The sequence below is a fragment of the Glycine soja genome, chromosome 16 (assembly GCF_004193775.1).
Source record: "Glycine soja cultivar W05 chromosome 16, ASM419377v2, whole genome shotgun sequence".
Lineage (NCBI taxonomy): Eukaryota > Viridiplantae > Streptophyta > Magnoliopsida > Fabales > Fabaceae > Glycine > Glycine soja.
This window is the reverse complement of record NC_041017.1, coordinates 3,157,478-3,287,009: the sequence shown is the minus strand read 5'-3', so window position 1 is coordinate 3,287,009 and position 129,532 is coordinate 3,157,478. Positions and strand designations below refer to the sequence as shown.

Genomic DNA, 129,532 nt, shown 5'->3' with positions numbered 1-129,532 from the left:
ATATGTGGCTATAATGTTATATATATAACTTTTGAGTAACATCACCAGACAATTAATTTGAACAAGCAAACAGAAATATATAAATAAATAAAGGAAAGCAAACCGTATCTTTGATTATACAAGAGAAGACCTAAACATATAAAAATAGATACATATAGATCCTCTATTACATTTTCGGGTGCAACTAAGGTAAAGCACTTTGTCGTTTTTGGGATTAAGGTTAATTAATTAATTAAGGTCCTCCGGGGGATTTTGGATCATGATCTTTATTTGCTCCAGTCCCTTCATAGTCTTGGGTTTCCAAATCAACCCTCCTCTCTATGAATCCTTCATTCATGTCTATGAGCACCACCTCACCATTTCCAAGTGCATGATCCACCTACAAAACATATTATAAACAAGAACAAATTAATAAATAAGAGAAATTACATTTTTTTTTTGTTTACATTAATCGCACTGATGTTATGTTGGAAATTAAGAAACTGTATTGATCAAACACACAAAAATGTCTTTCTTAATTTTCTGCTGATAGTTTTCTAAATCCTTTTAATTAATTGGCTTATAAATAATGATGGAAATATTCTTACTTGGTGTATGCATTTTACAATTTTTTTTAGCTAAGTATGTAAGTACGTCATTACAACTAGGTCGACACGTGAGGAATTAACCATCACTGGTTTTATCCTTTTAACTTAAACTATTTTCAAATTCCCTAATCAAGTTAGCCACATCCATTAAACTCACCTAATAATAATAATAATAATAACGGGATAGATGTAACTCCATAACAGTAATTAAAGGATTGGTATGAAAGGAACATATTTTTAACTCTTGCAGTCATGAGAGAGATTATTAGGTTGGAGCACTGACCCTAGTTAAAGAAGGCAGGGCTGAAAAATCTTCTTCTTCTTCACCTTTCAAATTTTGGGTTCCTATGACAGGAAAATCAATCCAATCCATCATTTTATATTAAAATTTACATAGAAACCAAAAGAAAGAAAGAAAAAAAACTGAACAATCAGTTAAATATCCCATGAAAGGCTTACTTGTTGCAGGAATAGCAGAGACAGAGAGAACATATGAGAAACACAGAAAGAACATCAGCAGCCTCATGAAATTTCTCTGCATCTTAGATGATGATGATGATGAATAGCATACACCACACCAAGTTGGATGACAAGGAAGAGCACTAGAAGCAGGGATATAGAGATAGGCAATGACAAGCACAAACATTTTGTGCTTTAAATAGGTGGCACAATAAAGAGACTTCAATAGACTAATTTAATTAATGTACCGTATAAAGCCAAAAAAGTCAACTTGTTCATTTTAGTATTTTTTTTTTCTATTCATTCTATGCCCACTGACCTAACTTAATTTATTCACGGTTCACAATCCACACATGTACTTCGGTAAAGATATTCCTAAAGGTGCTACCTGTATTTCTTTCTAAGTATTTTTTAGCACAATGCAATGTCGACAATGTTTTAAGATTTATTCTATTAGAGTATAATATTATCGTACTATTGTGATAACTATTATCAGCTTGTGACACAATTAAAAACGTCTAATTCTAATTTAACTTGCCTTTAAATAACTATACTTTTTCAAACAATAAATAACTATACATTTAATAGAGTGTTGTTGTGGGTTGGGCTTAATCCAATCTTGGGGTTGCTACTGGTCCCAATCCCATTTGCTAATGGCCCCCCTAAAATCTGAGAAAATACCTCTTACCCCTTAGCTCAAATCATGCCCCTCCCTGTTCCCCTTCACCTTCTCCACGTCCCCAAACAACTCCACTGATGTCCATTGAGCTCACCGCCAAGAGACCTGAATCACCCCACAGATCGCATCGGTTAAAATCTGTATCGAGCCAGTCAAGATCGACGTTGTGTTGGCCACCCCCATTGCAATCTGTGTCAAACCCCTCCCCTTCCCCTCTCTTCCATTCTTGTTCTTTTTTTATTATTATTATTATTATTAACCGTTGGAATGGTGTCACACACGATGATGTTGTTGTTGTTGGTATGGTTCGGTATGATGATGTGGTGGTGATGGCGGTGTGTGGTGCAGTGGTGGCTTGGGTGATTAGAAGAAGAAAACAATTAGAAAAGAGGAAGAGAAGTAGAGGGAGTGTAAAAAAAAAGTAATTGAAGGAAGTGTAGTTTCGTTTTACTAAGTTTGGGCAAAAAAAAAAAAAAAAAGCAACAGAAACACAATTTCGTTGTAAAATTACTGAACAACAAAATCGTATTTCCATAAAAAAAAGGATAATTTTGAAATTATGTAAAGAAAACACCCAAGTGGTGGGGCAAATAGCAATGGAATTGGGGGGCCAGTAGCAACACCCTCTGAATAACGACACCACTATGCCAACACACTAGGCTAACCCAAAATTATAAGTGTTGACAGAGTATAATACTAGTAATAGGAAATTAATCTACACCCATGAACTGTATAAAAAATAAAAATAAAAAGCCTACACTCATGAACCGCAACGAGTTAAGGAGATGAAGCGACAGAATAGAGAAGGAGATCTGGGGTTTGGGGTGTGATGAAAAAAGAAGAGAGAAGAGGTGGTGGGGGTGCCGTGAGAGAAGATTGTGAGGGAAGAACTGAGAGTGTTGGGGATGTGGGAAAGGAAGGAAGGGTAGGTATGTAATTTTCTAAATGCTGGGATGAGAGTAGCAATTTTGGAGGTGAGAGTAGCTTCCCCCAACTAATTATACTAGAGTCACTTGGGTCCAATTCTGGCTTTTAACTAAGCTCATTAATTAGTTTAATAAAAATAGTTAAACAATTATTTTCAACATCTAATCCCTTAAAACTTTATGCATCTCGCTAGAAGCTATGTAGCCTTTGCGTGTTTTACTGTGAAAATGTCTAAAAAATGTGAGTAACTTGAAAAGGTGTATCCAAACATACTAAGCCAAACGTGATTTTTAACTTGTGATTTAGCACTACGGTAAATAATTTATACACAATGTAAAAGATGTTACATATTTATTTTTACATCATATAGAAATGGAATACTAACAATAAGTGATGCAATACAAATAAATAAATAATCCTCGTACATGCGATTTTTTTTATAGAAAAATATATTTTAAAGAATTAATATTATCTTATTTTAAAATAAATTTTATCAACATATTTTGGCTCCACTATCAAGTAATCCTAAATATATGACTGGTATATGTATCATGCCAAATTTGATCATGCCCAAGTCTAGGTATCCTTCAAGTTCAATCAGTGGCACGTGCAGATTAAATCAACACATCCCTATATAAGGGCATATGACACTGCTGCATGCTGATGCTGAATATCATCACTGTACCCATTTTTAATTATTTTGTTGTTGTCAAAACCAACTTCACTCTTCCACCGAGAAATTCAAAGTATACTGATCACTCTTGTGTGTCAAAGTTGAGCTTAATTACTTCATGAATATGTTGGGATAAAGACGTATGCCTAAGATTTAATTTATTATGTTGTTAATTGTAATAAAGAATTATTTATTATTTTATTAAATTATTAATTTAGTAAATCTTTAATTAAAATTAAAAATTTATTATCATAATAAAAATTATGATAACCAGAAACAAGTCCCTTATGTGCAGATAGAAATAGGCATAGAAATGAGTGCCTTATTCCCTCCATTCCCAACTTCCATTTGCAACATTTTTTTCAGTCCTACTTTTGTTGTTTTAGGATCTTAGCTGGAACAGCTCTTTTCTAGAGAACTGAGTCGTCTTTGCTACAAATCCATTATGGAAATGGATTATCTGCCTTCATAAATTTCAACCTTTAAATGAATATTGATATTTTAAATTAGATTTATCGAGATAAATTATAAGTAGTCATATTTATACTTAACGTGATCAGCCGAATGCATCTGACTACAGGGAATCTGAATCCCAAAATTATAACTATGCACTAAAATATTGGAAACTTTTGATGTTCTACAAAATTTTATGTTCAGATAGAAAGTTTCATCTACACTAACACTTTTTTAATCATGTTATTAAATACAAAATATCTAATAATTTTGTTCATAATTAATCTTTATTAAAATTTTGTGGATCATATTTAACATAGTCACTCTTTTTTATCATGTTTTATTTCATCAGAAAACTTCAAATAGTTTCTCTGTTTAAAGAATTTTGAAGTGAGTCCCACTTAGACCTAATGTTAGTCTAATTTAGTAGTTGTTGCCAAATATAAATAATCAAGTCAAAGTAAATAAACTTGAGAAAAAATAAATGATAAGAAACTATATTTAAAAATTTATTTTCATCTTTCGGTTTAAAAAATTATATACTCATCTTCTCTTTCTATTTCCCCTTTTTAAAAAGCTATCTTACGTCTAGTAGCCTAGCCTATAGAGCAGGACAATGATTTGTTTAGAATTAAAAGTCAAAACATCACTATTCAATCTATTTTTTTTTTTTAAGAAAATCTACTTTAATTTTATGGAAATGACGACTAGCTTGTCTGATCGGAAGTGTCAACAAAATAATAATAAGGATAAAATCTATATATCGATTGGTTTAATTAGTTCATATATTTTTAAAATAGAGGTTTAGATTTATATTTCTGAAATATGATGAATTTAATCTCTAATTAAACCAAAGTGAGATATAAGATCAAGAACTAAATCCATCAAATTTCATCAATTTTAACCAAATTTTGAGAATGTTAAAACACATGGTACCCAAAAATAACAAAGAAAACATGGCACAACAAAATTGAAACTGAAATGGATTAATGGACAAGCGGAATTGCGGAAAAGAATACTGTATTCCTTCCCCCTTTTTTTTTTTCCTTTTTCCCACTACAGATCCAAACTATTAATTGACCCATCATTTGTGTAAATTTACAAATATACCAGCAAATGGGGTTTCTTAACACAAGTAGGGGTCTCGTATTTTCAAGTTTCAACACGGTGTCTTCTTTAAGTCCTACAAGAAATTGTAAGTATTGCATGCATAACTCTATGATATTTTATTTATTTTTTAGTTTTATATACAAGTATTATTTATTGAAGATTATGTTTGGATAAAAATGTTGAACTCTATTAGAATGAGTCAAATGAGTTTATATATTACTTTTTTTAAGTTACTTTCTATTAGACGTGGAGGGTTAAAACTATTAGAACTAAAATACTTTCTTATTCTGGTTCAAACCTCACAAAAGTTGTCACAAAATAAATTAAAAATACTAAAATTATCATGGGTAAAAAAATAATTAAAAGAGACAATCTTCACAAAATATATTATTGGAAAGTAGAGGTGAGTTTTAATTTTGATTAAACTCATAACTAATGATTAATTTTATACTCGGTTCAAAAAGATCGAAACTTGAAAATATATTTTGAGATCTCATTAGAAAATCAAATATCCTAATTATAATAGTTATTAAGGGTTTAATTTTTTTTCTTAAAAAAATAAAAATCATTACGTGGGTGAAACTCATAAGTAAAAAATCATAACTTTTATTTATGTAATAAATAAGTGTCTTTTTAGTTAATAACTTGTAGCTATTCGGTAATTTTTTATTTTTTAATTAATTTTTTAGTTTTCAACTAACTTTTTAAGTTGTTTTTATCTAATATAACATTAACAGTGATATTTTAAAAAATATATATATATTTACAGATTTTACCTATGTTTGAAACTACAAATTACTAGTTTGGTTTAAAAATTCATTCAACCTAACTCCAGTGTTAATTTTTCCAAACATAAACTCCTTTTAAAAATACATAAAATAGAGAGAAAGAAAGAATGAAAAAACAGTTAATATTAGCCATGACAATTAAATCTAAATCTACGCATATATATTAAACTTGACTTAATTTTAACTAGAAAAAACTGCTTAGATAGGAGTCAGTGTCGAGTTTTCCATGACTTGAAAAAATGAAGTTCGGGATAGATGTCAAAATGCATTCAACCTAAACAAGTGAACTTATTTTACGCCAAAACATGTTGAGTTATACAATTCAACCTTTTAACTTGCATAATTCAACCTATATAACTTGCTAGCCTAATAGGTAAGGGATTATGATCAGGAAATTACACATATATCATGTTTAATTAATTGAACTAAACCTCTTAAATGTTAATAATTTTTTAAAATTTTATTTTTTAAAAGGATATTAATAACTTTCTTAATTATCACAAAATTAATTAATTTTGTTGATATTTAAGTTCATCTACAATATAATATTTGTGAATTGTTATAAATTTCTGTAATATCATTTTGTAATATACTTATTTAACTCGTGATGACAACTTAAGTAAATCATTTGAATGAAGCCAGTAAGATACTATCGTGATTGTGATATTATGTTTTATATTTATGTATTTATTTATTTGGTAAGTCAACTTATAAGTAATTTATTTTCTATATTAATATTTTTTAATAATTGTTTAATTTTGGTCAATCCAACTCAATTGTCAACCCAATCTCAAAATAGGTTTAATCCAACCTTAATTTTTGATAGGTTAAGTGCAGATTGAATTAGGCTATCCCATTTGACACTTCTAGAGTTATGGTCGGGTATGCAACTCCTTCTCTTTAAATAAAAAACTCACCCTGCTGTATATTATGTATTATATACATATAATTAAGATTTTTTTTATACTTTTATTTTTTATAATGATTAAGATATGAAATAATTGTTTTAATGGTTAAATAATTTAAATAATAAAGTTAAAATTATATATATATATATATATATATATATATATATATTAAGAGCACTTTTATTTATTAATTTGTATATTAATTGAATTTAAACATAAATAATAACTTCATGTATTATTTATTAAAAATACACAAATAAATTAAATTCAGAAAAATAATGCATGTTTTCTTCTAATTTTTCGAAACCAAACAAAACCTAATATGAATGAAGTTAGATTTAAAATTTTAAGCCCGCCTTTCCTAAACCTATTCCCAAATCCAAAGTCAAATTGGCCTGCACATTGCAGTCTGGTTGGTAATTTGTATGTCTACTTTACTTAGATATGTTTGGATTAAAGTTTAGAAAAGTCTAAAAGTAACTTAAGTATAAAAATAATAATAATTTTTCCTTTTTCATTAAGTGAATTGAAATTCGCAAAAGTACTTCCAAACTTTAATCCAAACACAATCATAATTTATGGTTGGATACCATTTTGTATTCTTCTTAAAAAAATCACAAGTATATTTGTCCCCTTTAACTAACTTCTAACAGGAATCTAAACATGATTTTAGCGCATGTTTGATTTCATGTTAGATTCTTTAAAGTCACATCCAAATATTAGTTAACTTATGTTTGGTTTTACATTTCACATGTTTAATTTCACATTGAAGAATTGAGTTTTATTTATGATTGATATTTTTTTTTGTTTAGACCACATATTTTTCATTGGAGACAATTTTATTCGAATCGAGTAGAATCACTATGAACAATAAACTCTCCCTTCAAACATTTAACTGAAGTCGAATTCAAGACCTCTAATTAAATTCAAATAATTTCACATAAATTGATCCATGGTGATGTCCTATGATTGGTTTTAGGCTTAAAGAACTTTTAAATCTCTAATATATATCTAACTTTTGTTTTGAGTCTTTGATAGATTTTTTTATTGTCTCGAATCTAATATATTAAAATTTTTATTTTATGTCTCTATTATTATTAAGATGACGTAATATCGTCTTAACGAAAAATATATATATATATATATATATATATATATATATATATATATATAAAGAAAAGTCATTAAAATAATATTATGTTATCACTTAACAACATAAACATAAAATAAAACAACACAAAAAAAATATTAAAAATTTAAAACAAAAATTAAATACATGTCTCAAATATACTTAAGTATTTTAAGTTGAAGCAACTGTAGTTAGCTTTAGCCAATGGACACGTTGTAAATCAGTGACCGAGGGGAACTCGACCCTACCTCCCTATGTTTTTTGGCATAAAGGCGCACACAACACACCCTTCTTTCACTCTGTCAACTACCAAACCTCAACCTCAACAAAAAAAAAAAAAAGGTGGTTAGGGTTTGACCGAAAATCGCACAATCGCGTGCGACTCACATAGTGGAATCATCACACACACTCACCGATTCGGACAACAGCTCCAACTTCGTTTCTCTCCACGCCCTTCCGATCTACGATTTTTTGAGAGAGAAAATCGGTTCCAGCTAGAGAGAGAAAGCAATGGTGGACGCTAATGCGTTGTGGGAAACCAAAAGATTCTCTTATTCAGTGCCTCGCTTGAATTTTGGAAGGATTTGAGTTTTTTTTTTTCTTTTTTCCTTTTGTGGGGTCTCCTTATCTTTTTTTTTTCCCAAAAATTAAATTGAACTTATTTTATTTTGGGAATTTGTAGTGAGAGAGTGACCCGAATTGGGGGGTTTCTTCGCTGGCACGTGTGTGTCATTGAAATTGTGAGCTAGTTTGCATGCAATCCGGTGGCGGAGGGGGCGGCCGGAACCCCGGAGTGGGGTCGGCGGGGCGGACGACAACGTCGTCGGCCGCAGCGTCGCCGACTTCGTCGTCTTCAGCGTCGCAGTTGGGGTTGGACTCTATGCAGCAACAGCAGCAGCAGCAGCAACAACAACAAATAGGTTCTAGACAGGTTTGGATTTTGGGTTTTAGCTGAATTTCGTTGAAAATTGTAGAAAACATGTTTCTTTGATAAGTGGTGGTGGTGGTGCTTAGTGTTTTGAAATTTTGATGACTTGTGTTGTTACACTTGAGGGGGTTTTGGGAAATTGGGAGTTCCGTGCATGTTGGAAATTGTGTTGAAGTGAGACTTTGTGCTTGTGTGTGTGTGTTTGGTGGACGACAACCTCGTACTTGTCTGACTTGGTTTTGTCCGGTATGTGGTTTGTTTATTTCAAGTGCAATTAATTTTTGAGGTGTACAAGAGGAGTCAAACAAGGCATGTTTTACTAATTTAGGAGAGTGTGCTGGAAAGAGCATTGAACTTGGGGGTTGGTGCAATTGAGTGCTGCTGACATTGTCAGTTTTTTCAGCCAAAGTTTCCTTTCCATCGTGGCAAGCTGAACCTTGCTGTGGTGTTTGAATTTTTTAACTAATTGGTCTTTTTGCATTTATTTTATGTTCCTGTGGGACGTTTAGTTATTTTGGCAAACTTAACTGTTCTGTGTGTTCCTAGGATTTCCTTTTAGAATGAGGTTACATTTGGTTAGTAAAACTTGAGGTTCGTGTTTTTCGTTCACCACACCGGGCCTCCTATTCAGGTGCTATTGTTGTAGTTGTAGTCTCAACATGCTGAATTGAATGTAGATTATACAACCAGGAGAAACTCAAGTTGGAACTGTTAAAAGTGTTGTTTCGTCAGCTTCTGCATAATATCAATCTTAGCCTTAATTGTTTCTGCTGCCTATCACTTACTGTTATGAGTAGTGAAACGTTAGTGATGTCAGTAATTTCAAATCATCTGTTTCTTGTTGGTTGTCAGTTTTGCATCTATTGCAAATCTAAATTGGAAAATTTTCATTATATCAGCTTCTTTCTCAAAATGTTTTGATCATTAATATATGACTGCTTTTTTGTATGTTTTGTGTTAATGGTGATTTGGGATTTGTCGTAAGTTATAATCACGGTCTTCTTCTTCCATGTTTGTGGTTATGTTTGGTTTTTTGTTATATTGTAAGTAGCTTATGTAAAATCCCATGAAATTGTCTTTCCTACCTTTTTTTCCCCCTGTAAATCTTAATTCGTGAATATGGTTGTAAGTTTTGGAACCAAATGAGCTTGTTATACTTGAGAATTTTCATATACTCTTTTCTGTTTTGATATCAGTGAACTCTGCTTTATGATCCTATATTTGCTTTGCTTTTAGTGCTACCTTTTCACCAAATGATTAGTGTTATGGAATCATGATTTTTACCTGTGTACTTATGCAGTCATTTCAACAGCAACTGCTTAGAAAACCAGAAGGGAATGAAGCTTTTTTAGCTTATCAAGCAGGAATTCAGGGCGTATTTGGGAGTAACAATTTCTCATCTCCTAGTGCCATGCAACTGCCTCAGCAGCCTCGAAAATTGCATCTTGGTTCCAACCAGGATATCCAGCTAAGGGGTCAAGGTGTTGAGCAGCAAATGCTAAATCCTGTCCATCAAGCATACCTTCAATATGCTCTCCATGCTGCGCAACAAAGGCCTACTTTAGGAATTCAGTCACAGCAGCAAACTAAAATGGGAATGTTAAGCTCTGCATCTCTGCAGGATCAGGAGATGCGTATGGGAAATTTGAAAATGCAGGACATTATGTCTATGCAGGCAGCAAATCAAGGTCAAGGATCATCCTCTAGGAATTCATCTGAGCGTGGTGCTCGTGGTGACAAGCAAATGGACCAAGGACAACAAATGACACCTGATCAGAAGAGTGAAGGAAAGCCTTCAACTCAGGGACCAACCATTGGACATTTAATTCCTGGAAATATGATAAGACCCATGCAAGGACCGGAAACACAGCAGGGCATCCAAAATGTTGTAAACACCCAGATTGCAGTATCTGCTCAATTGCAGGCTATGCAGGCATGGGCACGTGAACGTAATATAGACTTATCACATCCTGCAAATGCACACTTAATGGCGCAGCTCATTCCACTGATGCAGTCAAGGATGGTCTCACAATCAAAGGTCAATGAGAGCAACATTGGTGCTCAGTCATCACCTGTTCCTGTTTCAAAGCAGCAGGTTACTTCTCCAGCAGTTGCAAGTGAGAGCTCAGTACATGCTAATTCATCCAGTGACATGTCTGGGCAGTCAGGCTCTTCAAAAGCCAGGCAGACAGCTCCATCCAGCCATCTTGGCTCAATAACGAATGCTGGTATAGCTGGTAACTCTAGTGACATGGCAACACAGCAATTCAATGTTCATGGCAGAGAGTCTCAAGCTCCTCCGAGGCAACCAGTAGTAGTTGGAAATGGTATGCCCTCTATGCATTCTCAGCAGTCTTCTGCTAACACAAACTTAGGTGCAGACCATCCTCTGAATGCAAAAACTTCATCATCTGGTCCAGAACCTCCTCAAATGCAGTACACGAGGCAGTTAAACCAATCTGCTCCTCAGGCTGGAGGTCCAACAAATGAAGGGGGTTTGGGTAATCCTGCAAAATCTCAAGGACGACCAGCTCAGATGCCTCAGCAACGAACCAATTTTACAAAGCAACAACTACATGTTCTGAAAGCACAGATACTAGCATTTAGGCGGCTGAAGGTTAAATCTCTGATTCCTTTCTCATTCTGTCTAGTCTGTCTGCACCTTTCTGCCTATGTCTTCGTGTGCTATTTGTAATTTTATATAGCCCTAGAAAAAGATATACTGTGCATAATCTGAAAGGAGATTCTCCTTATTTTCTGTTTTCTGTTGGTTTATAGAAAGGAGAAGGTACTCTGCCTCAAGAACTTCTTCGGGCTATTGTTCCACCACCTCTTGAGATGCAGGCGCAACAGCCAAATCATTCTGCAAGAGGACAAAACCAAGACAAACCTGCTGGAAATATTGCGGCAGAACAAATAAGCCCAATTGAGTCCAGTGCCAAGGAGCCACAGTCTATCCCTAGTATTAATGGTCAGAGTTCTTTAAAGCATGAATCCTTTGCCAGAGATGAGAAATCCATTGTACCCCCAGTTCATGTTCAAGCTGTTGCACCACCTGTGTCAAAGGAATCTGCTCCAACGTTATCTGCTGGAAAGAAAGACCAGAAATCAATTGGATGCTCTGTTAAGTCTAACCAGGATGGTGAATGTGTAAATAATACTACTGTTAGAAACGAGTTAGCATTAGATAGGGGAAAGGCTATTGCACCGCAGGCTCCTGTATCCGACACAATGCAAATTAAGAAACCTTCACAAACGAGCACTGGTCCCCAGCCAAAGGATGTGGGACCAACCAGAAAATATCATGGACCTCTATTTGATTTTCCTTTCTTTACTAGGAAACATGACTCCTTTGGGTCATCAATGATGCTAAACAACAACAATAACTTATCACTGGCATATGATGTCAAAGATCTTCTTTTTGAGGAAGGCATGGAAGTACTTAACAAGAAAAGGACAGAAAATTTAAAAAAGATTGAAGGTTTATTGGCAGTAAACTTAGAGAGGAAAAGAATTAGGCCAGATCTTGTGCTGAGGCTCCAAATTGAAGAGAAAAAGCTTCGCCTAGTAGATCTTCAGGCACGTTTAAGGGATGAGATTGATCAACAGCAACAAGAGATAATGGCAATGCCAGATAGGCCATATCGCAAGTTTGTTAGGCTGTGTGAACGTCAGCGCATGGAACTTGCTAGACAAGTGCAGGCATCTCAGAGAGCAGTAAGGGAGAAGCAACTCAAATCTATATTTCAGTGGCGTAAGAAGCTTCTTGAGGCTCACTGGGCCATTCGTGATGCCCGTACAGCCCGCAACAGGGGAGTTGCCAAATATCATGAGAAGATGTTGCGGGAGTTCTCAAAACGTAAAGATGATGACAGAAACAAAAGGCTGGAAGCCTTAAAAAACAATGATGTTGACAGATATAGGGAGATGTTGCTGGAGCAGCAGACTAGCATCCCTGGTGATGCTGCAGAGAGATATGCTGTTCTTTCAACTTTCTTAACCCAGACTGAAGAGTATCTACACAAATTAGGAAGTAAGATAACGGCTGCTAAAAATCAACAAGAAGTGGAGGAAGCAGCAAAGGCTGCTGCAGCCGCTGCTCGATTGCAGGCATGCTTCATAAAATTGCCTCCCCCCTCCCCCCTCCTCTTCTTCCAATGTTTTGAGAAAAGTCTTTATGTTTCCCCCCTTTTTCTATACAAATTAGTTTGGAGGTTGTACTATTGGAACATGTTCTTTAAGAGTATTTACACGCCTCTGATCCATCATTTGTTTTTTACTGAAGGGTCTTTCTGAAGAAGAAGTCCGAGCAGCTGCAGCTTGTGCTGGAGAGGAAGTGATGATTAGAAATCGTTTTCTGGAGATGAATGCTCCTAGAGACAGTTCATCTGTCAACAAGTGCGTTTTTGTTAGTTTATTTTTATTTTAGTTTCCACCTTGACTTTTTGCACAAATTCTTGAGTGGAGGTGCATTTTAGTGAGAGTTGTTGGCTCATAATGTTTTTATGATCTTTTTTGGTGTTTTAAAATGTCTTGAAAATGTTTATGCAACTATGATTTTAAAACTTTACTTAATTTGTTTGTATAATTATGCATCTGATGCTTGAATCGTTACCATTTTGGCTACTTTCAGGTATTACAACCTTGCCCATGCTGTGAATGAAACAGTCATAAGGCAGCCATCAATGTTACGTGCTGGAACATTGAGAGACTATCAGCTTGTAGGTTGCTACATTATATGAAACAGTACTCTTTAAGTGATTTCTTTATGCTGTCTTGAGCAAGTTTTCAAGACTTTGATACCTTATATTTTTGAAGGTTGGTTTGCAATGGATGCTTTCTTTGTATAACAACAAGTTAAATGGAATTTTGGCGGATGAGATGGGTCTTGGCAAAACTGTACAGGTTATTATTATGCTTTTTTTTTGTTGCTCTTGCTTTGATTGGACAAAATGTTTATCATTAATTTTGTTTTTGCAGCTGAGTGACTTCATAGTTCCTTTCTAACTTTGTTATGTCTTATGTGGGATATATTAGATTTTTATGGGTAATACATAATCATATACTGTAGTACTTGTGCTTTCCTTCAATAATTTTTTTCTTTCTTGCTAGGTTATGGCATTGATTGCTTACTTGATGGAATTTAAAGGAAACTATGGCCCACATCTTATAATAGTCCCAAATGCTGTTTTGGTTAACTGGAAGGCGAGCTTTCAATTTATTCATTTGATGGATATTCCCTTTCTATGTGATATTGTGGTTTTAACTTGAAAAAAATTGTTCATTATGCAGAGTGAGTTTTATAATTGGTTGCCATCTGTTTCATGCATTTTTTATGTTGGAAGCAAGGATCATCGATCAAAATTATTTTCCCAAGTAAGTGTGCCTCACCTAATCACTCAAAATGTTAAGAGTATTTTGTTATTTACTGCTGAATTTCCTTTTTGCTACAATTGCAGGAGGTTTGTGCTATGAAATTTAATGTCCTTGTGACTACTTATGAGTTCATCATGTATGACCGGTCAAAACTTTCAAAAATTGACTGGAAGTATATCATAATTGATGAAGCACAGAGAATGAAGGATAGAGATTCAGTTTTAGCTCGTGATCTTGATAGATATCGTTGTCAAAGACGTCTTCTTTTGACAGGAACACCATTACAGGTCTGCTTTGCCTTTACTCATTATGCATTATTGTATATGGTAATGTCTGTGAATGTATGTATTCATTGATTTTTAATGTGTGCCAGTTAGACCAAACACTTAGTGTCATAAATGAACTGATATGAGTCTGGACTATTAAGGAGCAGGGAGTATATTTTGGTGTATGAGAAATGATGAAATATTGGGGCTTGAGTGTATATTTCAGCGTTTAAAATATTGGAAATTGGGAATAATAGAGTATATTTCAGCATACTGATAATATTCTTTGTTGGTTTTCAATTCATATTTGTGTACTGGTTGATAATGTTTGTTGTGTTTGAATGTTTCATGTATATATGTTTTTTATAAATATTTTAATATTTTTTATGTTAGATAAACTCTTGCAAGAGTTACCTAATCTCTTGAGTTTGACAACCTTGGTTGAAAGCGTGAATAAGTTCTCTTGTTAGCATACCCTTTGATCAATTATATTTCTGATTATGTTAATTGTGCTTGTTTAGCAGTAACTTGTAAATTTTAATGTGGTCAAAGTTCTCTTACAAATAATTATAATTTTAATGTGGTTTTCTTGACACAATAAATGATTTCATGTTTAGAGCATTGAGGTGTATGTTCAATATGATTATATGTTAGTGTTAAGTTGATGGCTATTGACAAATCATAATAGGTACATGATACAGTATAGTTTTTTTATGGAATTATTAATGGTGTGTTTCTTTCTCTGCAGAATGATTTGAAGGAACTCTGGTCTCTCTTAAATTTACTTCTTCCTGAAGTTTTTGATAATAAGAAAGCCTTCAATGATTGGTTTTCGAAACCATTTCAAAAGGAAGGTCCCACTCAAAATGTAGAGGATGATTGGCTTGAGACAGAGAAGAAAGTCATTATTATCCATCGACTTCATCAGATTCTTGAGCCTTTCATGCTCAGGCGTCGTGTTGAAGATGTTGAAGGCTCACTTCCTCCTAAGGTGGGATTATAGCCCCCTAACTTGACCACTTACTCATACTCTGGTTTCTAAATGCTTATATTAATGCTTCATTGCAGGTCAGCATAGTTCTGAAATGTAAAATGTCAGCTGTCCAGAGTGCCATTTATGATTGGGTCAAATCAACTGGTACCCTTCGTCTTGATCCTGAGGATGAGAAACACAAGCTTCATAGGAATCCAGCATACCAGGTGAAGCAATATAAAACTTTAAACAACAGATGCATGGAGCTGCGCAAGACTTGCAATCATCCATTGCTTAATTACCCATTCTTCAGTGATCTATCTAAGGAATTCATTGTAAGATCTTGTGGGAAATTGTGGATCCTGGATAGGATCCTCATAAAACTTCAAAGAACTGGACATCGAGTTCTACTTTTCAGTACCATGACAAAACTTCTAGACATCTTGGAAGAATATCTACAGTGGCGAAGACTTGTTTACAGAAGAATTGATGGGACTACTAGTTTGGAAGACCGTGAATCAGCAATAGTGGACTTCAATAGCCCTGATTCAGATTGTTTCATTTTCCTGCTCAGTATTCGAGCTGCCGGACGAGGCCTTAACCTTCAGTCTGCTGACACGGTTGTCATTTATGATCCTGATCCAAACCCTAAAAATGAGGAGCAGGCTGTGGCCAGAGCTCATCGTATTGGACAGAAAAGAGAAGTCAAAGTTATATACATGGAAGCTGTTGTTGACAAAATCGCTAGTCATCAGAAGGAAGATGAACTGAGAAGTGGAGGCACTGTTGATATGGAGGATGAACTTGCAGGTAAGGATCGCTACATGGGGTCCATTGAGAGCCTCATAAGGAACAATATTCAACAATATAAGATAGATATGGCTGATGAGGTTATTAATGCTGGACGGTTTGATCAAAGAACAACACATGAAGAGAGGCGTTTGACTTTGGAGACATTATTACATGATGAAGAAAGGTATCAAGAAACTGTCCATGATGTTCCCTCACTACAGGAGGTAAATCGCATGATTGCCAGGAGTAAAGAGGAAATTGAACTGTTTGATCAAATGGATGATGAACTTGATTGGATTGAGGAGATGACACGATATGATCATGTGCCTAAGTGGCTTCGAGCCAATACAAGAGAAGTAAATGCTGCTATTGGTGCTCTATCAAAAAGATCATCAAAGAATACTTTATTGGGTGGTAGTATTGGCATAGAATCAAGTGAATTTGGTTCTGAAAGAAAAAGGGGACGACCCAAGGGAAAAAAACATCCTAATTATAAAGAGTTGGATGATGAAATTTTGGAATACTCTGAAGTAAGTTCCGATGAAAGAAATGAATATGCACATGAAGAAGGAGAAATGGGAGAATTTGATGATGATGGGTATAGCATGGCTGATGGAGCGCAGACCATTGATAAAGATCAATTGGAAGATGGTCTGCTTTGTGATGCTGGATATGAATTTCCTCAATCTTTAGAAAGTGCCAGAAACAATCAGATGGTTGAAGAAGCTGGCACCTCAGGATCGTCCTCAGACAGTCAAAGAGTGAGACAGATAGTATCTCCATCAGTCTCCTCTCAGAAATTTGGATCCCTCTCTGCATTAGATGCTAGGCCAAGTTCCATTTCAAAAAGGATGGTATGTTGCTATACTTGCGATTTTTTTTTTCAGTAGTTGTTTGTTGTATCTCATTCTTATTAAATATCTTTATGATGATTTTTGGCAGACAGATGAGTTAGAGGAAGGGGAAATTGCAGTATCTGGTGATTCTCACATGGACCATCAACAGTCTGGAAGTTGGATTCATGATCGTGATGAAGGTGAGGATGAACAAGTTTTGCAGAAACCGAAGATTAAACGTAAACGCAGTCTTCGTGTTCGACCTCGCCATGCCACTGAAAGACCTGAAGAAAAATCTGGTAGTGAAATGGCATCTCATTTGGCAGTCCAAGCAGACCACAAATATCAAGCGCAACTAAGGACTGACCCAGAATCCAAACTATTTGGTGACTCCAATGCCAGCAGGCATGAACAAAACACACCAGCGTTAAAAAATAAGCGAACCTTACCTTCAAGGAGAGTTGCCAATACATCCAAATTACATGGATCTCCAAAGTCAAGCCGTTTGAATTGCATGTCTGTGCCTTCACAAGATGCTGGTGACCACTCCAGAGAAAGCTGGGAAGGAAAACCTATCAATTCAAGTGGATCTTCAGCACATGGCACTAAGATGACTGAAATTATCCAGAGAAGGGTATGGATCTTTAGTTGATTAATCTTGCATCTTTTTCTACGGTGATGGTCATATGTTTCCTTATGGAATGGTCTTCTTCCATACAATGAGAATAATCAGAAATCATTATTAATTTTTCTTAATTTACAACAGAAGTAATATAATAAAAAATTATATGGTTGCCAATGAGGGTTCACCAACTGTTGAATAAACAAAATGGTCTTGGGTTCAACTCTTGGCAATACTTCATTGGTGGATCATTTGAGTCCTTTTCTACTGTGAATACCTTTATGAGTACTCGTTGAGGCTTATGGCATGCCCTATCCTAGGAGTGGGGCAACTTCCCCTTCCCCCCTAAAAAAAAAAGTTGCTGAGGTATCTTTACCAGCTACAGTCCTGAAAATATTTGACTTTGCTCATTTCGTTTGACTGGACTTTTTGCAGGCTATATAAATTTATTCTCAAATTTCCATGTTTGCTCATGTACTTAAAAGTATTTTAAACGAATTTGATTTCTGTACTGGCAGTGCAAAAATGTAATTAGCAAGCTCCAAAGGAGAATAGACAAGGAAGGCCATGAGATTGTGCCTTTGTTAATGGATTTGTGGAAGAGGATTGAAAATTCTGGATCTGGAAACAGCCTGTTAGATCTGCGAAAGATTGATCAGCGGATTGATAAATTTGAGTATAATGGAGCAACGGAGCTTGTATTTGATGTGCAGTTCATGTTGAAGAGTGCAATGCATTTTTATGGTTTTTCACATGAGGTGAGGTTTCTTATCTGGATCTGTACTTTATTGGATTTTGGTGGAAGCTGTTGCACTAACTTGTCCTCTCGAGATGGAAACTAATCAGTTTCCAAAAACAACTTAGCATGCTTGGTTTTTGTTTGAAGAAATCTAGATGTTTGATCTTGAGTTACTTAGGAAAAACACATTGGATCTTTTTATCCAAGCCAAAATATAAGCTTAGTAGAATATGCATGTTTGAAGTCTTATTTTTTTAATTATGAATTATATCCTATTCCTATAATATTATTAACTGCATTTTAACTGTTTATTTCTTCTTTTGTTTCAATGAACTTAGTGAAACACTTAACCACTAAGTTCTCAAATGCTGGTCGGATTTATTCCTGAAGATATTGTTTCTTTTTTGTTGTAGTTATATATTCTGCTAGTTGAGCCAAAGTTCAAAACAAAAATCTAAAAAGTATTTTTAGTGAAGTCCAGAGACTAATCAATCACTCCTATCCTTGGCATTGCATCTTTTCTCCTTTCTTGGCGTATCTTATCCTTGGCATTTGCTGATAGTTGTCCGAACAGTATCACCATACTGATGATGTTTATGATGGATTTAAATGTCTTTAACGAATTCAAACATATCCTGTGTTTTAATATCAAGCAAAGAGGAAAATCTATTGAAATGAAAATTCCTGGTTCCGATTCTTAATATCAATGTGCTTCTATTCACATCCTGATTGTTTAAAAATGAAAATTTAACAGGAGTTACGTGTTTTACTTTGTATTCCATTTGACCAATACTTCTTAACTTCGAAGTGATTCTTCTGCAAATTTGCTGTCAAATGTGGAATGTCTGATGTCTCTCATCTTTTACTGCCTGATGTTCTAGGCTACTGTTGATTTAGATAATGCGATTAAGATTATATAATCTCTACTGATTTCTACTAGAATTTACCATATAAAATATTTGAGGTACGTTAAAAATATTGATTTTTGCAGGTAAGAACTGAAGCAAGGAAGGTTCATGATCTCTTTTTTGAGATCTTGAAAATCGCATTTCCTGATACGGACTTCCGAGATGCAAGAAGTGCACTTTCTTTCTCCAGTCAAGCTGCTGCTGGTACAGTAACATCCCCAAGGCAAGCGGCTGTTAGCCAAAGCAAGAGGCACAGGCTGATAAATGAGATGGAAACCGAGTCATACCCTTCACAGAGGTCACTGCAACGTGGATCAGCTTCTAGTGGTGAAAACAACAGAATTAAAGTCCATTTGCCACAGAGGGAATCAAGAACTGGAAGCGGTGGGGGCAGCAGCACCAGGGAGCAACAGCAGGAAGATTCTTCACTGCTCGCGCATCCGGGTGAACTTGTTGTATGCAAGAAGAGAAGAAATGACAGGGAGAAATCTGCTGTGAAACCTAAAACTGGTCCTGTTTCACCATCTAGCATGAGAACTCCAGGTCCATCTTCAGTCCCCAAAGAAGCTAGGTTAACTCAACAGGGTTCCCATGCACAAGGGTGGGCTGGCCAGCCATCTCAACAACCAAATGGATCTGGTGGGTCAGTTGGCTGGGCAAACCCTGTAAAAAGGCTAAGAACAGATTCTGGGAAGAGAAGACCAAGCCATACATAGGGTTTCCCTTTCTCGGGATATAAGGATGGTAAATAATGGACATATTGCTACTAGTCTCAGGAAGAATTTTAGTGGCCCTTTCATAGAGTTTACCCCCATACTGTTAATATAGAATTAGGCCTTTAAAAAAGTGCATTTTACGGCTACCTAAATGGTTAAAATGTAAGTTCTCCAATTTTTTTGTTTGGATATCTTCATCGTGCAGTTGCAGCTACAGCTATTAAAACTTTTCTTTAGATGATAGCTGAAACTTTTGTATAGTAATCCCTTGTTTCATGTTAGTCTATAAAAAAATGCATCTCTGGTAGGGTCCTGTTTACCTAGGTGGCAATTCTTCCTTTCATTATCATGTTACATAAAAAAAAAAAAAAGAAGCCAAGATAGTTTACTTTGTGTCAAAAGAATAAAAGAAAAGAACTGATAGTAACCGGATAAAATAATAATACAGAAAGCTAAATATTACAAGGATATTTAATCAGGGTATTGTGTATATTACAGTTGGAAATATCCACAGAATCTCAATATAGGCATAAGATGCAGAGATCTATATTGGTTATTTTATCAGGATATCTGATCGTTAACCTTTGGGCAAATTAAATTTTTTAATACATCATTTTGACTTTTCTTAAAAATGCATAAGAAATCAGGAGAGGTATGGTTTGCGTCTTTGCGAGAAAGGTATACAATGTTATCTAATATAAATTAAGAGACGTTTATATAATAAAAAAAAAAGTTAATTGTTTGTTTGGATTATAGGAAAAGGGAAAGGATCTCCCTTTTTGACACGAAATGGATATATCCATACCAGAACGAAACAGCAAGGGTTATTTCTTCTTTTGTTTGGAACACTAGGAAGAGAAAAAGAGAATAAACAGAGGAAAAACAGTGCAAGACTTCCATACTCTATTATCTCTAATGTGTCATTTTGTATAAAAGAAAAGGGAAGGAACGCTAATTTAAACAATAAAATAACCCAAATACCCATAATTTATATATACTTTTTTTTACAACAGATTTCTACATTAATTTATATAAATATATTTGTTTTTGTTTTTTATACAACCAAGCAAGACACAAAGACAAACTTATAAATTTATTTCATTTTTTATTTATTTATTTTTCTTTCCTTTGATTTTGTTTGATAGGGAGGAAATGTGAAAGAAAATAAAGTGAGGGGAAAGAAATAAGGTGAAATGGAAAGAATTAACTCTTTAGTAGGAAGAAAATGAGCGGAGTAAAAAGAATAAAATGATGAAATTTATCTAAAGTAATTTCTCTTTAAAAGTGAGTGGAAATGAGTAAAGAGCATCATTTTCATATTTTTTATAATATCCTTTTTTAGTTTATCCATATTTATACTCAAGGACAATATAGTTTTTATCTAAATATATTTTTTTCTACTTCTTTTAAATAAAATATTCTAATAATCATCATATTTGTCATTTATTTTCATTCATTCTATTTCTCTTTTTCTTATTTTTATACTCCATTTCTTTTTCTCCTCCCAAACAAATCCAATTTTTTTTTCTAAATGAAATTTCGTTAAATTTGATTATTGTAATTTTGTCCTCAAACTCAAATAAGAATTATAAGATTGACTCGGTGATTAAAAGGAAAGAAAAAAAATGTGAGTTTAAATCTTTCACTAATAAAAATTAACAACTAATATTTGTTGATAAAAAAATCTAAGTGAAATAGTTGTTTGCTTGTATGAGTAAAAAAAAATAAAAATGTAAAGGTGATATTTTAAGATTTTATATAGGATATAACTGTCTAAAATGCATGTAATTCATGATCCATCTTTGTTGCGTTGGACTTGGGACCTAATAACTTTCGACTCCGAAATATAAATGTGTTGACTAATTTTTTAAATTTCAGGCAGTGGTGGCCATGATAACGGTCTAGGTATGATTTGGTAATATTCTAATTTGTCCGCTATGAGTAGATAAAATGATTTCTTTAGTCAATACAAAGCTATATGAAAGCAGTTAAAATTTTCCCATTTGGCAGTTTAATTTATGTTATTTGGATCAAACAAAAAGCTACAAAACATCTTTTACTCATTTTTGACAAGAAAAAATGATTCAACATGGATCGATAACATCAACCCAAACGCGCACTTCATCACGTCATAATTCTTACTCCTCTAGGCCAACATAGCATAACCTTTTTTTTTTCATTTGTCTTTTTCCTCGATAATGTCATTGGATAAGTAATCAGTGTATTTGGCACAAATGCACTCACTGATTCATTAAGCAGCATTAGTTTTTGTAAGCAGTTTAAAAATCACATAACATAATTACGAGCCTCAAATAAAATATCTTGTATATATCATCATGACTCCATTATCATCAACTAAATAGTGTTTTTATGGTTTCTCTGTCACTGTTGTGCTTTTTCATGGAAGAATCCTTTTCATCACCGGGTTTATAGGATTTAGATTCTCTCAAATCTATTTTTGTTGGGAAGAGATGGACGCGTTTATTTTGCAAAAACACACAAAGATGCATTATTGTGTCTATTAGTTAATATTCATAATTTTTTTTAATTTCTTTAATAACATTATATGGTGTTATTCAACAATAAGATCCTGTTTCAACCAAGATCTACATAAAGATCCCTCGTTATCAACTCAATGAGCATAGGGGCTTGATCAAATTTGTAATCTCTGTCGCTTCAAGAAAACCATACGACTAGAAGTTTTGAAGCTGACACGTCATATGTTCCTATCAATATAAGGGAAACAATAGACACATGTTGCCAACACATAATCATCTCCATAACAATATGGTCTAGAGACACAAGATAGACTTTGTGTGTGTTGGATCATAGACTATGGTTGTCTCCACACATATTAATCAAAGTTAAATCTTTTTTACACTCATGACTATCATTGATCCAAAATTTTTTTATATATAATAAAAATTAAATATGAATTTTTCGATTAAATAGATAATTTTCATTCACATGAATGCAGTGAAATCTTATATTATTGCATCAATCCCTTAATTACAGAGGATAAAATGTAGTTAGGTAACTTTTATTTCATTTCCAAAATTAAAAAAAATAAAGAACAATGAAAATCTAATCCTTTAAGAATGAATAAATTGACCTGGTTCTTTATCTCATTTCCATAAAAACTAATATGATCTATACTTGACTTTTGATACCTTACATTTTTAGTCTTCTTTATAACAAAAAATATTAGCCTTATAAATTGCATTTTTTAACATTTAAATTTAATATTTCTGTGGTTTATTTATATTCCTACATCTAAACTCGTTTTGGTAAAAAAAATTACAAACTATAGGGTTAAAGTATGGCCTATAGCTTCATTAATTTTCATGTAGGTCCCTTAAGAACATTGTTTTTAATGATTAAATTGCTACACAAATAAATTTAAATAATACCAAAAATTCTTAATCTTTAGTTGGCTCTTTTGAAAATATTCGTAGTTATATAAAACAGCAGTCAGCAAAGAACAAAATTGTTAACTGGAGAAAGAAAACAGAAGGTGTATACATGAAAAGAGAGGAAGAGGGGAAGTGCTTTAAAAAGAGTAACTATAATAAAATATTTTACAATAAATCAGATTTGACCAAATAATTTTTTTTCAAGCTAAAGGTCTAATTCAGTTAGTCGAGGAGGACATATAAATATTATAAATTCTCTTTATCATGTTCAATTCCTATGATAAAAAAAAGATATTTTCTAAATTTAAAATATATTTATTTTTATTACTTCTTACCCCACAAATAGTAATGTGAAATTCGTTCTCTTTAAAATTTTTGAAAATCCATTTAAAACACCTAACTTGTAATGCCGCGGTTAGATTGAAACGGTCTATGAAACAAAATTGACTTGAAAACAAATGTCCATCATCATGAAAAAATGGCAATTCATTCTAAAGTGGAAGGAATGATTCCATTCTAGATCGTAATCTTAATTACCATTATGAAATTTAAGTAGCATCTTTTAAACTTTTCATTCTTTCTTTCTTCTATAAAAAAATAAAAGGACTTTCCATTCTTGCCTTAATTCTAGGAACATTGTGTAGAATAGAATATCCATCGCATTACTAATTATACCAAACTTGAAAAGAATAATAGCTTCATCCGCTTTCATTCTTTATTCTTTCAAAAGTCAATCCAACTAACAAAAATTTAGACTACCATCTAATCATAGATTATCATTATATATAATAAAATTGTTAACTTTAATAATACCTTCTTTGAAAATTATATTTATGACTATTTTTAATTAACAGTAATTTTTTTACATGCATGAAAATATAACTTGAAAAATTCATTTAATGAAGTCCCATTCCAAAATATTAAAATATATTATGTTTTTTTATAGGGAAATATATTATGTTTGCAACATAAGATCCATTTGTTTCAAAATTAAGTATAATTAATTTTGAACCATTAAAACACAGTTGAAGTGTATGCCCAAATTAATATCAACAATAAATATTAAATTGAAACGTATCCATCCATGGTAGAAGAAATTTTGATGTGTAGCCAAAGAAGCACTTAATCCATTCACTTGAGGAGATTAAGAATAAATAAGATTGCATCAGGAAATCAATGATACATTATTTACAGGGTAAACTAAATAACAGGAAGGAGAATTTTCCCCTATCCACAACCAAGTACATTTCATTTAATGAGGTAAATTAACATGACTAGAACATCATGCACAAGTTAAGATAGAATGAGAAGAACAGGAACATGCATGCAAGGCTAGGGGTCTGCCTTACCAGCAACCTGTTCATCACTAGAATCATATTCATCTTCACTTAGCTCTTCATCACTGGAGTTCTCTTCTGTGGCAGCTCCTATGTCTTCAGGTTTAGCATACTTCTCACAGTACTCTGAAATTGCAAGAAAAAAACACGAGTAAATGTTATGTTAAGAAATTAATGCTCCTGAGCATCATATGGAAATTGGTTTTCGCATCAATTCAAGCCTAGATAAACAAATCGAAGTGATACTTTGTACAAGTTAGTGTTCATAAAAGTCAACAAAAGATGGATAATTCTAAATTTCGATACTAGTTTTAATATGTGAATGATACACACAGCACAAGGCAATTGACTGCCTCTGAGGAAACTTTACATGATACAGAAGACTGACTAACAATGGAGAAATAAAACCCTTACCTATGGATAAGGTATGAACTTGAGTGAACAATTGGTACATGTGGATAACAGACATTGAGTTTTCAACTATACACAGATAGATATAGGTCACATTGGCAGAACAAAGTCATCCAGGGATAACATCATGCTATCTCATAATTAAATGTTGATTCAAAAATTATCTCCTAAGTGATATAATGATGATAAACATCTAGGTGGCCTGGCCTCCTAGCCAGGTTAGAAAACAGACACCTTTTTTTCAATTGCTTGTGATTGCGGTATATAACATGAATGAAGACAGTGTCTCCTCTTTCACAAATAAATTTAACACCTAAGCTTCTCTTCTGCAAGTATACCCATATGCACACCATAGATAAGGTAATATGCCTCATTTTTCTGTTTAGAATTTGATGGCATCATAGGAGGCAGCATAAAAATAGCAGTAGAAATGGCAGTAAAATTAACTCCGTTGGCAGATGACAATTTGAGATAGTAAAGTTTATGTTGCAGTCAAATAGAAGAACCGAAGCAATTGCTTTTCTGTTAGTAATTGGATAATAGTAGGAGATTAAGAACCATCAGTGAGTTGCTATAACTGTTTATGAGAGTGTAGGCGAATGTGCACTGCATTGTAGTCCTTAACCACTACCCTGAGGACTAAAAACAGCTCGTTCAAGCGTCCCTCCTGATTTTAATTGTAGCTCAAATAAGGAAGAATAAAAATAAAGGGCTCAAATAAAACATAGCAAGCCTGTGGTACTGGTCTTTGGAAAGTGCATATCAACAAATACAGACATGCATATTCAGAAAATGAAATTTCAAAATCAACCCATACCTTTAACCCTTTGTTCATAAGTGGCTCGATCACGCATCATTAAAGCTGCAGCTTCTCCGTTCAAGGGGTCTGATGGATTGGGATACAGAAGAAGTTGTGGTAGAAACACCTCAAACACATTGACAAGATCTAAAACAATGCTTATATTTAGACATGTGACGATGAACCAAAAAAATTCTAAATGGAAAACTTAAATAGAAAAACAAATATTTTCTCATATGGTTAACAGAAAGAACATTACCAAACATGGGACTCCAGGTTTGATTGATAACATCAAGACAAACTGATCCTGACCTGAAATTATTATAATCCAATATGATCGCACACAATACTTAAAATTAACACAAGGCAAACTACTCAAAGTATAGAGTTTCGCAGCAATATTAAAAAATACAATATTTTTACATCTCATCAACATTTGGGTGATAGATCTTATTGATAAAGCCTATGGAAGGAGATTTATAAGGATAAGCATCTGGCAGCTCAACTCTTACTTTCCATACACCTCCATGATAAGGACCTGCAAGCAACCATCACAAGGATGAAAAAGAAGATTCTAAACATTTAAGGTCCATAATACAGTAACAGCACCTTTCCCAAACCAAAACATTCAATCTCAGTTCAATTTCTGGAACCATGGACAGACCAATAAACAAAAGGGAAAATCAGAAACTGTCAGCATAAATTAAAAAAAAAAAAAAAAAAAAACTCATGCTAATATTTTCTGGCTAAAAATTAGTGTCATATTAGGACATAGAAAGCCACAATATGAAAAGGAGAAATAAATAAGAAAACAAACAGAAACTGTTTTATGCAATAACGCTGCAAAATGCACACGAAGCAATCAATACAAGTAACAGAAAAGGAATTAAAAGGAGACAAAAGATTATGAGTTCCATATGGGAATCTTATTGTTGCCACACAAATCTAAATCTAGAGCCACCAAAGTCAATATATGGTTAATTACCACATACCCACAATAGCAACCCAACTTTTTTCACAAAAAACAATTCACAAAAAGCTTCAAAACATGTAACAAAGATAAAAACAAAGGAGAATTTACTCTCATTGGGTCCATGGAAGTGCACATAAAACTCTTGCATTCCATCATTAATCATCTCCACCTTGTAGTCACTCATCATCCTATTAATTGAGGAAAAACAAAAAACAAAACAACAATCAAAAACAGAATCCAGAGTCAAACTTAGACACCCAAATAGAAAAAGATTATAACTTGAATGGAAATGAAAGGTAAAAAAAAAAAGGAAAACAGAAGAAATTAGGGATTAACAGTTTCATCAAGTCCATTTCTCGCCGCTTGCTTGGAGAAGACATTTTGTTTGTTTGTTTGTTTTTCCTTTGTGAGTTTCTGTGATGATGTTTTTGTTTTCCTTAGCTACTTGCTTTTCAGGAATTAAGAGAGAGAGAGAGAAAGAGAAACATGTTTGGGAGGAAGAGAAAGAAGAGGTTTGTGGGAGAACTTTGCTTGTGCAACTTGAAGAAGTAAAATTGGTTCAGACAGCAATAAGCAAAACTAGGACTCAGATAATAATCATAAAAACATTTTGGTTAATGAAGAAAATATTATACTCTTTGCATCTTAAAATAAATATAATAATTTTTTAACTTAATATTAATAATAAGATTGATTTTATAATACTGCTTATTCTTTTTCATTTATTTATTAATATTTATTTAATTTATGTAAAATAATCTAAAATGGTATTTATTTTATGTTTAAATATTTTTTTAGTTTTTGTAAAATTATTATTTTTTATTTTAGTCATCATAAATTATATTTATTTTATTTTTTATTAAAAAAAATTAGATAATTTTTTAAATTGTGAAAAAAAAATCGCTATCTCATCTAAAGTGTAATAAGGACTAAAAATAAAACAAACAACATTTACAAGAATTAAAAATAAAAAAATAATTTGGTAAGGACAAAAAATAAAAAAAGTTACAAGAATTAAACAAATATTTAAGCCTTTATTTTAAAAAGATTAATAGTTTCTTTTTCTTTTAAAAAAGACATCTTCACATCGATTGTTGTTGAAGATTAATTCTCTTATGAAAAATCACTGAAATATATATTATATTTTATATAAAGTATTTTTTATACACATGATAAAAAATTGAGTCTTTAATAACATACTTAAAAAACTGCTAGAATTTATTAATATTTAGTAACTTGTCTAATAAAAAAACTATTATATATAAGTATTATATTGCAAAATGTAAATTTGATATAAAAAATCTAATTTTATTTATATAATATTGAATTATATTTTATAAAAAGAAAATATTTTATGTTCTTTCTTTTCAACGTAGAAATTAATAACATAATTATTAGTGTGGAACCTTGCCTGTGTAGTTTTATCCCTAACAGGCATGGTAGTGATAATATTGTGATGGCCTAAGAGATTTTTCACTCTGTGCAGTCCAAGTCCAAACACAACATGGTGCTATAGGCTTAAATGAGAGTTCATCAAAGATACTCTAGCTGCTTTTCAGTGTCCAAACAAGTTCACAACATGGATCCCCTTACCTTTTTGAGAGAAAACCTGCTAAATAGTTATTTATATATCATCAAAAGTAATACAAACTTTAACTCCAAATCCTAAAATAATATGTCCCTACTTTTCTTATATATGAAAAACAAAAATATTTTTTGCAACTTTGTAAACATAAAGTTGAACAATTATAAATTTTATATTGTTATTAGTTATCTACTACTATAATTAATTGAATTGATGAGATAATCGTCAATTTAACGCTCATAATACAAAATTAAAATACAACAGAAAACAACGTGAATAGAATAGACATTGGAGTTCTCTCAAAAAATAAAAAAAATAGACAGACATTGAAGTAATAACCTGCCCTTTTACATGCCTTCCAAGGTTCCTTCCAACCTAATTCCCATTTCCCACGTTGTACCTTTTCACCGTCTAAGTTAAAAAAATTAGACTTCTATTCAAGGTTTAATTTTTTATACATAAAATAATAAAAGATACGGTCACGTACGTTTCATTTTGTTCGCACGTCAAACTAGCCTTAATTAGAGTGGCATGCATTAAAATTCATTTACTTATCATGAAGTGCGTGAATTGATTTGGTGGGCGATTCTTTAGTTTAATAAAGTGATTTTATATTTGAATCTTAAATATATCATTTTGCTAGATCTTAAAAAACTTTATTCTTCATAAGAAAAAAAAATTAGGTCACTGGCTATAAAAAATAATTAAATATTATTATTTAATTATAAATTATCATGTATAAAAAAATTGTTAATTTTTATAATAATTATTTTATATCATTAGAATATGAGTAATAAACTAATAATTTTAACCAACTTAAGATTAATTTTGAAAAAAAAAATACACATATTCTCAAACAAAAAGATCTATTCATTAATTTTGGAACATATCAGGGTTAAGCACAGGATTTAGAGCTTAGTTTTATTGTTCTCATTCTTTTAAATAAGAATGTGTCAGAGCATTATCCATATCTGAGATGATTCTAGAGTGAGTGAATAGATTAAATACATAATGCTAAACATTATTTTTTGTACCTTTCTTATTCACTAGATCGTGTTTCTAAAGTGATAGTAATTAAATTTATGGCCCACGGTTTCCTACAGTTGTTAATTTCCCTACCTTATCCTAATTACAGTGTCAGTGTCATTTGCTTTCGGTATACATAACATATAACACAGCATAAGTCCATCTGTTCATCATTCTTTTATCACTTTCTGGATGGTGGCTATTCTTTTGGTATGCTTAGTATGATAAAGGCGTGTAAAAGTGAAACTCAGATTCATTTCATTTCTTGGAGAATGGATAGATACAAAATTTGAATCACAAAACAAGTGGGTGCGTGTGATTATTTGATGGACCGATACAATAGAAGTACAGTATTAATTATTATTATTAGTTATTTTTAATTATTTGCTTTCCGACATTGGAGAAATCAGAATAAAGGGATCGTCGATCTAGAGAGATCTAGGGAATTTGGTGATATGGGGTGACGTTGAGATGAATTCAACCAAGGGATCGTCGATCTAGAGAGATCTAGGGAATTTGGTTCCTCAAAGTAATATCCTCAGCCCGCACACATATATGGAATAAATAAAATATAAATATAAAACTAATTAAAAGTTCACCAAACACATAATATATAAAAACATTTTTAAAGATAAAAAATTTACATTCATTTCTTAAGTATCAAAATAAAATTAATCTAAATAAGAAAATCGAATTATCTCAATTTAAAATATGACCGATCAAATTTATGAAAAAGAATTCAACTAACAGCAGAAATCATAAAACAGCTGCATTATTTATGGAATTATAACATGTGAAATAAAAGTCGCGCCTAATGTCCCGATGTCACATCTATTAGAGCATTTCCCTGAGAAAGACTAAGTCTCTCCATCTCCAGCATGATCATCAACATAGGTTGGCTCACTTGGAACAGAATGACAAACAGTCCAAACACAAACACACCCAGAGTGAGTTATCACATTTCTAAATAAAATACGGATAAACAAAAATATAAGCAAAATACATTAAGAAAAATATTTACCACATAGCTCAACTTACTGCAATCCATGTCACTTCACCACATTATCATTTAAAAAATTTATTTTTCAATCACTTGTCACATTACACATGAATCACACACTCGACTCAAGGCGTAACAACACTCACCAATTTCATAATAAATAATTCACAGACATTATACAACAATTATACAAAGACTCAAGTCTATATGCAATGTGGTACTATATTAGTGAAAAATAACACTAGGACGCCTAGGAGTACATAACAAGATACGCCACACAATGGATATGTCAAGTCACTCTCACTAAATGAAATCATAAGGTGACTAGTCAGGATCACTCTGTTTGCAAGAATGCTTCAACCATATGGGAATCAACATAGGCTTAAAGGAGTACTCAAATCGAGTGTATTTATCCTAAGGCCTAGACTTTGAAGAATCTGTTAGGGTCTCACCTTTCTGATTCAGGTCCAACCCCAACAACTTTTGCATGCAAACATTGTTCATGAATAATACTTAACAAATAGATAAACATGTATTATAATAATAAAATATATCTAACTTCAAAGTTTTTAAAAATATTTACATGTATCAAATATGTATGACACGTCACTATTTTTATATCAATTTTTCTTTATTAATATAATTTTTTTTTCTTCTCATGTAAATGTAAAAATGTTCAAGCAACATTATTTCTTTATCGCGCGATAAACTATTATTTGATTGTATTTGAACCTCCTTTTTGTCTTATTTTTACTTTAATTTGTTTGTAGAGCTTATGAGTATGTTAAGTGTGAATAGTTGAACAAGAAAACTACTAAAGAGCCAATAACACCAAAGGAAATAAGAAAAGGAGAATTTTGAACATTTTTTATTGAGCACAACTCATGTTGATTTAGCACGGCTCGTGCTAAACCTACATGTCGTGTTGAACCTGCAGGTCATGCTGATCCAGCATGACCCATGTTGAATCAACACCCCAAATCCTCACAAAAGGCCATGCTAACCTAGCACAGCTTTGCTAGCCTTCACACTGCAACTTATTTTAAACTTTATAAATAGAAATGTAGAAGTTCTTTTAGGTTATGCTTTATCTTATTTACGAACAACAATAGCTTTTGAAAGGAGAACTGCACCAACAACAATTGGGGTCCGAATCTGTAAGGATTTTTTATCTCTTTTATTTCTAATGCAATATTGTATGTTATTTAGTTATTCTATGATTTTGGTTGGCTAAACCCTTAGAACTCAAATTATGATGTAGTTGTACCCATGTAATTTGATTTCTCTTTTTAATAAAGTTATTCGAGGTCATTCAATTGATTGTATATTTTTATCGCTTTCACTTCTATATTGGAATTGATTATTCTGATTATTAGTTAATTGTGTGTTTGTGATCATCTTCTCGTAATTAATTAACTTATAGAATGGTGGGGTTCATAAAGCTTGCATGATCAAACTAATGACATGAATCCCATTTTACTAACTTATTTGTTATTCATCCTTAACCCTAAATTAAATCCCAAATGACAAATGCACGATTGATTTAGAGGGAAGAGTATTCTCAGACATTGACCATAGGCTAACAATTAAAATAAAAGATATTAGGTACAATTAAAATAGGAGATATTAGACGATTAATTGGTAACTGAGAGTTCTTAATTAAAATAGGAGTTAGGGGTGGTACATGCAAAATCACAATCTGAGTCACTTCTCTTCATACATATCTATTCTTGAAACTATTGTATGTCTTTAGTTTTATTTTCTTGAACACAAACACACAATCTCTAACTCAAGCTAAAAACCCAAAATTATTTAGTTTATGCTATTAAGATTATTTGAGAACAGGACTAGTTTTTAGGGTAGAATATCCAAATTTTTTAATTCATTGTTTTTACTCTGTAGGATACAATTGCCTTTAACGAATATATATTTTACGCATCATTCGTCTTGCGCAACACAAACACACACTTAATGTTAAAAATAATATTAGGTAACTTAGTTTTTTAATCCATTTAAGTGCTCTGTCTATTTGTAATCCGTTAACTCAGTAGGTTAAAGATACAGCTCGATAAGTTATCGACCTAATTTATTAACATATTATTTTGTTTTTTTTTTGTAAAATTAAAAAAACCTATTTAATGTCAAATGTTCATGTTATAATTTAGTAACCTATAATAATACCTATTTCATTTATGCTGGGCAATATTTTTTGGATTATGTAGCACAAGATTGAACCTTATCTTAACCTTACATGATCATATCTTATTTGTTAGAGATAGACATAGCTAAGGTAAGAAAATTTGGTGAGTGGGGAAAAAATAAACTTTATCACATAATACAAATCATTTAAGTTTTGTTTTAATTTTTTGGATAAATTTTAGTTAATCAACTCATCATTTTATGACTCATTAATTTGCCATAGTATGTCAACTCACCAACCAATCTCTAAGCTAAAATAGGTTATGTTTTCAAACTCGTAGCAAGTGGATCAATTCACCTCGTCTTACTTAAGACGGGTTAAATTAGGTGCAACATAAGTTCTACAAAAATTTATAAATATTAACTATATTAAGTTCAGTTTTAAAAAATAATGACAGGTGGAATATTAGCTCAACCATCAAACTCAATTATTTTAAATGTAATCAATATTAATATAAATTCATGTATTTTAAAAGTAAATTATAAATATTTATTCTATTTAGTAATTTTTTACATAATAATTTTTTTAATCCCTGTAAATATAAGCTGGTGTATAATATACAGGGTTAAATACCTTATATGCAGCAGTTTTCTGTTTATCATTTCTTCCGTATGTCTAATCTTTTTTTCTTTTTTCATATGAGCTGAGCTGGTGTATAATATATAGGGTTAAATATAGGTGTGATTTCATCTTTACTCTCATTGGAATTCCTTTATTCTCGTGTTTTTGCATTTTGTTCAAATCCCATTTTCATAAAGAATAATAAGGTGCATAAAGTAATTAAGAATTAAATGTAGATATAATTGATTAAATAAATAAATATGATTACTTGTATTGTTAGTTCGTTTATTAAATAAGTGATTTTAGTCCCTCTAATTTCAAACACTCTTTTATTAACATTTTAAAAATTAATAATAATAATGTTTTTATTTCACTAAGAAATCTTTACATCATTAATAATACATTATTTTAATGACTGAGATAACTTTTTTTTAATTTAGTGTTAGATAATCTTTTCAGTATTAAATTGAAAAGATTGTTCAGAAAAATTATTTAATATGGGAAAATGAGTTTATATTTAGATAAATAGGATTAAAAAGCATAATTTATTGGTTATTTAGTTTTATAATGTCATATTATTTATTTACTGGCAGTAAATATATATGTATTTTTAATTTATCACACATTTAAGTTGTGTATAATATTTTTTTCTGCCTATAACAAATCAATTAGTGTCATAATAGTCTTGTGTTTGGTGTTAGTACATGTGGTAGTGAATTCAAATCTCACATTAAACAAAAATTCAATTTTAAAACCCATTTTCAAGCACATATTAACATTATAGTGTCACATCATCTTTAAGTGTTGGCAAAATTCATGTTTAAATAAAATCTAATAAAATTCATGTCACTTAATGTTGTTAGAAGATATTGATAAGTAAAGTGTTGGACTAAATTTCATTAACTTTAAGAATGAGAGTTTTATTTGCATTCTGAACAATCTATAAATATCTCTCTAAATATTTTTTGAATCTTGAAACATGTTTAGTTAGCTAAAATATAAGAATAGTCCCTTATTTTATTTTTTGGTTCTAAATTATTCTCCAAACTTTTAAAAATTTTAAAATGGTCTCCTTACTTATTTAATTTATGATAAGTTAGTTCTTTCAGAAAAATTGATCATTTTCCTAAAAGGCATTTTTGAACCTTTTTCTAATGGATTCAAGACGTGAAACTTCAATAGATTCAAATTATTGGAATCAACTAATGTTTAAAACAAAAAAGGTCATAAATATAGTAAAAATATCATAAAAAATGAGTCTTATCAATAATAAGAAAAGAACGTGACATTAGATTTTTAGATTTCTAGTTTGAGACTTATTTTTCATGTATTTTTCACTTTGCTTATGCCTTTTTTTGGTCCGAACATTATTTGATTTTCATAGTTTTCATGTAGATAAAACTAAAAAGATAAATTTCACATCTTGAATTAGTAAAAAAATATTCAAAATTATGTTCAAAAATAAAAAATGATCAATTTTTTGAAATGATTAATTTGTCATAAATTAAATAAGTAAGAGAACAATTTTAGAACTTTTAAAAGTTAGAAGAACAATTAAAAACCAAAAAATAAGTGAAGGGGTCATTTGTGTATTTTAACATGATTTGTCCATGATGAGGTCTCAAGACCCAACTCTCATAAACTTTTTCATATAAAGAAAAAGTACAAGACTTGATTTGAGCAACTGAAACTAAAGGACTAAAATTATCCATTTGATGAATCATAGGGATTAAAAACACTAATAAATCTATTCAGTACATATTATTTTTGTTGGAAATCTCACATTAACTAGAAATAAAAATTTCTAGTACCCTTTATCATCTCTCTTAATAATATATGTTTGTTTGCCAAAAAAAATTTAGAGATAATACCAAAGTATTATATATAATTTATCTTATAAAATTAAGTTAGGCCTGAACTTAAATTATAATATAGTATTAAAGTTTGTAGCTTATCTTTGTGATTACCTATTCTAGTAGGCATCCTTTTCTTGTAGGCATATATAGAGGTGGGAGTAAGGAATGTTTGCACAATATCACTCGATACTAATTCGTTTTAAGATAGGTTCTAACAATTGAAGTTTTAAAATAATACATAAATAGGAATGAAATATTTTTGTTGAAATGCAAATGAAAAAAAAAAAAGGCAATTACTAAGTTTATTTATCATATAAAAGCAAAAAGATTTAAGAGAGATTTACAAATAAGCACATGCATTATAATCCTGTATCATAAGCTAGGGGATAAAATTAAGTACAACAAAATCACACTCCTCAATCTACAAAATGGTCCAAGGGGAACACACACAAACACACAAATGGTTCATGTGGGTCCCCTCATTGCTAGAAGACCTAAGATAAAATCTTAGCACTCCGTATCCTAGTTAGAAAATCTAACAATGACTTGTCAGGAGAAAAAAATGTAAAAAACACTTGTTCGATTAAAAAAAAATGAAAAAGAAAACTACACTTGATATAAGGTAGCTGCCACATTTCTTTATTAAATTTTAAAATCCCAAGGATGAATCTCTAGAAATTCATCTACAATCCTTTAACAGTTTAACCTTTCTCCATGGAAACACCTTGTGGGCAACTTTAACTAGCTAGAATCCAAAAGACAATTGGTGTCATTTTGGGCAACTTTAATACTCATTTTAGAGCATGTTGGACTGTGGGGCTAAACTTGCTTTGACGGCAATGAACCTTGAGGGGTGGGTGAAATATAGTGTTGGGATTTTCATGGGACTTCTTCTCCCACACATTAAAATGGGTGGCTCTTATTTAGATAAAGAATTCAATCAACTTACATTTTCTTCTTCATATATCAAAATCAATTGATAACTGTCATGTTTGATGTTTCATAGAACATAACTACATAAGGCATGTTCTAATAAGAGATTCAAGTGTACATCTAATGCGCGCACACTTAGCCAACCAACATTTTGATACATTATCACTTTAAATATAAAATAATCATATTCACACAAATATTTGTGTAGTTATTGGATATTAATGGACTAAGTATATATAATTTGTATTATACACTTTCTATAATCAAGAATTTATGTATCATTTTATGTTATTGACACCTTTTTTATCTTTTGGGCCAGACCCACTCAAAAGTCCAACCCACTTTAATATATCGATTGAAAATTCTGAGTTTTTTTTTTTTACTAAATTCTGATGTTTAATAGATTCTCAACAAAATTCTGAGCTTATACCTTCAAATTATGAACTATAAGTTAGATATATACTCATCCTAATCTTCCATAAAAGAATATGTCATTGATTCAAGTGATATTAAATTTGATCTTCTTGATTTGAGTTTTGTTAAAAAAAATATAATTAAAAGAAAAGAATCATATTAAAAATAATTAATTAAATTTTTTCACAGAGATTAGTTTATCGATAGATATGTTCTATAATTTGTACTAGTAACATAATAATAATAAAAACTACTAATCTTTCATGTATTTATAAATTAAAAAAAAATACTACTAATCTTCCATGTTGAGAATACCAATTAATGAAGGGATCTTGCAGATATTTTTTTCCAAGATTTCCGCAACGTTATGTCTTAGGAGTCTATTAAAGATGTCTTACCTCTTCTTTATTGCCCCTTATCGAACCTTATATTTATAGTGAACAGCTAGGCTCTATTGAACTAGAAATATCAACAAAGAAAGTAACATTCACCTACTGGTTCTCAAAAAGATCTAGTGTCATGCATCACCAAAGAAATTAGATATACATAATATTCCGAGCTGCACTAATGAATATGGCTAGTTGTAGTAAAAAGCAAATAATGAAAAACACACCAAATCTTTTTAGAAAAGTATTTTCCATTAATAGAAAAAATAATTTCTAGTTTTATTTTAACCATAATCTAATCTCAATTTTCCTAACGAACGTACATGTTCTTCTTTATAAACTTTTTTACATATACTCGCACTTTTATTATTTTTACAAATATGCGGACATTTTTTTTGTCCAAACGTATGCAATTTATATTATTATATTTATCGTTTCACCTAACTTGCTTTAGTCGGATCTATTGTGATATCCAAATAATGAACATCTCAGACCAAAAATATTGCATTTATCATTAAATTTATATCAAAACTGTTTTGTGTACAATGTTAGAAATTTAATAACTCATAACAGAATGCAAGTCATTTTGAGAACGATATAATAATAAATGTAGCCCAAGGGCGAGGTTTTGATAAATAAAAAATCTTTTGAGAAATATAATCACATATTCACATGGAAATCTAAAACTTTCAATTGCCAGTTTCTTATGCACTATCCAAAAATTTGAATTTTTTAAGTGACGGGAAATTGAAAGAAAATATTTTGAAATCAGCTTCTGCGTTTCATTTTATTATATTGAGCTGATGTATATTTTTTGTGATGGACTTCATCATGTTGTGACTTGTGAGTATATTACCCATTAACAAGTTACATTTAATGTATTAATTTAAAAGCATGACAATGGGAGTGTTAATAAGTTTTTAGTTTTCAAACTTAAAATTGAAACAAAACCGGATAAAAGAGGGTTGAAATAGTTTTCAAATGAAAAAATGTTTTCTGGTTCTATTTTTTTTTTTTTTTTAAGTTTTGTCATCCCTCTTGATACTTTTCTCCATCACTCGCTCAATATGCTTATATGTCTCTTATTTAATATTTGTTAGAGGTAACAAAACAAGTCTAATTGGCTGAACTATCATGAACTCAACTTATAAAATATAATATTAAAGCTTAAAATTTTGAGCACAAAAAGTCTATTTAGCTGAATCTAATCATGTATTGACTTAGGCTTACCTACAAAAATTCATACAAAATTTGATTTTTATAAGGTTTGACTCCTATTTTAAAAGCTCAAATTAAATGTACAATTTTTGACTCGCCTAACCTAACTCATACTCACTTGAAGAAATATAGAACTTAGTCTTTAGTTTTATAGCATGAATTAAATCTTGGGACTTTTAGCCTAATCCAATCAAGGCTTAGTGTGCAAATAGTTTATACAAATGGAACTTTCCACAAGCTTTATGCCTCATTTTAAAAGCCTAAATTGAATTTGGTTTTTTTGGCTTGACTTGATATAGTTCGTTATTTGAGTACACTTGTGAAATATCAAGCTTGAGTTTTAAACTTTAAGCACAAATTGAATATAGATATTTTTAACCTAATATGAGATTAGTAAGAGTGTTTTCTGTTTTCATTTTTCAAAGAAAACATAAAATAAGAGTGAATATGTTTGGTTAAAATTTAGAAAACATTTTTCCTAAAAATATTTTTAAAAACGGGCCCAAAACTAAAAATAATAAATCAATTTTTTCAGCCTTTTTTGGAAAAATGAAATCGCGGTAACAACATGATAAATATATGAAGATGTGATTTTTCTCATAATAAAATATATTTCGAGAATATGTTTTCATAACCTTCTAACAAACATGAGAATAAATATTTTCACCTTGATAATCCCAAAAATAATAGAGGATAAATTGAAAGGCTTGAGCTTTAAATTGTTAGCACAAAATAAATTTAGAAATTTTTAACCTAATTCGATCATGGTATGCATTTTAGAAGTCCAAGTTGAATCTACAATTCATTGGTTTGACCTATTATACCTTATGATCCACATTAACTCTGGCCTATTCTAAACTCGTTTGATGAAATATAGAGCTTGAGTTTTAATTTCTAAATATGAATTAAATTTGGGGGCTTTTCTTTAACCTGGCCTATTTGGGCTTAGCTTTCTAAAAGCTAGTACAAATAAGGCTTTCATCAAGTTTGCGTCTCATTTTAAGCTTGAATTGAACTTGAACTTTTTGGGCCAACTCATTGTAGCTCACAATGTTCATAGATTTAACTATGAACCTAGCCTGAACGTGTTTGATAAAATGCCAAACATAGGCTTTAAATTTTGAACTTTAATTAAATTTGGGTCATTTAAGTCCAATTTGATCATGGATTGATTGATGCTTAGCACACAAAGACCGGAGGGAGCAGTTTTATTATACTTTAGTTTTGTGTTACGATTTCAGTTTCAATAATAAGTAAAAATCTAAGACAAAACTAACAACAAACGAAATGAATTTAGCAATCACTCGAGTGCAAATCTAAGGAAAAAACATTAAGCCTTTATTTGGTAGAGGGAGAAGAAATAGAGGGACTGGAAGTAGGTAAGTATAAGAAAAGAAAAGAAGAAAAATATGAGTAAAAGATAGAAATAGAGATTGTTTGATTGAAAAGAAATAAGATAAAATACAGAAGAAGTATTTAAATTAAAGTTATTTACTGGTAATAAGAAAGAAGAGAAATAAATTGTTAATAAAATTACTATTTTGAGAAAGAGGATGAACCAACCACCAACACCAACAAGAGAAAGAGAACAATATTGTGACATTCAACACCAGTGATCTTTTCCCCTTATTTCTTCTCAACTCAACGAAAAAATTCTGCAACGCAGGACCCACAAAAATTTCTTGGTCAGTTCTCAAGTACTAAACTACTGAAGTTTTCTTGACTCCCACGCTTTCCTCCCTTTCCTATCTCTTCTTTATTTCGTCGTCATCAAACACCGGATAATAACGAACAAAATGTAGTTAACAATCACTCGATCTAGCTCTATTAATGTTCTTACTAAGTATACACTAATTTGAATGTTTTTACTTGTTATATCCAATAATCATAAAGGCCAAATTTAGTAACTAGTAAAAATTTATCCAGGTAGTGTTGGATGCATAAATTTGCAACATTTAAACATATGGCGAAATAAATTTTGATAATTACGTACGCTATGCTGTAGTATAAGTGTAGCCTTTTTTCTTACTAGAAATTCCTTCTACCCTAATAAATAATAGGTGTTCAGCATACAGTATATGTAGTGGTACATCTACATAGCTAGGCAAAATTAACTAACATTTAAGCAGAATTCAAGAGTAACGATTGAATACGACAAATGTACCCCAAAAAAACAATTGAATACGACAAAGTGATAAATAAAATCCATACATTATTTAGAACCCTTTAAAAAAATAAGATAAAGAATATTGATAGGCACCAAACTGAAAACATCTGAGCCAAAACAAATTCTAAACCACTTTGAAAGTAAGAAACATCAAATCAAAATACGAAGTCGCATAAAAATGAAACCTACAATTTAAATTGCACTTTGATGTATTCGTTCATGAGACTCTACAATAAAATGTGAACCTATATTCCCTAAGGCTTCTGTTTCAAGTAAACCCTTGCAATCAAAACCAAGTTTTTTTTTAAGAAAAAAAAAATGTGCAATCTGAGGCAGCTATATATCACTGTGGACAGACAGAAGATGCATCTCAAAATCGGAAGCATGTGATTAGTAATCCGCTTCTAAGTTTGTCCAAAATTTTCCCACTTCCACCACCAAATACACCATTTCTCCAAAATTGACCCCCCCCCCCCCCACAAAACCATTTTAAGCTCCAAAGTTCTGCTTCTCAAAACCAATGATGATTTACCTTCTAAACAAGGAGAGAAAGATCCTTAGATGCTGAAAAATGCCAGTGAGAATGCACAAATTTGTCAAAATTTACATCCCCAACAAAGCTCCTATTATTTTGACAAGCATCCACTTTTACTTTTTCTTTGTTTGTGACTTTTTGGGGGTTAATAAGATGGAACCGCGCGGATTCGGTGCCTGATATCCAGAATTTGGTGTCTGATGTCCGAAAACATTCCTCAGTGGTCCAGCTTCATCGTCATCGTCATCACTGTTAATGTCATCGGGAGTATGCCTATTTTGGTATCCTCTGCGCTCCAAAATAAAGACATTGAAGTAGTAACTAACTAAATCTGCCCTGCTCTTTGTAGGAAATGCCCTAAAGATATGGTCCCAGAAATATGTCTCAGGTGATGGAGGGTTTGATCGTATCGCATCCTCGAATTTTTTCTCTTCTTCTTCTGTCCACAATAGCTTAACGTCTTCACCTACCTGATCAAAATTCCAGTCGTAAAATGCTGCACCCAATTCCAGATGAACTTTAGCCCTTTTCTCGGTAATGTGGAATCTTACACACTCAACAGAACCTGGTGCAGAGCAGCTGCATGAATCTTGTCTTCCCTTCCCTATGGGGTCCTTTTCAATACGAAGTCTGGTATTTACTGTTGCCACTGGCCATATTGAGGTCCCTGAAAACTTCAAATAACCTTCAGAAATATCACCGGTCCATTCTGGTATTTCAGCTTGACGATTTCCCCCCAAAGGAATGCGTACTGTGGCACATCTGTCAAGACCTGAATTTGCATCATAGGGATCTTCAGTATTAGGACTCGTTGTTCTGTTCTCAATTCCTACAGATGAATCAGAAGAACTTCGTGCAGACGGTGTAGATTGGCCAAATAAAATCTTCTTGTCACATTTCAACCTCTCCCTAAGATTGTAGTTTATCCCAAGATGATCTTCATACAAGAAAGGGTGCATCTTCTGACTCTATAAAATGACAGAAGGCTTCAGTTTTAATTTGATATCACAAGGATATTTGAAATTTGTTTACTCAAATATATAAAATGGCAGAGCATTTGGACAAAAATTCAAGACATCTAGAGAACCAGCTAATAAAAGGAGAATGCATTTACTACCCCCAAAGCATGCAACTAACCAAGAACTGTTCAATAGATGGTAATTATATATTTGACACTTGTTATAGATTAACTAATGACAAGTGAGCTCTGCCTTCATAGTTTAACCTGCAATTTGGGGTATACCCTTCTAAAAGGGTTCACAGATCCATAAGTTACGCATGCTTTCAATAAAAAGGGCTCATAATAGTGGTCATGTTTGCCTTGCCACCTTTAATGTGAACATATAATAGCATAACATTCTTTAATAGTAAGGAGACTGAATTATATGATCGATACCCATCTTAGAAACATGCTGGAAGATTCTACATTTTTTGGGAGCGGAAAAATGACTAAAAAATCGTAAGCAATCCTCTTTTCAGCTATTTATTTATCCTTTTTCAGAAATATGCAAATACTCTTTACTTGGTAATTCAACATAAAAACACTATAACATACTTTCAAACATAACTATATTTACTAAAACACAAGGTAGTAATGAACGGATCCAAATGTTACTAAAAATTAGATAGACCTCCCAACCCGTTCCACTATGCCTTAAATTTCTTCCTGCACACATGCGCAAGTGAATGAACTACCCCCCACCCCCAAAAGAAAAAAAAAAACTTAATCAATCCACAAACACATTAATAATGCAAAAAGATCAGGTTTGAGCCCAAACTCTTTTAAGTTTTCCTGCCTTGTTTGTTTTCATCAAAAGAGCATCCAATGTCAATAGATTTGCATTCCATGTGAAAATGAAACAAAATAAAAATAATCAGAGGAAGTTCAAAGTAACAAATGCATACAATGATCATTACACGTTGAAGAACAAATACACTTGAGGAAAGGAAAAATAATAAGAGGTGGATTATTGCATAAATAAGTTTAACAGCACATAAGAATATAAGATGAACAGAAAAAAAACTTTTATCATACTTACTCATTGAATTTATTAATTTTTAAACATGTTGTAGCAACAAGTTCATTTATGAAAGCAATTTAAGCTTAGCTAACTTTACTCAATATAATTTCAAATTACCTGCCAGCTACGTTGTTCACTGCTTGTATCAGAACCTCTTTTGAGAAACGCTGCCTCTCGAAACAACAGCACTTGCTTCCACACCTCCTGATTACTTTGAGACTTCCACTTTGCCTTTTCAGGTATTGAACCAACTTCAGGATCACAGGGATTCTTTGCAGCACCTGTAACCCAGCTCAGCATATCCAACGCAGACTCTCGCATCCTCTTACAATCAGAACTATCACTATCCCCATCAGACAAATCCAACATGTCTCTCTTCCTCTTTCGATCATCACTATCCCCACCAGGTGGATCCATCACCAAGCCCCTACCATCATTGTCGCCACACTTCTCGCCTCCACTCAACAATCCAGCCACACTGTAGTTCGCCCCATCCAACACATCCACCACCTGCTCTTTAGACATTTTCCCTCCATCAAACTCTTCCCCCGCTTCCATTGCATCATTCCCCCCACCCAAGTTTCCATTCACCGACTCATTCACCTCACGGTCTGGCATCTCCGAATCACGACACCCTCCATTTCCATCTCCTTCACCTCCACCACCCTTGTTTCCCCCACCCACATTTCCAAGAACCGACTCATTCTTCTCACAGTCCAGCACCTCCGAATCAGGACACCCTCCATTTCCATCACCACACAACTTCCTCCCATCCACATTATCATCATCATCATCACCTCCACCCTTTACCTCCTCCTCTCGAGCCGCATCATCCTCAGCGCAACTGGACAACAACCCTTCGACCTCAGCCTGCAACTCCATCAACCGCCTCCCAAACATGTCCCTATCGTCCACCACACAACACTCAGGGGACACCTTACTCTCGGCAACCTTCTTCAACCACGCATCCAAAGCACTCAAATACTTACTATACACCAACTTCACGGAAGAACCAATACTCACACCCAACCCAGACTCCTCCCCAACGGTATCCCACAACTTGCCATTGCAAACGGCGTCGTATCCACCCTTCCCTCTCACCACCAAAAACAGCTTATACAAATCCACAGTCTTCCCATCACCCAACATTGGCGGAAAAGGCAAAAAAGAATCACTCCCACAGATCTCGCTCGTGAACTCAGCAACCAACTTCTCGAAACGGCGCCGAGAACCGTCGTTTGAGCATCCAACAATGCTGCCACTATCTTCCACGCGAACACCGCCGTCCAACACCAACCGCCCTGCCATGGATTTGGAATTCAAACCCTAGAAACAAATTATTACACTCACAATCATCCATTTCGTTTCAATTTTTTAAAAAAACTAGGTTTTTTTTTCTCTCGCGAAAAATCGATGGAAACGGTTTGAAGGGCACGAAATTGGCACCGATTGGGAATCTGGGTCACGGTCAAAAATTGATTTTGGCAGGAAAATGGAAAAGGGTGGGGATCTGGTGCTATCTAGGGCTTGTTTACTCCACCACCTTTGTGTGCGAGGAAGAAAATTTTCATATCCCGCGCTTTCTCTCTCTCTCTACAATGATGTTAATTGCAGAGAGAGAGTGTGTGTGTGTGAGAGAGAGAGAGAGAGTGTGTTTGTGTGTGTGAGAGAGGGGTTAGGGGCTAAAATTCAAGTTTTCAACAGACGCAGACCCTCTTCTTCAATATCTCAATTTTCATTGGAAGTAAAAAAGAAAAGAAAAGAGTGAGAGAGAGAGACGTACCAGTTTTTAGAGAAAGAGGGTTTCGATGGACCCCTATGGTGTGAGTTGTGACTTCCTTGACCTTGGCTATGCTATGTGCCTATTAAAAATAAAAATTGGTTTTTCTCTCTTTTGTATTTTCTCTTCAATTTGTTATGAGGAAATTTAGGGGTTCTATTTTCATAAAACTGAAAAAAAGGGGATTTATTAGGGTTTTCTGATGAGAGGATGGGGGAGTTGCTTGGATCCACAGCATCCTCTTTGTTATAAAGGTGGTTTGGAGGAGCCACTAACCTTGGTTAGGATTTCACTAGATGCATGGTTGAGTTGGGATTATTGGTGGGTTTGAATTATTTCTTTAACAAGATGAGAGGGAAAAAAAAGTATTTAATATTTAATTAATAAAAGGGGCTTTTGTGGGAAGGGGTATATGAGAATGCATGAGAGTTTGTCATCAACACATGGATGCCCTTATGAATGATTGTCCAAAATTTCAAGATTTATCATCTTACCCCTTTTTGCCCAAGAATATACCAAATTGATTGGGGGCATTCAATGTAATCTTAGTTTTTTATATTTCATATTATATTAATTGTTGGGGATTTTATTTCCTAACCTTTCTTTTAATATGAAAATCTATCTATAAATTGCATAAAATAAATTCATTGTATTTTTAGGATTGTTAATTTTTTAAAAAAGAACATGATTATGAATGACCAAAAACTTATCATACGTACGGATCTAGCTAAACCAAGAAGAATAGTATGAACCACAAAGTTATAGATATTTGTATGCATAAATTAAAAATTAATATGGTTCATCCAAAAAAAACTACCTATAGGGAAAATTAAGGGTTCATCTCAAATACACATATTTTTTATTCAATTTTAATTATAAAAAATGCTACGTTGTTTCATGTTTTAAAAAAAATGTATAAAAGCAATGAAAATAAAAATAAAAATATGTTTTTTATGATTTTTTACACAGTTTTGAAAACTATAATACAGTGAAAAATAATGTGATATTTTTTGTAAATAAAAGCTAAAAACAATAAATGTTTTCACAAACCAAATGACCTTGAAAAAAAATTGATTATAAGTTTGAAACTACTCATTTTCAAGGTTACTAATTCACGTTGATACATGGGTCACATAAAATATTTTTGTTGCTCACATAAAATATTTTTGTTGCTAAAGATTATAGCTATGGTTTACTAGAGATAATTGTATGTAAATTGGATAGGAATATTATAAACAATAAAATTATTTTTTAAAGTATTTATCAGAATTGTTAACGCAGGACTCTAATTCGATACTGTTACGTATAAAAGAATTTCTAGGTATTTGAGTTTTAAAATTAGATTAGTGTATTTTGAAGATGACTTCAAATTATATTTTAAGCTGTCCTAACTTGATTGAGTGTCTTACATTCTTTAAAAAAATTGATTAATTTATATTAATAAAAAAATAGATATTTTATTATAAAGTAAAATTCACTTGAAAAAGCATTGACCGTTGATTGAATTTTAAATTTTATAATAGTCATTGATTATTTATTTTTAAAACATTTTTTTGTAATAATTGTATTTAACAAAGCATTAAATTGTTCGCATTAATGTTATTTAATATGCAACTTTGGTTATTAAAAAAATAGATATTTTATTATAAAGTAAAATTCACTTGAAAAAGCATTGACCGTTGATTGAATTTTAAATTTTATAATAGTCATTGATTATTTATTTTTAAAACATTTTTTTTGTAATAATTGTATTTAACAAAGCATTAAATTGTTCGCATTAATGTTATTTAATATGCAACTTTGGTTATTAAAAAAATTATACTTTTTATATTAAGTAATAACATTACAATTATAATGGTTAAAGGTTAATACTACTTACACATTTGTTTAAATTATTTGTTTTAAAATATATTTTACAAATAATGTCAATATAATGTGATATGATTGATAGAAGCATGTAATGATGAATTCCACTACTTGTGTAAAAAATAGGGAATTAGTTTTTGATTTTTGACCTAGTGATGTCTTGGTTTACACCAAATATTTTACAAACAATCATAATTTAAAAAGTAATTTATTTACTTAGACCACTGGTGTCACAATCAATCTCACACGCTTAATGGTAGCAGTTGATATTATCTAATCAAATTTAAATGTCATGATTCTTAATAATGAATTTAATTATATTAATAAATATAATTATATTAAATTAATATTTAATGATATTAAAACAATTTTTTCATAACAAAGAATAAAATTGTTTTTAAATTCAATACTTATTAGTAATTATTGCAATTAGTATTTATAAATTTATGAATTTTAGCAATTAAATTCATGGATAACATTCTCTGTACAAACTCATGCAAAATAACACGAGAGTAAGCATTTTGGTCCTTTTATTATGACTTTAGTGATTTACTTATTAATATTTCTTATTTAAGCCTGACTAATAAGTTACTAATTGATGGCAAAAGATGAAAGGAGAAAAATATAAGTTACTAATTTGAATACTACTGTCAATAAAAATTAACCAACTAACTAATAACATTCGTCAATAAAAATAATAAAATATTTAAAAAAAATAGTTTATCAATTTGGAGTTCAATTTCGGTGATATTTTATAAAATACTTCATAAAAGTTATTTTAAAATTTAGTCGATGAATAAAAATATAAAAACATATAAAATAATAAATAATTAAGAATAAATTAATAATATAAAAAATGTATGAAAGTATATTTCATAAATATGAATTAACATTTACCAATAAAAAAATCGCAAGATAGATCCATTTACGAAACAAATAACAACCAGTTAATTATATTAAAATAAATAAATAATGAAATATATCTTTAATTATTGTTGTTGATCAGAAATAATTTAAAGTAATAAAAAAAATAATGAAACAAACTTACGAAAAAGTCATTTAATTTGTAATGTTGTTTATGTAGTATTTTTGTAGATATATAAATATAAATATCTTTTTTTCTTCTATAATTTTTTTATGGATTTATTAAATGCAATACATAATTAACTTTATGTTTTATTTCTGATAAAAAATTTATTTTTTTATTATATATATTATTATAAGAATAAAAGTTATATATTATTTTGTCTCTTACAATGACATGATTTATAAAAATATTTAGTGGTACTTTAATGAATTCTTCTGATTTTTAATGTTTACTTGGTATGTATATCACTATCGATTTTTTATTTTAAATTTTAAAATAATTTAATATATTATTTTTTGTATCTTTTCATCTTATTTATTATTTTAAATATCACTATCTTTTTAAAAAAAAAAATACACATGATTTTAATATAGTTATATACAACATACTACTAAATATTTTTAAAATTAATTTTATTTATATATACACATTTTAAAAAAATATTTTTAAAAAAATATAATTTAAATGGTCCCGTGCATTGCTTCTATCTTTTTTTTCCTCTTAAAAAAGAGCTTCTATGTTTTTTCATTTTATTCCAATTTTACCCTTAAAATATTTATTAAAATTCCTTTTAGCTTTTTTACATATACATATATAGAGAGGGGACAAGGGGAGATAAATAGATATAGATAGCTAAATATAGAGATAAATAATAAATTTAAAAGATATTGTCAATAATCTTCTGATGATAATAATATTGTATATTACAACTAACTTATATTTTTCTGAAGAAAAAAATTCCTTGCATTATATTATAACTTTATTTTTTCCTTAAATATTAACTAGTTATTAGATTATTTTCTCAATGATTTTCATATCATAATTTGTCTCGCACCACATAATTTAATTTAATCTTATATTTATTCGTCTATCAAATAACTTAAACAACCCTTGACACATCCCATTTGTCAAGAAAATGAATTTGAAAAAAAAAAAGTCAATTTGTCCATATTATCAACTCACGTCTCTCACATATGTTGATTTTCACTAAACTTTAGGATATAATTGACCAAAATGTATTTTTTGTGTTGACTAAGATTCAAGTTTTTCTAATGAGAATGGAACTCTTCGATAGGCCAAGACATTATGAGCAAGAAATAGTTACTTGCAAAAGACACTTTTAATGTTCAAGTCACTAACAATTTCACCAAAGTGATAGCATAAAAAATCCTTATCTACTATAATAACGTTGGTTGTACTTATGAGAGATTGAGATAGGCTATGTTACCTAGTTCAGAGGTTAGGCTTCTCAAGGGTAATACTATTTTGTCTTAAAACAACAATAGAGTGATTTTACTTTGAGTCAAGATAAGACATTGTTTACGAGTTCATCTTAAAAATCATGTGTCTTCTTGAATAGCAGATCTTATCTCAACTCAAAGTAAATTTACCTTGTCACTACTCCAAGACAAAATACTATTGCATTTAGTAGGCCTTGGGCCCTGGACCTCTAACCTCAAATTCTGAACAGATGGATAAATACTTACTATAATTACCTCAATCAAGTGGTTGAGTCTGTGAATTATCTAAGAAATCCAACAATCCTTTCACTTTTCGTTCACTGAGTTTGATATTCAAGAACTTCGATGACTCAATGTTGTCTCTTCCCAACTTTATCCAAATTGTTAAGATTACTTAAAGAGGTTTCCAAATATCATATTAGCACTTATACCAAACTTCATTTTGTCCTTTTTTCTTTAATCTCTTTGGCATGCTTAGAACTCCTAAGGTAGTTTAAGGTAATACGTACCTTGATTAGTTTAACGGGATTTTACGAGAACAAAAACTTTTCAATCTACACCAAACATGTTCCTTTCAAATAGGAATTGTAAAGTTGTTTTACTTCCTAAATAAATTACTCCGTTTTGGACCAATTTTTTCCAACCTCTATATCTTGTTTATTTTATATTCCTGTTTATTTGGTTTCATAACCCCGACCAAGATTTAGGGCCTTGAGTTTCAAATCAAGGAAGTGAGTCCATTTTTAACTCTTACTTATATAAATAATTATTTCTGATGAGTTACTTAATTTTATAGTAAAGATAGGAGAAAAATAAAATATTTATAAATTAAACAATTTTTTAATAAAATATCTATTAGAGAGCAAATTAGTTGAGTTGATTAAAATTAAGACGACATAAATTAATATATTGTTTATACGAACACAATTAGAAATGTTCTTATAAATACAATCAATATCAATGTAAGAATTATATATATATATATATATATATATATATATATTCACTCTAGTAAAATCGTTATTAACGCAAGTAAAGTGTCTTTTGTGTAATACCCTCATTTTTAATTATTGTTTTGTTTATTTATCTATCTTGCATTTATTTGTGGAAAATTGGACAGGAATCTCAAAATTCTGAGGAACAAAATTAGTTTAGAATAATTCTTAATTGTGATTTATTTCAAACAAAAAAATCTGGACCGAGGAAAAAAAATGATCAAATTATCTTTAAAATACTATATTAGGCCAACATTCATAAAAGTAAGAAAAAGTGGAAAAAATCAATTAACTTAAAATGATATTTAAATTATTAAATGTAATTTTGAGATTTTTTTTGGAATTATTTGAATTTCTTATGTAAAATGACCAAAATGTCCTTTATTGACAGTAAAAGTTCAACCAATGTTCTTTGACCAATATAAATAATAGAAAATGTATTTTTAGGTGAAAATATGTATAAGGTTAAATACATATATATAGTTTTGTAATATTGTAGTTAATTTGAATTATTTTCAATTTTAATAAATTATATTACAAATAATTAAGTAATAAATTAGTATCTACAAAGTTTTTTTTTTTTTGCATTATTGTGGAGTTGGAATCATCCACAACAATCCCCTGTGGCAGGTATAAACAATAGTCAAACTATAATTACAAACTTTTATTAAATTAATTTTTTCGTGTTATTAAAATTGGTTCAGACTCACCAATCACCAAAAGGATCGGTTCGACTATAAATAAAAAATCTCATTGGTCCAAGTAATGTGTTGGATTAGAAATGTAACTAGCCTGAAAATAATTGGTTATAATTGATCTCGATCAATTTTATAGAGAATCAATGACACACATGTTCATAGTAAACCTAATCATCATAACAAAAATCCTTATGGTAATAATGAGTTTTTGTCAAAGGTTTCTTGTTGTTGCTATAACCTTGTTGGGGCTTGTCTTCATCAATCATTAGAAAGCTAAAATAGATATAGAGAAAAAAAGAAAATAAATAAAGATGTTAACAACCACAATATTTTATTGTCACTCAAACAATTTGAATAAATTAACTATTTTTAAAATGTTTTTATTTTAATAACTTATAATTTTATGAATTTATATATCTTTATATTATTTAGTATTAATGTACTGTTACACTTTATTGTTATTATGATTTATTATTTGACTTTAGTATACAGTTAAAATATTAAATTATTATTGTGGTAAGAGTGTTTTTTTTTTAAATGTATATGTCATTAATAAGTTTTTTGATATTACATTTTTTATTTGTAAATTCTTATAGGTTTATAGGAATTTTTACGAGTTGAATTTATAAAATTTTTACCAGTATACTTAAACTCCTAAGTTTGATAACCTATATTTGAATTATCTACATCATGGTAATAAATGTGAGATAAGAACATGATATATCTAAGTATTTTTTTATTTCAATCAGTTAATTAATAAATGAATTAAGAAATTAATTTTAAAATATTATTTAGATAAGAACAAATTTTTCATCCAAGTAATTAATAAATTTCAGCCACGAAAATGTGGGTTATCTATGAGTTTCTCCAACCCTAATGACAATGAGGTTGAGCTTTTTTTAGTTGCCTTTTTTTAACTCACCCCAAATTGCCTTGTCTTTAGCAAAGCAAGGCTATGAATAGTTAAACTCGCCTCCAACTTGCTCTATTGTCTTATATAATTCTAGACTTGCAACCAAGTTGTGAATACAAACTAACAATGCCTTCTTTGAACCTTCCAATTGGTGAAAAAATGCCAAGAAATGATGGTAAAAGCAAAATTAGATGAAATATCCACCAATATTGAATTTAGCATATTACGAGAATATTATGTAATATGGTTAGAGATAAATATAGAATGATGTAATTTAATGTAATTATTGAGTTTTAATATTATACCTAATGAGTGTGTTTGGTATAGTGAAAAGAGAGGGGAGAAAAAAAAAGTATAAATAAAAAGTTTAACTATAATAAATGTAATATAATTTTACATTGTTATTCAATTATAAATTTTTGTTGATGTGACTTTTAACATAATTTTATAAAAGTCAACAAACTTATCCTAAATGATAGTTTTTAATTAGATGGCAGTATAAAACTATTTTACACTAAAAGTATATAGCCATTTTTCTCATAAATAAATGAATGTTGACTGTTTTTAAATCATTATGTTATATGATTGATACAAAATATTTATCAGTTTTTTTATAGTTAATTTTCAACATAAAAAACTTGGGTGGCTACCTTTAGTAAATTTTTTCTCCCAATTATATTTTTGTTCATTCACACAAGATTTAACCAGACTTTTTTTAAGGGGACTAAATTCAATACTATTTAGACTAATAACTTTTTGTTATTCTTAGATGAACGCTTGTTATTTGGCAGGAAGCAAATGAACGAGATTTTTTTTAAGAAATAGAAGGAGCCCACGAAAGTTATCTACACCGAAAAAATGTGAAAATTAACTACACAAGGTTCCCATAATCTATTGGGTTCGTTTGTTTAAGTTTATTTAAAAAATTGTTTTTTAATAAAAAAAATTAGTTTATGTTTTTTAATGTGTTTGTCTATTTTTTTCTTAAGAAATGATTTTATACTTTTTTTAAGAAACTCATAAAAGGTTTTATCACAGTTTTAGTTTCTTTTTTGTTTAAACAAAATAGTCCATTATGTTATCCCATAATTGATTATCAGAGCTTTCCACGCTGCCTGTGTGTTGTATTATATTTGAGTTGTGTTTTTTGAGAGAAATATTTGAGTTGTCAGTTGTGTTATATATTATTAATAATGACAATTAAATAATAATAATAATGTGTTTTTATTTAATATTTATTTTATTTTATTTTATTTTCTTACTTATTAATCAACTTCAATTTAAATATTTACCTTCTATTTCATTTGATTTTTTCTCAACCAAATAACTTCTATTTTCTTGTTTTCTTTCCTCACTTTTTTACTTTCATTCCTAGAAACTAAATAAAGAAAAGAGATGTCTTGATTTCAACAGCCTTTTCCTTTTTTTCTCTCTCTTTTTTAAGATAATGTCTTTGTCCTTGAAGTTATAGATTTTAGAGTTTATACTTTATTTAAGTAGAGTCCACTTCTAATAATGTTTCTTACCAAATAAATATTGCTTATTTTGCCAAAACAAAATTTATAAGTATGAGATATTATTTTATGAGCAATGTCAACGACAGTTTTTCTTTTTCTGGTAGTATCTTTTCAATACCATATATCTGATAGGTTGATATTAGTTGAAAATCACCAAATTTGGTGGAACTCTCACCCTACCCGTGGATCAATCGACAAATTTTGCGTCATTTGGTTGCATTTTATAGTTTCATTGGTATAGCCAACTGAATGGTTTTTTCATGAATATTTTTGTAATTGTAACTAGGACTGAAAAATGAATTGAAATTGTTTCAGCCCGACTCAATTTGATAAGTATTGGTTCAACTCACAGTTTGACTTGAGTTTAGTTTGTTAGCTCAATTTGATATAAAATTATAATTATTTTATATATTTTTATTTATTTTGTACAAAATAAAATTAATTAAAAAGTTAATTACATGAACTTAATAATATAAATATATTATTTAATATGTTTGTGCGAGAGAGTTTTTATTTGTGTAATTACAATTTTATTTTCTAATTAGTTTTTTAGGAATAAATAAATCTAAAATAATATATTTATATTTAGTTGAGTTTTATATAGTTTAAGTTTAGCTTGTAGCGGGATCAATTTTAACTCAAGTTAACTCATTTAGTTTATAGATCAAGTTTAAAGAATTAATTACCAAATTGAGTCTCAAACTATTTTTATAACTATACTTATGTTTAAGTTGGTTTGATTCATTATCAGTAAATTTTGTAAATTATTTAATCTCAAATAAACATGAATAAGTACACAAAAATGTAAAATAATAAAGTTTTAGTTTGAAAAAAAGGAGAAAATTATTTAACAAAAAGCCGTTAAAATTGCTGTTAGGAATAATTAGTAAGAAATATGTAGACAACTGTAAGTCACATATTTTTGTGTGGGGATCTGTAATTTGACAGTTAAACAAAAAATGTTTACATGCATTTCTAAAAGTGGAGGAGATTTGAAAAGGGATTGCAATTTGTCACTGCCAATTAAGAGTAGACAAACAGTACACATCCAACATGACCAACAAAGATATTCGTAATCACCAAAAACCATACTTATATTTTTTTATTTTTTTTTTCCTTATTCTTATTACGTCATTTTAGAGCTTACATATTTTAGATATTCAGAATTGCAGAGTAGTCTATAGCAACAGTTTCAATTATAGCTGCCGGAGCTGAGGACTCTAAGAAGTACTATGAATGGGAACATGTTCTCTCTTTCATGTGCCTCTTCTATGTCGGTGCCATTGAGGAAATTAAAATTGATTTGTTTTAAATGTCATGACATTTTTAACATCCAAGCTTAAACTATTTTTTTTAATAAAAAAATCTGTTTAAAAATTCAAAAATCTGTATACCAATTTTTTTTTAAAAGTTAAATAAACAGACCTTAAGTCTCGAAACAAAAACTTAACATGGGTAAGTGATATATTTGATTTAGAAAAGAGACGAGAATAGAAGAAAGAAAGAGAGCATAAAATGAGATGATTTTTTAGATTGCGTCGACGTATATAAAGTGAAAAGTGAAAGGAATATATATATATATATATATATATATATATGACATAAATATCCTTAATAAATAATAAAAAAGTATGTAAAATAAAGATAAAATAGTTTTTTTTTATTTCATTATCAAAACATCACCTTTCCTCCTATATTTTTGTGTTAAAAGTAACAAATGAAAGTCACAAGATTAATCTCCTAAAAAAGTAAAATATTAATTAACGGAAAATTCTTCTCGCCATAGATGCTATTTTATTTGCATAGACTAAAATTGAGCCCATGTAATATGATTAAAAAGTTTAAATTACTAGCCACTCAAATGTTAGTTTTCTCCTCTATTCATTTTTCACTTTTGATAGGATGATAAAATATATAGGCCCACATTTTTTTTAATCTTTTCTTTCTTGCTAAAGTGAAACTAGACCGTGAAATTCCATCCTTGACTGTTCCTTCATTTTTAAACATACTCTAAGAGTCTAAGGCATTTCAGATTCTTAGCTAATTTATGACTTATTCAACTAATTTATAAGTTTAACAAAAGTTAGACGGTTTAGCTTTATTTATTTATTGAGTCTAACCCCAGCTCAGCAGCTTCATGTAAGAAAAACATATTTAAATTAACTCGTTTTAATCGTTTAAGGCAAAGTCATTGTTTTTTTTTTTTGTTAATGTTTAAGGTATAACCTATTTAACCCGTTTCCCACCCAAGAGCCCCATGTGCATGATTCAGCCCAGTATAAGATGCATGCCTTCTTGCTTTGTGTGCCTCATTTTGTGTTTAAGAAAAGCTTGCTAATTAAAAGTATTTTTTTTAAAAAATTATCTATGTATTTATATTTTTACTTTTTAATACTTTGATATTAAATTCTTTAACAAGTGTCCTTAATTCTTCCTTTCCCAATTCCCGCGTGTCTTTTTTGGCAATAATTATTATCTTTGTTTTTTATTTTTTATTTTCTTATAAGCATTATCTTTGTTTTCTTATCCTCTGAGAATATAGGCAGGATTTTACTAGCAATAATATATACTTGCACTGAAAATGTAACTGCAGCTGTAATTTACAAGACGGTATCCATTTTCTGTTTTACAAAAAGAACACAAACAAAAAAATATTGAGAAATTTGTAGAGAGAGAGAGTGAGCATCAAAACTACACACTATACAGAAAAGGTCACAACCGAACAAAAATTTTCAGTCAACAAGAGAAGCAACATGCGGTAGCATCTAGTCAAACCTCATTTTCCTCATAATTAGCCAAAGATTTTTTTTTTTTTACAATTAATACTTCTATCATTGATCAGAAAATGCATTAATTACATCAGAGAGGGATCCACAAAAACAATGACTGTAAATGCAAGGTAAACAAAAAATGAAATATAAAACATTTAACAAGTTAATGAATTAAAACAATAAATAAAAGAAGGGCAGCAGTACCATCAATGTAACCATTTAAACAACAATGAACTCCTCCCATCAGCCACCATTTAGAAAAATGTAATTATAAAACTAAGTAACTAATTCATTGGTTGGTCAAATAATACTCCGTAACATCAAAGGAAAAAAAGAATTATTCAGTTAAGTATCAGGTAAACAACCTTAGAAAGATTTTATTTCTTTGTCAGCTGTCACCAACTAGAGATACCTTCAGTCAGCAATAACTAGTATTCCACATCTAAGCTAGAATTGCATTTTTCTTTCCCATCTTTAACAGCAAACGTGCTTGCTGTGATTTTGCTATGGCATGAAAAGGAGGGTGCATGGTTCTTCTCAGGTAAATTTTCTTGTTAACTATAAAAGGAAGCGTGGAAAAAACAAATCCAATACAAAATAGTACTTGACCTTTCTGGTCTAATTCTTCTAGAATGTCAAAATGTAATACATTCAAAGCAAATAGCTGTCCGGCAGTGAGTGAAAAGCTATTAAATCACAAAATATTATAAGAAATTGAAGTTATTTTTAATAAAGGAATAACACCAATGACCAATGACAACCAAAAAGGCAGCACCCACGAAAACAAATACCAAAGTGCTGGATAATTAGAGAGATAGTTTGCCAAAAAAGAAAAAAATGCTTATGCGTTGAGTTTCTAATTATGGGAACATTTTCAGACACCAACTGGGATGCCACAAATTGGCTAGTGATTATTGATTAATAATATAATCAATCGCAAAAACAACATGCATTTGATAATTCAGACCTAACATGATGACAATTCAAGGCGCTGTAAATGATAAAACAGGATGATGGACGCTGTTCTTTGTATAGTTGATTCTGAGAAACCATATTAGTTGTTACCGATTCCAATACCACATAACTTGCAACTTATATTACACAGCTTGTAACAAGTCAAGCTTATTTTATTGCAAAATCCACTGCTGTAGCACGCAACTGGGGTAGTAAAGCAGCTAATAGATTTGGACAATTTTACAATGCAAAACGATTTTTTAACAAAACCACTTCAATTTTTTGTTCAAATATTTCTTTTACTCTTATCAGTGAGGTGGGATCAAAATTGAATCATTGTCATTGCTTTTGTCGTAATTACATTACAAGTTAAAAATAAACATGTTAAACACACACGTATATATAAAGTTAATATTTCATTCATTTGGAAGAAGAATATTTGAATTAAGAAGCTCAGTAAACCACTCTTCCAAGTTCCAACATCCTGAAGGCAACTAATTTACATCCACATCAAATGTTACTTGTTTTTCCCCATCCTCTCCTTGGAGAGAAAAAAAAGGGGAGAGAAGGGGTGCTTACTAAGTTACATCTCTATAATCTGGATAATCCCAGAACTTTGTTATCGAACACTAACATTGACATTCACATCCAAAGGAGAAAAAACATTCCCTGTATATGATTCAGAATCAGCAGTTGACACTTCCAAGTCGCCATCAGATAAGCTTCCACCAGTAGACGACGCACCATTGCCTGAATCAGCCTTCACCCCATGAAAGGAATCCCCAGTAACCAGCGCTTGAAGCAACTTGGGTGGTGGAGGAACACTCACCTCCACCAACCCTTCCAACATCTTCACCACCATACCCATTGTAGGTCTCATTGCCTCATCATCTTGAATGCACCAAACTGCAACCAAAGCAACCCTCCTAGCCTCCTCAATGTTATACGCATTCCCAAGCCTCTTATCCATCACATCACTCACATTCCCCTCGATTATCCTCTGCGCGGCCCATGGCGGGAAGAACCACTTCCCTCCCATCTCATCACCACTCTCTCCACCACCTCCTCCTCCTCCAGCAGACAGAGGCGCCTCCACATTCCTCCGACCGCCAATTAGCTCCAGCAACGTCATTCCATAGCTGTAAACATCCGCCTTGGTGGTAATCGCCACTCCGGAAATCCACTCTGGCGCAACATACCCCCACGTCCCCCTCATGGTCACCAACACCCTGCTGAAGTCTCTCCCGATGAGCTTTGCCAGCCCGAAATCCGAAACCTTGGCAGTGAAATCCCCATCCAAAAGAATGTTCTCGGGCTTGATATCACAATGTATGATGCAACACCTACACTCCTCATGTAAATAAGCAATCCCCTTAGCAGTCCCAACAGCAACCCTAAACCTAACATCCCAACTCAAACAAGGCCCTTCCTTTCTCAAATAAACATTAAGGGCACCGTTCTGCATATACTCATAAACCAAAAGCCTATGAGAATTCTCAGAGCAAAACCCTCTCAGCCTCACAAGATTCACATGCTGAATGTTCCCAATTGTGGACACCTCAGCCCTGAACTCCTTCTCCCCACCCCCCGGCCTCTCCAACCTCTTCACCGCCACAACCGAAGCATCACTCAACTCCCCTTGAAACACAGTCCCAAACCCTCCATGCCCAACCTTCTCCGAAAACCCGCGCGTCGCCAACTGAAGCTCCTTGTAAGAAAACACCTTCAAATTCAACACAGGCACAAACCCATCTTCCTCCTCCTCCTCCAACCCCTTTCTTCCACCACCCCTCTTCTTCTTCACCATCACCAACAAAGCCATCACCACCACCCCCAAAACCACAACAACTCCAATCACAACCCCACTCAAAACCTTCCTATCAAACACCTTCTTCCTCCCACCAGATCCCCCCTTTGGAACCCTAACATAAAAACCCCCACTTTCACCACCACCAGTCAAATTCTGAAAATCCGAAAGCAACCCATAAAAATTCCTACACACCCCACTCCCTTCGTCAAAACTCAACCCAACACACCCACAATCCCTCAAACACTCCCCCTCACAAAAGCTTCTAGATTTCCCCTTGATCAAACTCACATTCCCAAACCCAAACCTCACATCCCCCAGATCTCGAAACCCATCACTCCCATCAGACCCCGCGTCCCCACGGTAACACCCTTTCGAATAATCACCAGAACCCCACCCATCACCATCCAGAGGCTCAAACCCACTGACACACTCACACAGCTTCGAAGTTTCTCCAATGCAAACTCCGAACCTTCCGCAGAGTCCGCGAACCTGGCAAACGGGTTCGGGCATGGACCAAAACATTTTCCAGGAGCCTGCTTGGTTGTTCCACGTGTACTGCCGGATTTGTCCGAACGGCTCCACACGGAACATCGTCGGAGGTTGGGTTCCGGTCTCCGACGCGCGTTCGGAGAATCCAAACTCCGCGGCGGGGGAGAAAGGGGAGAGAAAGTGGAAGCTGTATAAGTAAGGGATGGACATTTCGGGGATGTTGAGGAATTTTCCGTCGGTCCAGTTTCCGGTGGACCAGTAAGAAACGGTGTCGTTAAAGACGAGCTCGAATTCGCCAAAGAACGGTGGCTTTAGCCGCAGAGAGTAGAGTCCTGGAGTCGGGTCGGTTTGGGTTCGCCAGGAGGTTAGAGAGTTGAAGCGAGTTAGATTCATGCCGGGGAGCCACGTGTCGGTGGGGGAATCGAAGCTCTGCCATAGAACGAGGCCGTTGGGGGCAGAGAGGATTAGGTTACCGGAGTCGAGAAGCTTGAGGGAGAGGTTTGATGAGGTGTTGAAGGTGGGGGCGGTGCTCCAGAGAGTGGTGTTGGAGTGGGTTAGGATCAATGAACCGGTTTGGGTTAAGTGGAGGATTGAACCGGTTTGGGTTGGGGAAGGGTGGAGGCGGTTGGCGACCCAGGTGGTGTTGGGGAAGGGGAGGGAGGTGTGGCGGATGGCGAGGTAGAAGGAAAAGGAGAAGGAGAAGAGGCCCAATTGGAAGGTGTTGTTGGGGCTCTTGAGAGTGGTATTGCCTTGGAGGATTATGGTGGTGCTTGAGGAAGTGGAAGAAGAGAAAATGAGAATGAGAAGGAAGAAAAGAGACAAGGACATTGTTTTGTTTTATGGAGGAAATGGAATTGCATGTCTTAAGGCCCATAATGTCATAATGCCATGCATTGAGATAATCATGATTAATAGGAAGATTAAATTAAAGTCTCCTTTTATGGGGCAACTAATAAATCTTCATTAACAATTTAGCTGTTTCTTGATAACCAATACTTTTTAGACACACTAGCTGATTCGGATTGTTTAGTTATTTTTAGTAACTTGATATTTAATATATGATGATGCTTTCTTATTTTTTTTTTAATAAGGATATTTTCTATAACTTAAAAGTGGAAAGATTAATTCTCTTTTGATATAAAGATTATAAATGTGAATTTTATTTTTAAATATCTTTTTCAAATTCACGATAAAAAGGTAAACCATAATCAGAAAATTTAAAGGATTTAATTAATTGTCAATTGCGCCAAACTTCATCATTGAGCAATATTTATTACGTAATGTTTCAGAATAATTAACATTTCAGAGAGTTCAAAATTAATATGTTAAATTAAAGAGAGTCGCGTATACGTGAATGTTTGGTTTAAATAATGATATTTTGCCATTTGAAAAGCTGAATCCGACAATGCATGAAAATTATAACATAAACCTTATTGGAATAAAACTTAAAAAATAAAAAAACAAAGAAATAAAAAGGCAAGGGGTGAAGGAAAATGCAGAGAAGAGGGTGATTTGGGAAGAAGACAAATTGGAGTGAAACGGTGGTGGCAGACAAATGCTCTGAAGTCCACTCATCAAGTTATCTATTTTCAACGTAGGAATGGAAAAAATAATTAAAATAAGGCTTTTTGAGGAAAAAAATAACACTTCTTTTTATGAAATGAAATATCTAGTTTTTTATTTATAAGTAAAAAAAGGATAAAATAATAGCACGCAGAGGGAAAGGGGACCATTAAAATATGGGAAAGAAACAAGTGAAAGAATTGACAAGCATGTTAAACCCAAAGATATAAATTTATGACGGATTGATGATATAAATTTTTTATATTATCAGTGTATAATTTTTTTCTTATTTAAAACTATTTTTCAGAAATTATTAAAATAAATTGAACGCCAAAATAACTAGCCGAAACTTATACTAATTAATTAGTGTAATACACCGTCTAGTCATGTCATATATCTATTTTTCTATTTATATTATGTTAATTTAAGCAAAATTAAACTTTAATTTTTTAAGTAAGTTTTATATTTTAATTTTGTAGCTAAAGACAAAGACATCATTAAAGTGATCAACAAAATTCTCAATAGATATTAATAAAAGAATATTGACAAATAAAATTTCGCAACATGATAAGAATTTTTTTTCCTAATCTGCAACCTTTCTTCATTTATTGTTGTGTGCTTCTCTGGAGCTTTGGTGATTTCCACCAAAGTTATCTCTTTTAACTTCTTTAAAAAAAGTTAATTTCATTGTAGAGTATTAATAAATTATTAGTTTGATTGATATTAGATTTAAATAAAATCTTATATTTGAGTTTAAATAAAAAAATATAATTAAAAAAATAAATATTTCACACTAATATCATGAATATAATGAAAAAAATTATATAGTTAATATGTTAGAGTTTGAGCCTGATGAACCGCACAAACACAAAGTGGCCTGTAGCTTCTGGAGCTTTTCAAATATGGAATATTCCCATGTATTGTAAAAGATTGCATTGTACATTTGTACTATTGTGTAAATTTTCAATTTACCATATGTTATTTTTTATTCGAATTAGAATTTTATGCATTAACTCAATTTAATTTATATTTTTTTTATATATTTGAACTGTTTAAAATTTGAGTATTTCTTATATTTTTGTTTTTACCGTATAATAGTTTCTATGTCAATAAAAATTGTTCATAAATACTTTTTTTTTATAATTTTAAGTTAACGTAAAATTTAATACTTTTTAAACAAAATATTTGCAATAAAACATTGTAATTAATTATATATTTTATGTACCAAAAGGTAGATATATAATTATATACTGTTTTTTTAAATAATAAAGTTATATACATTAAATTATGAATAATATTTTAATTTAATTGGAATATGTAATTCTATTTTAACTTTTCAATGCATTTAAAAGTATTGAGTATAAAAATTAGTTATATTATTTTAAAAAAATAATTTTATTTGCAATTTTCACTAGGTGTAAGTTATTGCCACCAAAGTCCAACTCAACCAACCACTCCAAGGAGGTCCACTCAGAGATTGTTAGTACAATTATATGTATTTTTTGTAGGGAAGTCAATCAATTCAGGGTTTGACTTATGTATGTAAAATTTGTTTGTTTTCCCATAGTTGCTACAAATTCATTGAAAGTTGTTTTATGGCTGCTAATTCTAGCTTCGCTAACAGTTGAAGGGTTTGATTACGACTTTGAATTTCACTCGTCATTTTATTTTTTTCAAAGTTTTGCCCCACATTATTTTGGAAAAATGGTTTTAATGATAATATATATGGTCATTAAAGAAGAAAGCCAAGAAGAAAAATTGCTGTTATTCGGCATGCTTATCAATCAATTAAAGTTTTATGATCAAAACGTCATCATGAGGTTTTAATATTTTATGATCAAAACATCATCATGAGGTTTATTTTTGACAATCTCTACTTTTTTGTCTTTTCTTTTATTTTCCTAGCCAATCAAAACAAGTTATTATACCCCATGGTTGTCAAGATTTGCGACTCCTATGTGGATTAGAGTTTATAATTCCAGCAACTACTAAGGTGTCCTCGATTCCTATTTCTAAAAATTACTTTTTTGTTTTTAATAAGAGAACTTTCTTAAAGTTTTTTTTTTCAGTTTCTAACATAAAAAAATACATTTCTAAGTAATTTTACCTTTGGTTTAATATGTTTTTTAATTCATGTAAAATAATATCTCTTCATTTTAGTCCCTATAAAATTTTACAAGGCCTTTTAGTCCCTGTATTTTCATCTGTTAACAATACAGTTCTCGTTATTAACTTGGGTTGCGGATGTGAAAATTTTTGTGAGCACTTTCAAGACTTTAATCCTATTAAATAATAATTTTAATAAAGATAAATACTTTTTTTATAAAAAAAATCGATTTAACCACAAGAACTATATTGCTAACAAAGAAAAATATAGGAATTAAGAAGTACTCGTAAGATTTTATAAGAACTAAAGTGAAAAATATGTTATGTTACAAGTCAAACATATTAAACCATTTTTAGTTTCCTAATGTTAGTTTTGTATTACTCATTCTTTTTTGCACTGTTTCTCATCTTCACCCACTCCTACTCTAAATTGTTTTTTTTGAAAATTATTTTATAAATAATTTCTTAAAACTCAAAAATAAAAAACACAATCAAACACACCATAACATTTATTACTTCAATGATGGATCATCCAGTACTGCCATCATCCGTTACACTTCTGTTTAGAACAGTTTTCTTTTATCATATGTTACAATAGTCAATAAAGGTAGGCAGAGTAGGGAAGTTCACAGTACTAAACAAGGGAAAGAGGTCTCTATCAATAATCAATCCATGACAAGGAATTTAGGGGGGGGGGGGGGGGGGGGTTTAAATGGAAATGTTGTATGACTTTGATTTGATACAATCAACATTTGAGTAGGGAAATTAGGGTAGGGAGGCATTAATGGTACCATTGACATGTTGAACTTATTGTGCTATTTGTTTAATTCACTCACTCACGTGCAGTTTTTGGAGTTTAAACTTTACACTAAGCCAAACTATCCATACACATGTGCACAGAAAGACAACTGGAAAAACCAGAATACTATCCATACACATGTGCACAGAAAGACAACTGGAATAAACCTGAATAGTAGAATGTGTAATAGCTCTTGCTTACTCTTCTACAGCATCCAACTTCCACCATAGGAAAACAACAAATTTTGAGATCACTGTCAAACAGCAAAACCAGCAGAATCTACACTGATTAACAATGTTCACAATAACCCCTTTTTGCCACCAAGCAGAAGAGATTTCAATTTAAAACAAAGGGGTCCAGTGTATACAACAAAAGAAGGGATCCCCAACAACATCCACCACGATATATACATTGAAAATGTGGCAAAATGTAAAGCAGACTTGATTTACAAGACCAGTATGCATTTTTTTTTCCTCTCAGAAAATAACATAGAAAAACAAATAAATATTGAGAAATTTGTACAAGAAAATGGAGAGAGAGCAGCAAAGCGACATGGGGGTGGGGAAGGAGGGGAAGCCATTCTGGGAACATGAGTTTCTTCTTGAGAAAAGCTTCACTCTTTCACTTTGATAATAGGTGAGTTCTGACATGAGAAATTGCACTCAGAGACATGTAATGTGGTGTAGCATTCTGTCAAAACCTTCTCATTCTTCTTCTCACATATTGTACACACAATGAATGGGTCCATTAAAACAAGAGCTTTTAAATGCTCTAGGAATTGAAAATGAATTTGTACTATCTTCAAACCAGCTATCAAACAATTAGTTTTCATCTATCTTTCACGCATTTAGCAAGCTCTTCTTTTTTAAACAACAGAACTAGTTCAATGTCTGGTCAAATATCATCTCCTGTAACATCAGAAGGAAAAAGTATTTCACAACAGCTCAGCATAATTGGTAAACAAGATAAAAATGCTAAGAAAGATGGTATTCTTATTGTCAACAATAACCAATAATACACATTAATTAGTAGGAACTGGTGGAGTTCATTAAAACAAAATGCATAAAAGTAAACCACCCTCTTTTCATTATATATAGTTAAGAAGGAATTGATGAAGAAAGCCAAACCTGATTGCATATAGGACAGGAATCACTTCTTTCCATCCACTCAAGAATGCAAGACAGGTGAAAGTGGTGTTCACATTTTGTCAGAGTTTTAGGATTCTCAACATCATATTCTGCATTAAAAATTTTAAAAGAAAAATATCAAAGGACAGTTTCCAGAGATAGTCAGAACTTATTGGTCCTGATCCCTCAACTGAAACATGGAAAATCTGACTTTAAAAGATAATTTCTACGGACCATCAAGACAAATTGGACAGCCGTCCTCTTCTTCTGTTACTAATGCATGAAATTCTTTAGATTTTGACAATTCAGCCTTGCTTGGAGATATAGGTGCTGAATTAGCTTTAGCTTTACAGTCAGATTCTTCAAGATCATCGCATGTAATTAATGTTTCAAAGCTACTACCACTAACTGTTACTCTGCCTGATTCAGAATCTGTTGATGCTGGACCTCCCAGGACCATATCATAAGGTGGAGGTGCGGGAGGGGACTGGTATGTATCAGGTGTGGAAGTTTCCAGGTTCAAGCTTACCAGCAATCCAGTAGTGAGGGACATAGCCCTACCATCATTAGATGTTAAAGACTCACGCTCTTCTAAAGTTGGTGGGCACTGAAAACAGGAGTATTTTAGATATCGTATCATATGTTATTATGTTATGCCATCGTCAAAAACACTTGACAAGGAAGCATATTATTTTTCATCATTTCATGAAGAACTTGATTTCAAAGAGAACAATGAGAACAATCAAGTTAAACTAAAACTCAGCCACCTTTACATCTGACATCTCCCACGGAACCATTCATACATGGGGAAATGCTGCAGAATTTCTCTTACTTAAGGTTATAGAGAGAAGAAGCCACGGATACTATGGAAAGAGTTAAAAATTGCATTGAGTCCATGTAGAACACTTTTGTTTAAGCTCCTAAGAATTCTTTGCGAATTGCAAAATAACAATGAAGTTGCTTGTTCATACTCATTCTTCTCAACATACCATTACCAATAGCCAAGTCCAATCCTAGAAATTATCAATATGAAGGCAGCTGTGGATTTTATTTCACTTTCTTGCCATTAATCTTTGTAAGAAATTAAAAGAAATATTGAAACAGGACTCATTTAAATAATAAAAAGGGAGAAAAGATATGGATCTTTACTAATCTTTCATTAATTTGCATCCTATCACAACTTCCCCCACCTTTCAAGGTGCAGCTTTCCAAAATTCATTTCAAACATGAGCGAATGATGAACTAAATTTCTGTCAATTCCATAACATTGTTCATTGCTCAAGTTTCTTCCATCACCGTCATCCCTTCAAGCAATGGCTGCTAAGGAAACTTTTTGATCTTTCAATTAAGTGACAACACAACACCAAGGATTATCCTTCTATATGCTTCCCAGTCTTGAGTAAGCATCTATTTAGTCAAATTTAACTACTGATTGTCACTTCACTGATCTATGAGAAAATTAAAAAAGAGGAAATAAAAATAGAACAGGTGCAAAGTCTATATATTATCTGGCAGCAACTTTGATGCATGCCTGCATTTAAGAAAATTAGTCATAATCACACCCATTATATGAGACTTAATGTAACATGAAAATAGTGATTTTTGCAAATAAAATATTGCAGAGGTCACATGTGGTTGACATGGGTGATCACCAATAGCAGCCATTTTGAGGCATTTTAACAGCAAGTTGACAATGAAATAGTTTGATTTTCCCTTCATATGACAGTGATAACAAGCATAGAGCGGTGAAGCTGTTTGGAAGTAAAAACTAAGATTGCAGGAGGACTGGAGTAGTAACAGATTCATTTGATTGAACTTGAACTATTATATTATCTTTGATTTCCCTTGACTTATTACGTAAATAGATTCCTAAATGTTTTTATTGAAGAGGACAACTTACTAGATGAAATCTGGTACTTAATGAACCTTCAATATTCAATATTATTTATAATTAAATCTACCACATATTTTAATGGACCAACTTTTTTTTTTTCCGGGAGTTAGTAAGCATGTTTAATGGAGTGACTGATAGCAACTGTTTTGATTATTTGTAAGTAACTTAGTATATATTTGCATGAAAGATGGGGAACAAGTGAGAGTATTCTTGGCCGACCTGCTTGTTATTATTTGATTTGATGCAGGGACCCATCCGAGTCTTTTGCAATTGGTACAACAAAAAAATATGTAAGTTCCTATGGATGAAACTTACTAACAAAAACAGTAAGAGAAGAAATTATACTGGGTTTGGAGCTCTTTCAGTATTTCTCTTTGGTTTGTCAGAAACAGTAAGTACCTTTTTTTTTACCTGTTTTGGTTGTTGTCTGAAGTCACAAGGGGGCTCATTTATTAGCAGAAGGAAAAGAACTAAAGGAGAATACAATATAGATGAACTGAGAAGTACTGAAGTACCACTTAGAATCAATACACTACACGCACTATTTCCCATCATTAATTAATCTATTTTATTCAGAATGGTTAAGGGCTTCATAGCAAGAACTAATAGCAAGGTTATTACATTCATGCTTATAATTTATAAGCAACCATATATGCTACAAATCAAGTAAGAGAGGACAGAAAACTACTAACATAGTAATACACTGGTGTTCCATGCAGGTGAGGTTTCCTGGCAGAACAACAGCAACCTCCCATTTTCCAGCAGTCCTTTTCTGTTAAATAATCAAACCTACCAGTGATATTGTCATTCTCTTTGGTTATGTGGGATCGAAAAAGGATCAGTCGCCACCAAACTTTATGCATTCATTCTGCTACAACAAATCAAAGAAGAGTACATACAAATATGTTTCACATTAGAAACAAACTTATATATCCCATAGGGCCATAAAATCAATGACAACTTAAAATCATGCAAACAACACAAAGTGAAACAATCAATTACACAGTTGTAAAACAGCCAAGCCCTTCTTCATCTTGAGAAATAAATAACATCACAACAAATTGCATACAGTCTTTATTACACATGATAGATTATAGTACTGTTACAAAAAAGTCACAAATGCCTTAACCTAATTCATGATCATCCCAATCACATTAACCTAATTCATGATCATCCCAATCACATGTTACAACACAATTAGCATACAAAGTTCAACAAAAAACAAACTTTCCATTCAACAAACCAATCCACACAGTCAACAAGAATGCAGCAGCAACAAAAGAACGAAGTCAGATTCATCACCAGACACAACAAAACAGAGCAAACACCATGGCCCAGAAGAGTACCCAAAACCCATTTGAATCAAAATTGATGGCATAAACAAACAGTTCTTTAAATTTTTTTTGTTTAGGGAATGTAAAAAAAAGTACCTTTTGGAAAGGGGAAAATGGGAAATGGGTTCCACGAAAAGGGAGAGAGGGAGGGGAGGTTGTGAAATTAAGAAGTTCGATTATGTGTACATAGGTTAAGGTTGGTAGTTACACAGTACTTTTGATGTTACTGTGTTATTGTGTTGGTGGGGTTGTGCACGGTGTTACGCGCTCCACTCGTTTCGGTGTCATAAGGAACTTTGTCGTTTTTTGGCTTTGGAATTTGTGAGTGTTAACTTCATCTCTAAAGTCAACTCAATTACTTCATCAACAGATTTATTATAAATATATATAATACAATTTCAATATAAATATAATTTTTTACTCAATAGTTATTTTTATATTTTTTTGATAGAGAAGTTTAAGAATTCGTTCAGTACAGACAAAAAAAAGTAAATTAAAATAAATTTTTTGAATTAAAATAAAATGTAAAAATATGAATCTCATATCAATTTATTATTCATTTATCTTTTTTTAAAATTTTATTTCTCTTCATACGAAGATAACTTAAAATGTAAAAATATGACAAACTTCAAGATTTATATATTCATATACTTATAAATTATTCATCAAGCATAATTTTTAAATTACATAGGTTATAAAAATTGAATTCACCATCTAATGAGATATGAATTTTTTCCTTACCTTTCATAATTATTTTTATGAGTTCAATTGTTATTCACCTGCATACAGTGATAATTTTATAATAGCGTGTTGGAACGGTGTAGTGTAGAGTGTAGACCCACATTCTTATCAACACAATGATATTAAAGAGTATAAAACAATGTTCAAGTCACTGTATATATAACAAACAAAGAATTTATTAGGATTCTAAAGATTTCAAGCATTCATTATATTGTTTGATGAATTATAGCAATTCAAGATTTTTGAAACCTTACAATAATTTTTCTCTCCGTATCAGTTATCATCTGTCTTTATTTGCATTATATATGGGGATGGCAACCAGTTGGATAAAAATTGGCCCGCCTCTGAAAATTTAGATTCAATTACCCTTTTTCTTTTCTTTTCTGGAAGTCAGGAAAACTAGCCTCCTCTCACACTCATGTCCTTTATTTTGGGTACAATTATAATATATTAAACATATTCTCTGTCAAATAATATATATAAAAAATAATATTTAATTTTTAATAAAATAAAATAGTTTAAAAACCAAATTATATTCTTATCATAAATATAAAATTTCAGCTTTATAATTTGTATATTTTAAGAGTAAGAAGTTAATATTGTAAGAAGTTTCTATATTGTTTTACCAGAATGTATAATAAGTTAATTACATATTATAATAATTACCTTAAAAATTATATTAATAATTTTTTATTACACTCACAAATCTTAATACATAGAAATTAAACTCATTTTAATTTCAATAAAAATGAAATTCAATTTAGGTTATTTCAACACGTAAAAAGAAGATCGATAGAAACTCGATTTGGACAATAATTACATTGCAAATTAATCTTACTTATAAGTAAAACTATTAAGAAAATTTTAGTTACTTTTTTTTATTAAGGAATTATTTAGAAGTTAATGATTTATTTATGAACATAATTACACAATACATAATAGAACTAAGCTTTGTTTATTCATGTAATCAATCACATTAATAAAAAAAAAGCTTAATAATTGTTATAAAAGGGGAAAAAGAAACAGAAATATAAACATATTCATTCCACTATGTTTTGTTCCAACCAAGTCTAGAATAATATTCAATGTAATGGAAAGAAATCAAATCTCAATAACGGTTGTTAACTTAACTGTAAGCATTTTATCTCACCAGTAATCACAACTCTGAAAGACCAAATCTTGTTTCTTAGACAACTTCATTGTTGTTTGAGTCTAGACTCCACATTTGAAACATCAACCGTTAAACCTTTGGCCAAATCTCTAACATGAAAAATTCTAAGTGTTAACTGTGTTTAGCTTCTTATGATCTCATCTTATGCTCTGCAAATTCCATTTCAAAAAGCAGCTTCTTTTCCCTCTAACCCCTTGTTCATTTGTCACTCAATGCACTCATTCATGGAGCATAATCAGAGCTTCAGTGCCCGTTCCTGAAGAAACCCATTTCAGGGACCCTCACATTGTTCATTTGTTTTGTGCCAATGCCCTCAAAGTTTCTGCCAGAAGGGCCCTTCTCCCTGAAGGAAAACAGCTACATGCCCATTTGATAAAGTTTGGATTTTGCCATGTTCTGTCCTTGCAAGATCAGATTTTGGGTGTTTATCTTAAGTGTATGGAAGCTGAAAATGTGGAGAAACTGTTTGAGGAATTGCCTTTGAGAAATGTGGTGTCATGGAATATTTTGATTCACGGTATTGTTGGATGTGGCAATGCAATTGAAAATTACTCAAATCGACAACTGTGTTTTTCTTATTTTAAAAGGATGTTGTTGGAAACAGTGGTTCCGGATGGTACAACTTTTAATGGTCTTATTGGTGTTTGTGTTAAGTTTCATGATATTGCCATGGGTTTCCAGTTGCATTGTTTTGCAGTGAAATTCGGATTAGATTTGGATTGTTTTGTGGGAAGTGTTCTTGTTGATTTATATGCAAAATGTGGATTAGTTGAGAATGCTAAAAGGGCTTTTCATGTTGTTCCACGTCCAGATTTGGTTATGTGGAATGTGATGATTTCTTGCTATGCATTGAATTGGTTACCAGAAGAGGCTTTTGGCATGTTCAACTTGATGCGATTGGGTGGTGCAAATGGGGATGAGTTTGTTGGAAGCCCACGTTCCAAGTTGCATTCACGTCCCAAGTTCCTTTTTTTTTATTATTTTATTATTTTGGAACATTTAGTTATTTTTGAATCTGGTGCATTTTCCATCCACATTCAACCCATATCTTTGCAAATATATTTGCAACCACCTTCAGTAACAAATCACGTACCCATCATTTATCTCACGTCTGATAACTTCATATCTCACGTTCTGACAAGTTGAGAGCTCTGTGATGGATGCTCTATAAATAGGATGGGTGCTCTCAGTTTTGTATCACCACACTCACTTCTCTATTCAGAAAAATACCATCTATTCAGAGTGAATAAGGGTCTGGAAGAACAAAATTGTCTTTCAGGTTCGTGTGTGCGCCGCTTCCCGTTTAATTTGCAATGGCTGGAGGTACGCTCATAATATTTTTAATTTCCGCTGTTTGATCTAAATATGTTATTTAAATTGATTTGCATGTTTAGATCAGTATATGTATATTTCTACAGAGTTCACTTTTAGCAGCCTGCTTAGTATATGTGATACCTTGGAATATTATGATTTTGGAAAACAGGTTCACAGTATTATTCTAAGACAGTCATTTGATTCAGATGTTTTAGTGGCTAGTGCATTGATCAACATGTAAGCGAAAAATGAAAATATAATTGATGCATGCAATCTATTTGATAGGATGGTGATTCGAAATGTTGTGGCGTGGAACACCATTATTGTTGGGTGTGAGAATTGTGGAGAAGGGAATGATGTTATGAAGCTTCTCAGAGAGATGCTTCGCGAAGGGTTTTTTCCCGATGAACTGACCATTTCCAGCATTATCAGTTCATGGGGCTATGCTTCTGCCATTACTGAAACAATGGAAGCTCATGTTTTTGTAGTTAAATCATCATTTCAAGAATTTTCATCTGTTGCTAACTCTTTGATTAGTGCGTACTCCAAGTGTGGTAGTATCACTAGTGCATGTAAATGCTTCAGATTAACTAGAGAACCTGACCTTGTTACATGGACTTCATTGATAAATGCATATGCATTCCATGGTCTTGCCAAAGAAGCAATTGAAGTGTTTGGGAAGATGCTATCTTGTGGAGTAATTCCGGATCGAATTTCCTTTCTTGGTGTTCTCTCTGCTTGTTCGCATTGTGGCCTTGTGACTAAGGGACTTCACTACTTTAACTTGATGACCAGTGTGTATAAGATTGTTCCTGATTCAGGTCAGTATACCTGCCTTGTTGACCTTCTTGGACGACGAGGTCTTATAAATGAGGCTTTTGAATTCTTGAGGTTAATGCCAATGGAAGCTGAATCAAATACATTAGGAGCATTTATTGGATCCTGCAATCTACATGAAAATATAGGAATGGCTAAATGGGCTGCAGAAAAGCTCTTCATCAAAGAACCAGAGAAGAATGTAAACTATGGGGTCATGTCTAACATTTATGCTTCCCATAGACATTGGTATGATGTGGAAGGAGTTCGAAGAATGATGGGGAACAAGTGTGATGCAAGAGTCCCGGGTTGCAGCTGGATAGAGATTAGTAATCAAGTTCATTCATTTGTATCCAATGATAAGACACACCTTAAAGCTTTATAAATGTATGCTACATTGAAAATGCTGCTCTGGCCAATGAAGGAAAAAAGTGGTATGAATTCGTGAAGGATACATCAGTCTATGATCTACATAGTGTGCACTTGCATGGATTATCCAATTGAACAAAATTTAAATGCAGTTCTTTACATGTTTTTGGTGTTGTTCTCCAATTAAAATTCAAAGTTTTACTTTGGTAATCTGTGTATTAAAAATTTACATTAAAGACCAACATATGTTACCGAAGTGAAACTATAATTCTGATTGGAGAACGGTACTAAAGTACATAAAGAACATCTAAGTAACCTTTCTTTCGAAGGTGGGCACCTAAACCTTGAGTGGTGGTTTAGAATTTGGATATCAATGTTGATGTTTGAACTAACATGTTAAACAAACGTTCCATCCATAGTTATTTCTTGTTATGAGTAGAGCAATATCCAGAGTTTTTTGCATCTAATGTCAAATTTGTACTGCAGGTATTATTTTTCTAAGCTACAATTAAGACCATGATAATCTACATCATTGTGCCTAGCAGAAGAGTTATCTGTGAGATCTATGATAATCAACTTCTCGCCTGCAGAAAACAGTCAGTTAACTTCTAATTAAAGATACATGTTGTTGATGTGATTAAACATTTTTTTTAAAAAAAAAACTTGTGGGCCGGCCCATTGATCCATGGCCCGTAAAGGACTGAGTTTGGCCAAAAAATTAACTAACTGCAATTAATTTGACTCAACTTAACCTGAGGTGTTTATTCAAATCTATCTTCTTCTTGTAATGTGAGCTAGCACACGGAAGAAGATTATGCTTGGCAAAAATTACAACATTTGGTATTGAAAAACACATGGTTTGTTCACTTTGTTGACTTCTTAATTAGCACCCGCAAAGGAAGAAAAATGGTAGCAGCCGTTTTTACTTTTCAAGCCAACAAAGCCTAATTTAAAATGCTTCAACACGATTGAACTTGGAATGTCTACATTATCAACCAACAACCTAGAAAATTAAACGTTAACCACCTCCAAATTGAACACAGCTTCAATCAATCATAAAGAGGAGCGAAATTTGATCTATGAAATTAGTAATCATATGTATGTTTAAGATGGTACACAAGGCGCTTGAGTAAAAGGAAGAAAAAATTCCCTTTAGGTTCAAATTCCCTTTATATGATAATAGGTTTTTTATGTTAAATTTATGATTAATAACAGTGATTTTTTTCTTCATATTATCACTACCAAAAGTTTTAGCTTATGTTTTTCTCTATTAAGATTTGCAAATTTTAATAAAGGGCACAGAGTTAAGCGTCCACTTTTAATTTTAATTGAGCAATTGTGAGGAAATTACTGGGTGGCCAATGGGTGTACTTTTCAATGTACCGAGACTAATACATTAGTTTAATTTCTTAAATTACGTATCATGTCGGTCGTAATAAATAATCAACGGGCTTGTAATAATTAAAGCATATAATCCCAAAATTGGCGTTGACAGTTGAAACGCCGCCTTAAAAGCTTTTTTACAACTGGACACTGGGCACTGCAGCGTTTATTAAAGAGAAGAAATAAAAATAGCAAATGCACCACTCTCAGTATACACTGTTACTATTAATCATAACATAAAATAGGATAAACTTCTATACTATTATCTAATTATAAATTATCATCAAATATAATTTGTTAATTATTATAATATTTTTTTCATTATGATAATATTTTATTGTTTGAAGATACAATAAATTAAGCTTATGAATATTAGGGACCTTCTTTAATCTTCTTTCTCAAAGGACTTTTTTATAATTAATTAAAATTTATTGAAAGTGGTCCATTTTTATTTAATATTTATAGTATTTGTATGCACTCAGGATTATCTTTGGTCTTTCTTCTTAAGATTTTATTTAATGAATATTTCTCTTAATTTATATTAAATGAGAAATAAAATCTAAAAAATTGATAATTTTTAATAAATTCTAACCAATCATAAAAAATATCTTTAAGAAAAAATATCACTAATATTCCTCAATTTATATATATATATATATATATATATATATATATATATATATATATATATATATTCTTTGAGAAAAAATATCACTAACATTCCTCAATTAATATATATAATATTGGCTATACTCTTAAAAAATTAAAAGTATAATTTTTTTATTAAAATATGAAAATATGTGATTTTCGTATTTCTTTACGCTACCCTATAATTTACATATTAAAAACTTCTTTTTTTTATTCCTTGTAACATTGGCCAGCAAGATCCATATATCAATAATGTTTGTAATTGAAATGTATAAATTCATTCATATTTCGGGCCAATAATGTTACACAGTTTTCCAGAAGGATAGTAATTTTTTTTCTATAAATTTATTTAGGCTCATAAGATTCTCTCTCTACAAAAAAACTATCTCTCTCTACTTAAGTGTTACCCCATAATATGGAAATTCTTATTAACTTTAACAATTGTAAAATCTATAATTTATACACAATTAGTTCCTTTTTAACTAGCTTATTCCTTGGTCCGAAGAGTGTCATGAAAGGTGGCCATCATGTTTCAACAAAAATTGGCTCTACTTTGAAAGAGGCTCATTAAAATCCCGAATCATTAAAGTTACAGTTTAATAGCTTTCTAAGTCAATGCAAGAAATGTTGCTTTTCTGCATCTCCAGCCACCTGCTAAACATCCTTATCTTCTTCCGGTTACACTCATTCATTCAGGACTTTTTCTAATGCTATCTTAAGATAATGTTTGGTTGATTTACGTTTGGGTATATTTGAGATAAAAAAAAAATTAAAAATTAATGTGAATCTCACATTTCTACACTTATTTTACTCTATTGTTCCATGAAAAATGAATTTATTCATTTTAGAAAATCGAGGTCGGAGACATGAAGATGCCCAAATGAAAATAAATAAACCACGCACCACACGAATTGACATTAGGTAATATATACTAGCCAATACTCATTTACGCTCCCTAATTTAATTGTAGATGTGTTTAAAGTAGTTTTAATTAATTGATGGTAATTAAAACCGTGATTACACGAACGCATTGAAGAATGTCTTGATTGTTATGGTCATTTTGCTAATCGATCTTGTATATGGAAAATGGATTCGACTCCTCTCCATATAATTGCTGAAAGAGCTCAATAGATGAGAGACAAATTCAACAATATTATGTGTGTCTCTCTTTTATTGAATTCTTCCGTGAATGGAGATGATGATTTTTTTTTTGTTTAATTATAAGAATAGTTATTTTATTTATTTCAATTCAATAAATCTATTTTCCTATAATCTAACTTATCAATTTAGTTTCTTATCTTTTTTCTTTTCAATTTGGCTAAGTTGCGAACTCTAAAATATTAATGAATAATATTGACTATCACTAATCATAATCTTATTAGATGTTAATTTTCTATACCAAGAAAGTTAACAGTTAACCTTCAATTTGGAGGTTGAGAACTTAAATAATCATATTATTGAAACGATCTAGTGACCGAAGATAAACCATTAGTCCATTCAATTAACCGTACGTGGTGGTTCCAACGTTAAACTGTTAGAAACAAAACAACCACCGAAACTGAAGACAAAGACAACAAGAGATTGAAATTAGCAAATGAAATTGTCAATCTTGGGTTCCACGGCGCATAACAGCGTCACCTACCTTTTAATATTGCAAAGTCGTTGCACTTCTTACTTCACTTCAATTGACTCTCTCTCTCTCCTCCACCAACCCGCCAATTTTTCTCTCTCTAAAACACATGACATCTCCTTATACTCCTCGCCGGCGATCCAGCTCCGACCACCGCACCAGGCCAGAAAGAGCGCCCCCCTCCCCCGGTTACGCCTCCTCCGAGTTCAGCACCTCCTCCACCGTCTCCGCCCACCGGAACTCCGTCTCCGCCGTCGCCAAGTCCTTCGCCGGAATCTTTGCCGGGTGCTTCTCCCCGCCGGATTCCGACAACTCCAAGAGCCTCGGGGATTCCGAGGAGTTCAAGTCTTCTTCCAGTACTAGTTTTATTTTTCCTCTCTTTTTTTGTTTTTTTGTTTACTAAACTTAGATGCAGGGACTTAACTGTTTTAACTTTTCAAGTGTGGTTTTTCAATCAGAATTAGAGTTTTACATCGATAATACCGATAACAAATGTTTACGTGAAATGTCTAACTTAGATTTCCGAAGTAAAACTCTAATTTTGATCGGACAACAATATTAAAAAAAACTTACAAGAACTGCTTTTCTCTTCCCATGAAAAATGATTGTTACTATTCTTTTGGGGAACGTGCGTGTGTGTGCGCGCACGCACGTGCTCTTCTATTGTTGTTTTGGATCTCGGAATTTGAACTAGTGTGTCAAGAAGTTTCTGTTTTTAAGCTGCGGGGAAAAATAAAGGGTAGAAGTGTCAAGAAAATTTGAATTGGAGTTTCAGATTTTGGTCTGAAGCATGGAATATATTGATCCGGTTTTTATTTTGATTTTGATTGTTGGTAGAGAATTTGGTTAAGTCCCATAATTCTCAAAAATCATGGCTTTCTGTTTTGGGCATAGCCGCATAGATAATTCAGCAAATATCCATTTGTTTGTTTCTGTGTGCAGGTTTAACTTTTGAACTAGGATTAAACTTACTCTGAGAGATAAATTTTTCATAATATATTGCAGTTAGGTAATGATTTGTATAGTTTTATTAAAAAAAAGTTTAGCAAGTGTCACAAAAAAAATAAAAAATTGCATCTATATATGTTTCAGAACAAGGAGATATAAGATGGATTGGATCCTTAAGGAAGAAGAACAGAGGGGAAAAATTGCAGGTTTAATCCTCTCCGCTAACAAAAACTAACAAACTAATATTTGCTGATAAAAATAAATTTCGGAAACACGATAGATTTTGAAGTTTTACGGCTAAATGCTTGAGCTAAGAATTTGCTTCTTTCCTCATCAATGCATTGCATTTCAGGTCACTAGTTTGCTTAGTTTTCTGTAGATTTTTAGCATTATCGATTTTGAAGTTCTGCTATATATAGGTAGATTGTTCTTCATGCTCTTAATTGCTTATTATCAAATAGAGTGGCTGAATTGAAATAAGCTGTTGTGTTTTGTTTCTTAGCTGTATCAAATGCTTCCAGAGCTGGTAGTCAGAGAGGGCATGGCTCGAAACGAGGTACCAGCATCAGTTCATACAACATATTACCAGCGAAAGAACCAGGCAGTGTTGAGTTCACCATGGAGGAAATCTTCCGAGTCACAAGAAACTTCTCCCCTTCTTTCAAGATTGGCCAAGGTGGTTTTGGTGCTGTCTATAGGGCCAAACTCCTGGATGGGACTGTTGTTGCAGTAAAGCGTGCTAAGAAGGTTGTTTAAGTTGTATCTAGTGTACTCCTCTGCTAAATTGTGTCACCATTTGCATGAAATGAGAATTGAGGAGTACTGGCAGCACATTCGCTAAAACACTCTAATATTGGTTAAAATTGTGTTAAAAACTACAAAATTACGAGTGACTAGTTAAGTAAGAAGTATGACCTATAAAAATTTATGATTTCCAATAAATTTCAGGCAACAATAAAGAATGTGTTCAAAATAGTGTGTTGCTAGCATTTCTCATGAGAATTTTAGTGATAACAACTAACAAATAACAAGCACCCAAAAGTTATTGGTCAATTGCCTTTTGCTTTGCAGAGTGTGTATGAGAAACATTTGGGGGTGGAGTTCCAGAGCGAGATCCAAACACTATCACGTGTGGAACATTTGAACTTGGTCAAGTTCTTTGGATATTTGGAGCAAGAGGATGAAAGGATCATTGTTGTGGAGTATGTTCCAAATGGAACCCTTAGAGAGCATTTAGATTGTGAGTTTCTCTAGCCTTTTTAGCTATTTTGTGTTTGTGATTTTCCCTTCCCTCCAGCATTGGCTTTTTTGTGGCTACTACAACTTGACCAAAGAATTCTTACAGGCATTCATGGAAGCGTTCTGGACCTTGCTGCACGTTTAGATATAGCAATTGATGTTTCTCATGCTATTACCTATCTTCATATGTATATAGGTACAACTCTCTGCTCATCAAGCAACTCAGTCATGGCAAAGTTCATAGTTGTTTGTCTCTGAGAAAGTAAACCATCAATTTTGTCCTTAAAGAGTTAAAGTATTGCCCTCTCTGATAAATGGTCCTTAAAGTAAAAAAAAAATCATGTTAAGTAGTCCTCCAAGTATTGGAAAACCCTTCAAATTGATCACTGAACATTAATAAAATATATCAACTTAAGGATTAAATTGATAGAAATATAATACTTAGAGGATTACTTACATAGTTTTATTACTTTAGGGACTACTTAAAGGAGAGGGTAATACTTTAGGGACCAAATTGATGGTTTATTTGTTCCTGGTGACATAGAATGCTGAAACAGAATCTGAAATTTGTTGTATTTTCTTTGTAGATCATCCTATCATTCACAGAGACATAAAATCTTCGAACATTCTTCTCACTGAAAATTTTCGAGCTAAGGTAGCAGACTTTGGTTTTGCTAGACAAGCCCCTGACAGTGACTCTGGCATGACACATGTTTCCACCCAAGTAAAAGGAACAGCTGGTTACTTGGACCCTGAATACCTGAAAACTTATCAACTAACTGAAAAGAGTGACGTGTATTCATTTGGAGTTTTGCTTGTTGAACTTGTCACAGGAAGACGCCCCATTGAACCAAAATTTGAACTCAGGGAGCGAATCACGGCAAGATGGGTGTGTACTGTGTACTATTTGCCTTCATTTTATTCTTCTAGTTTGTTATTTAGTAGTTTTCATAATTGCGTGAAAAAAAAAAATCATCTTATGGTACCCCATTTTGCTCTGTAGTGAATTAAGTATCTCCTCTTCATGATTATACCTTCTCAATCCATGTTGTTCAAAACTTCAATTGGTAAGAAGGATTTAGGGGGCATTTGAAAGATCTTGCATCGAGCTTAATAATGCTCACAGATGTATAAGCTCTTTTTAACAAGAGTTTAATAGGCATGTCCTGTCAATGTAAAAGCTTTTACATTATTAATCAATCATAAATCATAATTAATATGACTTTCAAGATAATTATTGTAAGTCTCAATCCATTTTGTTCGAAGCTTCAATTGGTAAGAAGGATTTAGGAGGCATTTGAAAGAGCTTACATGGAACTTAATAATGCTCATAGATGATGAAATTTCTATAAGCTCTTTTTAATAAGAACTCAATAGGCATGTACAGTTAGTGTAAAAGCTTTTACATTGTTGATAAATCAGAAATCATCATTATAACTTTCAAGATAATTATTGCAAAAGTCAACAAAGTTATCATATATGACGATGTGTGATCAGATGACAGTATAAATGACCTTTATAATGTCAATGCAAGTATCATTAATTCTTGTTTGAATAAATTTCACACTTTTCAGCTTATCATAATAAATTATATACTCCCTGTGATAAGCTTGTTGAATAAGCTCTTTTAATTAAACTCTTTACTCACACACCCAATGTAACTTGTTTGCTACAAGTGCAGGCTATGAAGAGGTTCATTGAGGGAGATGCTATCTCAGTCTTGGACCCAAGACTGGACCAGATTGCTGCAAATACTTTAGCACTAGAAAAGATCCTTGAGCTAGCTTTACAGTGCTTGGCTCCACGTAGACAAAGTAGGCCAACTATGAAGAGATGTGCTGAGATCCTTTGGTCCATCCGCAAGGATATCAGAGAGCAGCTATCCGCTTCAAATTTCCGCTCATTTTCCACTTCTTCCCAAAGAAGCACCTCATTGAAAGAGTGAGAATGCTAAAGTTGCAACACTAGCATCAAAGAATGTTAAGTTAGGACAAGCCATGGCCTTGGGAGAGAAAAACCATTCTTCCAAATAATGATAGGCAACTTTGGCACTTGGGATGGTTAATTGGTGTTGGACTAGGGTGGCATATTGGCATGTGGAAATTCATATTTTGTGGAAATTGTACATGAGAGTTTTGGCTTGTGTGTAGGAATGGGGAGAGCATACTTCCCTTAAAGATGATGAGTGCCTTCCTTTCCTTAACTGTGCATTTCTTTTACTTCTTGGAACAACACAAGGAGGAAAACTTTTGTATTCTATTGATTGGAAACTTGATTGGTGTATTATTATTTGGGTATGATATTCCATTTTGCGGTTAAATATATCCTCCACTTTTTTTTTCTTTCTGTTGCACCCTATTGATAAATCAGTTTTCAGGTGGGTCAGTTGGTAATAAATTGATCTTAATCCTATTTATATTCGCGAGCAGCAAAATGGCCACTTGCCTTTATAACAACCAAGTTGATAGTGCAACAAGTGGTTGGTTGGACCACTGCAATAGCAAGTGTGACGGTTCTTAAACCACTAAATTAAATATGAACGCAACAATATAATTTATTTTAGATTTAAATCTTTTTCCCCTTCAATTTACTATAATTTTTTATTTTTGTTCTTGAAAAAAAAAATCCTTTTAGTTATTGTAAAATATTTTTGTTTTATTTTTTGTCCATATAGCATTTTAAACAATGAAAAAATTGTTATCTAAAATGCTTTAAAGACAAAAATAAAACATTGTAAAAACTATAAAAAAAAATACAAGAAAAAAACATTAAATTGCAGGAATGAAAAAAAAAATTCAAGTCTTTATTTTATACAAATGTTATCCAATGTCATAAAATTACTAGTTAAGAAATTAAAAATAATCTTATTAAAACTCTTCATTCCTCACCATGATTTTTAATGTATATTCAAGATCACTTTTAATAAAAAAATTCAATTATTAATTCTTTTAGGCACTGGTCAATAAGATTCTTCTTTTAATAAAATTCAATGAATAGGAAGATAATTAAACTCAAACCTCTTTTATACATGCAAAAAATTATATAATGGGATAAAAATGACTAATAAATCTACAACTCATGTAGATTTATAGAATTACGTACTCATAAAATTAATGAGAAACCGAGTCAATAAACAATAAAAATTTCATGACTCATGTTTTTGATTAAAAATGACATGATTTTAATTTGATTTGTTGACAACATGCAGTCCAAAACCGTTGAACAAGAAGTATATGAGAGAAAAGTTAGAAATGAATGGACGTTTTGGATCCTTGAAGCGAGAATCAAACACACTATGAATGTAGGAAACATGAGCAGGAGAATAGGGCAACATTTGAGTGCAAGAGAACCAAAAGAAGCACTAGAAGGATCTCATAGAGCCTATAATGCCACCCAATGTCCATCAAGGTCTCCATATCTCTCTACTTTATAATGCTTTCTATGCTCAGTGTACTTTTGTAGTCCAAAAAATTCAAAATTCACTACTTGTTCAAAGATTTTACAACATTCGCAACATTGTTGAATTTCGTAACATTTTAAAAAAAGCATTTTAAAGGTAATTAAATTCTTACTTTAAAAATTATATAAATAAAATCATATTTCAAGAGATTTCTACTTTTTTTTACAAAGGAGATTTCTACTTAATAAATAGTATAAACTTTTTTAATGCAGAAAATGTATAAAACACTAATCTTTACAAAAATATTTTAATATTAAACTGAATTATTTTTTAAAAATAAATTAAATATAAAATCTCGTCTTTTTAATATGATTATTATTTTAAAAATTTGGAAAATGTCAACTTAATCAATAAACTCAAACCAACCCAATTATAATCAGATTAATTAGTTCCAATTGATAAAAAAAATCCAAATTGAATATCGATTGAATTAATTAATAAATTAGTTTTTATTTTTGTGTTGAAACCAATACAGTTCAACACGTGATTACTGGTGGATAGAAGACAACTAGATGCTTCAAGACACCTGTGTTATTGTCTGTCGGCATTTGTTTGTTTAGTCTTTGACTTGTTTTATTTTTATCAATACCATTATATATTCTCGTAAGGAAGTAACCTAGAAATTGTTAATTTTGAAGCAATACATATTTACTTTTTTTTTATTAGATAAATGTATTATACTTTTTATTTATGCGTATGTATTTACGTAAGTATGTTCTCATGCTATCTACCTACTTCTATGAATATGATATAGCCACGTCATACTGTCATAGAATTCCAAGCAAACAAAAAAAAAATAAAACAATGCCATGTCATGCGTAGAACTCCAAGCAAGTTATTAGAAAAATACTTTTAATATGTCAGCATGCTATCTACCTACTTCTAAGAGAATACAACACCCAGCTTTGCATGCTAAATATACTTTCTTATTTTTTTACAATTTATTAAGTATTGAAAGGGAAATGTATGACATGAGAAAAATTTTAATATGTTTTCCTTTCATACTTTAATTTATTAAATGTATTTTTATATAACGGAACTATTTATGGAAGCTAACATGTATAGGCAAATGAATTCATTGTGTCATTTTATAGAAAAGTTTAGCTATACATGCTTTTAGTTTTATTTTTCTTGTTTTGCACACAAAATTTTAGTAAAAGATGGTGGTCGAGGGCAACAATTTGAATTTCTGGAAGGTCATATAGTGTGTATTTGAAAAGTTTGGTATTCATGTTTTGGTGTTATTTTGACTTTTTATTGTTGTCTTGTTAATTTTCTTGTCCGAAAATTGTAGTAAAAGATGGTGGTCAAGGACAACAATTCAAGGTCATGGAAGGATATATAGTATGTATTCGAGTAAGTGTTTTGAAAATTTGATTTTATAAATTCGTTTTTATTTAAAATAAAATAGTTTGTGTTTGAATTTTTTTGTTTCAAAAATAATTTTATAGTGAAATTTAATAAAATTTTCCAAGTGTCAAAATGTTTTTTTTGCACCAATAGTCAAGCATATCTTTAAGAACAAAGGGAAAAAAAGTTTGAAACAACTAAACATCATTTAATGATCATGCACTTCTACACTATTTACCAATCAGAAGTTACATTTAATATAATTTTTAAGATAATTATTATAAAAGTTAACAAATTTATCATATATGAAGATTTATAATTGGATAATATAAAATTATTTAACTTTGTCAATGTATAACATATTTTTCTTTAAATATAATCTCTTTTTGTACAATGTTTGAAACATGTAAATAAAATATTATTAAAATAAAAGTATAATTATAGTAAAATTCAATAATATACTAAGAATTTAAAACAACAATTTTTTTTTATCAGAGACTTAAAATGAAAATTAAATATATATCCAAAGATCTCAAATACATTTAAGAAAAAAAAACAAATACACAAATTGAAAACATGAAAGTATGTATTATCATTTTTTATATATAATTTTCATCGTAGGTACATGAGTACCTTATTACGTGTCCCTAACCCATTTATAAGGGAGTAAAGAAAAAATAATTTTATTTTTATCGTAACCATGGGTATAGATAGATTGATGGTATGTGATATTCCAAACACATGCGATGAACCGTGTAACTTGCTTTTGAAAACAGTAGACAGCTAAACTAAATAACAAGACCCATCAAGTTATGTGGAGTTGGTTTTACTAACAGAACTCTTCATATTTTTTTCTTTTCTAAAAATAAGGTATACACATAGTCCAAAGACATGAGACTAATTCTTAAAAAAGTAAGTATCAATTAAGGGGTAACTCTCTCCCCACAAATGTTGATCTATTACAGAATTCTCCATATAATATATACAATTCCCAGGATATCAATATTAATATTCTAATTTATAGTTACATAACCAAAGTTTAGACCCTTTAACCCTTTATCCTACGACTAAATGTATCCCTTGTTTGATTTCTTTCTCCTATCGGCATAAAAAAAGATATTTATGGAAAATATATATACCCTATAATGAATGTAAAATAAGCAAACCTTGTGAGGAAAAGAATTTACAAGAGACTGCTTTGTTGATCCCTGTTAACATCTTAGGCCTCACAATTCACTCTTATGTTGATTTCTAGTTCTACTCAGTAGCCATATCTTTTTACCTACCAATTGTGTCACATTAGTGCAAAATTAAATCCACAAAAGATCCATCTCTTTCCTTTTTGCACCCACCAATCCCATGTATGTTCTTCTAATTACCTCTTGGAAATGAATCCTGATGAGTCAGTGCATAGTTTCCACTTGAGGGTGATGATGAATCTTCAGCATCAACAATGTTTGCTTTTGAGCAAAGGAAGAAGAATGAAGATGTATATATTGTAACATGCCAAAAGCTGTAACCATTTCAAAAGAGCAAAACTTGAGACCAGGAGAAGACAGAGAAACAAAGAGAAGGTAGAGAGAGTAGTAGAAATGTAATACCTATGCCAAAACCAGTAGTTTGCACTGGTTTCGAGCGTCCAGCTTAGTCCTGCCATGGCCAATGTAATGAAACCAACCAATAAAAATCCCCAGCGAAACCGTCTCAAAAGTGTCTTGACCAGATTACAGAACCATTGCTTTATAGTTTGCAAGCTGCAGAGGAAATTCATCTTTAAGCACATTCAAGTTTAAAATAAAAATATAAAACTGCAGTTTAGATATTTTTAAAAAGACATAGCATAAGCTAGTTCAGGATTTGTACATCATCAAGCACATCTAAGTTTAAAGTGAAAATATAAAATTGTGATCATGTTATGAATACAGTATATGACAATCACCACCTTTAAGGTACCAAGAAGGGTTGCTTAACATATAAGATTTAAGGTATTTGTAGAAAGAACTGTGAGTATGGTTCATCTTGAATTCCCACCATCAACTTTTTAACCCGAATGAACAAAACAAAAAACTATTTGAAGGTTGAATTAACTGAATTTTAAGCTTTTCAGCTCCAGTGTCTGACAAAAGGCCCTACTCCAAGACAAAATCAAGGACTACAAGCATGAGCCAGACCATGAATTTTAAATGAACAAGAAAACAGTAGTATTGTGTCAAAATGGAAATTTACAAAAAGGTTTCGTAAATACATGCTGAACAGTACCATACAGCCAGATCATGATTCTATCAGGCTATCAGCCATAAAGTTTGCCATCACTGAAGGAATTCCAAATTGGCAATCAATGCATGCACATAAAATACTTCAAAAGTAAAGTAATGTGCATGATTTTACCATAAATTACTATAATGTTATCTAGAAAATGCTGTGCTAAATTTTTTTTACTAAGCACGGATATCTCACCTTTGAAGGAAACTTAGCGATAATCCAAATGAAAAGGAGATGGACCTATACTTTTTTGAGATCTCTATCAACCATGCAATAAGAAGACCAAGAGCCCCAATCACAATGACAAGAACAACATTGGAAGACCTGCACAATTCAGTGTAGATACATGTGAACAAAGCTTAAACGTCTTTAGCAGCATATATACTAAGTTGTTTGTCCACTAGTTCAATTTACCTAGTTGCCTTGGTTGCAGCCAAAAGGGCAGTGAGGATAGCAACAGCTGTGTGGATTGCCCTCTTATATACTTCGTCAATTGTAGCTAGGTATACAAAAGTGCTAACCACAGCCATGAAAGAGAGCCAGAAGTCCATGAACTGAAATGTTGAAATATCAAGTCACTATAAATGCATATAGACAAGTATAGCCATTGTTGAGTTGTATTTTAGATCCCAACAACATTTTTAATGGAGTGATTTTGTAGCTTTTCATCTGAGTGTGTGCGTGCATGTATACATGCTACTATGATCAACACCCAAGGCTTGGGATTTGGGAATAATCCACAGCATAAAATCACCCCATTAAGAATGAAAATCCTATTTGGAACTCAGGTTACAGAAGATTGTTGAAGCTTGTCACAGCTATGCAAGTGAGATAACATCTTTCTCTATCCCATCTCAGATTCTCCGAAACATTTTTTAGTTTCCCAACTTTTTTCTTGTTCTTTTTCTAAATTTGAAAATACAGTAAGAGAGACCACCAAAGAAAGAGAAGTAACCTGTAAAACATTAAAGTTCAATGCACACCAGGTGCCAACGTCACATGCATGATATAGTGCACTAGCAATGCCACTGGATGTGAACAAAACCCATTCTGCAAATGCCTGCAAATAGGAAATCACAAGTCCATTTCAACACAATCTATTTAACAAAGTCAATTTGTTTTGTTAGAAATTTAGATTCAGATGCAATATTCTCTAATCAAGCATATAAGTACTTCTTGAGAATCCAAATCATTTGTATCCTCATTGTGTTAACTTAAATATCCAGAATTATTTATCCTCGACATTCAAGTTAAGATATAACTCTAAATAGTTCCATCAATTTCCATACGCGGGCAGATAAATCACGATACACTCAAATAATTGGGAGAAAAAATAGATAACAAAAGGAAAGAGAACAAGAATTACCTTCTGCCGAAGGGACCAATAGGCAGGAAGTATGGCTGCAGCATTTGATCCAATGAGAAAAATTGATTGTAGTATATGCCCTACAGCAAATTTTCAACAACCAGATTAAAGAACAAAAAAGCACATTCTAAGGATAAACAAAACAGAAAATCCATACCCATATATTTGACAACCTGTAAACAAAAAAAGGAGTAAAGCATACTTTGTTTTTATCATTTTATGTTTAGACCAAAGTTGCCAAACTAAACTCAAATTCACTATGTTTACCTACTTTTTTCAGTAGATCGCTAGCAAAAAATACATACATTAATATTGGTAGCAACAAATCATTATAAATAACATCATAAAGTGGAACAAAATAAACCAAAAAGATAGTTGACCAGAATATATATCTAAACCATTTAGTTTGGGTTCTGGGCTGAATGGTGACACTTAGAATAGAAGTATATCTAAGTAAAATAGTACCAACTACCCAGGAAATCAGATAACAGCAAGATACTAAGTTACAGACAAAGAGTATCTGACTAGATAATATAACAAGAGTTGAACTATGATACATGTAACAGAAACAACAAATTATCAATTGCTAAAATTAACAATTACCTTTATGTGATACAATTTCAATGCTACAGTCAAAGCCACCATGGTTTCGATCACAAGAGCAGAAGCTGAGGCCAAAAAGTAAACATTAAAAATGGTAAATTTCTTTAGGAAGTTGTGTGCCACAAATACAAATCAAGCAATCTGGAATGTCTGTAACTTAGTATCTGACTATTTTACAAAAATGGCTTAGTCAATACCAAAGATTCACATGGTTCTTATCTACTAATATAAAACAAACAAATGAAATGTAAACAGAACTGATAAATTGAGAACAAGAAAAGGGTTTAACATAAACCTGTATGATGTCAATCCACTGGCATCAAAAGAATATTTACAATCTCCATGAGAGGAGCATTGTTTAGGGCATCCTTCAAGTGAAATAGACATGACAGTTTGTGCTTTCAAAGAATCACTGCCGGTATAAAGATGTCTTAGACCTATACCCCAAGTTCCTTCTCTAGCATAAATAATGTAAAAGTCAATTTTGTCATCACTTGAATCATATAGCATGAAAAACACAGATTGATCACTCTTCCTTGTCATGTTAGCATAATAATAGTCCCAGCTATCAAGAGAAGGCAATCCACCAAATCTAGCATAGACTTCATAACTGATCTTCACATCTGCAGATAGCCGTATGTGAATATTCCGTCCAGCTGCACCATGGGGAATATCCAAAGTAAAATAAGTCCAAATGTCACCAGTTTCTCCCACATTTGATGACTTGTTTAAAAGTGGCTCAAGAGGAAAATTGGCAGAAGATGCTCCTTCACCAATAGCCACAGGTAAAAAATATGATTCAAAGGGGGTTGCACCTCTCCTTAGAACTGTCTGCAAACAACCATTCTTATCTTGTCAATGACTTATTCCTGTGCAGAAATATCTTTAAGCAACAAGATATACAACTGATTCTACCACAGGTGCCATTAAACTTAAATTTCTGGGAAATGCTTCAAAATTCCTATTGGATAGTATTTAGTGAAAAACTCCAATATTTTAATTTCTATACAAGGAAACTTAATATGTTGAACAGGTTCTTCAATCCATATATTTTAGCATTGCACATAAAATAGTTCAGTCTTGAAAAACAAATTCAGTCTATCCCAGGAAAGAAATCAAGTAGACCTCCCAATTGATACACACCACATAAATGCTAATGCCTGCACTCACTAAGACTTGGTACATTCCTATTTCTGCAAATTATAAACATCTTAATGGATTCTTTTGAATTGTTACATCTAATGTTTTTCTTAACCATCAAGATATGACTACATGTGATTGTATCCCCAATCTAAGTTATAACCCAAAGCACAAGTTTTGTTGTCCAATAAATATTGCACTAACATAATTTAGAATGAACCTTTATAAAAAAAAGCACAAAAAGTATATATAGAGACGCATCTGGCAATCAATACTACCTGAAGTGTGTAGCTGTCCATTGTGCAATTTGATCCAGCCTTTCCAAGTGGGCACTGAAGCACTCGTGATTCCATTGAATAGCAAACTTTTAAATTTTCATCCTGTGTCCCTCCAAACTTTTTTTTAACATTAATTGGTAATATACTGATGTACAAACGACCAATCAGTGGATAACGGATAATCAGAGGGGCTTTATTTAAATCACCAGAATAATCATGCAAAGTCTCCGAAGGAATTGCACCATGGCGAGCAAAACACATTAAACTAACATCATTTGCACTAGAAATGTTATTTGAAGCTGTAGTATTGAATGTAACATTTGGCGCCATAATGGTCAATTCTTCTGCCATATTTGTTATATCCAAGGAGTAAAATTCTGGTACACCTTCCTGAGCACAAAATGTTTCTAAGTTACTTTTGCAGGTCATTGCATTTTCCATCATTGGCTTCTTCACTGTAGCCTTCATAGAATTATAGACATCAAATGCTGTGCATGAAAGTGGAGAGATTGTACTGTTACATAACTCCCCCCTCATCATTGAATTCGAGCATGCTTCCACACTTATATTGGCACTGAAGGAGTATGCTGAACCTCGGATAATCTGTAAAGGTAGAGGAGTAACTTTTAATCATTCACGTGTAGTTATTGCATCAAGAACTTTGATGAGAAAGAACTGAGCTAAATAGAAATAAGTTAAGGATTTTTTGTTTTGAGACAGGATGCAAAAATAAAGGCAGAAATCAGTGTGAAGCTGTGTAAAATCTTCTTTGTGATAAAAGTAATACTTGGGTAATAGACCATACCATCTTCGATTGTGTTCTTGTATCTCCAATGCCGTTGAAAAGACCAATGTACAAAGCACCTGGAGATATCTGAACAATAATTCGCATGTTCATGGTCTATGACATTATAAGAGGACAATAAGCAAAATCATTTATGAACTAATCCTTCCCCATTATTAATGTAGGAATTTTAATACTAAGGCAGATATAGCTATATGTCATTATAGATCTCAAAGGAAATGAGACATTGAGCTTAAAGATACAATACCTATAAGCAAATAAAAATATTGCCGAAAGAAAAAAGAAAAAAGCTTATAACAATACCTGTTCATTTGTCAATTTCATAGTGATATTTTTCTCCATAGGAAAGCACTGCTCGACCTCAAGACCATTTATTCCTAAGAAAAAGGGGGAACAAAAAGTAATTATGGTGGCACTACACAAGACAGTTTCAAAAAAAAAATTGTAGTCTTTTTCCTTCGTTGAGAAAGAGACAGGAAACAAGAGGAAGAAGGAACAAGTGCTATCATGGTGCTTCAAAACAAAGTGAAACACTAAGAAATGAAGAAAACATTACACATCCATCAGTTCGGTATTCATCCATTACACTATAGACAAAAGAAACCATCATGGTAATGTAAGTAAAATTACAAGGGGGAAATACTAATGAATCAGATGAAGAATATTCTATAGAAACTATGATTCTTGCTTAATGAATGGTGGGAATTTACTGGGGCTCTATCCTGATGAATAATTTTTTTAAATAAGACTATAAATGAATGAAGTTCAAGATAGAACTTATGTGCTCAAATATTAAGTTTATAACACAACTTAATTAACTTGAGTTGAATATATTTAGGTGGGGCTTCTACCTGTGACAGCTGAATCCTTCAGAGATATATTTAAAGCATCTGGCAGAGGAGGGCTGCCATCTCTAAAGCATAATAGTGGCAGAGAGCTTTTTGGCACCCTTTCAACTCTTGAAACATCCTAAAAACAACATAATTATGAACTGGAGGAAAATAAGTCAAAGCTGATTAAACAGAAATATGATAATCTGAAAACAGGTTCTCCATGAAAATTTTCTGTAACAAAACCAGAATCAAGCAATTTAAATTGATAAATAAAAATTTTAATAAATGCATAAAATATTTAATAAAAATAATTTGAATAAATAAATAAATAGAGAGAAAATTGAAATGACATATACAATAAGCAATATAGGATTTTTATCAGAGAACTGCATTATTGCCTCATGCACTACAAGTCATTATAAAACAAAAACAATATCCAAATAGAAGCAGATAAAATAAATTTAATCAAAAGGAACATTTTTTTTCCCAGTCAAAAGACATCAATAGAGATGCTAGTATTCTAAAGTGCTCCTATCTAGAGAGAAATATAGATATTACTTACCAGGTCTACATCTGAGTTCAATGATATGAAAACTGCGGAAAACCATGGTATAATATCAACTGAAACAAGAGAAAACATCAACATACAAGTAAGATCATCCATAAGTTTGACAGTGACTTCTATTTTTATTGGAAAAAAAAAAGTACCCGTATCCTATAAGGCTAAAGCCAATTGAATTGCCAAGACAGTAGAAAGGGGATAAAAACATTTAGCTTCTTCATTGAAATAATTATTATCTCTCATCAATTTTTCCATCAGAAAAAGCTTATTAGTACCCATTTCTTGCTCATACAGGGGGATTCAGTGCATGATAGTTAGACACAAATGCAACATTGTAAGAAGTGCCAATGGTTTAAATCAATCAACACACAGGAAACAAGGTGCATTTCAATAATCAAGCACTGTCAGGGAAAGAAAGAAAGAGACAACAAATAAGACAGCAGATAAAGTTCACAAGTCAACAACCACAATTTCAGACAAAACTGTAGCAACTTCATCAAAACACAATTCAATGCATCACAGATTAAAGAACAAATGACAGCCCCACAATCACAAGACAGCATCCTATCCTTCAAGCAATGGTTGTTCGTGGTGTTACAACACACAATTGTATCCACATAATAAGGCTCTGTCAATAGCGCAGTTTACCTATCTCTGCAAGGCATAACACTGATAAGATCAACCTTATTAAATTGTTGCAACTCCCCTCCCTAAATTTCCCCAGTAGACTTAAATGCTGACCAATTGCATACATATTCAGAACAATCACCTGAGATTTCTCAAACCAATAACAATTTGAAGACCAGAGATAATAATTGACCAAGTCAATCAACAACAACAAAAAAACAAAAAATTCAAGAGAGAGAGAGAGAGAGAGAGAAGAGAAAGTGCTATCATGCTAATTCACCTACACCCTTCAAAATTCAACTCCGACCCATTAAACACAACACAGTGAAATGCTTGATGAACAACGAAAGCAGAAGAATTGAAGCATATAGAGAAAAGTGTAACCCACCTCTGATGTAGCGCAAATCATAGGGTCTAAGGGTAGTCTGAGGGTAGCTGAAGCTGGAAACAGTGAAGACATCATCCTCATAATCAGTGATTGCAGAACAGAGGTCAAGAGAACAACAAAAAAGTAACAGCGCACTGAGAAGAATCAGCTTGAGATGACACCACGGAATCGAATTCAAAGGCATTTTTTTTTTTTTTTGTGTTTTGGTGAAATTGAGGTTGTTCTCACTTTTCAGACCATGAAGACGCAGGCGAGTCACGATGAATGAATGAATAATGTATAATGTATGATGTATTAGTATTAGTAAGTCTAATTGAATTAACGCAAATGATAATACTAATACTACATTACTACTAATAATAATTATAAAAAAAAGGTCAAAGCAAGATTGTGGATCGATAGGAAAATAAATCAGTTATCTATAATCTATTAATCTATAATAATATATCTATATCTAAATCTAAATAATAATACATACAAAAATAATTTCTAAATGGAATATTTACAAGTGATATTTCTCAAAGCTCTAAACAATTCTATCAAAAAAAGAAGAAGCTCTAAACAATTAGTTGATTGCAATCAAATATTTTATAATTATGATTATAATTAAAGTAATTAATTATTACAAAACGTATTTTATAATTAATGATTCTCATATCAAATCACTAATTAGATTAAGAAAATGATTAATTGATTACAATCAATTAATTTATAATTGCAATAGTTATCTAATTTATATTTATACTATATACATATAGAAAAAAAATTAAAAAGAAAATTTACATGTGACATATTCAGGACTTCTACAAATTAAATTTATTTTTAATAAATTAAGTTAATTTCCAATAACTATGAAAACCTACGTGTAGCATTAATTTATTTGATTGAAATATTTTTTTTAATGTAATCCATGTTATTATCAATTGAAATAAACCAAAAATTAAATTACGTGAATTTTAGTATCAAATCAAGCTACGATAAAAAAAATATACAATCTATAATATATAATATAATCCCATTAACATTAATATACTTGAATATATTAATAAATTAATTAAACTTAAAAATTTATTTAATGTATAAAAAAATTATAATTTATATGCAAAATATTATTTTTAGAAGCATGTAATATAATACTCATTCATATCTAAATTGTTGATATATATTACATAATTTGGATAATACTTGAATGATTTAATATTAACTATATCGTATTAATCATATTAATAACTTATGCATAATTACTTGATTAATTTAAGAGACTATCTAACCATAACCAAGTTGAATTAAAGTAATTAATATAATGAGATTTTTTTAGGAATAAAATAATAAGATTGATTTAATGTAATTAATATACCGATTGATTTAATGTAATTATTCTTATATACAAGTAAAGTATTTCTAAAAAACAATTATACAGGTAAAGTAATTAAAATAATCATACTCATTTCTATATATAAACTCAAAAGATTAAAAAAAATTAATTCATTTGATAATAATAAATTTATCTGAAATTTATAACTTTTTTAAAAAGTATCAATTTTATTAACACTTTTCTCTCTTTTAATGGTTTGACATTACATTTTTTTCTTTTAATAAGTGATATTTTTAGTCTAAAAATAATTAATGCAAAAATATTATAGATTAAGTCTTATAAAAAAATAAGTATAATTTTAAACTTAAGTTTTATAAATAGAAATAGAGAGAATGACCTATTGATTTCAATGTAGCTATGATTCCATTTAGGAATGTTTATTATTTAAACATTCTATTTTTTATTTTATTAAAAAATTATATATTATTATAAATAATTTGTTTGATGAATTTAAGATCTTGTGATGATTTTTCCTTTACTTTATCTTTCAATTTTGATTTTATCGTAGACATCATTGTTCAAAATAATTACAAGGTCTAGAATTTTCAAATGAGGATTAATATTTGTTTGAAGTGACTTTCAAACTTAATACTCCTACAAGGTAACCGCATTAAAACACATTTTTCTATAATATTTAGTTTTCGATTAGAGATGTTCGTCATCTATCTCAAAGCTTCTTAAATTAAAATTAATTTTGTTGTTGTCACTGATATATTTTTATAAAAAAAATTGACATTTAATGCAAATTATTGTTATGAAGAAAATAGTAGTATATTTTTATCTAAAAAGAAAATGCAGAAGTAGAGACAAGCTTTTATATTTTTAATATACCCGCAACTTCGTATATCTTTAATTTTTATTTTTTTTACGAACACAACTTTTTTTTTTCTTTTTTTATCATTGGAAAATAAAAAGCAAAAAGTTACACAGCAACTAAGCTCTCCTAGGTCCTAGGAGTAGAAACTCCTAGAGCATCGAGACACATCTCAAGGACACTGATTCTCTATTATTTTTTTTTTTGGACTGACAAACACAACTTCTGATATCTAATGATGTATTTTTGAAATTTATAAATATTTTTATCTTTTAAATAAAATAGTATTTTGTTTAGTTGAGCTTTTTATCTAACTAAATAAATAGAGAAAAATATTATTTTCCATTGTACCAAAAATTAGCTCATTGATGTCTTATTAAGTACTAAAGTTAGACTACCATGGCCTGTCAAAAAAAAGAAAAAAAGAACTACCATGGCAAGTTGTTCAATATTGTGTGTGTTTGGAAATGATTATGATTTGTGAACCCAAATTGATATGAATTTTCAGAAACTACAATGTTTAGCTTCTGCATCAATAACATTTTGACCTGAAAATTATAAGGTATGTGTATTTAAAACGTCAATCCAAACATGTTGTAAAAATGACAACTCCAAAAATTTAAATCCTGTGCCTCAGACCATCAAATTATAAACTAGGCTTATAATATATGGTTAGAATCATTTTTTTAAAATGAAATTGACTTATATTATTTCTTCAAAAACTTTATCAGCAATACAATTCGATAAAACATAAAAAATAACAGGGACCAACACAAGAGACTCTCACCATAACATTCACTTTTCTTCTAACAAAACACACAAAAATCTTAGGTAATTCCGAAAGAAGCCTACGACATTTAAAAATTAAGCTTCCAAACTCTGATTCGTCATGGGCTCATGGCTCCGATGGTCAAAATCATAGTAAAGTTAGTTTCTTTTTCAAAATAATATTAAAGTCACTTTTTTTTTTCTTTTTTCTTATTTTCTTAAATACAATAATCATAAGTCTTGGAGTTGACTTGTAAACCAGAGACGTCGAAGACTCAACAGTTACGCGCTACTGAGAACGTCAGACTGTGTGAGACACATTACAAATAATAATCTGATTATTATGCTTTGAAATAGAAAATATAGATACAAATAAAAAATATTGTTTAGTCATTTTTAGAAAAACGTGTCTTTGTAATTAAATATGATTTGAATAAATAATAGATAAATAAATATAAGTATGCTTTATACAATTATGTAGGGACGGATCCAAATTCCAATAACTGAGGTAAAGAACCGAAAATTAATCAAATTTTAACATGGATGAGTAAAAATAGTTTTAACATTAATTTGATATTTTTAAATTTAGTTATAATTTAAAAACATAAATAAAAAGTACTTTTAAATTAAAGAATAAATATTAGTAATACAATATGTGAATGAATTAACTATTAATTATTTTTTATAAAAAAATTAACTATTAATTTAATAGGTCATGTCAACATTTAAAATAAAATTATAAATGACAAAATTTAAGTAAGAATATTTTCAAAATAAAACAAAATAAAATAAATTTAATATAAAATAATTTACGTTATATTTTAAAAATATGTATTTATACAAGTATTTATTCTTAAAAATGAAGGTTCAAAATTATAAAATTGTTTGCTTATATAAATTAAAATAAAATTTATGCCGAATTTTTTAGGCTTCAGCCCCTTACATCCTCAACTAAAATTAATAATTAAAAAGCCACAGACAAATTTGAACGCACCACCAACTCATGGTTTATACTTTATACACATATGAAATCGAAGTGGGTCAGAAACGGCACCAGGATTTGATTTAAATGGAAAAATGTTGGGAACTATTTAATTAAAGTTGGTAAAACTTAACAAAGAATGAACAAAGCTACACAAAAGAAAATGACAGAAACTAATAAAGTTGTGTGGGTCATCGTCTTACGTCTCTTACGTAAATCAAGCACAAAGAAGCAACTTTATGTGTATGCAATAGCACTGCCAATTAATGTTATTCCCAACAACTGATCAATTTTTCTTTTCTTTTCCACAATTCCACCCTTCACACTGCGAATACGAGTATACTTTTAATTAAAATGGGTAGGTTGCTTTTAAAATTATTAAAGTAGCTAGTATACTTATAAAAAAATTAAATGTATGAATTAAGTTGCAGATGTTGAGTATAAGTTTGGCTTCGTGAAAGAAGTATATGGATGTTGTACATCGCAAGAAAAAAGCTTTATGATCTATGCTAGAATTATGCTATCCTCTACTACATAAGATGACGCTTCAATGATTCCTGAGTAAATCTTTTCCAACTCTGTAGATTTCATTTGATCGTTGATGAGTTACATCATCAACTGCAAACACATGAAACTTCTTATCTACTCTACCCAACTCCATCCTGCAGGTTTAATTTTCTTATTCTCGTTTGTTGCATAAGCCTTCTGACTTCATCAGCTACTTCATTCCATAAACCATCTTCTTTGTCTAACATCTCTTTGAACAACAAGAAGGCATCTCTTCCTTGTCTATTTATTGAGAATCCAGTCATAAGTGAAGTCCCTGAAACCTGATCATGTATTTTCATGCCACTAAATACCTTCCTTGCATCCACAATAGCAAAACATTTTGCATAGAAATCAACAAGTGCACTACTAAGGAACAAGTTATCTTCATATCCAGATCGAATCATGTATGCATGGATTTGTATACCCAAATGCCAATTCAGAGAAACATGAGTGGATTCAGACAGGGATGAAAAAGGGGTCAATCAGAAATAAATAAAATTCATTTAGCAATTATATTTTATTAATTTTTATAATTTATTGTTCTAATATGTTAAATATTTACATTAATAATCTATAAAAATATAAAACATCTTTGTGTCATGAAAATAAATTAATAATTGAATTCATACTAAACTTTTTAACAATTTTATTTTTAATATATACTAACAAATAGTCGATAAATATTTTTTTTTCTTACTAAGTGTAGAATTTGTTACTAAAACATTAAATATCAAATTTAGAATATTATTTCTTTCCCCTGCTGGTGTCTTTCAACTATTATCACTTGTCAATGTTACAGGCTTACGACTCATTATTATAATGCTTGCTATCGTGTGCTTTTATAATTTAAAAGTTATAACAATTTCAAATCAATTCAATAACACTTGTTTATATGAGATTTAAAAAATAATAACTCTTTCAAGTGTAAAAAATAGAGTTTAACAATTAAATATTAACAAAAGAAAAAAAAACTAACTATATAATAATTAAAATTTGATTAAATATAATATTTAGATTTTAGAAAAAGAAAGATAAAATTATTATTGATTTTATAATTTAAGAAAGTTACGAGATGATTAGTAATAACTAAAATTTTATAAAATATAATAATGAGATTACTATTAATTTAATGATCTAAAAAGAAGTTAAGAGATAAAAACTAATTGTATAATAAAAATATAATATTCAGTTTAAAATCAGATTTTTTACTACTCATCTAGTTCACTTGATAGTGTTATAAATTTCTTGATACCGTCATTGATTCCTATGCATAAAAAAATCAAATTTTTTACTGAATACAAATTTAATTCTTATAATAAATAAATGATAATCTATTATTTTTTGAAGTGGGAAAAAATCAGGTGGAATTGAGTTCAAACTCATAAAAAATATAAAAATAAGAGGTATAAATATAAAATTTTAAGATAAATACTTATAATTTTATTAAAATAAGATATGTATTTATTTATCATCACATAAAAACAAGTAACGAGTTCAAACATATAAGATTAAGAAGTGAAAAATATAAACTTTTAAGATAAATATATGTAACTTTCTTAAAACCAAAGGTGCATTTGTCTACACTCAAAAACATGTTTACGTATGTCTATGAATGAGTGATTAATGATAATAATTCAAGAATTGTGTAATTTATTTGAGATAGGCAAATCAAATATTCTCTTAACTAGTCTGTGTAAAATTGAGTCTAAATCTTTTAAAAAGTAAAAATGGTCAGTTGAGTTTTTTTATAAAGATTAATTATAAAATTACCTCGACAAGTTAAACACTTCCGGTGGAGAGCTTGTGAGGACTGTCTTCCAACTAGAATAAAGCCCTAGTTCTTGTTTGAGCAGCAAAAATGGTCTAGAGAACTGGTTGGCATCTATTTGTTGGTTGTGAAAAGGCACAACAATCAATGCTAGACAAATGCATAATTTTGGCATCTTTTACAACTAGTTCTAAATGAGATGGAAGTTTTTTCTGAGCTTTTATCTTTCATCTCTTACACACGTTGGATGGAGATAAGATGATTGTTTTCTATGTGATTTTATAAAGTTTGTGGGATGAGTAAATAAGGCCTTATCATGTGGAGTTTCTGGGTCAGAGTCAGTTTCTTCATGGAAGCAAGTAGTGCATGAAGGTGAGGCCATGGCACTTTTGAAAACAATAGGTTGGGTGAAGGAGTTGAATGCAGATAGAACCAAGAGCAACAATAACATAGTGATGCCATCAACACCTCTGATGGACCTGTGCGCACATGCACTCACACTCCCACGTGAGAGAGCAAGAAAAAATGTTGATATGCATTCAAGAGAAAGAAAGGATATTCATGTAATTACAACACTTGCCATTGCGTTGCCTCTCTTCAGAAAAAACAAACACTTTTCTAACCCTATTTTTATTTGGTTAAATTACTAGTTTCTTTAATTTATTTTTAAATGTTCAATTGGGTTGAGTTTTTATTTTTTTTATCAATATGAAATATTTATTAGTCTTCGTTATATATCTTATAAATCTTAAAAATTATTTGAAAACATAAAATCAGAAAATAAACAGGAAAACGAAGCCAAACGCACCATAAAAGGTTGATACAAAAGAGGGGTTGAAAAATATTGAAAGTGATCGACTAATAGCGCCGCAATTCGCTGCTCCTTCTGTAATCCCTAACCCTTCTCTCAACCATGTTTCCCTCTTCTTCTTACTCTTGATTTGGTTTCGATATTGTTTTTCAGTTGGTGTTGCTTATATCATATATAGTTAAGCTTAACAACCTCCATTCAAAGTTAAAGATGCCTCGTACCAGCACTCTGGAGTGCTCCGGTTGCCCTCCGCTTCGCGCTCTAACCTTTGACGCGCTTGGTCTCATCAAAGGTGATGATTTTTTCATATTATGTCACTCTCTTTTTCTCGTCCTTATGGGTTTTTGCTTGTGTTGTTGTTAGTTGTGGAGGCCCGCGATAAGCAACGAGGAGCTCCCCAGGTCGTAGAGAGGTGGGGCGACCCTGAATCATCCAAATGTGTGATGGCTGTTTCAATGATTGACCGAGAGTCTCACCCTGTATGTATTGGCAATTTTTTTTTTCTGTTCTGGGTCTGTTTATTGTTTGCGTGGTTTTAAATTGCGGTTGTGGTCACGTTGGGGTGAGCCAGAAAACCTTTGCATTGCGGGAAAATGCAGCCGCAATTAAGATTGTGATGCGACTGCGGAGTGTCAAAATACCTTGTCGCTGCGCGGACCGCAATTTAAAATCATGATTGTTTGAGTACAGTTTTGTCTTTCTTTCCATTGGCACTCAACTGCCCTGCATTCACTACCCCACTGCCGTATAACATTGTTGGTCTTCTAACTGTTCTGTAGAGATTTTCTTTTTGTTTGACCTTAAAGAAATGAGACCAAAATATATGATTCTCATTATTTTTCTGTCAATTCTGGCATTGCAGTTATTAGCTGTAGCGAGGAAAAACAACCAGGTAAATTATTTCAAGGTTCTATAGTTCCATTATTCGTTCTGTAAAAGGTTTGATTTTCGATGTTTGTTATTAAACATTTAGCACTTTAACTCTATATTCATTCTACAGATTGAAGTTTTGAGCCCTGTAAATGGAGATATTCAGGCTACAATCACGGATGCCAATGATTTAGATGTTCAATCTGAAGTGAATAATATTGTTGGATTGCATTTATTTGCAAAACAAAATTCGGAATTAGCTTCCAGGTATATAAATAGCTTCTGTTTGGCAGTTTAATTAAATTTTGTCTTTATTCTTGTCCTTAATGTATTCTGATTCTGTGCTCAATTTAGTTGAAGTCTTGAAGAACAATAACAACAGTGCATTTTCTTTATGACTAATTGAATTGTTTTTACCTTGTCTGATGCAACTGTGTAAATGCAGCAGGGCATAAGTCAGCTTCTGTGATATGTTTAGATTGCTTTGTGGGCTTAGATTTCACACATAATTGTTCTTGGTGGCTGTTAGAATATTAGGATTATTTTTTTGGTTGTGCACCTTTACAAATGCTTTATGGATCCATTATAACAGACTGAAAGATTGGTACTATGATTATCTGTTCGTTAATATAATTTTGGTCCTTTTGGATGATCACATGATTAGATTATCAGGAAAAATACTCAAAGTTTAAGCATTTAGTATTCTGACCCCAATCATAAATGTTTAGACCAGGAAAAATAAGGATGGAACCTAGGAATCAACTGGCCGACCCCTTGTTAGTTAAGGATGGACTATGCTAATAAAGCTGTTTATTTAACTAAGTAATTACCTACCTACCTAACTAATAGGTATTAGGTATATACCTAACCAGGATGCTGAAGGAATTAGTTAGTTGGCTAATTAGTTTTGGGTTGGGATTTCAGGCACTTGAATTCATGGGAAGTACCTAACGGTACATCATTCTTGCTCTTCTTGACCCTGGATACTAATGGATTCAGAGTTGGAGGAGGGCATCAAAAACAGATTTCCTCATTTTGTTTGTGCTCACAACCTGTATCCCTATTAGTATTTAGTATTTACATTAAAGTATATCTTCAGTCTGCGTGTACATGCACTTGTTCATTCATTTTCAAAATACCATAGTCGCTTGCATTATGCCCTTATGTGTGTGTGTGTACTTTCTAAATCATTTGGATGTGGTGATTGTTTAGGGATTGTACTCTACTTACATGCACAACCAAAGGAAATGCAAGCATAAGGTCCATTGAACTTGTTGATTCATCTACAGTATCCTCCTGTATTGACTCTCCAAAAATATGGAATGTATGTTCTGGTGGTAACATCTTGTGTTGCAAGGTGGATGGAAATGAGAAGTTTGCTTTATTTGGAGGGTGAGTACATTTTGCATAATTGTGAATATTTAACAGTTTGAATAAATTATTTATTCAACTTTGATAATGAAATATTTTGTGAACACAAAAGAGATGAACAAAATATAAGACAAGTCACCACTCACTAGGCATGGTAGAAAATGGGAATCGAAAAGAGGAAATGGTTTTCAAATAATGAATTGTTCTGCTTTGAAGATCAGACAGAGTTATTTCCCAGAAATAATAATTAGCAAAGAAATTTCTTTTACAAATGACCATCCTCTTCTACATAGTAACACAAACCTGCTTCATATTATAAATTCTGAGCAAATTCCTTGTAATAGATAACACATGACTCAACCAAACTGTAAAAGCAAATAATCATTGCCTTTGGAGTTTGGTGCTTCAGAAATAAAGCCTTGTGTAGCCTCTGCCATCCCTGCTGCTCATTTGTTCTTAGTGCAATTAAATACTTTTGGTATAGGCTAAAGTGAAAAACTTGGAGAAATACAGGACCATATTGCAGGAACATGAATTAGATAAGATTATGCAACAATTTCAAGCATATTATAGCCAACATTAAGCAACATGAAAATGGGTACCTGTTACTGTAAACCTTGAGAATCTAAACAAGTTATCACAACGTATAACTGTTATCTATACATATTTTTGAGCTGAGAAATAATGAATAAGTACTTTATCTGTAGGAAAGGTGTTGAAATGAATATTTGGGATCTTAACAACTTCACTAAGATCTGGAATTCCAAACCTGTGAGTCTTTATTTCAAACCCTACTTTTCATCTCTGCTATTAATTGTTAACTTATCTTCCTCCAGTTTCTCTTTTGCTGCTGCACATTTTTTTAGTGCATGATTTTACAAATTCTTTTAACCTATGCAGCCGCCGAAGGATAACCTCGGTATATTTACACCGACTTGGTTCACATCTGCTACATTTCTTATGAAAGATGACCATCGAAAATTTGTTGCTGGCACCAACAGCCATCAGGTAAATTTAATTAGTGGATTCTTCTCAAATTCTAAAATCAATGAAGAAATGTAATTTTTGTATCTAATAATGCATGGAATATTCCTCTATGATATCCTTGAAAATGCTGTGTTGGAGACTATTGAGAAGGATTAATTAGTTGCTCTTAACCTAGAATTACAGAGAAATGGAAATGATATTTTGTGAGAATTTTTTTCAAAAGAATACTCAAGTACATGACCTTTGAGTCACATGAGATCTTTCCCATTTTATTAACAAATATAAAATGACTAATAAGATTTCAAACTGCAGATTTGCTTTTTTCTTAACCTTTTCAATTCTGAAAGGGAAAAATTCTTTGCTTTTGTTATTTTTTTTCCTCCGGCAGCTTACTTAATGATACGTTTTCTCATTACTATTTATTTACAACCTTGGTCTTCTGAACAGGTTCGCCTTTATGACATGTCTGCTCAGAGGAGGCCTGTTCTCTCATTTGATTTCCGTGAGACACCAATTAAAGCATTGGCTGAGGATATAGATGGCTATTCAATCTATGTAGGGAATGGGTCTGGTGACATGGCTTCTGTTGATATACGCACAGGTATCCCAAAGTCATGGGAAAATTGTCATAAATTTAAGAACAATGATTATAGACTATAGCATTGTCTAACTTGTAAGAGGGAGGGGACTGAACATTATTTATGGCTGAACATTATGGTGTTGTTTGATTCATGGAACTGACCTTACTTAGTTAGAAAAGGCTGGTTGTTGATGTCTTTTTGTTGACCTTCTTGAATGAGTTTGTGTTTTTAATTGTTTAAAAACAACAATTTATTGCAGGAAAAATGCTAGGATGTTTTTCTGGAAAATGCTCTGGAAGCATCAGATCCATAGTCAGGCACCCTGAGCTACCTGTAATAGCTTCTTGTGGTGAGTGCTACTCTGATTTCCCTTTATTTGTTGCATGTTCTTTGAATATAAGGAAGGTTCTCTGATGGAGTTTTTTGATCCCTAAAATTTATTTAGTTGTTTCTAATTTTTTTGGTTTTGCGGAACAAATTTATATCTTGTTTCGTTATCTACCTTTTTCATGATTGCTCCTGAAGCTTATCCAAAATGTACAGGGTGTGTAGCCACTGGATCATCTTTTTTCTGGGTGAAAAGTGATTAATTATTTCTTGGTCTGATAAAAAATATATTAAGTTCCTGTCATCAGTTCAGTTCATGATTTTTCATTTCAGGACTGGACAGTTATTTACGCCTTTGGGATACAAAGACAAGACAGCTTCTTTCTGCTGTAGGTTCTATGCTCTATTTCTTTGTCCGTGGCGGCATGCTCTATAGTTCTTTTTATTGGGATATGTATGCCTGGAAACTAAAATGATTTAGTGATATTTGTTCATTATAATTTCTGATATTTATTGGAATATCAGTTAAAGTGACCCTGTTATAAAACCTATAAACTGTGTTAAGATTAAACCTATATTCTGATAGGGACTGTTTTGTATTTCTTTTTACTTAGTCAATTATTCCTATACTGTTTATGAGGACCAGGAAAAAAAGTGGTATCTTGTGAAGAAACCCATATTTTTATGGCTGACATGGAAACCTTTCTACACTTGAACAATTGAACTAACTAGGGTCCTAAATGCTTCTTCGAATTTTTTGTAGTTATTTTTTCTGCATATAGTTGTAGGTATCTGTAAAGCTAGTTGTTTTTGTAAATAATTCTGTATTCTTGTAATCAAAATCATTTATTTAATTTTTTACCTGGTTGCAGGTTTTCCTGAAGCAACATATTATGCACGTGCTTTTTGACTCTAACTTTGATGTTAAAGGTTAGTAATTTTCTTCTTTTTGAATATAGTATTATAAGATCTTCACTAAAAAAATATTGAAAGAAGATATTAAAGATCATCGTGTCTATGGTTCTTTATGCCTGGAAAAACTTAGCATTAGTTTGATGAGCAGGATAAACTTGTTGGGTCTGAAACAAACTATGGTTTGGGGATACAGCTGTCAGTATTCTCTTTTGATATATTAAAATTATCGACTTGATAAGAGAATCCTGTGTAATTTAGTAATAGGGACTGAAATGGATTTGTTGTTGAATATTAGAAACAATGACACTGTTTAGAAAAAATGATTTACTGCTGCATAGGATAGGAGCTTAAAATAGTACATTATGATTTTAAATTTGGAATTAATAAATATATATAGCAATTTTGTGGTGCTAAATGTTAGGATTACACAAAAAAAATTATATTTTGGAGTGTAAAAAAATTAAGGAAAATAAGTTGTTGCACTCGACATTATATGTTTTTTATTAACATTGATGACTTGGGTAATTGAGGTCCGTTACTTCCATTCATTCTACACTTCTAATGTTATCTTAGCAAATATATCCTCAGGAGTGGATTCGCTACCATGCAAGGAACAAACTCCAACTGAGATCTTGGTCAGCGAAGAAGTTGAAGAATCACCTTTGAAAAGAAAAAAATCTTCCAGAAACAAAGAGCATATACCAGATGGGGGTGAAAGAAAGAAAAGATCTAAACAGAGTAAAGAGCGCAAGAAGTCTGAAGGAAATGATGGAGGTGAGAAGATTGCATCAAGAGATGAGGGAAGCAGGTCAGCATCCAAGAAAAGAAACAAGAGATCAATTCCAGTGTTGTGATTTAGATGTGGACTAAGATCCATGTGATACAAATAGGGTATCTGAACTAATATTGGGATGCATGGTGATGAAGGCAAAGTCTGAATTATAGTAAGACTTTGTTTTTAGTAATTTACATCAGCTTGGAGGTGATTTTATGGGGGAGTGAATCGATTCATATGGCATTGCTGATGTAAATTTGTTCAATTTTGTGAATTCTCCATGACTATGAGATTAGTGTAAGTTATTCAACATAGAAAGTGATTTAGGTTTTGGGCATGACTTTTCATGGTGAAATGTTTGATATTTTGCTTTGCAGCTGTCGGCTTGTAGCCAATTTTTGCTTAGGTGTGGAAATGCTTTGCAATTCATTTTTAATGTTTTCAACAATCATTTTAGTCCTTAAAATTGTAGGACTAATTTATATTAGTCCCGAGAAAAAATGACAAATTTCTTTGAAATTGAATTTTGTCAATCATGTGCATCCGTTAGCCTTTCACTAACTTAATATGCTGATTTGTCGCATTAATATTGACAGTCATGTACACACGAATATAATATTGGATATCTTTAAATTTAGAAGATGAGAGAAGAGCAAGGATGTTTCTAGCCTTGGATGCTAATCTGAGAAAGACAAGGTCACTGAATAAAGCATTTGTTTTCTCTGTGATCGGTGTTAGGTTTCTCGATTTGTGTTTAAATCCATGCAAAGAAAACTGTAACCTATTTTGACATTTGATCTCTTGAACATAATGGAAGCTATAGTTGTATGTGCGTTGGTTATCTTTGTCAACATCAAGAGTCGATCGAGACAATAAGAGGATAAAATTATTGGCTTTGGATTTCTTGATTCCAAATTTTCAAATGTGATAAAAAAGTTACACGTGAAGGCTTTTATAAGCCTAAAAGTTATCCTTCGGTTTCAGAGTATCTTAGGCAACTCACTGAATAACTGTCTCACTGCAATTAATTTTTGTTTTGAAGAATGCAAGTTAATTATATAGTTTATTAAGTATGCTTAACTTCAATATTTTAATTTCATTAGTTTGACTAATAAGAGATAGAAAACTAATAGGGCACTCGGGGAAAGAGTTGCATTATTTTATATCAAATGGAACTTGAGGATGTATCAAACTGAATAGCGAGAACAAACATTCAATGCAAACACACATTACAGATCAGAATGATAGCAACAAAAACCAGAGAGCAATAACTATGAAATTTCTATTCTGACAAATCGCTTCTGCGTCTAAATATCTCAACGCCTAAGTAATCAACTGGGCCTCGAACTGCCACATGAGGCTTTTTAACCTTCACTCGAACAGCAGATATTTGGTTATGATTTGTCAGAGTAGTCACTGCAATTTTTTGTGCCACTGACTCCACAAGGATGTGTGGTGACCCTTCAAGAATTTCCTTAGCTATACTGCATCACCAATTATTGATATGTTAATAAGATTACATTACAGTTAGTAAGTGTATGTTTGGATTGAAGTTAGAAGAGCTCAAAAATACTTTTACTCCAGAAGCAACAAAATCTTCCCTCTCAGTTCATGCATTGGAACGCACAATTTTGTATAAAACTCTTAAAAGTACTTTTGTAACCTTAAACCAAACATAGGCTAAACTGGTAAATTACCAATATGAGAAGTTTATGCAATCAAATGATGAAAAAATTGTTGGTTACTCACGCATATATGTCTGCAACTAACTGTATCTGATAAGTGATCAGATTTGCCAGCTGCTTTGAGATCCATCCATGCATCTACATCTACCAAGAATTTCTGGCCTAGATTCCTTTCTTCAGGTAGTGCTCCATGAAAACCAAAGAATGACAATCCCCTCTGTGTGAGTTTGTCACCCCATATCAGTGCTTCAGATTCCATTTTTTGCTGAAATCAATGGCAAATAGAAATGTTAAGGCCATTTGGTTTTATAAATAAAAATCAAATATGACTCGTGTTCTTTGTTGAATATAAAAAATTATCACAAAAGGAACAGCTTGATTTATTAAATCTCATATCCCCCAAAGAAGGTTGTTTGCCTGAATATAATACTACCATATCCTCTTCAGTCAACCAAACATAGTTTGGTATGGTTGCCACATCATCATGTCCTTTTCAATCAACTTTTCGGTGTTTGTGTGCTTGAAAAAAACATATCTTGAAAGAATGGAAACTTAATAGTAGTGCCATGCATAAGAATTTTTTTTCCATGTATGGCACTATGAATAATTTTAAGTGTTTTTAACTATTTTGTGTCCCTCAAAATATTTTGGCAAGATCCACTGCTGCTGCCTAGGAGATGCTCGGATTATTAGAAAAATAGTCTCAATCAACCAAACAGTGAAAACCATGATTCTCTAATTCTTAGCCCAACAGAAACAATAAACCAAATAAAAAAAACCTTCCTTGAGATTCAATCAGATCCATTTCCAGCTGAACCAAAATTTCAAAATCTCACACACCCACCACACAAAATGCAGAAAAGTATACAGTTTTATCTGTAATAATTAAAATCCAAATCCATAAGGATAAATATATATACACATTATTACGGTGAGTAAAGAATAAAGGCATTTTTGTGGCAGTTGCAATCTTTTCAAAAGAAACTATCATACCTTGGTAAAGCACAACCAAATTGTTCACACGATAAATAGTAGAATTTTAAACCAGCAAATAAGAGATCATAGAAGTTAAATCTTTAAGATCTCTATATACCAAGGGGGTTTAACTATCATACCTTGGTAAAGCACAATTTCGATTATTATACTAACTACTAAGTTTAAGATCTCTATATATCAACACAGTTTAACTCAAATGGTTGAGTAAGGATACATGAATTGTTGTAAACCACTTATACTATTTTTTATTTGCACGGATAAAAAAAAAAAAGCTTAAGATCTCTGTATATACTTGAAACACATGTATAGCATGCAACTACTACAACCCATTCCAACACAAAATGACGAATAAAGTCATAAGAAGAGAGGAAAATTGACACTTAAAAGGATAAGAAGATTGTGACCTTTGGTGGAGCACGTTTGGGGAGATGCAAGAGCAAACTGTTTAAGTCAATGTAGGGTTGTGGAATGCACAAATGCACAATGCAGCATCCACATAAAAGAGACTTTTTTATTATTATTATAATAATAATAACAATAATAATAATAATATATTCGCTGTATTTTTTACTCTTTTTTCATTTGAAACACGTGCATGAGGATCCCAATTCTCTGCAGAACACATTAATGATTGGCTCCATAAAGTGTGTCGGTGTGCCAATTTCATTAATTCCCTCTCATTTTATACTTATCTTTCAAAAAAAAAAAAATTACTTTCTGCCATAATGGTTCAGAAGCCATGTCCTGAAATTTAGCCCTGGTGGCCCAAACCCAGTTTTCATACATAAACCACACACACTTGCAACAGTGTGTTTTGCATGTCTCATAATATTTAGTTGTGCTTTTATTTTTCCTTATAGATTTTTCTTTTCTTTTTTTCATCAAACTTTGGTTCATAACTAAACTTGACATGTGACAATATGTAAGGATTGAATTAATTTTTTTTTTCTTTAATTTATTTTTTAGATTTGATTTATTCTTCTATTTTTTTAATTTGTTCTTCTATTTTTTTTTTTTAAAATGATTCAAACTATAATTTTTAGTATTCTCCTCGCTCTCAAGTATAAGCAATAAAAATTTCTTATTTTTTTTATCTTAAATATAAATAAAATATTAATTAAATTTTTAGTCCCTTAACTCTTTTAGATTTTTATTTTTAGTGTCTCAAATTTTTTGTAAGTAAATCTTCTTTACCTATGTCTTATTTAATGAAATTATCTTTAAAATATCATTTATTTAATAAGATTAAAGTTTATGTTTGATATCAAATTTTAATGAAGGATAATTTAAGAAAAATATTTATTTTTTAATTGAAAATTACACAATTTAATAAAATTAATCATTTTTTCTTAATAAGTGTGAATTTTTTTTTTCCTTTTAATCGAGACATGGAGGGACATTCTTTTACTTGTCGTTCTAGGCTCAAAACTCAAATATTTTTTAAATAACATCTCTTCAAATTTCACATATATAATCTTGTGATTTTTTTAATATATTGATAAGCACAATTATTGTCAATATGATATAGAATAAACTCGAAGGATAGATATTTATTCTAATTTTTTCACTAATAGTATACAATAAAAGCATTTCAAAAGAATCTTAATAAGGTAGCTCAAATAAGAGTAAATATTTTTTTTCCCGATATTTATACTTCTAAGATATGTTTTGTTTTTTGAAGATTACTTCTTAGAGATGTTAGGGGTGTTTAGATTTTAGAAATTTTGAACGTTGCATTTATTGTATATTAGCTTAAATATGTGAGTTTTGAATTTAGTTACAGTATTTTATTTTATTTTTATATTTTCATCTCTTCAAAATGTAAAATAATTGTTTTTGTCCCTACTTCCTGTGAAAGAATCAAAATTTTCTTTTAATTCATGTAAAACTATTTTCTTTAGTTTTCAATTCTCAAACATCTGAAATAAATTTTTTTCATATTTAATATTAATTTTCAGGTAGATAAATAAATTCTTTTTAGGGATTTAGAAACATAAGTATGTGACAACTAGGTTGGTTAATTGACCTTATGTTAAATTTATAAGCATATTTAATGGGTTTCACGTGACAATAGTGACCAAAAATGATAATTTTCAAAATTTTGAGGGATGAAAATGATTTTTTTACCAGAACCGATACTAAAATTTGTTCGTTTTACATGAATAATAAATATATTTAACCCTTGTATATTTAATGATGTAAATGTTGTTGTGGTGTGTTTGGAATGTGATTTTTTTTATTCTTGTAGAGTTGTTAGGAGATCAGAGTAACTAGAATTTTTCATTCTTACACGTGGCAAGATAACTCTTTTGAAAAATTTATTTTGTCTTATCTCCTCTCGTGGCATACATGGTGCTCAAAGATTGCCTCACCATCGGAGTTTTGTCTCCTCTAATTTGACTATAATAACATCCTTAAGATGAAAGCATTTAAAGACTTGTTAGATATAACAACGAATTATTTATTATTTAGACAATTATTGAGCATAATTTTACAACAATGTTAGATTGTTTTATCTTTAGAAATTTAATACGGTATTAAGAAATTTACAATATTTATACATTTTATTCAACAAATTCAGATAGACTTCCTTAGTTGAAAAAATGTTAGATTGCATATATATTATTTTGCCTTATGTTTGAGGTGAATTAGTCTATACATAATAATATGATAATATTACCTTTTGATTAGAATTACATAGTAATTTTTAGTATGAGTGTTTAAAACTAAATTAAACTTTTTGTAAATCGCCAAAATAGTAAAAATAAGATTAAAAAAACTGCTTACATCACAAATCGCAAAAATCAAATATCTAAAAATGACATATTTTTATAATTTGGTTCGATTTTTAGATGTTGTTATAAAAAATCAAACCAAATCAAACAAAACACATATTATAATTATAATTATTTTTATTGTGATAATTAATAATAAATATTAAATAATGTATTTTTTTCCTTTATTTTATAATCAAGATTTATATTTTATTTTAATATGTTAAAAAAATGATATATTAATATTGCTTAAAAATAATATTAAATATCAAGCAATGTACAAATTGCTATTATGTTACAAAGAGTTAGTAATATCATTTTATATTAATTCTAAATAAAAGTAAAAATAATATTTTAAACTAAAATATGTTAAATAAATTTTAATAAAACATATTTTTTAATAATATAATAATTATATAAGTTTAATTTTAAATTATAATAATAAATTAAAATACGTCAAATTGTAAAAGATCGATTCGAATTTATTGTTATATTAAATCAAATCAAACCGAACTCCCAAGGCGTACCTACGCTTGTGTTTGGATTTTTTTCAAATTAGTTTTTCAATATTTGGTAATTTTATAAATAATTTCATTTATATGTTATTTATCTTTTTATGTTTTAATAAAATACTTTATTCTTTTGTAAAATTTATTGTAGAGATAATTTTTTTTTTGTTTTTTCTGGATAGAATATTTGACTATTATTTATTTTGTTTCTAATAGTTATCCTTTTATAATAATAATACTATTATATTATTATTATTATTTTAAAATTTATAAATAATTTCAGTTTGTAATCAAATAATTTCCATTAACCTTTGCCAATGGGTCAAACTTACAAAAATTGAATGCAAGATTAACAACTTTAATTTTGAAACACATTAACAAACATTTATCTTTCTATCACTGTTTTCCTAAATTCTCTTTGTTTCTTGTGTCTTGTCTTTGTTCTTAATTCTTACTATTGTGAGGTTCCACTATGCTTTTGATATCAGGATTTAGACTTGCATGCAATATAAATCTTAGAAAAACAAATTAGATACTGAGTTGCACTAAAGATTTATCAAAATTTGCTTCTAAATTTATAGCCTTTGTCATAAAAAATATTTTTATTCTTCTATTTTTTTAAAATATTTGAAAGCAAATTAATTATTCTTCAATAGTTGTTGTCTAGTATTGTACTAAAAGATAATTCAGTGAGAAACACAATTTATTCAAATTTATTTTATTTTTAGAATATAATTAATAGAATTTTTTTCTTAAAAAATACGTGGTTAACAAAAATTCCAATTTTTATTATAAATTTATTAGTAACATGTAAAATTGGTTATTATTTTTTATAATTTTGGGTCTTAAAAAATATGTTTAATATTTTCTAGATAAATGTATTTTTTATTATATGTTCTTAAATTATTTTAGAAAATATATAAACATTTCCTTTGAATTTTAATGCTAGATTCTACCCCTCATTTGGGTCCGCTCCTACAAACTATATCTTTGTTTTATGTTTAGTTCCAATATTTTTATCGAAAAAACTGAACCAAATCTTACAATACATATCCCAAATTTTTGTGATAAGTTTGAAATATTTTTTCTTTCAAATATTGCATAAGTGGTGTGAAATACATTCATAAAAAGAGAAGAAATAATCCAATTTTTTATACATACATTAATTTTCAAGTTAAAACATAAATTTTGTTTTGCATCCCTGATAAATATTTTTTTATTGAATTTCTAATAAAATAAAAAAAATCCATTTTGGTCTTTGATATTTGATTTTAGTATCTGATAAATTAACAAACTTTATTTTTGGTTCCTAAAAAATTATGTTTATTTTGTATTAGTTCCTTTGAAAAAATACTTGATATATGGACTAATAACAAAAAAAATTACTAGAGTTTCAACAAAAAATTTATTAATTTATCAGAAATTAAAATAAAATATAAAGAACCAAAAATATTTTTTTATTGGGGATTCAATATTTTTTTATGAATAAATCAAAATAAAATTCATTAATTTATCAATAACGAGCTAAAACTTATTTTAGTCTAATTTTTATGTTAGGTAATTTTTGTCCACTAATACACTTTTTTATATAGTGTCACTAGGGGAGTTGAGTTATTGTGATCCTAACCTAACATGCTTTATGTTTTATTGTCTTTCAAAATCAAAAACAAAAAACCTAACATGTTTTATTTTGATTTAGGTGAAACCACCGTACAGTTTGTGCAGAAATATTCAAGAATGTGAAACTGCTAGCAGTGAATAGGTCATGTAATAAGTACATAATTAAACTTCAAGCAAGCATATATATAATTGGGTAATTTAGTATGAACTAGATCAAGCCACCTCATAATTAACCCACTAGAGTAGGTTCTGTTGGGTTTGGGTAGTATAAATAAGGTCGTAGGTTTTAATCTGCTACCATTTTGCACAAAAAAAGTCACCACATTCTGTGTTGAGACACTTAGTCTCCACCCTTTATGCTCTTTCATTACGCTATTGACCATTAGGATGCACAAAAAACATTAGAGTCATCATTAGCCTAGTTTGACAATAATATTAGTATTAATCAAACAAGGACTCTATATGGTATATCAGACTGCATTATCGTGTATATCTTATCAATGTTAATTAATTCCAGTACTCGTTGTCACACACATCAAATGACCAAAGGACTATGGTAGTATTAAGAATCTGTTCTAATTTGTGGAATTTGATTTTATGTGGTTCTTTCTTTGACCAATAGCTGCTAGATATATAGCTAGCTAGCTCCACTTTAGTGAGTAAACAAGAAATCTCAGTAATCATTCTGTGATTGAAGTACAATGGTGATGTACTTTATCTGAGAGGCACTGACTCGTTGTGGCAGGAGAGTAAGATAGCAAGCCACAAGGACTAGTGTGTCTGGATACTCTCTGAATCAAAGACAGTCAGGCATGCAAACAAGGATTATCAAAGATAGTGATTACTTGTCAGTTGTGAGACAAGTGTTTATTCACACTGGGATCAAAGTTTTAGACCACAGATAATTGACCACGTGGACCAACTATTGTGCATTGAATCAACTTAGTAATTTCGAGTTATGAATATAGTAATGTTAAATGTTCCAAGAAAAAACTTCATTGTCCATAATAAAAGAACTTTATCATTCATAATATTCGTTTTCACTACCCGATTCAAGCATAATTGTTTCCTATGAAAGATACATGTAAAGTTTTAAAAAAAAAATGCTTTAAACCACAAGCACCAATTTGAATCAATTGCAAGGTGAAAACACAAGGGAAAAGAAGGGTATGTGGGTAACGACACCAATCCAGGATCCTCATGAGAGAAAGGGCCCCAGAGAGCACATGTGGTGGCAGTCAAAGCAAATCAGTGTTGTTTGCTATCCAAGTTGAAGACTCAGGACTCTGCCATTGCCCTGCTACTTTTGCATCCTTTTGGTAAGTGGGTTAATAAAAAAGAAAAGGTTTGGTTTAGTTTTTGGCTGGTTCATAATATGTTAAAAAATATGCAATTGCAAACACTCTTTTACCCCCCACTTCATCACATATCTAGCAGTTTTGAGCTAAGGAAAACTAGTTGCATCTTGATATGAAAAAATTATCATTGTAAAAGAAAAATAATTGACATCATATATACCTTTTACTAATTATACATCAGAAGCCAAAAGGAGGAATAAGATAAAGATCACTCACAAACATAAATATCAAAAACCAACTTATGTGAGAAATATATAAATACTATAGCCTCATACACAAGTAATTTATCTGACACCTAGTACTCTTCCTTTCATCCAAACATTTTGTTTTATCCACCTGTATTCATTACTTATAAACCATATCTCTTAATATTCAAATGCTCTTTTTAAGGTTTGTGCATTTCTATATTTGAGCTAGGTTTAGGGTTAAACTTGAAGCACTTCATTTCCTTACCTTTTTGTGTTATTTATTTGGTCATACCATGCTTAGGGTTTGAAGTGGTTTATTTTGAGCCTTCATCTCTACTCCTTCACCATTGCTTCAGAATAAAATACGACACAGAAGGTATTTCCTTGTGTTAATTCATCAGAAATTAGGATATGGAAACAAAAATTAAAAATAAAAAAACACTAAGAGTAGAAAATTCAGAATTTTTTTGTGAGCTTAGGATAACTCCATACATTTACCCAATTTCCTTGTTTGGCTATCATTATTCTTTTCAGTGTCAATAATTATGTCTTTCAATCCATATTTAATCTGCAAAAAACTGAAATAGTTAAATACCCCATAAATTCAAACATTTGGTGTGGTTCTATTTTTCTGCTCTGTTTTTTCCTTTTCGTGCATACTATATCCTGAAGTGTGAAACAGAAACCACGGAGATCGGTTTATATGGAATTCCTTGGTGTTTCTGTGGAAGTTATCTGCTGCCACGAAGTTCATGAGATCCTAGAAATAGTGCTTCTGACTGCTGAAGTGAACAGTTTTCATATTTTCTACAGAACATTATCATTATCAGTACGATGAATATATTTTTATCCACAAATGTTATTAGTTAATAGTTAATTGTTAATTTTTTTATTAACAGGAGAAAGAAACTTACAACCTTTTCTTTTCTTTTCTTCTTTTACCATCCCGTCAAAGTCAACCTTATAACTAGTACAATGAAATTGCAAAATAAATAAATATATGTACCCGGGAATTTGTGGAATTCTCCATATGATTAGGTTCCCTAACATATAGGATATAAAATAGGTTATCCTATTCGCTGCATATAAATTCTGGTCAAAATAAAACAAATAGAAAGAAACCATGTTTCTTTAGATGGACAAGGTAGACCCTAGCTAGAAGTTTATATATAGAAAATAACGAGAAGATAGAAAATCTTATGTAATGATATATATAGGCCAAACTTTACCAAACTCTGCATCTTCATTTCTCTTCTGTTCATCTAGCCTTGTCATGCAGAAGAACTCAATCAGAAAGAGAAAACAAATTCAAGTGGATCATATAGAAACATGTGTTAAGTGACACGGTTCTTAATTACTAATTTTTATGAGAACAACAAATCTTAATCATACAACTAAATGTACATAAACGATTAAGATTAATTTTATTCAAATTTTTATTTTTAATTATTGACGTATGTGTGGTTATATAGTTAAAATTAATTATTTGCACTAGCAACCCTTTTATCTCTCAAGGTTTTGGCTGATAAAAATCTCAGGGTAAAAATGGTGAAAAGTAAGTTACTTGATAGAATGAATCTTGAAAAGTTAGTTACTTTATTAAGGGTTGCACATAAGAACTTCTACGCAGAAGGGTTCACTTTGGATATATGTATTTTTCTTTCCTTGTTTCTAAAATAATGTTATATTTTGTTAGCTATCTCTTTCCAAATGCTATCGTCATGATTGTCAAATTGCGTTATGAACTAAGACAAATATATATATATATATATATATATATATATATATATATATATAAGGGTATCACTTGTGTACTCCAACTAGAAAATATGAGCTCAGATCTCGTAAGATGAAGACACGTAGTAGCCTTAGTTAAACAAGTAGAGTTATAGATTTTTTTAAATTATTGGGGAAGAAGACTGAGGAAAAAAAGAGGGACAGAAAGAGAGATTAAAAAAAGGTGTGTGCTTTCTATTATATATATTACTCTTTTTAGTCTTTACCCACACCTGCTGCACAAATGGCTGCAACTCTTTTCATCCGTGTGCCCCACAAACTAGTGCTTGTGTTTAGTCATTTTTACAGAAAAAAAGGGTCAGGTAGTATATATAGTGCCATACACTTGCAAGGGCTCGGATCACACAGCTTGTATAATAATAAATACTACTTCAGAGACAGAGAACTGAAAAAATTGTCCTTTTTTTATTTATTCTTTTGCCCTAGCTGTAATTATGAATAGGTTTATTTATTTATTTTAGTTTCAATATTTTATATTCATTTAGCTTATGTTATGGTTGTTAGCTACTAGCTGCCCTAGTAGCCCTACCATTTGGTCATGCTAGAAGGTTAAATGTAAAATCATTTATGGCCAAATTGAATTCATTCTGGCTTGACCATTGGGGTTTCAATAAATTCACCAACTGTTTTAAACCTTTAAAGAAAAAAATTCAAGTAAAACACTAATAAAAAAAACTAAAGGTATATAAGAATAAAAAGAGTGGGAAAACAGAAAAAGAAATGAGAAAAATGGTAATAAAAAGACAAGTCCTATAATGGCAAGGGTAAAGTTTGTGTATGAATGGAGCTTTTGGTGCTACCTATGTTGTTGTCGCTGCAATTGCAAAGATCAAATGTTTTTGGTATGAGAATCAGATACTATCAGAGTTTTCAACTTCTCATGCAACTCAACTCAAGTCCCTCAGAATGACATTACTTCCGTTCACCCTTTTAGGCTCCAAATGGGACCCCATCAAGTAAGTTTTCTGTGGGCCACTCCTACCGCACGCAGGGGTAGGATTTCATGCGTCTCACACACGCGCCCCCTTCATTTGTAGCTTGCCGTAATAGCAACTAGCAACTGAGAAAATCAAAAGAAAAGAAAACTGAGGAAAAAAATTGTGACTAGTTTTTTTTTATCATTATAATATTAATAGAAAGTATTTATTATTTTTTTATATTTAACTATCAGAAAATCTGATTGATTAATTTTAATTTAATCTTCTCTTTTGATCATATTTTTTTATCCTAAAAATTGAATTTTGATGTGAATTATGAATATTATTTTAAACATTTTTATCCAAATTTTCTAGAGAAAAACATTATTCCGCAAGTATCCTTTACCCATGTTTTGTTTAGATAAAAATTAAGGGGATCTAATTCAATTTTTTGAATAACGTGTATGAATTATGTAAATTTTTTATGTTTGAATTCAATTTTTATGGATAAGATTTTTTAATATAAGTCACATATCTTTTTATTAGAGTTATTTTTTAAAATATTAATTAGATATACGAAACTTAAATTTGAAACAATTAATTAAGAGTGTATTCGAAAACAAGTTTAAATCACTTTTTTTTTATGAATGAATATAATATAACAGAAACTACAAGTCTCTAGTAAAAACAGTACAAAGTCATATCAGCTGTTAACTAAGATACAATGAAATTAGGAGCAAACTGAAACACATGAAAATCAACATCTACCAATAAAACATGCTTCACCTGCAAATAAGTTTAACAAAAAAACTCTCTTGTTTTGATACAAAAATCCTAAAACAACTTGAGTGTGTACGTCTTTGCATTACGTTCTTTGCAACGCTTTTACAGACACACTTCATATTATTAAAAGAAACATCCTTAGGATAAATGATATCTTTGATTTAAAGTTACAAAAGTATGTTTATGAATTTCAAGACAAAAAATTACGTGTTTCAATGCATAAAAATAAAAATGAGAAGAAAAAATTTATTGTTTTGAAAGTAAAAGGATAGCTTCAAAAGAAAAACAAAAATCACTACTCCTATGCTTGAGATTCTTGAAGTTGAACAAACCCGAAGGACATTGAAGGTTTGGGATGCAGAGGTTCCCACAGTGGGACGGTCTGCAGGAGATGATTTCCTGAAAGAAAGAAAAAAAGGATAAACAAATAAAATGGTTTTGGACAAGCAAGAGTGACGTGGCTGTAGCTAGCGGCAGGGGGTGTGAGTAAAAGTAAATCCATCCAAAACCTAAGGGCTAAATCGTCCGAGAGAAAAACCAAACAGAAACATATGAATGAAGGGCCGAGAAAGCAAAAAAAAACCCTGATTATCAGGCATCGAGGTGAAGAGAAACCAAAGGCTGGAGCCCCAAAGCAAGAGTGTTCCATTTCCCCTGTGATATTACATATAAAATCCCATTTGGCGGAAGAAGAGGTTTTATTATGAGGATCCGCAAGAACGCCAAGCTTTCCCCTCTTCTGTTCTCCTCGTCCTTGTCGTCCTCGTCGTCTTCGTCCTGCGTACAAGGTGGTTCGGTTCCGTTGGAGTCGCACGTGTGCCAGTTGAACCAGTCCCCATGGGATGTGATCCCCTTTGACTCTGACTCGATCCAGGTTCCTTCCCTCTCCCAATCTCTTCATTCTATTCGTTATTTCATTATTCTCGTTATTCCCCGTCCCCGTTTAGATCTCTACGCCCTCACCCATTTAGGGTTTTCCCTCTTCCGTCTTAGGGTTCACCACCCTAAATTCTCCTCTCTTCCTTCTTCTCTTCTTTCCCTTCTTACTCCCAATTAGGTTTATTCTTAGCCCTCATTTCTCACCTTCCCTCCCAGTTCAAGCTCGACGACAACTTCACCGCGGGAAACAACAATGGCAGCGCTGTTAATTCCTTCGCCGCCGTCCAGAGGTTCGCAGCTAACATATCCCAATCTTCGTTCAGTTAGGGTTTCTTTTCTTGCATAAACTTAAAATCTCCAATTTTTTTCTCTATGAATTATTATCGTCGTCACCACAGCGTGGCGTCGATGATGGATGCAGGTAACAAAACTACTTGCCACTCGACGGTAATGGTTGACCTGGTGGCGCCGACAAATATTGACGCCACCGTAAACATGACCAATCCTTGTCAGTTTCACGATGACAAGGGTTGGCCATGTAAGAATGAAGCCGGACAAGGGCAGTCATTCTGCGAGCAGCATTTATCTTATTCTCTGCTCACTCCCCTCCACCACACCAGCAGCAAGAAATCGCAACCATCCGCGACCGGAACTCGCCGTGGCAAGACTCGGGGAGCGGCGGGGAAGAAGGCGGCAGCTGTGGCGGCGGCTGGGGCGAGTTCAAACCCGTATGAATTCTACTACTACTCCGGGTTCGGGCCCTCGTGGAGCAAACGAAGAGGTGATAGAAACGGTGGAGGAGAAGGGAGCAAGAATAATAGCGTTGGGGTTGAGAATTCGACAATGGTGGAGTCCGAGAATGTAGTGGGTGGTGGTGCTGACGATGTTGTCGATGATATTAATGGTAATGTGGCAAGTGTTGAGGTTGTTCCTTCGGTTTCGGAGATGGAACATGATGGGATAATCGACTATGTGGATGATGACGAAGAAGAAGAAGAAGAGGTACTTGACGATAGCGGGAAGAAGAGAATGAGGAAGCCCGTGAAAGCAAGGTCGCTGAAATCGTTGATGTGAAGAAATGAAGAAGAAATAGTGGGTAACGAGATATAGTAAGATCGAGGGTTGGGGTTCAATGTCTTTTGTGACTATTATTATTATTATAGATTATCGTAATTTGTTGTTTTTGTCTTTTTATTTTATTTTTCGGTGTTAGGGTGGGTGTTGTTGGCGTTGGGGGTGGGATATTTAGGGTTATGAAAATAATGATGCTAATTTTGGTTTCACATGACGAAGGGTTAGTTCGCGGGTGAGGTTAGTCTTGCCAACATGACGGTAGGGGTTTTATTCTAGTGTGAAGGAGGTGGACCGTAAAATTTATGTGTTTGAAATGAAAAGGGTGTAATGGTAAATTGAGCATGTGGATTTTGGAGTTTTTATTTTTAAATTTCTTAAGGTGGATTTTTCGCTTTGATATTTATTATATTTCGTAACTTTATCCAGAAGGAGCATTGAACTTTATAAATTGGCAGTTATATTCATGCATAAATATACGTTTTCAGCCTATTAATTTTAAAAAATCACAAAATATTTTTTAAAAAATTCAACAAACCTAAATATATATTATTTATTCAACGAACTACAGTAAATATAAAAATTTTCACTATTAAAAAAGAATAAACATAAAATAAGTGTAAAAGCTTAAGAGTAGTTAAGTAATATTTGTAATATAAAATAAAAATAATTTAATTGCGATGTGTCCAAGACGATGTGGATATGTACATATCTATCTTTATTCTTGTCTTCATTCTAAAAAATCAGGTATTATTCGTTTTTATTTTTGTTTAAAATGAATATTGTTTGTCAAAATTATAATAGATTTAAGATGATATACTTGTAGGTATGAATTTGTTGTCATATTTATTTGTAACGATAGTAATTTATTTCTCCGAGGTTCCTTCTTATTGAAATAAATGTAGTAATGATATTGATAATAATAGAAAAATAAATTTGATTTTTTTCCTTGGGGCAACTGTTATTTATTTATTAGTTATTCTGCTTATTAAAAATGTTGGCATTGGCAGAAGAGGATTGAAATGTAATTGTGGAATTAAAAATACCTGATAAACAGTTAGACAAAATAACATTGAGTTTTGTATGGAATCTTTAGCACTATCTAATATCTAGCAACTGTACCCAAAAAAATCTAATATCTAGCAAAATTCTTATGTATTTAGCATTATTATCTCAATCAATGGTTTTAAGCATTTTATCTCTGCCAATTAAAAATTCACCTTGAATTAAAATTGACACTTTTTTAAGATTTTTATTGGGACAACAGAATTAACCCTAAACATACTCCAAGTCCATGTTATCTATTTTAAGACTAATTAGATTGGTCAACATCTTGTTGACCTATGTCTAAAAATATTATTTCATATCTTGTTAATTTATGCCCTGCTATACCGTGTATAAGTAATTATATTTTATATTATTATTCATGTTTTTTTCTTTAAAATATCATTATTTTGTCAGTTTTTCTTTAAAAATTGACAAGGAATTTACAATAAAAAGTTGCTGACAAGCTCGACAATAAGGAGAACAAAGAAAAATATAAACCCATCCGGTAAAAATGTATGCAATTTAAAAAAAAAAAAGTTCCTGGAAGAGTTGGAAACAAGATATTCCTCCTAAAAATTGTAATTTATACAGGAAATATTACACCGGTTTCGTGCTAGTTTTTTACATGATGGCAAACCTTCATTTCATCAAGCAATAAAATTTAAATATACAACTTTGTTGAAAAAAATTTAAGCACAAATCCCAACATTAAATTACGGTTTAAATTCTAAATGAGTAATTCAATATAATCAAGGATTAATCTTGTAATCAACTAAAAAGTTTAAATCTTATATAAATTCTGAGATCCCATCAAAAAATTAATGTCCCTAACTATGATAATTACAAAATAAAAAATTATGGTTTGAAGAAGAATGTAATTTGACTAGATGAATTTGTAGGTAGATCTACATTAGAGTTATCCTAGTTTGTTCAAATGATGACATTTGACCTTGAGCCAAGGGTGTAATTATAAAAAGAATAATAAATTAATAATATATAAGTACTTCTATATATCAAACACTTTATCAATGTTTACTATTCTTTTTTTAATCACGTCATATCACTTATGATACATAAAGTTTTCTGCCATCTTTCTCTTTTAGATGTTAAATAACATTTGATTTCTATTAACATTTTTCTTATGAAAACACAATTATATCTCGGCTTCCTTAACTAGCTAGCAGCCTAATCATGATATCGCCAATATATTTTTCGCCATATATAAAGGGTGTTAACACTAAGATATAAGCAAAAATTAAAATATTATCCTAAACGATGAACAGTAGCATTATTTGAAGCTTACTGTATTTTATTTTTATTTTTTTCCTTAAATATATTTTTGGTCCTTATAACTTAGTCTTTTGTTTTATTTTTGTCCCTACAAAACTTTATTTTTGTTTCAGTTCTGCCAAATTATGTTTATTTTGTATTTTTAAAGTATTTTAAATAATGTTTTGAAGAATAAAAAAAGTGTCTTTAACAATAAAAAAAAATGTTATTTAAAATACTTTAAAGACAAAAAATAAAATAACTATATATTAAAAGGATTAAAATGATTTTTTTTACAAGAACAAAAAAGGTACTTACAGGAAAAAAATGTATTTTAGACTTTTTTTATTGCTGGAAATAGGAAGTTTTTATCAAGAAACAGGGGTCATTATCGTTAATGTATTATGCAGAGCATCTTCTATGTACACATTCTGATTTAAACTACATTATAGCAAGTGCCAACAGTAACCTTATTATTAGTTCTACAAACATTGATAAACGAAATTGATCTCAATTTACAAAAATCTACATATCATCTCACTTCTAGTTGCAATTACGTTTTTAAATCAGAAAAAAAAGATATTTACTCTGCTAAAAAAAAACATTTATCAGCAATATAACAAACCATGTAATCTGAATTCCAAAGCTAGGACAGATCTTGAACCTGTTTACTTATTCATTATTGAAGACATGGACACACATAACACTAGAATCAGCAATACTTAGAAATTAGAATTATGTTGCAGCTAAGACTATAAATTTTGAAAAAGCAACCCCAATAACCGGTCCAAAATGAGATCACAAAAGGACCTTAAAATGTATGAAATCATACCGGGTAGAAGTATTAATATCATTTAAGTTACTCACTACTGTCTTGGTGACCTAACAGAGGAGGGAATGTGTGACAAAGAAAGCATGCCAAAAGTGTGATCAATTTGCAGTTGCAAACAAAATGACCAAAGCATGTACCTCAAAAAAAGGACAACTCTGTGCTACAAAGTTTCCCTCATGGCAGGGTCTAAGAAAGAGTCAATATTGTAGGCAACATTACCTTATATTTGCAAGAGGTTGATTCCATGGCATGAACTTGTAGCTCCCTGGTCACACCACATGAACTCCCTTTCAAAGCATTTACTTCAAATGTCTATTCATATTCTACAAAATTCTCTTAGCATATATAGGTATAATGTGTTTCGAACAATATATCATGTTTTCATCCAGAAATTTTAATCAGTTAGGGAGACATTGACATACAAATCTATAGCATTGAAAATATAATAAACTACTATTAAAAGTATAAATATACATCATTATTATTTTGGAGTTAATATATTTTGGAAACATTGAACATTTTTTTATTTTATTTTCAACACTATAAAAAAAATTCTACTTATATAAGTAACTAAATATTCGTTCAACCTATTTATCGTCCATATGATTTTGCATTCAATTCTTAATGATGTTCACAGAAGCAAATGAACTTTGCAAACTTTTGTCCCCCATTTTTTATTATGCTTACTGCTTTTCTAATATATCTCACATTTTTTTTATATCAAGCATTTACATACTTGATTGTTAGTACAAAATTGTTCAAATGTCATAAAGGTATAAGAAAAACAGAGGTGTGATTAAGATGACAACTTGATAAGTGAATGTTAACTATAGTACACGCTTAGAGGGGTTCAAAAGTCAAAACCCTTATTAGCTTGTCCTAATCTTAAGCAATAACATTTGTTCACTAAAATAAAATGAGATTGTCTGCTTTCCTACCAAAATAGTCGAAGGCAATGATAAAGGGACAACGGTTATGTTCTCCCAATAAAAAAAAAAAGAAAATAATGAAGAAAGTAAGAAAAGGAAGAGCAAAAATTGTTCTACTGTACCACATGTTTGGATTTGTGTTTGGCTTGCGGTGACACACGTTCTTAGATGTAAAGAATATATCTCAGAGATGCATTCACGAAATGCAGTTTGAATCTCTTTTATAAGATACTCAAATGTACTCATAACTAAACAGATGAAATGTTTAGAAAGATAGGAGGTAGTAAAAAAAACTATTTAGTAAGAAAAAAAGTGGTAACCGACATTATTTAATGCAATATTATCAAATATTACGCACAATTAAAACACATAATACATGTTAACATATAATATATACATCATGTTAAAAAAAATTCAACCATTGTCCTAATAATGAAGTATATAAGTTCATCATTATTTTCACGAAAGCACACACAATAACAACAAAAGTTTCAACAAGTCTGAAGATGACAATAGTATTCATATATTCTTTTCCTTATCTGACATATTACAAGTATGAATTATCGGCACATAAAACACACAAGTCAAAATATTCTGACCATACAATATTTAGGAGTGGGATTATCAAACAAACCTTATGATAAAGTATCAATGTTAGTTTAAAACTTGTCGTCCTTCTCTCCAACAAAAAAAACAAAAAACATTGAGGAGAAATACTTGGTTGAAGAGTCATTAAGTAAAGTTGACCATGATAAGTAATTTATTAACCATAGATACTCGTAAAGTTGATTTCATTACAAATTATATTCTTTACAATTTGTTGTAAAATCTGAGTTAACTGTGTCTTTATTTTTTAGTAAACTTTTATATATTGTGAGTTACTCTCTCTATCTTTCTCTTTTTACAACGAAGATAATGAAATTTGAGTATAAAATTTTACACAAATTATCCAAATCTTCAATAACTAAGGCGACCCTAATAAGTTATTACTCTCTTTCTTTTATTCTTTCTTTTATTTGTTTATCATATTAAAGCATAAATAAATTTGTAATACGATTTTTTAAAGAAAAAATTGACAATTTTTTTTAGATTTTTTCTATTACATCCTCTTAGTTCTAAGACAACAAATAACGTTTGAAAAACTAAAAAAAAAAGTAGTGAAAATATATTTTAAATTTTAAATTCATTTTTTTAAAATAAAATTCACACATTTAATTTTAAACTTAAATACCTTTAATGTATATCATTTAAAATTTATAAACCCTTTAATTTATATTATGTCTATAGATACATATTACTCAAGTTTAGTTATGAAACAGAGTTTGATGAAAAAAATAGGGGGTAAATAGTTAAATTTGTCATCCAAATTGGGGGTAAATAAATTGATTTTAAAAAAATAAAAAATTTAATTTTAATATCTAAATGTATAAAAAGTGAAATAAAATAGTTTTGTAATTAAATTTATGATATCATTTTGTTATTAAGTTGTAATTCCTTCATTATTAATTATAAGGTTTTTTTCAAAAAAATTGATTGTCCTTTTTTATAAGATCCTTTTCTAGTTTTTAAATGCATTAATTATTTTTTTCCTACCTAACCATATATAATTATTTTCTCTCTAAATATTAATAAGAGAATAAATGAATAATTTTAAAATGATAGTATAAATAATTGACAAATTTAATATGATAACTATTTTTCTTAAGGAATGTGAATTAGTTAAAAAAAATTATAATTACTTACGGAGGGAGTAATATTCAATGACCAATTTGATAATAAGTTATATTTTTTCAAGAACCAATCTAACATTAAATTACAAAGTTTAGGAATTAATTTATCATTTAATTACATGTAGGATTAATCATATCGCACTTTTTATCATTGAGAGATTAAATCCAAATTTTTTATCTTTCAAAGATAAATTTATCAATCTTTCACACTTTCATGAAAAAATTTGACTATTTATAAAAAAAAATGTCTAAAAAGATTTGGTGCATGTAAAACACGCGCTTGTAAGCGCGTGTGATGTGTGACATACCGAATCTGGGCTACTAGGTCCCAATTTCGGGTCATAGCTTCTAAACCAGTAAGGCACTAACTGAAATCCAGCTCGGACACACTGATTCTAACAATCAAAAACTCACGATCAAGCTAGTAAATTCCTTTGGTGATTTCAAAAATTTTGCATAAACATTTAGAGTAAAATTAACTCACTACCTTAATCTTTTATGTGCCTTTCAAAATCGAAAACCTAATTGTTCACAAGGTTTCAATTGCTACTTGGTTATTCTTCCATAACATCAAAGTCAGGCCGTATATGCATAACTATGGATTCTTCAAGATTAAAATGTCCATTTCGGGCAACTCAATATAACAAAATCTATGACACCATAAGATCTATGTTGCAGAATAACATTATTCATTAAGATATTTTTTAAGTTTTCAAAACTAATTTTCATCTCCCAACTATTTATAAGAATTTTAACTTTTAAATTTTATAAAATCTCTTATTTGAAAAAAAAAAAAAAACTTTACTGTTTGAGCTGTCTTCAAATTCTAATTGGGACGATAAGATTTATGTTGCGTAATAGTACTATTTATGAGGATAAATTTTAAATGTTTTCGAAACTATTTTTTCTCTATCAACTATTGATTGGGATTTTCACTTTCAAATATTTAAAAAATATCGATTTGGGTTCTTAACCCAGTTTAAGTATTTGAGTTGTCTTCAAATTCTAATTGTGGTGACAAGATCTACATTGAGTAAATTTTGTTAGGGTAAATTTTAAACTTTCCAAAATTCATTTTTCCCCTCTCAACTATTTATTAGGATTTTCACGTTCAAAATATATAAAATCTCCAATACAAAATAAGAAAATTTTATTGTTTAGTTAATTAGTTGTCTTCGAGTTCTAATTGTGACAATAAATATATGTTGCGTAGTGGTACTATTTATTAATATCCATTTTAAAATTTTCAGAATTATTTTTTTTCTCTTAACAAATTATTATGATTTTCATTTTTAGGCTCCGTTTTATTTACTAAAACATATGATACCAAAGTACAAATATTTTTTTTCACATTTGATTTAAGAATTGCGAAAAAACACACATTAAACAAATGAAAACAAGATAAAACATAATTAGAAAACACAGACAAGTTTTTGTCCTAAATATAAAATATTTAAAAGGCACACATAACCTTATTGCATTTGAATTTCCCCATTATCTATTAGACGTAACAATAATCTTATCATATGTATTTTGAATTCATATTATGTATTAGCTAAGTTACTTATATATATATATATATATATATATATATATATATATATATATATATATATATTATGTACATAATATATAACAATAATATAAATTATATTAAGATAATTAATATTAAAAATAATATTTTAATAAATTTCATATTATTTTATTTTATTTGTGTTATTCATTGTTGATCAAACAATGTAGATGATAAAAATATCTTATAACTCAAGTATTTCACTTGTTTTGTTCCTTTGTCCTACACCGTAATTCATCAAACACACATTTTATAAAACCTCTAATTAAAATTTTAAAAAAAAAGTTGTCTTTAAAGAGAAACTATTAGGTAGGCACAAACCTAACACATTATTCTTAGGAACAACTAATTAAATAAAATAAATAAATAATTAAAATGTCAAGTAAAATTAAATTTAATATTCTTTCTGCTTTTTTTTTCTAATCTTCTTCGTGATTTTTTCTAAATTAAAGATACAGATTATGAGCGAAATTTATAATTATAATTAATTAATAATTTTTAAATTATAAAAAAAAAGTTAAAAACTAAAACACGCTACTCCTTAAATAATACGCGACTTCACATTGAGGATTTTTTTTCTAAATTTTAACTTTTATTTATAATTTTTATTTTTAAAAATTATCAATTATAACTATAGTTTGATTTTAATTTTAAAATTGTGATATATTGTATAAACTGAATATGTCTTTATTTTATAAATACAATGAATATTAATATTACAGTAATATTTATCGATCCTAATTAAAATTATATTCTAAAAATTAAATTATAAATTCAACGACAACAAAGTCTTATGATTGCTTAAAATCAAAGTGTTTTATTTGCATTAATAAATTTATTATTTAAAATAAAATACTCTATAATTTTACACCACCAAAATATATTATTTTAAAATTTAAATTATATTTTATAAATTCGAATTATAATCCTTTATATATTTTAATTTCAATGCAATTTAGCAAAAAAATAGGAAGAAGATAATAAAATAAAACAAACATTATCAAATTTAATTTTACTTGAGATTTTAATTTTTTATTTATTTTATTTTATTAGTTGTAAAATTCTTAGTTGTAAAATTCTTATTAATTGTGGCTAAAAATGATGTGTTCAGTTCGTGTCTATCTAAGTTTTTCATCTTTAAATTTTGAGTGTGACTATAAGATCTATGTTCATAATAGTAACATTTATAGAATAAATTTTAAAGTTTTAAAAAATATTTTTTTCTTTCTCAACTATTTATTAGGATTTTCACTTTCAAATAGAGTACTTTTTGAGTTTCTTCAAATTTAAAATGTGGCCATAAAATCTATGTTGTGTAATTGTACTCAAGGATGGATTGAAAAGGGAATAAAATCTATGTTGTACTCAGGGATGGATTGAAGGGGTAGCATGCGTCCATAAAAAAATAAAAAATAAATAATCTTTCACTTTTCTTTCTTTCTCAAAGGTGTAAAAATAGCATTTAAGGTGTCGATAAAAAAAAATTCCATAAAAATAATGGATTAGGAAAAAAAAAAGAGATGTAAGAGAGAATATTTTTATTGGCCAAAAACTTTAACTTGTTTTGGCTTATAAAAAGATTAATTAGTGGCAACATTCAATCACATATCAACGTCTACTAAAAAAATGAAAAAAATCACATATCAACAACGTGCTGCCGAATTAAATGTTTTATTAATCATAATCGGAATTGTCCATGAAAGAGGAATAAATGACTAACTATACATAACTACCTATTCAAGCCAGTATTGTATCAATCTTCAGTGTTCAAAGTTCATCATCACATCAACAACGTGTATTTTTTTTTTTTTTTAATTTCTTTATACTTTTACAATTAACCTCACTCTTCACCTAAAGTATCCCCCACTTGCCACGTGTTTATTCATGGCTAGGCTTAGAGGTAGCAACTTCTTTTGGCATTTACTTTCCTATGATTATGGGAGTTGGGAATTCTACTTGAAAGGAGAAAAATGAAATTACAGTGTAACTCATAAGTCATATCTGTCTTGAGGAAAAACCAACTAAGAAAATTTTTAATGGGTTATTTTATAAGTTGTTTAAAATTAAACAATATTGTTTAACAAATTTTTATCATTCGGAGTAAATAACTTGATAATATATTATATTATTTAAGTGAGTTATTTATAGAAATAACGTTGTTTAATCCATTCTTACCATATAAAGAAATATTTTTTAATTATAAAATTTAGTGTGACTCAAGTTAAATATTTATTCTAATAATTTTAGTATTTGAATTAATTTTTATGTAATTTATTTAAATTTATGTGATATTATAAGACTCATAAATTTAAAATAAACAACTTATTTAAATAATTATACATTATAAATGCTCTAAATAAATATTGCCTATTTTCCGGAGAAAAACGTGATAGATACAAGCCTAAAATTAAGACGTTCTCATATGTTGTCTGTTTATTAGGCACATGCTGTCTGCTTATTAAGCACAATCATCTCAAAATGTTTGTACCTGCCATGACAAGACAAAACTTTATAGCGTTATAGAGAAAATTAAAAACCTCGTGTGCCAAAAACATGAACTGAAAATTTTCTTGTGCTAAAAACAAGAGTTTGCAGAATAGGAAAAAAAATGTTATTTAATGACATTGTAAAACAATAAATTATTTTATCATCTAATTACAATTCATCATTTATAATAAGTTTATTAATTTTTATAATAATTATCTTAAAAATTATATAAAAAATGATTTATAATTAAATGATGATATAATTCATAAGTGTATTTCCATGAAACGCTTGGCAGAATAGGGGAGCACTCATGAGAGTTAACAGACTATGACAAAAACATATTTTACAGCTTCATATAAAACTTTAAAACAGTAAGTATATGAGCAAATCTTCTATATATCGTTTATCCATTGAGCCATTTCATAACAAATGTAAAACTTTAATACGCAACTATCCCATAACATATTTTGGAGTGATTTTGATCTAGTACATTAATAACGGTTAAATATAAGTTATTTTTTATAATAAAAATATATTAAAAATATTTTTAAAAATATTTATTTAACAGTTATTTTGATTTAAATATTATAAATTGATATTTTTTTAATTTATGA

The 129,532-nt window shown here is 30.9% G+C and overlaps 10 protein-coding genes and 2 pseudogenes across 15 annotated transcripts in view; 5 read left to right on the top strand and 7 right to left on the bottom strand.

The window, feature by feature from the left end:
* The window catches only part of LOC114389710, a 1,269-nt gene extending 21 nt beyond the window's left edge, over window positions 1–1,248 (bottom strand). Inside the window, exons 1-3 of the mRNA XM_028350452.1 lie at window positions 1,047–1,248; window positions 871–932; window positions 1–379 (exon numbers count right to left, since the gene is read on the bottom strand). The exon at window positions 1–379 is cut by the window's left edge and continues 21 nt beyond it. Coding sequence (XP_028206253.1) covers window positions 233–379; window positions 871–932; window positions 1,047–1,233 — 396 coding nt within the window. The 5' untranslated portion in view covers window positions 1,234–1,248 and the 3' untranslated portion in view covers window positions 1–232. The remainder of the gene's footprint in view (window positions 380–870; window positions 933–1,046) is intronic.
* A 6,693-nt stretch (window positions 1,249–7,941) lies between these two features.
* LOC114389018 (ATP-dependent helicase BRM-like) lies at window positions 7,942–20,200 on the top strand. Its single transcript, XM_028349598.1, has 14 exons — window positions 7,942–8,644; window positions 9,942–11,258; window positions 11,420–12,751; window positions 12,927–13,039; window positions 13,275–13,362; window positions 13,460–13,546; window positions 13,754–13,846; window positions 13,934–14,017; window positions 14,101–14,304; window positions 15,032–15,274; window positions 15,352–16,902; window positions 16,991–17,518; window positions 18,025–18,264; window positions 19,237–20,200. The coding sequence occupies exons 1-14, from the start codon at window positions 8,468–8,470 to the stop codon at window positions 19,867–19,869; spliced, it is 6,690 nt and encodes a 2,229-aa protein (XP_028205399.1). The 5' UTR covers window positions 7,942–8,467; the 3' UTR covers window positions 19,870–20,200.
* A 4,187-nt stretch (window positions 20,201–24,387) lies between these two features.
* LOC114389038 (ubiquitin-conjugating enzyme E2 5-like) lies at window positions 24,388–27,376 on the bottom strand. 2 transcript variants are annotated; one of them, XM_028349628.1, is made up of 7 exons: window positions 27,139–27,376; window positions 26,911–26,990; window positions 26,253–26,367; window positions 26,089–26,141; window positions 25,848–25,976; window positions 25,609–25,697; window positions 24,630–24,745 (listed from the first exon to the last, which is right to left on the bottom strand). In XM_028349628.1, exons 1-6 carry the CDS (start codon window positions 27,180–27,182, stop codon window positions 25,651–25,653), a joined length of 468 nt encoding a protein of 155 aa, XP_028205429.1. In that variant the 5' UTR covers window positions 27,183–27,376; the 3' UTR covers window positions 24,630–24,745; window positions 25,609–25,650. The 2 variants fall into 2 exon arrangements, with proteins under 2 accessions (XP_028205428.1, XP_028205429.1); XM_028349627.1 differs by lacking the exon at window positions 25,609–25,697 and having other exon boundaries at window positions 24,388–24,745; window positions 27,139–27,375.
* A 12,870-nt stretch (window positions 27,377–40,246) lies between these two features.
* On the bottom strand, window positions 40,247–44,671 carry LOC114390964 (AT-rich interactive domain-containing protein 1-like). Of its 3 annotated transcripts, none has more exons than XM_028351920.1 (3): window positions 44,488–44,671; window positions 42,822–44,030; window positions 40,247–41,651 (listed from the first exon to the last, which is right to left on the bottom strand). In XM_028351920.1, the coding sequence occupies exons 2-3, from the start codon at window positions 44,010–44,012 to the stop codon at window positions 40,797–40,799; spliced, it is 2,046 nt and encodes a 681-aa protein (XP_028207721.1). In that variant the 5' UTR covers window positions 44,013–44,030; window positions 44,488–44,671; the 3' UTR covers window positions 40,247–40,796. The 3 variants fall into 3 exon arrangements, with proteins under 3 accessions (XP_028207721.1, XP_028207722.1, XP_028207720.1); XM_028351921.1 differs by having other exon boundaries at window positions 42,822–44,005; window positions 44,488–44,670; XM_028351919.1 differs by lacking the exon at window positions 44,488–44,671 and having other exon boundaries at window positions 42,822–44,460.
* Window positions 44,672–56,925: 12,254 nt separating this feature from the next.
* On the bottom strand, window positions 56,926–59,707 carry LOC114390518 (G-type lectin S-receptor-like serine/threonine-protein kinase SD2-2). Its single transcript, XM_028351262.1, has one exon. It carries the CDS (start codon window positions 59,651–59,653, stop codon window positions 57,146–57,148), a length of 2,508 nt encoding a protein of 835 aa, XP_028207063.1. The 5' UTR covers window positions 59,654–59,707; the 3' UTR covers window positions 56,926–57,145.
* A 3,750-nt stretch (window positions 59,708–63,457) lies between these two features.
* LOC114390851 (probable E3 ubiquitin-protein ligase RHB1A) lies at window positions 63,458–67,889 on the bottom strand. 2 transcript variants are annotated; one of them, XM_028351757.1, is made up of 5 exons: window positions 67,745–67,889; window positions 67,007–67,182; window positions 64,655–65,027; window positions 64,421–64,530; window positions 63,458–64,201 (listed from the first exon to the last, which is right to left on the bottom strand). In XM_028351757.1, exons 2-5 carry the CDS (start codon window positions 67,175–67,177, stop codon window positions 64,172–64,174), a joined length of 684 nt encoding a protein of 227 aa, XP_028207558.1. In that variant the 5' UTR covers window positions 67,178–67,182; window positions 67,745–67,889; the 3' UTR covers window positions 63,458–64,171. The 2 variants fall into 2 exon arrangements, with proteins under 2 accessions (XP_028207558.1, XP_028207559.1); XM_028351758.1 differs by having other exon boundaries at window positions 67,007–67,185; window positions 67,745–67,862.
* A 1,637-nt stretch (window positions 67,890–69,526) lies between these two features.
* Window positions 69,527–72,495, top strand: LOC114390472 (annotated as a pseudogene).
* A 3,143-nt stretch (window positions 72,496–75,638) lies between these two features.
* Window positions 75,639–80,249, top strand: LOC114390826 (calmodulin-binding receptor-like cytoplasmic kinase 2). The gene is made up of 6 exons (XM_028351717.1): window positions 75,639–76,076; window positions 77,171–77,415; window positions 77,740–77,908; window positions 78,014–78,103; window positions 78,495–78,796; window positions 79,589–80,249. Exons 1-6 carry the CDS (start codon window positions 75,830–75,832, stop codon window positions 79,850–79,852), a joined length of 1,317 nt encoding a protein of 438 aa, XP_028207518.1. The 5' UTR covers window positions 75,639–75,829; the 3' UTR covers window positions 79,853–80,249.
* A 3,360-nt stretch (window positions 80,250–83,609) lies between these two features.
* Window positions 83,610–91,865, bottom strand: LOC114388932. 2 transcript variants are annotated; one of them, XM_028349475.1, is made up of 14 exons: window positions 91,582–91,865; window positions 90,567–90,625; window positions 90,023–90,140; window positions 89,475–89,548; window positions 89,172–89,240; window positions 88,367–88,969; window positions 87,244–87,779; window positions 86,949–87,013; window positions 86,346–86,425; window positions 85,935–86,039; window positions 85,394–85,533; window positions 85,175–85,303; window positions 84,319–84,471; window positions 83,610–84,230 (listed from the first exon to the last, which is right to left on the bottom strand). In XM_028349475.1, exons 1-14 carry the CDS (start codon window positions 91,763–91,765, stop codon window positions 84,089–84,091), a joined length of 2,457 nt encoding a protein of 818 aa, XP_028205276.1. In that variant the 5' UTR covers window positions 91,766–91,865; the 3' UTR covers window positions 83,610–84,088. The 2 variants fall into 2 exon arrangements, with proteins under 2 accessions (XP_028205276.1, XP_028205277.1); XM_028349476.1 differs by lacking the exon at window positions 91,582–91,865 and having other exon boundaries at window positions 90,023–90,162.
* A 6,733-nt stretch (window positions 91,866–98,598) lies between these two features.
* LOC114390968 (WD repeat-containing protein 74-like) lies at window positions 98,599–104,998 on the top strand. Its single transcript, XM_028351932.1, has 13 exons — window positions 98,599–98,725; window positions 98,802–98,940; window positions 99,012–99,127; window positions 99,511–99,540; window positions 99,649–99,785; window positions 100,731–100,910; window positions 101,597–101,660; window positions 101,790–101,897; window positions 102,324–102,477; window positions 102,717–102,806; window positions 103,118–103,173; window positions 103,657–103,714; window positions 104,288–104,998. Exons 2-13 carry the CDS (start codon window positions 98,859–98,861, stop codon window positions 104,551–104,553), a joined length of 1,341 nt encoding a protein of 446 aa, XP_028207733.1. The 5' UTR covers window positions 98,599–98,725; window positions 98,802–98,858; the 3' UTR covers window positions 104,554–104,998.
* Window positions 104,999–105,595: 597 nt separating this feature from the next.
* On the bottom strand, window positions 105,596–107,636 carry LOC114390332 (annotated as a pseudogene).
* Window positions 107,637–117,674: 10,038 nt separating this feature from the next.
* On the top strand, window positions 117,675–119,424 carry LOC114390158. The gene is made up of 3 exons (XM_028350845.1): window positions 117,675–117,975; window positions 118,197–118,270; window positions 118,379–119,424. Exons 1-3 carry the CDS (start codon window positions 117,805–117,807, stop codon window positions 119,052–119,054), a joined length of 921 nt encoding a protein of 306 aa, XP_028206646.1. The 5' UTR covers window positions 117,675–117,804; the 3' UTR covers window positions 119,055–119,424.
* Window positions 119,425–129,532: the final 10,108 nt, after the last annotated feature.

Excerpts from the sequence above, each read along its gene's own strand:
- LOC114390826 (XM_028351717.1), top strand. The coding sequence starts at position 75,830 with ATGACATCTCCTTATACTCCTCGCCGGCGATCCAGCTCCGACCACCGC. Across the intron at positions 77,416-77,739 it reads CAGTAAAGCGTGCTAAGAAG|AGTGTGTATGAGAAACATTT; the intron begins GTTGTTTAAGTT and ends TTTGCTTTGCAG. Across the intron at positions 77,909-78,013 it reads CCTTAGAGAGCATTTAGATT|GCATTCATGGAAGCGTTCTG; the intron begins GTGAGTTTCTCT and ends GAATTCTTACAG.
- LOC114389018 (XM_028349598.1), top strand. The coding sequence starts at position 8,468 with ATGCAATCCGGTGGCGGAGGGGGCGGCCGGAACCCCGGAGTGGGGTCG. Across the intron at positions 13,040-13,274 it reads GACAGTTCATCTGTCAACAA|GTATTACAACCTTGCCCATG; the intron begins GTGCGTTTTTGT and ends GGCTACTTTCAG. Across the intron at positions 13,547-13,753 it reads GTCTTGGCAAAACTGTACAG|GTTATGGCATTGATTGCTTA; the intron begins GTTATTATTATG and ends CTTTCTTGCTAG.
- LOC114390968 (XM_028351932.1), top strand. The coding sequence starts at position 98,859 with ATGCCTCGTACCAGCACTCTGGAGTGCTCCGGTTGCCCTCCGCTTCGC. Across the intron at positions 100,911-101,596 it reads AAGTTTGCTTTATTTGGAGG|GAAAGGTGTTGAAATGAATA; the intron begins GTGAGTACATTT and ends CTTTATCTGTAG. Across the intron at positions 102,478-102,716 it reads TTCTGTTGATATACGCACAG|GAAAAATGCTAGGATGTTTT; the intron begins GTATCCCAAAGT and ends AATTTATTGCAG.
- LOC114389038 (XM_028349627.1), bottom strand. The coding sequence starts at position 27,182 with ATGTCTTCTCCAAGCAAGCGGCGAGAAATGGACTTGATGAAACT. Across the intron at positions 25,977-26,088 it reads AACCTGGAGTCCCATGTTTG|ATCTTGTCAATGTGTTTGAG; the intron begins GTAATGTTCTTT and ends GCATTGTTTTAG. Across the intron at positions 24,746-25,847 it reads TTATGAACAAAGGGTTAAAG|AGTACTGTGAGAAGTATGCT; the intron begins GTATGGGTTGAT and ends TTGCAATTTCAG.
- LOC114390964 (XM_028351920.1), bottom strand. The coding sequence starts at position 44,012 with ATGGCAGGGCGGTTGGTGTTGGACGGCGGTGTTCGCGTGGAAGATAGT. Across the intron at positions 41,652-42,821 it reads GTGAACAACGTAGCTGGCAG|AGTCAGAAGATGCACCCTTT; the intron begins GTAATTTGAAAT and ends GTCATTTTATAG.
- LOC114390851 (XM_028351757.1), bottom strand. The coding sequence starts at position 67,177 with ATGCATAAAGTTTGGTGGCGACTGATCCTTTTTCGATCCCACATAACC. Across the intron at positions 64,531-64,654 it reads CTGTCCAATTTGTCTTGATG|AATATGATGTTGAGAATCCT; the intron begins GTCCGTAGAAAT and ends TTTTTAATGCAG. Across the intron at positions 64,202-64,420 it reads CCTGTCCTATATGCAATCAG|GAGATGATATTTGACCAGAC; the intron begins GTTTGGCTTTCT and ends CTGATGTTACAG.
- LOC114388932 (XM_028349475.1), bottom strand. The coding sequence starts at position 91,765 with ATGCCTTTGAATTCGATTCCGTGGTGTCATCTCAAGCTGATTCTTCTC. Across the intron at positions 85,534-85,934 it reads TGAACTTTAATGTTTTACAG|TTCATGGACTTCTGGCTCTC; the intron begins GTTACTTCTCTT and ends TCAACATTTCAG. Across the intron at positions 84,472-85,174 it reads TCGCTAAGTTTCCTTCAAAG|CTTGCAAACTATAAAGCAAT; the intron begins GTGAGATATCCG and ends TTTCCTCTGCAG.
- LOC114390158 (XM_028350845.1), top strand. The coding sequence starts at position 117,805 with ATGAGGATCCGCAAGAACGCCAAGCTTTCCCCTCTTCTGTTCTCCTCG. Across the intron at positions 117,976-118,196 it reads TTGACTCTGACTCGATCCAG|TTCAAGCTCGACGACAACTT; the intron begins GTTCCTTCCCTC and ends CTTCCCTCCCAG. Across the intron at positions 118,271-118,378 it reads TCCTTCGCCGCCGTCCAGAG|CGTGGCGTCGATGATGGATG; the intron begins GTTCGCAGCTAA and ends TCGTCACCACAG.
- LOC114390518 (XM_028351262.1), bottom strand. The coding sequence starts at position 59,653 with ATGTCCTTGTCTCTTTTCTTCCTTCTCATTCTCATTTTCTCTTCTTCC.